The sequence below is a fragment of the Capra hircus genome, unplaced genomic scaffold (genome assembly GCF_001704415.2).
Source record: "Capra hircus breed San Clemente unplaced genomic scaffold, ASM170441v1, whole genome shotgun sequence".
Taxonomy (NCBI): Eukaryota; Metazoa; Chordata; class Mammalia; order Artiodactyla; family Bovidae; genus Capra; species Capra hircus.
Genome location: NW_017190169.1, coordinates 1 through 113,664, shown reverse-complemented (window position 1 = coordinate 113,664; position 113,664 = coordinate 1). Strand labels below are relative to the sequence as shown.

The 113,664-nt window shown below is 57.4% G+C and overlaps 3 protein-coding genes across 3 annotated transcripts; 2 read left to right on the top strand and 1 right to left on the bottom strand.

Annotated features, from left to right (window-relative positions):
- Nucleotides 1-1,077: 1,077 nt before the first annotated feature.
- Nucleotides 1,078-17,784, bottom strand: HAUS7 (HAUS augmin like complex subunit 7). Its single transcript, XM_018045200.1, has 10 exons — nucleotides 17,650-17,784; nucleotides 16,658-16,773; nucleotides 12,610-12,677; nucleotides 10,449-10,510; nucleotides 7,756-7,854; nucleotides 7,341-7,492; nucleotides 7,143-7,237; nucleotides 6,469-6,689; nucleotides 5,392-5,506; nucleotides 1,078-1,291 (listed from the first exon to the last, which is right to left on the bottom strand). Exons 1-10 carry the CDS (start codon nucleotides 17,755-17,757, stop codon nucleotides 1,221-1,223), a joined length of 1,107 nt encoding a protein of 368 aa, XP_017900689.1. The 5' UTR covers nucleotides 17,758-17,784; the 3' UTR covers nucleotides 1,078-1,220.
- A 25,190-nt stretch (nucleotides 17,785-42,974) lies between these two features.
- Nucleotides 42,975-56,882, top strand: BGN (biglycan). Its single transcript, XM_018045199.1, has 8 exons — nucleotides 42,975-43,124; nucleotides 51,566-51,817; nucleotides 52,088-52,200; nucleotides 52,969-53,182; nucleotides 53,685-53,795; nucleotides 54,047-54,140; nucleotides 54,243-54,381; nucleotides 55,774-56,882. The coding sequence occupies exons 2-8, from the start codon at nucleotides 51,577-51,579 to the stop codon at nucleotides 55,969-55,971; spliced, it is 1,110 nt and encodes a 369-aa protein (XP_017900688.1). The 5' UTR covers nucleotides 42,975-43,124; nucleotides 51,566-51,576; the 3' UTR covers nucleotides 55,972-56,882.
- Nucleotides 56,883-61,823: 4,941 nt separating this feature from the next.
- ATP2B3 (ATPase plasma membrane Ca2+ transporting 3) lies at nucleotides 61,824-111,458 on the top strand. The gene is given in 22 exon segments (XM_018045201.1): nucleotides 61,824-62,051; nucleotides 79,967-80,296; nucleotides 83,667-83,864; nucleotides 84,132-84,389; nucleotides 84,593-84,718; nucleotides 84,845-84,970; nucleotides 87,738-87,779; nucleotides 88,870-89,034; nucleotides 89,325-89,539; nucleotides 90,025-90,267; nucleotides 90,592-90,833; nucleotides 93,101-93,335; nucleotides 97,922-98,101; nucleotides 98,217-98,304; nucleotides 98,992-99,098; nucleotides 99,905-100,096; nucleotides 101,440-101,653; nucleotides 102,384-102,595; nucleotides 103,774-103,813; nucleotides 103,816-103,880; nucleotides 105,208-105,393; nucleotides 110,334-111,458. Coding segments are annotated over 21 exon segments (3,525 nt in total). The 5' UTR covers nucleotides 61,824-62,051; nucleotides 79,967-80,088; the 3' UTR covers nucleotides 110,517-111,458.
- The last annotated feature ends 2,206 nt before the right edge of the window (nucleotides 111,459-113,664 follow it).

Sequence of the window (113,664 nt, the reverse complement as noted above, 5' to 3'; positions counted from 1 at the left end):
CGGAGGCGGGCCAGGGAGGAGCAAGGGAGGTGTGGCAGGTGGGAGCAGCCCTCCACCGAGTGCCATGAGAGCCAGAGGCTCCAGGTCCTGCCCGGCCCAAGTGGCTCAGGCCAGGGTGAAGGGCACAGTCAATGTAGGAGGTAAGAGAAAAGGCCCTCCCTGCTCCAGAAGAGCGGGTGGCACCATCCCCAGGACCTCATCCCCGGGCAAGCCGTGCCAGCCTCTGGCAGCGGGTGCTCACAAGTCCGGTCTCCCACTGGGCGAAGGGAGGCAGCCGAGTTGCCAGGGGCAGCCTGCCCACAGCAGGCCCTCCATTCTCCTGGGCTGTAAAGCTGTCAGGAAACCTGGACCACCAGTGCCCAGGGATCTGCCTGTGCTCCCAACTCTGCTGATGGCAGGGGACCAGCTCCCTGGAGCCTCCTGGTCTGGAACAGCCACAGGAGAATCAGGGAAATGAAGGTGCGAGTGAGATTGGCAACCAAATGCTTAGAAGGGGAGGGGGGCCTCCCCCAGTGCGCTTCAGCCTGATGCTGAGCTGAGGGGGCAGGGGACCCCACCGGGTGTGTCTGTCCCTGGGCTTGCAAAGTGGGAGATGGCTATGACACAGCTCAGGCAGATATTGGGTGGCCCTGGAAAGCCCCAACAGCTGCTTCCTGGCCCAACTAGTCAGGCCACCAGCAAGAATTCCCCACGTTGGTTCTGGGTGGCCTGGGGAGGCAGGAGAAGGAAGCACACGCCCCCACCGGCCACACCCCAGATGCAGTGGGTGCCAGCACCCCCAAGGCCAGCCCAGGGTCAGGGGCAAGAAGCAGCGGATCAGGGCCTGGGGGAGGGCCGTGGTCACATTCAGCCAGGAGTGGTGACAAGACACCAAAAGGCTCAACGGGCACTGGAACGTGGGGCAGGCAGGATGGGCAGGGAGGCAGTCAGGCAGAGCCACAGAAGCAAAAAAGCAGGCTGGAGGCAACTTCTTAAAACCTGGGCTTTCTTTTTGCCCCAGCTCACAATGCCCAAACCCGCCCCACCCCACCCTACCTCCACCCCCCACCATCCCCACCTCCACCCCCCACCATCCCCACATTACCCTCCCCTCACAGCCCCCACACCCCCACCCCTCGCCAAAGAGCTGAAGGTGCTGAGCAGCTAGAGGCCGTGTCTACACGGCAAGGGAACTGACTGCTGCTGCCCGGCTCTTCGGGGTGGAGCTCACTGCTCACAGGCTACTGCGGGCCTTTGTGCAGACAGTTGCTGAAGGTCTTATACTGCTGGGTTAGCTCTTCCATTTTGGTTGCTGCCAATGAAAGAGAATGGAAAATAGTAAGGTCAGTCAGTCCAGCTGTCCTTGGGCCCAGGGCACCCCTCGATGGGCTGAGCCAGGAGCCCCCAAGGGGCCAGGGCCTGGTGAGCTCTGATGGAATCCCCTGGGGGCCCCAGGCAGAGTTCCCAGGCTGGGATTCACCAGCTTGACTGGCTCTCTCCACAGAACCCAGGAGTCAGGGAGGTTCATGATTCGAATGCTGTATGGATTTTGATCAGCCCTTCCTTGCTTGTCCGAGTCCATCCTCCAGGAGCTCGCCTCCCCGGCCCGTCCTCTGCCCTCCCATAAGGTTGGCAAGTGGTGTTCGGTTCTGCCCATCCCAAGAGTGCGTGCGAAGCTTGGGCACCACAGGGTGAGCCTTGGGGTGATGGCTGGGTGGCATCTCACAGAGAAGAGACAGGCCTGGCCCCAACGAGCCTTCCCACTCACCATCACCACTCCCTCTGAGGGCGCTCACATTTCTCTTACATATAGATAGGATTCAGGGGTGTCATCTCCCTTTACTAAGTCCTCAGATTCTCCCAATCTCCAGATGCCCCAGTCCTGCTCCTAGGCTCCCCCAGATCTGGGCATATACCTTAGCTCACATGTCGCCCCTCTGTCCCAGGCCCTCAGTGCTACGTGGCCTTCTCTTGACTCAGGGTTAGGCCAAGCTGTGCTGTCTCTGGAAGCCTGGGCCCCCAACACTGCATCCCTGCTACCGTGGATTATGGGAGGCTAGGTCTGGAGTGAGTCCTGGGGCTCCCTCTGGTCTGGACTCAGCCCTCAACTCTGCAACCGCCTCCCTCCTCCTTCCTTCTTTTCTCAGCGTCAGAGATCTCAGCCCATCTCTGCGCTGTTTTTCTTTGCCCTTGTTTATCTCAAGATGTTTTCTACTCAAGATCTGCCTAACTCTCTCCATGGATTGTTTCTGAAGACTTTGACAACCATGCTTAACGCCTAAGAGTGTCTGCTTGCATTTCTCCTTGCTGGTTCTTTCCAGTTTCCTCAGTATGTGTGGACAAGATGCTGAGTATGTTCATTCAAGTTGGCTGGAAAGTTCTCTTCTCTGAATGACCATTGCCTCTGGCGATGGAAAAGGGCTGGAGCAAACACAGACAAAGCAGCAAGTGCAGAAGGAGACAACAGGGCAGGAGAGGCCCACGAGGGCTCTGAAAAGCTGCAAAGGTCCTGGGAATATGGAAGCCCACACGAGTGTCTGGGGCCGTGCGGGTGTCTGGAAGAGACCTGCAAAGTCCCTGAGCCCGTGACTCTACTTGACCTTAAGGCAAGACCAACAGAGGTGCGGAGGAAGGAAACGTCGTCAGCCATCTGGCTGAGTGTGGAGGAAAACCATGAAGTACCCCCAAGTAGCTCATACAACTCCAAATGGGAGAAACGCAAAAGTGACCCCACACCAAGACTATCAAAAGAGCCAAAGGGCAAGACAGATCTGAGAACAGAAGACGGAAGAGACTACGCCAAGGCCTCCATTATATGTCAATGAACATGAGCAATCACAGACCCTCACTTGGGAGGTGCAGGCACCGGGAGAGAATCCTCACCAAGCCAGGCCAGCACTCAGCTGCAGGCAGGGAAGTGGCTGATGGAGTCGCTAGTGTGCAAGGCATGTTCCATCTCTTAGCCTGGTCTGTGGTCACACAACTATCTGCTTTAAAGTCAGTAGCAATGGACTGAAGGGGGCTTGCCACAGCCCAGGGGACAGAGGCAACTTTTCACTTGTCTAACCCTGAGTTAAGACTCCTCCCTAAAGCTGCTTTTTTCTTATAACAAAAGACAACAACAACGAAAAACCTTCTCTGAGTGTATTTTCCATAAGAAGAAGAAACTTACCCAGAAACAAAGTTTAAAATTAAATGCAGACACAATTTTCACCTTACCCAATAGCAGGAAGGTGAGAAGCAGCAAAGGTGGCCCCACAAATGGGAGGAGCTGGCCTCATTGCCACGATGGCAGAACCTCACGTGGAACCTCAACTGTTGAAACGAGTTCACTGTGACCTTTCTTAAAGGTTGACAATCAGAGGGCAATTCCCTGAGTGATACATGCTCACTGCAGAATATGTGAAGGCTGCAGAACAGGATAAAGAAACAGGAAACAAAGTAAACGATCACAACAAACTGTAAAATTCTTCAAGAGACGAGAATACTAGACCACCATACCTGCCTCCTGAGAAATCTGCATGCAGGTCAAGAAGCAACAGTTAGAACCCAACATGGAACAACAGACTGGTTCCAAATAGGGAAAGGAGTACGTCAAGATTGTATATTGTCACCCTGCTTATTTAACTATATATGCAGAGTACATCATGCAAAATGCAGGGCTGGATGAAGCACAAGCTAGAATCAAGATTGCCGGGAGAAATACCAATAACCTCAGATATGCAGATGATACCACCTTTATGGCAGAAAGTGAAGAAGAACTAAAGAGCCTCTTGATGAAAGTAAAAGAGGAGAGTGAAAAAGTTGGCTTAGAGCTCAACATTCAAAAAACTAAGATCATGGCATCTGGTCCCATCACTTCATGGCAAATAGATGGGGAAACAATGGAAACTTGACACAATTTACTTTCTTGACAAGTTTATACTTGGGCTCCAAAATCACTGCAGATGGTGACTGCAGCCATGAAATTAAATATGCTTGCTCCTTGGAAGAAAACCTATGACCAACCTAGACAGCATATTAAAAAGCAGAGACATTACTTTGCCAACAAAGGTCTGTCTAGTCAAAGCTATGGTTTTTCCAGTAGTCACATATGGATGTGAGAGTTGGACTATAGAGAAAGCTGAGCGCCAAAGAATTGATGGTTTTGAACCATGATGTTGAAGAAGACTCTTGAGAGTCCCTTGGACTGCAAGGAGATCCAACCAGTCCATCCTAAAGGAAATACTCATTGGAATGACTGACGCTGAAGCTCCCATACTTTTGCTACCTGGTGCAAAGAGCCAACTCATTAGAAAAGACCCAACTCATTAGAAAAGACCCTGATCCTGGGAAAGATTGAAGGCAGGAGGAGAAGGGGGTTACAGACGATCAGATGCTTGGATGGCATCATCGACTCAATGGATAAGAGTTTGAGCAAGCTCTGGGAGATGGTGAAGACAGAAACCTAGCATGCTGCAGTCCATGGAGTTGACTCAACTTAGCGACTGAATAACAAACCAATCTGAATCCACCTCTGACTCACAGAGAGAAAATCAACATCCATGTGGTAACTCAACTCCCACAATGGATTCCTCTGCACTTTTTCCCTTTAGAGAAGTAAGATCATACTGTATATTTCATTTTCAACCTGCATTTTCCTTTTAATACTATACAGTATGCATTTCCTCATGTCACTGTAACCAAGTTTTGAAACAACAAATACTGTCCCACAATATACATATAACCAGTATGTACCCAAAGCATTATCCAAGAACAAAACCTTGAATTATTCCCATCTGTCAGTATTGTAAATGCTGGAACAGTATAACAATAAATAATCGAAAGTGACCTACAGGCTCAGTAGTAGAAAATGTTGAGCAAATTTTAGCTCTGAAAGGAAGTGTCTGACCATTGGAAATATGACTTTGAGAACCTGGGTCAATGCTTAAAATGAGGTCCAAGGGAAAGAATATAATAGCGTAGCATGATGTGATTAGATTCAACTTATACAAAGAAATAAAAATGATGAGAGCTGTACACCCATGGCTGATTCATGTCAATGTATGGCAAAAACCACTACAATACTGTAAAGTAATTAGCCTCCAATTAAAATAAATTAATTAATTTTTTAAAAATGATGAGAGGAAACAGAACAGAGGGAAACAGACCAAAACATGAACAGACTGCCTCTGGCCACTGCGTTATGCAGTGCTTTCAGTTTCCTTCTGCACAGCTTTAGAGAATCCCCATTTTCTACCATTCATGGTTTTCTTTTCTGTCAAAAGGCATTTTTTAAGGGAAAGAAAACCTTAAGCGTCATAAAAAGAAGAGAAGAGGGATGGACCAGTCCCAAATGCAGGCCGAGGTGCCCTAAGATGGCCCTGACCACCAATTGGGTGGCCACAGACACAGCAAGGGGTGACCACATACCTAGACTCATGACAGAGCTGTTGTTGCCCCAGCATATCTGCTCGTCATGCTGCTGGTTCGCCATCTGCATGGCTTTCACCGAGGTGCTAGTGACTTCCACGGCTGCCTTCAACAGCTTCAACAGAGGAACAGAGGGTGGGGACGTGTAGGCTTGGAATGCCAGCGGTCTGACCCACAGGAGGCGTCTCCTGCTCCCCGCCCTGGTGGACACTGAACACCTGCCTCCAGCTGCAAGGACAGTCACCCACCAGAGCTCCCCAGTGTAACTCCCTTCCTCCTGGCCCTGCAGGGACACCACACTATCTTGGATCCCACCCCACACTGAGGCCACACAAAGCCAGGGTAGAGGTGACAGATGGACAGTGCAAAAGTCAATGTCCCAAAGTCAAAGGGCCTTTCTGATGGGCAAGGACTGTGCCCTAACTCAGCCTGCTATAGAATAGCAAAGAACAAGCTGGTCAGAGGTTCGGAAGTCTGGGAGCTTTCTTGTGAGAACGCCAAGGCCAGCACCATGAGAGCCCTGAGTCGGCAGAGTGTCATGTGTGGCAAGTGTGCACATAATCATAACCAAAGCTAGCAGTCTGGGCTCCGGAGAGCGGAGTCAATGCTGAGGCCATCAGCTCAGCCGTGTGAGGCTGCCTTTTCTTGCCTGTCCGAACTGGGGTCAAGGGCCAAGACGGTCAAGCATCCGTCTGTCTGTCTGGCACCGCTCTGGGCCACGCAAGGAAAAACAAACCGTGAAATGCTTGAGCCTTTTGTGGCAGATAGGCTGAGGCCAACACCGGACAGAAGCTGTAGGCTGGGATGAGAGTCTCCCACGATCAGCTGGGGCCCAGTGCAAACAACACACACACCTCTTCTGTGCCTGCGGTTTGTGGCTTGGTGGGCACCCTCCTGAAGGGCAGGGGGACCCACAGTGGGACATCCCCAGCACCCCTCCTCCCCTCTATAGCCCCAACCTGCCTTTAAGTTTCAGCCTTAAGCCTGGAGCCCGGAGATCAGCCAGTCCCCACCCTCAGGTGCCTCGCTGGGGGTACAGTAGCCCCTGGGAGGGGCCAGGGGAAGGGCGATGCTTACTTGGCTGCACGATGTCAGGGTCTGATACACGGCCTGGACGATGGGGCCGCATGGGTGGAGGTAGGGGCCTGGGCGCTGGCAGTACTCGCCCAGCTCGCCATCATAGACTTGCAGGAAAGCAATGACGAGCTGATGAAAGTCAGAGATGACCAGGCGCAGCTTCTGGTCCAGGGTGCTGGCACGGGCACTGCCCAGAGCGGCTCCTTGCTGTGCAAAGCACTGCAAAGTCAGGGGTGGAGGCTGTCCCGCCTGCCATGGGGCACCAGGCAGGGCCCTAAGCCCCCTTGGAGAAGTGGGGTCTGCTGGCCCACTCCATGCTTCCACAAACCGGGAGATGAATGGAAGACCGGAGGCCTGCAGGGACCTCAACGTCCTCCTGAGGACCTTAGTGGCAATGAGGAAAGGTCCAGGGCTGCAGGGAAGGTAGCAGGAGAAAGCCCAGGAAAAGCCCAGAGTGCCAGGCCTGGCATAGGGCTCCTCCCCAAAGCCAGTCCTTTCCACTCCTGGAAAAGCCTCCCCTCTCCAGCCATCACATTCGAGAAGCTGGGCCGTTTGGCATGTGTGCCACCTCACTCAGGGCTCCTGACACGGTCGTCGGAGAGACAGGGCTGTCTGAGGCTTTGGGACATGGGCGGGGGCCCCATGCAGCACCCCCACAGCCAGCGCCTCACCTCCCACCCGGAGTGCCTGAAGCTTTGAGGCACTCTCCTGCAGCTGCCGGGCCAGTTCTGCCATCTTCTTCTCCTCCGACTTGACCAAGGGGCTGGCCCTGCAGGGAGACAAGGGGTCACTTCTGCCTGGTGCCATCATGGGCATCGGGGCACCTGTGGACCATGCACAGGAGGCTCCGTCCCAGCCAACAGGCAACCTACCCCTGCCTGTCATCGCTCTGCTTGTCAAGAAGGGGCTGCACGTCCACAGGCCATGGTTCACACTTGGGTCTCAGGAGCATCTGCAGGCAAGAGCTGGAGAAGAGCTCCCCCAGCAACCCCTCGGTCTTCTCCCTGGTGTCCTCGAAGCGCTCCTCTGCACTGCAAAGGCAGCCCCAGGGCCACGCTGTCAATGCCAGAGACCAGCCAAGACTAGCTAAGGGGCCAGGAGAAGGCATCTCCTCCAGTCTCTGAGAGCCTGCCCACCTGCAGGGACAGCCCAGGTATCCATCCTCGGTGGGGTGAGCCTGCATTCCCCTGGGATGGAGCATGGGGGGTTCCTCCTGGGAAGATGTGCCCAGGGGGCTTGGAGGAGCAAGGGCGCCTGGCGGCCAATTCGGGCAGGGCCTGTGCCAACCTTTACCTGGGGCAGCTGGAGCCGGCCGACACTCAGGCTGCGGACCACATCCAGCAGCTGGTCCATGAAGTGCAGCTGCTTCTGGGCACAGGCCCGGCCCTGGGCAGGGAAGGGCACATGTACTCACTAGCCCAATGTGCCAGGGGCCCCCTGCTGCCCCAACGGGCCAGCAGCCCCCCAGGCTTCCACGTGGCAGGCTTGTGGACAGGCTCAGGGCCCCTGGCACAACAAGACAGGCGGTGGATGTGGCCACGTCGCATCTGCTAATTTGTGGCCAACGGGGACTCATTCCCCCATAGGTGACAAGCAGCCAAGCCTTACAGCCAGAGTCCCTGAGCAGCAGCTGAGTCAGCCCCCCACCCCAAAAGCAGCTGGGATGCCCGGCCAGGAGCAGTCCAATTTAGAGCTCAACTCCTTCCAAAAAGGGGGAGAGGCCCGAGACCAAGCCCCATGATGCAAATTTAATCTGGGAGAGCCTGTGTGAATACAGGCTGTAAACACAGCCTGCTCCAAGAGCCCTGTGAGCAGCAGCTTTTAGGGTGGGCTGAGAAGGGGAGGGCCGAGGGGGCCCAGGCAGCCCCGGGGAGGCAGCAGACTGGGGGACAGGGTCACAGTCTGCTCTTTTGTTTGCAGCTCAGTTCCTGTCCACAAGCATCATGGTTGCAGATGCCTAGCACTCCCTGCGAGCCTGGCTCCCACCTACGCAGCCACAGGGACAGGGCCGGTGCCTCTGCAAGCTCCTGGCATCTCCACCTCCATGCCCCCCTGGCCTGCCACTGGGGCATCACTACCTCGTGTTGCCTCCTTCTCCCAACCAGCCCCAAACAACACTGAACCAGAATGATACACCCAAAGGGCACCCTGCGAGAAGGAGATGAGGTGTGGGACACTGTCTAGATGGAGGAAAGCCTGGGCAGAAACATGAGACCAAGTGTCACTCAAGATCTCACAAAGCCTTGACCGGTGGCCCAGGCTGCACGCCAGCCCCTCCACAGCAGACGGGCTCCAGGAGCTCCACCAGCCCAGGAAAGGGTAAGCTGCCCCTCACAGCCTATACGCTGAAAGCTACAAAACGTCTCCAAGAGAAACTGAAGAAAACCGAACTACATGGAACAACAGCCCATGTCCAACGATAGAAAGACTTATTAGGGGTGATGGTAATACTCGCCAAAGTGATCTACAGATTCAACACAATCTCCATTAAAAGCTCAGTTTTGCACAAACTGACAAACTGATTCTAAAATTCATATGGAAATCCAAGGTACCCCTCAAAATCAAAACAATCTGAAAAAGAGCAAAGTTGGAGGACTGTCATGTTCACAATTTACTGCAAAGCTATAGTCATCAAGGCTTTCTGGTACTGGCATAAGGACAGGCATACAGATCAGTGGAATAGAATGGAGAATCCAGAAATAAAGCCTCACTTTTACATTCATCGATTTTCAACAAAGATGCCCAAACAGTCCAATGAGGAAAGAATGGTCTTTTCAATAAAGAATGGTATTTTCAATAAGTGGTTGATTAACTGGAAAAACTGGACAGCCACATACAAAAGAAGGAAGCTGGATATACACGTTACACCCATACATAAAACTAACTCAAAATGGGTCAAAGATCTAAATATAAGAGCTAAAAATACAAAACTCTTTCTCAACAAAGCTCAAAACTTTTGAACTCCAAAGGACACATCTAGAAAGTGAAAAGACAATCCACAGAATGGGAGAACATATTTATAAATCAAATATCTGATGTGACTTGTATCCAGAATATATAAAGAATTCTTACATCTCAAAAATAAAAAGACAACCCAATTAAAAAGTGGGCAAAAGAACTGAAATAGAGACATTACTCCAAAGAAGACACACAAATGACTAATAGGCACATGAAAAGATGTTCAACACCATTAGTCATCAGGGAAATGCAAATCAAAACCACAGTGAGCTCTTCACACCCACCAGGATGGCTTGTATCAAAAAGATGAAAAATAACAAGTGTTGGTGATGATGTGAGAAACTGGAACCCTCACACAATGCTGGTGAGAATGTGAAATGGTACAGCCACTTTGGAAAACACTTTGGGGTTCCCTGAAAAGTTTAACATATTCAAAGAATTCTGAAAGTTAGGTAATTCCACTCCTAGCTATTCATATATACTGAAGAGAACTGGAAACATGTCTTCTGTCAAAAATGTATAAGGCACAGTAGGAGCATTGTTATTTTTAAGAGCCAAAACATGGAAATAATTATTTCAAGTATGCTTCTTAAATTTTAAGAGGAGGTGGCAGGGTTTCAGAGTAGGTTTAAGGGTGGCTGCCTTTGTATGGAAAGGCAACACATGGAGGAAAGTACATGGGCTCAGAAGCCAGAATGTTGGGTTCAAGAGGCCAGGCTCTGTTACAGAGTAACCTTGAGAGAGCTGCTTGTCACCTTCCCAGGGAGATGGCATATGACAAGGACCTGCTGTCTGGGAGAGGAAGGGCATGACAGTTACTGGCATGTAAGCCAGAAAGCCTCCTCGACCTCCTCAACCAGCCCCTCACCTTGTCCTAGGAATGGCAGGGGTCCACCCAAAGGAATCCTATGGGTTCCTGCCCCAGGGGCTAAGGATGCTGGCTCCTAGGGAAGGAGCCTTCCCAGAATCACCCCAGCATCATGGAGGGCCCCTGCCCACAGGGACGGGGGGCTCTCTCTTACCTTCAGGAGCTCCTGGTCATCCAGCCCACACAACATCAGTTCATGGCCCAGTTTCACCATCTCTGCTGGAACACAAGGGTCCAGTTACCACAGACAGCCACCCAAAGAGGGGGAGGCCAGGCACCCTAGCCAAGTGCTTCCCTGCTAAAGGAGGTCAACAAGGAGGCAGGTGGCGGACACCCTGGGGTGCCAGCATGGCCTCCTGCTATGTGCCCTACACCTGGTCACTGCCGTTCTCTGGGGGCTAGGTTCCTCACCTACGATGAGAGGTTGCATTCAGTGCTCTTCCATACAGGGAATGATGGCTTCCAGCAGAAGCCCGCCAGCTGCCTGAGGAGCCCACAGAGGCCAGGGCACCTTCCAAAGATGCCGCATACCACCCTTTCAGACACCTCAGCAAGCCACAGCACAAGGAACCATCTCACACTTGTCAGTTTCATACAGACCCTTCACGCCATCAGACCCCTTCCTCTTGCAGGCAACCCTAGCAGGTGGCTACTCTTCCATTTCACAGATTAGGAAACTGAGGCCCTGTGGGGTGTAAGGAATCCTCGGCCATGTCTTCCAGGGAACCCTGGGCATTTTCTGAGGAACCAGCTGGTAGGCTACGACTTGGAGCCACAAAGCCGAGGGCCAGTGCGAGCTCTACATCCCACCCAGCCCTGCAGCCCCTGACCCCAAATCCCTGCAAATGCCTACATCTGAGTCTCATCAAGTCCAGCAAATGGTCCCTTCACTAGAAATCCAGGATCTGGGCAGCATTCTCCTCTTCCAGCATCCCACATCCATCTCAGCACAGCAGGCCAGGGACCCTCCCTGTTAAGCCCACAGTAAGGATTACACGGCCCTTCTTGGAATACAGGCCCACGTCCTTCTGCAGTCCACCAGCCCTGGCCTGGTCTGGCGCTGTCGCCCCTCGGACCTCGCCCCAGCCCTGGCCCTTTGCTCTGCCCTCTACCGCAGCCACCCTGGCCTCCTGGCTGTTCCTACCTCCTGCCTGGGTGCTTGTTCTTCTCTCACCCCAAACACTATTCTTCCTGAGATCTGCCTGCCTCACTTCCTTCCTTCCCATGTGACTCTTGTTATTTAAAAGGGGAGACCTTCCCCAGCCATCTTATGTCAATAGTGCCACCCTTCTCCCAGCCCACCGGAGCACCACCCTGCCTTCACCTATCTTTGTTTATGGTGCTTCTCAGCATTTGATACCCTGAGAAACGTCACCACCTACTGTGCTATCACCTGTCTCCTAGCTAGCAAGTAAGCTCCTCAAGAGCAGTGCTGGGTGCAGAGCGGGTGCTCCTTAAATGTGAACGGGTGACTTCTAATCCCTCTTCCGCGTGTCACAGTTTCTCCCAATTACACTCTTCCTCAAGCACTCACTCAAGCACCTGCTCTGCCACCCAGGCCCCACCCCCACAGGGTGGGCCAGGCTGAGCTGCTCACCCACATGTTACCGAAGAGGAAACTGAGGCTAGGAATGGTAACACCATGGTAGGTACCTGTGCATGCATGTTCAAGGATTCACTTGTGATCCGCGGACCAGGCTGGCCCAGCCTCCATGGGCTCCAAGACACAACCTGTGTCAGCCTCGGGACAGGCCCCAGATAACTAATGTGGCAGGGCCAGCAGGGGCACGGATCAGGAATCTGGGGTCCGGCTCACCCACCCTGGGCCAGGGGTGAGGCAAACACAGACTCACAGAAGGATGGACCTTCAGAAACACTGCTGTGTGGGTGAAGAGCAAGCCAGCGCCTTCAGGACTGCAATTTGCTCCCCTTTCCCTAGTGCTCGTTGCTGGCTTAAGGGCAGTTTCTGCCAAAAATGGATTGAAAAGAAGCAGTTCCGAGATAAGCCCCCATAGAGACCTGCCCAGGAATGCCTCATGTCATAGGCACGCACACACACCCAAGCACAACGCAGCCTGATCACTGGTGGCATCAGCAAGAATGGTTGTCTCTGCCCCTCAGCACCCTAGTGGATGGGCTGGCGGGGTCTCCTTCACAGACACAAGGGAGGGCAGATCCCAGAAGGCTCTGGGGACAACCACTGAAAACACCAGTCCACTGTGCAATCTACCAATCTGCTAAGGAGGCCATGCACCAGGTTAGAATGGCCAGAATCCACCATTCAACACAAAATTCCTGTAACGGAGGAGACCCACCTTGGATCTTCACTTCGGCTGACACCCCCTTCAGCGAGCTGAACCTGTCGAGCCAGGAGGGACAGACCCTGCAAGCAAAGAGCAAAAGGCCTGAGTGGGCTGCAGGAGGCCCTCACACCTCTCCTTACAGATGCTCTCAAAAGGGAATCTTCATATCCAGGTGCTAAATGGCACTGGAAAACTCACCTGAAAATGGATAATCTTATGTGATTTCAACTCCATAAATTATCAGCGAAACACAAAACCAAACTATTTCTGAAAGTTCACCTTGGAAACGTGAATTTGAGTACTGACATTAAAATTTTCACAATAAAAACATGAAAGGACTGCCCAAGAGGAAAGAAAACTGAATTCCTCAGAGCTCTGACACCTTTCCAAGAGGAACCCAGGGGCTGGCTTTGCTTGCAATCTCGGTGCAGGTCTGTTTGGAGAATATGCAAAAAGGACCTCCCTGGTCTGGCATCCTTGCAGGCCGGGCCTGGGCCCCTCTCCTTGCATGTGGCTGACTGCCCTTCTCCACCTGCAGGGCTTTCTTCCCACCCAAGCCAAGCACACCGAGTTGGCTCCAGCTGATCCGGCGAAGCCCACCACTGGCTGACATTTGCCGCCCCAGGGAAGCCGCGGGAAGGCTGGACCCTCCTGCAGCCACGATGGCATTCCTCCATCACTGCAAGTCCTGGACACAGTCCTTCCGCTGGGCTCTCACCTCCCAGACTTTGGGCTCACCAAGGCCAGGAGCCAACTTTCTGCTGGGTACTTCTTGGCCCTAACAAACACAGCAGCCAGCACTGAAGAGGTGGCTGGTAAGCATTACGAATGAATGACCACAGCCTCTTGTCACAGACTAATCCATGAGTAAAGGTCCATGCCTATCTCTTTCAACAGAGGGGCGTTTTCTGTTCTTAAACTAACATAAGTCAACAGGCAATGACGCTACCCAAGGTCACAGCTCTGAGCCATTTGAGGGCTCCTAGCATGGTGGGCTGTGGGATCACAGTCCCAGCCTCCCAGGCGGGGAAACAGCCATTCCACTTGTCCCCTTGGCCTGGTGGAGCCCCAGCCTTGACAATACCACACAGATAACAGGAGAGTGGCCACTGGTAAGCATCTTGCCTTAAGATGGCAAGGTGAAGGGTGGGATAATTTGAGAGAATACCACTGAAACATGTCTATTACTATATGTGAAATAGATCACCAGTCCAAGTTCAATGCATGAGACAGGGCACTCAAAGCTGGTGTACTGCAATGACCCTGAGGAATGGGATGGGGAGGGAGGTGGGAGGAGGGGTTCAGGATGGGGGTTCAGGATGTACACCCGTGGCTGATTCATGTCAATGTATGGCAAAAACCACTTCAACATTGTAAAGCAATTAACCTCCAATTAAAATAAGTAATTTTTAAAAAGAAGATACCAAGCTGATGGGCAGAACTTTCCAGACACAGACCACATGCAATACAACGGCAGGCGTCACAAGTGACACACAGCCCAAGTCTCCCACTGGGTCCTCTCCATGAGGGGGCACAGTCTGAGCATGGCAACCCCAGCCCCAAGGTCCAGGCATGGCGTAGCAGTCAGGCCATGTGAAGGGCGCTCCAGCTGCTGGCCAGGGAGCCGCCTAGTTCTAGCAGGGTCGGGGCCCAGGCCTCACCCTGGGGACCTGCTGACTTTCTCATCATCATGGTGGGAAAGGACGGTGCAGGTGTTCAGTGGAAAAGGCTCACGGTTCTTTCCCTGCGGCCATACCTGTCCCAACTAGGCTGGGGGGGCCCTGGGAGCTAGTGGGGCCACCCTGACACCCCACCCCCCACCACAGGACTGCAGCGAAGAGGGAGCGGGACAACAGCCTCAGCTGTGCCACCTGTCTTAAATTACTCATTAAGGCACCCATTCTTTCTGTCAAAAAGGGCTGGGCCAGAAGAGGGAAGTGCCACCATGTGTAAAGCTGGGAGGCTGGCCCTGGGCCTGGTTGCCAGGCAACATTCCCACTCACAAAGCGCCAGAGAGCAGGGAGCCCTCACTGATCCATTAGGCTGGACCACAGCAAACCACTTCAACACACTCAAGAATAAATTCCCAAAAGCCTAGGTGACCTCACTCGGAAAGGACTTTCATTAACATTGCTTTTCCTGAAGCAGCAGGGAACAGGGCAGAAGCTAACGGTGCTCAAGGCCTCGAAAGCAAATAAAGCTCCTCAGGCACCAAGGAAACCCACAAGAGTTGAACTCAGTGATCCAGGGACCCTGTGGCTCTGCCTTGCCCATGCTGAGGGCCAGCTTGGCATACGAGCCACCAAGACCACCATGCCCAACCCCACCCCCAGTCAATGCTGCATGCAGTTCCCAGGTTCTACCCAGAGGAAGGTGAACAGGTGGACCTAAACGAGGCTGAAATGGTGAAGCCGTGTGCAAACAAGCCAAGACGAAATTGGGAGAAACTGGACTCTGAAATACTCTTTGGCCATCAAGAGGCCTACAGCACTTCTGCCAGCTTGGGATCATAAAAATCAATTGGACATTCTTTGGTTGCTTCTTAAAAGGATTGTTTCTTGTATTTAAAAAAGCACTAAAAGCATCTGAGGGCCTCAGCCAGACTCTCATCCATCACCTCTCTGGCCAGCTGAGGGACCTGGTCCCCATGCAACTTTGGGCTCCCTCCCACAAGAGCCTCTCTAAGGCCTGACTTTGGCCCCCTTCCTGTGTTCAAGATCTCCAAACTAGCCCAGGCCATCCTCAGTTCTATCCCAGGTTCCTGGACCAGGCACTAGTCCTTCCAGGACCAACAGTGCTTGTCACATGAGCCACTGCCATTCCAAGCCAGGCTCCAGTCTTTTACCTGCCTCTAGCCTCTCCCCTCCAAACCCATCTGCCACAGAACTCCCAAGTCACCCTGCCAAAAATGCCAATTTCACATGTCACTCCCCTGGTCCCAGATTCTTTCTGCCATTCAAGCCACTGCTGCCTGGTTCTCTCTCCCACACCTTGACTCCTCACTCCTATGGAAACCAGTGTCCACCATGACCTGTTCCCAGATCAAACGCGACCTCCTCCATGCCAACATTCCAGTACTCAGACAACAGAGGTGTGCCCAACACTGGGACTGGTGCCTGAGCCTTCTGCACCCCCAGTTCCTTTGAGACCCCCATCAGTGTCTGAGGAATGGTACCCCAGGTGAGCATGTGTCTGTGTGCCCGCTTGTCATCTCAGACCCTAGAGCACATCTCAAGTATGTGCAACACCATACTGTGACCTGAGGCTAGTGGCTGGACACATGGTGCAGCTGTGTGTGTGTTTGTGTGTGCCTGGCACCGTGCAAGGGAAGCCAAGTCTGCCGAGGTCCCTGTGTGGCACACATACAGGATCCTATACAGCCTTCAAAGACCTGGCTCACACATCCTGTCTCCTTTTAAAGAAAATCTCCAGGTCCCAGGGCAAAACGTGTCCATCTTTACCCTGGATACTCATAGCCTCTTGAGCACACCCCTGCCAGAGCCCTCAGCCTGTTGGCTTTGTCTTGGCCTGCTGTCCTGTCTGGCTCTCCAGCGTACTGGGAGCTGCTGGTGGAAAGGCACTGGGATTGGTGCCTCAGCCTTCTGCACCCCCAGTTCCTTGTGGACAACCATCAGTGTCTGAGGAATGGTACCATGACCCAAAGGACTGGGAAATGGCGTCTTGGCCCTGGCTTGCCACTCCTCAGTAGTAAGACCCCAGCTGGTTCTTGACTCCACTCTGAACATTAGCTTCTCAGTCTGAAAATGAAAGGTCTGAAGTACATCATTTCCCAGATCCCTGCCAGCTCTGAAAGTAGTAGTTACAGCCAGAAAAATGCTCAGAAGCCAAGCTCAGCTACAGCACGCCTGTGAAGAGACAAGCTGAAGTGCTCTCCAGGGCACTTTCTTCCCAGATCCGAGCACGGCTTCACTTCTTATCTAAGCAGGTGACTGAAGACGGTGGGCACCTTCTCATATAAAGAAGAAACCCCATCTTCCCCTGTGGGTTGAGTGGTCTCTGTGTACTCCAAGAGTGGGGGAGGAAGAAAGCAGGTTGTTACCGTGTGCACATCCACTCCAAGATTTCCAAGCGGTACTTCGAGGGGCTACACAGCAGTTCCTGAATGGTCTTTGGTTCTGTGATATAAAGACCGTCAAGAAAGGGGCAGTTGAGGTCCTAAACAAGGAAAGGGAAAGCCAGGAAATTTTAGAAAGGCAACATCAGGGAAAGGTTGAAACGCAGAGCAGTAATCACGCTCTCAGTGCACCTCCATTCACACACGTTCCCAGCCGCCAAGCAGCCACCAGGCAGGTGACACAGACTCCCGGCCATGGACCACGGGTAGCGGTCTTGATCACGCCCCAGAGTTCAGTCCCCGTCATCTGCAGCTTCAGGTGCCCACCACTTCGCGTCCTTTTCCGAGGCCCCCTCGAGGCAGAAGCGGTAGTTTGACTTGGTAGCAACTAGGGGTTATGGCGAGATTCCGACATCTGCCGTGGAGCAAAGGGAACCAGGAGAGGGCCCATGGGGCCGATCACGGACGCGGGGGAGGCGGCGGACGGTGGGGGAGGGAGCGGGCGAGGGGAGAGGTGTCGCGGAGGGGAAAGGAGAGAGGATGAGGGGAGAGCGGGTCACAGCCCCGGGGCCGCCGCCTGACCTCGCGGGGAGGGTGTCTTCACCACCGCTGTCACCGGCATTTACTTCAGAAAACTCAAAGCCGGAGGCATGCACTCCGCCCATCTGTCTCCCCCAGACCTGCGACCTCCTCCTAGAAGCCAGGTTTTGTAGCCCCATACCCCCACCGCCCGCCCCTGCACTCCTGCCGCACGCCAAGCCTTCAAGCATCCGCAGGACTAAAGTTCAGGCGCCTGAACTCCTAGGCACCGGCCACGGAGACAGCAAAGTGAAAGCCAGGGGCCGCCCAGGGAGCGGAGACGGACGGCCTACGAGCCTCCCCCCGGCAGAGGCGCCACCGACTGCTGCAGCCCCGCCGCCCAGACCCCGCCGCCCAGACCCCGCCGCCCCGGGGCAGCTCCCGGGGCCTCGCAGCACCTTCAGCTTCGCGAAGACCTCTAGGGCCGCCTGGAACGAGCTGTCGTCACTCTCATCCTCGTAGCCGCCGCCGCCAGCGCAGCCACAGCCAAGACCCAACTCGGCCATGTTTCCCGCTCGAGACCGCGCCCTGCCCACGCCCCCGGCTGACTGGCCGGCCCAGCTACCAATCAATCACGAGTCTAATGTCCCTCCCGCCTACCCGCCTGCGCAGTAGCCGGAGCATTGCGCAGAAACGCATCCCGCCCCCCCCTCTCCACCGTGCCTTCCCATTGGGCAGCGTCTGCGCCCAGGAGGCTGACCTCGAGGAAAGTGGGAGGAGCCGGGGCTAGCGCTCGGTCCCAGGCTCTCGCGCTAGGCTCCAGCCAGCCGGCCCGGAGCGGAGGACGCGGCAGGAAGAGCATTCTCCAGGAGAGGGCGCTCCTGCCCTCTTCCCGCGGTTTCTCCGCGGAAAGATGAAGGGGGAACCTGGGTGACGGGACAGAACTGGGACTTCAGCGTCCCCACGTTCCAGCGCGGGTCTCTGTTTCCGTTTGCCCACACTCACAGCTGTAGTTAGAGGTTTTGTGGATTCGAATCTGGTCCAAGCTGTGTGTCTTTGGGCAGGTTACCTAACCTCTTTGTGCTTCCTTGCACGCACCTAATGTGGATACTGAGAGCATTTACCTCATTGGGTTGCTATGAGGGTGGAATGAGGTAATAATTTCAATAAAATACCCAGGGCAATACCTGGCATGTGAAAAGCACTATGTACATGTTTACTATTATTATGCTCCTTTCACCCACCCCTCCTCCAGTCTGTCTTTGACCTTCTGGAAGGTTCTGTGTCTCCTTTGTGCCCAGGCCACTTACAAATGTCTTTGCACCTCTCAGGCCCCTCAAACTCAAGAGTCTGAAATGACATTTGTCAGCCTGTCCTCTGCCACACCTCCAAAACCCCCAGCTCATAGAATGCCCACATCCCAGGGACCTGCTGATCAGATGAGGTACGAAGGAGATGGAGGGTGGCTGATGCTCAGGGAGTGGGAAACCAGCAGCAAGGAGCTGCTGCCAGTCCTCCTTGATTCTCTCCAGAGTCTATCCCTGCTCAGTGCCCCATCCTGCCATCTCCTGGAGGGTGGCATCAGGGGGCAGGGCTAGACTAGGCCAGCAGACCTAGGGACCTGGCAGGAGGCGACTTCAGTCCTCTGAATGATAGGAGAGGGCTCAGCCATGTTCTGGAAGGAAGGGATGGGCAGGAGTCTGGGCTAAAAAAAAGGAACCCCAGCCTGGCCTTGTGGAGCAGGGCCTGATTCTCTAGTGAATGGTTTGGAATTCCAAGCTATTCTGAGAACACAGAGCCTCTACACTTGAGCTGAAGGATGCCCCAGCCTAGGGACCCAGGGACTCAGAGATTTGCAAAAGCACTGTAAGGTCCCTTCCCCCTCCAATGTGGCTGCTGACTTGGGCTCTTCTCACCACTGAAGGCTGTAGGGGGCTTTCGGGTTTTGGGGGGTTTTTTTCAATCTTTTTTCCCCTCTTTTTCTGTTTTTGTTTTTCTTTCTTTTTAAAAAATTTCATTTCCATCACAGCCCCAGCTCAGACATTCAAATTCTTGTGGGTTTTTCTGTGGATCTTTCCTAGGACTAGGGAATTTTGGCGGGAGAAACTATGGCAGTGTGGTGGCCTCCCCACCCTACCCATATCCTCTGCTCCTGAAGATCAGGAAGAAACCAGCCCCTGTGTATTCTGGAAGAAAATTCCCCTTCTCCACCCAGCTCTATGGAGCCAGTAGTCTAAACAGCCCTTTCCCGACTCAGCAGCTCTGTCTATGGCACAGGATAGGACGTGGTGGGATTGTCAGGGCCTTGATGGGAGAAGACCATCTCAAAGGGTCACTCAGGTCCGTCCCCTGCATGGAGAGCCCACTGGCCAGCCCTTAGCTCATAGAAATGGCAGCAGCAGGTCTCAGCTTCCCCTCCCACACCACCCCCAAATCAAGCCTCATCCACTGGAAAGACTGGGGACTGGGGTGGGAACAGAGACTACTGGGCCTCTCTGGGTGGGTTAGAAAGGACTGCAGAGTGGTAGACGCCTCTGGAAATGTGGACTCAAACTCAATACAAGGAAGCACTGCTCTCAGAGGGCACTGTCAAAAACACTAGCTTGGCTGCCTGGGAAAAGGGAGGGAGCTCTCTGTCTTGGGACGTATGCAAGCTCAGGGAGGCAGGGAGGGATGTGGACAACTCTGTTAGGGGGCATGCCTGCCCAGAGCTCCTGGCTTCTGTGCAGGAGGCCTGGGCAGGTCAAGAGCTGAAGGATAATGTCCGCCTGAGAGGGGATGGGACTGGGTGTGGGGGGCATGGATGTCAGCAGAGACTGCAGGGCCCTGCGCAGACCTGAGAACTGAACCAAACTCCTGATCATGGGGGAAACTTGGCCATGTGTCAGTGCTTGGAAAAGAGGCTGGAAAATGAGACCAGCTGACAGGTACTGGCCTCACTGTGTCAGGGATGGGCTGGCAGCAAGCGGTGGTGGCTGAGGCAGCCAGCCACGTGACACACCTTGCCTTGTGCACCGAAATGTATAGTCAACCAGGTGGCTTCGCCCCATGGCCTCCCTGCCCTGGAGCAGTGGGCTGCTAGTAGGAGCTGTACAGGGCATCGGGTGAGAGGAAGGGCCTCAAGGGCATCTCGGCCCCAAAGTTGCAGCTGCCATTAGCAGCAGACCCCAGGGTGCTGGGGGAATCTGAACCAGGTCCCCCCCTCAACAGCCAATCAAAGAAAGTGGAAGTTCAAGGTTTACCTCTCCAGTAAGGAAGAGACGTCCCTGTAGCTCAAATGGTAAAGAATCTGCCTGTGACGGTTCAATCCCTGGGTTGGGAAGTTCCTCTGGAGAGTGAGTGAGTGAAGTCACGCAGTCATCCTCGACTCTTTGTGACCCCATGGACTGTAGCCTACCAGGCTCCTCCGTCCATGGGATTTTCCAGGCAAGAGAACTGGAGTGGGTTGCCATTTCCTTCTCCAGGGGATCTTCCCAACCCAGGGATCGAACCCAGGTCTCCCACATTGTAGACAGACACTTTACCAACTGGGCCACCAGGGAAATCTCCTCTGGAGAAGGTAATGGCAATCCACTCCAGTATCCTTGCCTGGAGAATTCCATGGACTGAGAAGCCTGGCAGGCTACAGTCCATGGGGTCACAAAGAGTTGTTGCAAAGACTTGGACACAGACTAACACACACAGACAAGGAAGAGAAAGCAGATTTGCTTCGGCTGCCTCTGAGACAGACTGAAGGCCTTGTTCCAAGAAAGGGGAGTTTTGGAGGGATGGAGGATCCCTCCAGTGCCCACTCCCCATACCCCTGAGATTCCCCAGTAAGAAAATGAGATCAAAGGACTCCTCACCACATCCTCTGGTGAGCACCAAATGCAGGCTCCTGAGAAAAGGGCACATGTCTGTGTGTGTGTGTGTGAGAGAGAGAGAGAGAGAGAGATTTCAGGGGAATAATTCCATTAGTTATGGGTTGAGGCACTCTGTAGAAGTAAGTGGCTGGGCCTGGCATTGGATCTGGGGGAGAAATGACACGGGGTGATGGGGCCAGGCTGAGGAAGGTCTGAGTTCAAGGTTCTCCAGGGGAGGCAAAGTGAGAGGGCTGTCTCTGCCCTCCGTCCCCTGTCTTCCCTGCCTACCCTCTTCCTGGACCTCTCTCATCTGCTCCAGACTGAGCCAGCAGGCTGGACTGTTGGTCACCCATCCACCCAGGTGCCCAGGGCTTGCAGCCAGCCCTCGCCATCTGTGCCAGCCAGAAGCCCACTCCAAAATAAACCATCTTCACATGGATGGGAGGAGGGGTATAGGACATGAACACAGGGAACCATTACCAATGAGATTGGGAAGAGCCTCAAGGCTGCAGGGACCCTAAACTTTGTCATGTGCAACAGACCAGAAGGATTCTGGGAACAAGAATGACACTAGCTTTCCTTTGGGGGGCTGCCACTCACTCACCCAGAGGCTCTGGCCATGCACTGGGGTGGCGTAAGTCTGGAGGACCCCAGAGGTGTGTCTATGGGCCTGACAGACATGGACCTGCCTGGAGAGGAGGCTTGGGGGAGTCTTAGGGTCTCTGGTCCTAGCCCTGGCTGGCTAAGAATGTCAGCCTAGGAGCTGCCTGATGAAAACCATCAGGAACATTCTCATTCTCAGCCTGTGTCCACATTGAGCATGTCTGCTGGCACAAGAGGATGAAGCAGTTTCCCTGGGACCTTGGCCTCCTCTTTCTGTCCCTTCTGATCCCTACGCTGGGACAGGGACGGGGAGGGGGGGGCAGGCAGCTGGGAGAACCAGCCCTTGAGAGGGGCTTGAGACAGCCCTTGGCTCTCTGCCGCCTGGGACACCCAAGCAAGGCCACATACCTCCTGCTTTAGGGCCCCACCCCCAGGGCCTGCTAGGGCCTGCGGGTCCGCTTGGAGGCCCGCGAGGCTTGTGGGGGTGCGGGAGGAAGCCAGGGTGCATGGGTGGGGCTGTCCCCACAAGTGCGCTCCCAGGCCCTCCTCTGGGGGAGCCTGGGGGAGCCACGTGGGGAGGGGGGCGGGCTCCGAGGTGGTGAGCCGGGCCTCCGCGGGCGTTGGGGGCGCCCTGCGCTCCCGCCTTCTCGCTCGGGGGTGGGGGCGAGTCTCTGGGGGTTCCGCGCACGCGCCTGGCGCCCCCCGAAGGCTGATGGGGCAGGAGCGCGCGCACATGGCTTGGGCGAGGCGGGGACGCGCACTTGCACGTGCACTGGGGCGCCACAGCGCCCCCCAAAACCCCACCCCGGGGCGGCGTCAGAGGAAGTGGCCGGCGGGACGGCCCCCTCCACGGGGGAGACACTTGGGTCTAGACAGCTTGGCAAGGCCGGCGGGGCTGAGTCACATGCGTCTGGAGCTGGAGACGCGGGCGCCAGGACTGGAACGTGAACGTGCCCACTCCGGAGGGCCGGGAAGGTGGGGGCTGGGGGGAGGCTCGACCTCGCGTTCCTGCTCGCTGGCCCCCAGGCGCACACTGGCCTCTGCCCCACGTGTGGGGCCCCTCGATGCCCACCTGGAGGGGCAGGGGCAGCTTCCACGGGGAGTCAAGCAGGGCCCACATTATTGGCAAGAACCATCTGGAATTTCAAAAGGGAAGGAGGCTGGGAGAGTGGCCCCCACCTTCCCCTAACCTTGTTCCCTCGACTCAGCCACATCAGCCACCTGGGACCTTTTTGTTCCCAAGCCACGCTTGCTGCTTTCCACCCTCCTTCAGCCCACCTTCCACTGGCACCTTCCTCAGGGATGCCCACAGTCCAGAGGATGCCACGGTCCTCTCCCCTGACCACCAGTGCTTCTTACTACCCATCAGTGCATCCCCAGCCATCATCTGGATTGTGTTCCCTTTCCCTCTCTTCTGTCTTTCCTTTAGTCTGTCTGTCTATGTGCCTCTCTTCTCTCTCTCTGGCTCTCCCTCCGTGGCTTGCTCGCTCAGGAACACCAGGTCTCAAGGAAGGAAGCACAACACAGGAATCTGGACCACCTGATGTATTTGGATCTCACAAAAGCATCTGCCAAGAAAAGTGTTTAATTGGGACCAGATCCTCTGGGGTTTTCATGGCATTAAAACAAGATGGGTTTTCTCTAGGGAAGAAATGGCTGGCAACAGGAAGAGGGCATGGAAAGTTTGCCTTTTTTCTTCTCAAAATTTGAAAAGGGAAAAGGCCACTGTACCTTTGTTTATATGTGATAGATGCCCACACACACACACACACGGGCACATGCGCAGACAAGCTTTGATGTTACTGGGACACATTGTGGAAGGCACAAGAACAGGCCTGTCTGCTTGCTCTGGGTGTTACCCCAGGAGTCTGTCTTCAGCTGCAGAGCCACTATTCTTCCCTGGGTCCTGGCAGAAGACCTGGTACATAGTAGGGGCTCAATGAACTCATCTAATGACAGGCAGGGGGAGGGCAGGACTGGTAGACCAGACCTTGACCCTGAGCTCCAGATGCATACATAGAACTGCCTTACAGATTTGACCACTTGGCTGTCTGATCACCCACTTTACACTCGACAGGTCAAGAGCTGGCCTCCCAAGTTTCTGCCCCAGGCTCACTCAGCCTTCATTGTTCTGGCTCCGCCGACTTCTCCCACTAGCCCCCTCACACCCTGGGCCAGACTCAAAGACCTCTCCAGAGAAGGGTGCAGCTGCCTCCACACTGGCTCCCTCCTTCTGCCCTTGTGCCCTCAACAAGTCTGTGCTCCACCCTGCAGTCCAAAGGATCCTTTTACAATATAAGTCAGATCACAACCTATGAAATGGGAGAAAATACTTGCAAATGATGTGCCCAAGGGCTTACTTTCCAAAAATGTACAGAAGCTCATATAATTCAATAACAAAAATATAAACAGCACAATCAAAAACTTGGCAGAAGCCTTAAATCGAGAAATCTCCAAAGAAGACATACAGATGGGCAATAGGCACATGGAAAGATGCTCCATTAGACAATTATTAGACAAATGCAAATTCAAACTACAATGAGGTACCAACTCACACCAGTCAGAATGGCCATCATTAAGATGTCTACAAATAATAAATGCTGGAGAGAGTGTGGAGAAAAGGGACCCCCCCCCGACTGTTGGTGGGAAGGTAAATTGGTGCAACCAGTATGGAAAATAGTATGGAAGTTCCTCAAAAAAACTAAAAACAGAGTTGCCATATGACCCAGCAATCCCACTCCTGGGCATATACCCAGATAAAACTCTAATTCAAAAAGATATACATACCCCTATATTCATAGCAGCACTATTCACAATAGCCAAGACATGGAAACAGCCTAAATGTCCATTGACAGATGAATGAATAAAGGAGATGCAGCATATATATATATATATATATATATATGACTCAGCCATTAAAAAGAATGAAATTCTTTGCAGCAACATGGATTTGCAAACATGCATGGCCCTAGAGATTTTCATACTAAGTCAGAAAGAGAAAGACAAATACCATATGATATCACTTATATGCGGAATCTAAAATACGAAACAAATGAACCTATCTCTGAAACATAAACAGACTCACAGACATAGAGAACAGACTTGTGGTTGCCCAAGGAGGAAGAGGGAGGGAGAGGGAAGGATTGGGAGTTTGGGATTAGTAGCTGCAAACTATTATATATAGGATGGATAAACAACAAGATCGTACTGTATAGCTGCTGCTGCTACCAAGTCGCTCAGTCATGTCCAACTCTGTGTGACCCCATAGACGGCAGCCCACCAGGCTCCTCTGTCCCTGGGATTCTCTAGGCAAGAATACTGGAGTGGGTTGCCATTTCCTTCTCTGTACTCTGTAGCACAGGGAACTATATTCGATATCCTGTGATAGACCATAATGGAAAAGAATATGAAAAAGAAAAACTATATGTGTGTGCATGTGTTTATAACTATACATTTTTCTGTACAGCAGACATTAACACAACATTGTAAATCGACTATACTTCAATAAAAATTTTTTTTTTAAGTCAGATCACGTGTAGCTCCTCTGCTTAGAAATCCACAGCAGTTCCCTGCTTCCTTCAAGGTCAAAGGCAAAGTCCACTGGCCACACTTTGATGCACTATCAAGCTAGCCCTGCAACCCTTCCCCAGCCTCACCCCTCACTCAGCCTGCTCCACCACACTGGTCTCCTTGCTGGTTCTCAAAGTGGGCCAAAGCCTTTCCTGCCTCAGGGCCTTCACACTGCTGTCCATCCTCCTCGGGGGGTTCCTTACTGGAGCCCTTTTTGCATGGATATCTCCTTTTTACTCACATCTCAGCCCAAACGTCAGTTTCTCACAGTCCTCATCCTGCCGAAAGTGTTTCTTCCTACCAGTCACCGTGGCCAGCCCCTTTCCTTCTGATGGGGTCCTCATGCACCTCAGTAGACAGCACACTCTGTGAGCACAGGGAAGCTGGCCATGTGGTTCACCACTGTACCGCACACTGTGCCAGGCATGGTGTCTGGCCCACTGCAGGGGCTCAGGAATGTTCTGTGAGCAAAGATCTATTCTCCAATCCTCCCTTGACAGGAGAGGAGCTTTCCGCTGTGCAGTTCTAAGGAGGCTTGAGGGACGAAAGGGCATTGCTTTGTCATCCTCTAGGCTGCCAATTTGAGTGAGTCCTGACTCATGAGGGTATGTGTGTTCTTGGGGGGCAATTGCATGTAGACAGTGGGGCCACATGGAAGGGAAGAACCGGAGGAGAAGAAGCAAGACTCCCTTCCTATCCCTCAGAACCTTGAGATTGTGCAGCCAGAAGCAATTGTGATCATCTCATCCAGTTTCTATACATCCCTTCCAGTTCTCAGATTCTAGAACTTTCTAAAGAGACCATATTCACCACAACGAAATGGGGAGACCAAGGCCCTGAGCAGGGAGGCTTCCTCCTGACATCACATGGCTGAGCTGTCTGGGCAGAGCTGGGAGACCAAAACCCTTCCAACAGCCCTCAGGCTACATCTCTGGTTCCTGGAAAATCCAGACACCAGGCTCAGGGTTAGTGTTGGCCTGGGGCCCTGCCTGTCTCAGCCCAGTCCACGAGCAAGCTCTGTGTGCCGGCTGTGTTCTGTGAGGGTGGCTGCAAGGTCCCCACGATGGCCAGGCCCCTAGATACTGGACAGAGTAGATGGCCAGGTGGCTAATGAGCCCCCAGTGGGAGAAGGGCAGCGAGGACAGGACTCCATGGGACTGGGGGGCTGAGAGTGCTCCAGGCCTCACCCCTTCCTGCCTAGGTGGGTAGGAGCTTAGGCCTCCCTCCTCCAGGCCACTGTGCCAAAGAAACCTGGGAACAGGCTTCCCCCACCTCCAGCCCAGCTAATGGGAACCAGATGGCAGGATGTTTAGTCAGCGCCTGGGGAGCGGCGCGAACAGGGGAAATGGGTTGGGGGCCAGGATTCCAGAATCCATCCCCAGGCAGGGGGAGGGTCAGAGCCGGGGCTCCCACCAGTCCATCCATCTCCAGGGGCCCATCTGGGTCCTACCACGTCCTCAAGCAATGCCCAGATTGGGAGGCAGAAGACTCGGTCTCCGGCATCAGACTTGGGCCAACCCTACCCCCTCTCGGTTCCTTCTCTGTACTGAGCAGGGAGGGATTGGGCTCAGTGGTCCAGGATCCCTGGGCAAACCCTGGTCTCCTGTGCCTACATTCTGACCATCCCCCAGATTCAGCAAAACATTAGCCCAGGATATCCTGTGTCACCTATGAGCACACAAGCAGATGATGGCTTCATCTTTGGCTCCCAGGGCGCTTGATCACAATCCCCAGACTGTCTCTGTCTCATGGTCCCAAATTCAGTTCTTAACCCAGAGCCCCAGATAGGATGGCAGACCCTGTGTGGCTCACGTAGGACTGTTAGGGGGCCCAAGGGCTCTGGGAAGGCAGTGACTGCTGTGTGCTCACCACATCTGGCACTCGGGACTCAGGCTGTTCCCCAGGCACAAAGGAAGACTCACTTGTAGGGGGAAATCTGTGCCCTCTGCCCCATCCTAGGTCTCACACATTCCTCCCTGGCCCCGGACAGATACCCTGAACCCCAGATGGCTACAGGCCACTCCTCCACAAGCCTTCCTGGCCCTGTTCCTCACTCCTCCCCCTCTCCCCTCCACCCAAGCCTTGCCCACAATTAACTCATTTTTTAAGATCGCTTCCAAACATAAGTCAATGCTGGACAGAGCTGTAGGAAAAGCTTCCTCAAGGCTGGCCCCAAAGAGCCATGTGGTGAGACCCAGCCGCTTTGCCAGCCCCCGCCTGCTGCCACAGCTGGGCCTAGAGCTGGGGCCCCCTGAGGGCGGGCCAGGGAGCTGTGGTCAAGACACCCCTTCTTTGCCCCTGCTCTCAAGCCCCATCCTGACCCAGAGGGACCCATCTGCCTGATGTCAGCAGTCCCAGTGGGACCTGGAAACTGTTAGCCAAGAAGTCTGTGAGGACCTGTGAAATGGCCTCACCCAGGCGGCTGCCAGGTTGCCCCAGGCCAAGGGTTACTGAAGAACCCGGCTGCCCTGGTCCACACACACTCCCATGTTGGGGTGAGGGCATGGAGGGGGCCTGCAGGGTATATGTATACCCACCCTCCATTTTACAGAGAAAGAGGTGGAAGCCTGGAGGAAAGGGAACTGCCCAGAGGTGGGGGGCACTGGGGCCCCATCCCAGCTCTGCCCATGGGTTCTGTCTCCCCTGGAATTGGGAGGCCTCAGCATTGGCAACTGCATTAGAGTGGCTGGAGCCACCATGGTTTGGGTGGCCTGAGAATCTGCCCTGGCTCCCAAGGACATTGGAGGCCCTGGGGCGTGTTGTTGGCTCTCAAGGCCCGGACCCTCTCTTTTCCCAGCCACTGAGGTAGGACCTGGAAGCCCGAGGTGGGCAGCCCCGTCTGTGGTGGGCCTCACAGGTCCCCCTGTGTACAGAGACAGAAGCCCTATTCAAGGGGGCCACTGGGTCAGGGCCAGTGGAGAATGAATGCAGGCTTCTCAGAAAAGGAGCGGGAGTGCTCAGGTCCAAGAAAAAAATCAATCTCTCTTTCTCCTCAGATGAGAGCAGTGGATTTTGCGAGAAGTGGGGGGCCAGGCCTGGGGAGGCGTTTATTCGGGGACAGCCTTCCTGGAGGAGGGCTGGGCCAGGTAAGGGAGGCTCGAAGCACTGTAGCTCTGGGAGCCAGACTGTCGCCTACTGCCCCACTGGTGTTCCATCCTTCCCAGCCTTTCATCTCTTTTGCCAGCTCCAGCGACCATGAAGAGGGTGCTACTCCCCGTCCTGGCTCTCTGGGTGGGGTGCTGCCCTGGAGGGGCCTTGGCCAAGCAAGTCCTTGGCCCGAGAGGGCCCGGGGTTCGGCCAACCCCCACAGGGCTGCCCACCCTGCAGCCGCCGCCACCCAGCGCATCTGGGCCCCCAGACGGTGAGTAAGTGGCACTAGCAGGGAAGCTGGCGTGATGGCACTCCCCCCACTACCGGGACCCCCACCTCCAGGGCTGGTGCAGAGGGAGAGCAAGCAGATTCACCCTGAGGCTGCCCACCTCATGACCCCCATGAGTGTTCCATGCAGGGCCACAAGGGACCCATGAGCCTCAGGGAATCCATTCCTGGAGGGCAAGGGGGCATGGTGGACTCTGAGAGGCCCTTGTGCTGATTGCCCATGGTGGGGACAAGGGAGAGAAGACACCCCCTTGCCAAGAGAGGCTGCTGCAGCTGGATCTGGAAGAATGGACCCAGGTTTGCTGGTTGGAGAGTACAGTTGGCTGCCCTAATGCCTACCAAGGGGACCAGGAGAAGCGTGGGAGGCCAGAAGTGGAGGCCCCGCCCAGGCCCAGGGGTGGGATGGGAGGGGCCCGTGAGGGGACCCAGTCCCCTATCCACTGCAGACAGCAGGACTTGCAGGACAGGCCCATGGTCAGTGCTGGTTGAGGAGGGGCTACCATGCCGTGAGGGGCTTCCCCGGGTTGCTCAGCAGTAAAGAATTCACCTGTAATGCAGGAGACCTGGGTTCGATCCCTGGGTGGGGAAGATCCCCTGGAGAAGGGCATGGCAACCAACACCAGTATTCTGGCCTGGAGAATTCTATGGACAGAGGAGCCTGGCGGGCTAGAGTGCATGGGGTCACACAGAGTTGGACACGACTGAGGGACTAAGCATGCACCATGTAGTGGAGGGGAGGCCTGGGTTGGGAGACTATTATCCCTATTATGCAATGGCTGACAGCCCCTCAGAGTGGCCTGTAGGCTCTCCTCACCCTCAACACCTCCTCTCCCAGTAGGCACTGGGGCCTCCACCTCTAGGAGCAAACTGTGCCATGTGGCAGCTACCCTTCATCTTCCCAGACGGGATCCCTACCCTTCCCTGCCCAGGAAGAAGCCACAGGGAACTGGAGACACAGGAGCAGGCCCCACCTCTCTGCATAGGGCAACTGAAGGTCTCCTGGGCCCACAGTCATAAGCCAAGGACCTGCTGGTGCCTTGTCCCTGAAGGATACCTGGGAGTTCTGAGAAGCAGGCAGGGTGACGCAGCCTGCTTATCACATTGAGAACCTCTCTCCTAATCGGAGTCCCCCACTCTGGCACCGTGAAAATGCAGGTTGGAGATCAGGGAATCTCTGACACTTGGTGGCTTTGGGTTGGTGACAGAAGGCCAAGAGCTCCTGAGGAGAGAAAAAAAAGGCAGAAGTGAGGCCTGGGGAAACACAGGAGAGAGACAGGCAGGCCAATGGCTTATCTCCCTCCTCAGGAAGGAGGTGCTGCCTCCCAGGCACACAGGGGTCCCAGCCACCCCACCCCACACTGGCTCCTTCTGCAGGTCAAGTGCAACCCATGCTCATGAACGGGAGCCTGGACAGGCCTGACAACGGGCAGCTGGACAGGCCACCGCTGCGGCCCACCTACAAGGAGAGAGCCCCCAGAGCCTCCACCCAGCCCACAGTCCCTCGCTGGAAGGTCCTCGCCAGACCCAGGCTGACCCAGAGGAGGTCGACACAGCAAGCAACATGGGAACACAAACAGAGCCACAACCATGGGGCCAGCACCATGCAGGTCCACCCCCAGGCCACAGATATAGCCAGGCCTGGGATTGCAAGAACCCCCCAAGCCCAAGAGGGTGCCATGGTTGCCAAGAAGGGCCAGGGTAGGCAGGTCGGAGGCCGGGAAACCAAGAAAAGGGGCCCAAAACCCCAGAGGTCCCCCAAAGGTGAGGACTGGCTTCGGACACATAGCCCAATCACACTGACACCCCCACCAACTGAGACCCCCCCCACCTGCTCTCAGATTGCCCAAGCTGAGTGCCCCCATCGGCAAGGCAGGAGGTTAGCCCTCCCCAGGCAGATCTTCTACCCCAGCCTTAGGGCCCCAATTTGGGCCTTTGCCCTTGGTGCCGAGGGCAGGAGGCCCAATGGCCTGTTTTTCTGGTACAGCTGGCTGAGTCACTAGCAGGTCTGGGGAGCCCCGGGAAAGACCTTGCTCCTCAGCGGGGACTTATTGCCATGTGAGCAGGCTAAGGCCTCGTCTCTTATCCTCCAGGGGCCCCCCAGCAACCCAGGCCAGCAGGCTGGTGTGAGAAGGATCATAGCCGAGGCGAAGGGGGCAGCAACACCTTGGAGACCACAGGTCATGGGTGGAAAAGAGCTGGAAGCAGGCGAGGGCAGAGCCCTGGGCCTATAGGCCCAGGCACTGTGAAGTGGATCATGCCCTCCCTGCCAGCTTCCTGCCTCCTGGCCCAGGCGGCCATCGCTTGCAGCAATGTCAAGATGAAACGTGTCCCTGCCCTGTCCGACCCTGCCCTGACCACGCTTTACTTGGCAGGTGGGTGGGCCCGCTTTCCCACACCTACTCCCATGGCAGGGACAGAAGGACATACACCTAGGTGTCCGCTGCAGTTGGTCTTTGGTCCCCATGGCTGCCGCCCCGCCACGCCTGGGGACGACTCACCACCCCTCTGACCTGAGAGGCTCTGACTGTGTCAATCAGAAGAGCCAGCTCCTTCAAGGAGTCTGTCACTGCGGCCTCTGGCCTGTGTGGAGGAGGTACGGAGTGGCAGAGTGGAGGGGGATGGAGGAGCCGGGAAAATGGCTGCCTTGTGTGTGTGCAGAGAACGAAATTGCCAAGATCCCAGCCCACACGTTCCTGGGACTACCCAACCTGGAGTGGCTCGACTTGAGCAAGAATAAGCTGGATGCCCTTGGCCTGCACCCCCACGCCTTCAAGGTACAGCAGCCCCTCATCTTGGTCTCCTAGGGGGGCCAGTGCCAGGGGCATCAGTGATTTAGGGTGACATGGTCCATAGCCGGGAGCATGGAGGCCAACACAGATCCTGAGGTCCCCCAAGGGACCAGCACTCTTGGGAGAACCTGAGTAGAGTTTTAGAAATCTCCAGACAAGCCTGGTCCAAGAGGGAACCAGGAAGCCATGATGCAACCCAACCAGGGTGTCTGTGGGAAGGACGAGCCCAAGGCCACACCTGGAAGACCCAGCCCCAGCCAGCGGCACCCCAGTCTTTAGCTTGGTCTTCTCCTCTAACCTCCTAGAATCTGACACGGCTGAAGCGGCTGAACTTGGATGGGAACTTGCTGTCCACGGTGCCAGCCTTGCCCACCTCCCTGCAGGAGCTCAAACTCAATGACAACCTTCTTCAGGGCCTGGAGTACAGCAGCTTCCGGGGTGTGAACAGGGCCCAGGGGGCGGGGCCAGGGGGAGGGGCCAAGCAGAGGCTCCACCCAAGGCAGCCTCCCAGGGGACAGACTGGGAGCACCAACCCAGAAAGGTGGCCCTGGCCTCCAGGGCCAGGGGGGTGTCTCTGGAGCTAAGGTGGGCAGCTCCCAGCCAGCCTTCTGAGCTCGGCAGTCAGTTCACCTGCCCCTTCGGCCTGCTGCCACAGGTCTCAGCCAGCTGCTGACACTGGAGGTAGAAGGGAACCGGCTACATGATGGAAACATCTCCCCCCTAGCCTTCCAGCCCCTGTGCAGCCTGCTGTACCTGAGGCTGGACCGGAACCAGCTTCGGACCATCCCGCCTGGCCTGCCAGCCTCCCTGCAGGTAACTACGAGCCCTGAGGCCAAGAGAGGCAAAGGGAAGTGAAATCACTCAGTTGTGTCTGACTCTTTGCAACCCCAGAGACTGTGGCCCACCAGGCTCCTCCATCCATGGAATTTTCTAGGCAAAGAGTACTGGAGTGGGTTGCCATTTCCTTCTCCAGGGAATCTTCCCAACCCAGGGATCGAACCTGGGTCTCCTGCATTACAGGAAGACGCTTTACTGTCTGAGCCACCAGGGAATCCCTGGAAGTGAGAGTCACTCAGTCGTGTCTAAATCTTTGCGACCCCATGGACTATACAGTCCATGGACTTCTCCAGGCCAGAATACTGGACTGAGTAGCCTTTTTCTTCTCCAGGGGATCTTCCCAACCCAGGGATCGAACCCAGGTCTCCCACATTGCAAGTTGATTCTTTACCAACTGAGCCACAAGGGTAAAGCTGTGGCCAAAAGACTGGCGTGTCTGCCCACAACAGCTGAGCCAGCTGCCTGTGGGGGCAATTTTGATGCTAAACCCACAAGGCCTCAGCACCAAAGGGCCTTTCCTCCGCCTGATGAAACCTTCCTGGAGCCCAAAATTGAGCCTTGAGGACCATTGTGGACCTGCCAGGTGTCCCTGAACAAGGCTCATGCCCTCTCTGGGCCTCATGATCCCTGGTGCTTGGAATGCTCTCTGAGTCTGTGTCTTGCGGGACTCTGAAGAGTCATGGTACAGCTTGCAGGTGTCAACTGGGATCTTTTGTACAGCTGGCCACATCCCTGAGAGGGGCAGAGACAGTGGGATCTAATGGAAGGGGGCAAGGAGCTGGGCTAGGCCACCACCGAGTGGTGGGTGGACTGCTTACCCTGAACCCTGGCCCTAGGAGCTGCACTTGGGCACAAATGTCATCGAGGAGGTTAGAGAGGGCACACTGAACCACAGCCACAGCCTCAGCGTGCTGGTTCTCAGCAACAACCGGCTCCAGGAGGACCGACTGGCACCCCGTGCTTGGATCAATCTTCCGTGAGTACTGTGGTAGCCCTGGCACTGGCCAAGTTCTGCCCCCATGAGCACAGAGATAGAGGATGCTCACAAAGGAAGCAGAGAGTTATGAGGGAAGGCAGAGAGACTTCACGGGGCCTGGTGGGTCACCTGGGTCACCTAGGTCCTTGCCCAGGGTTCAGGGTGGCCTGGGCCCTCAGTCAGCACCTGCTCCTCCAAGATTTCCATCTGGCCTTCCCACCCGACAGAACTCCCAAGGCCACAAAATCCCTCCTCTGCCCATGACCAGAGGGAGGGCAGTCTAGGCGCTGCAAGCTGTCCCCATGCTGGGTTTAGCTAGGAAGCAATGAGGGCAGGAAGGGGCATGGAAGAGATGGCAGCCACAGGAAAAAGGCCTGCGGCCTTCCTGGGGCAGCCATAAGTAAGTACCACAAGGAGGGTAGCTTAAAACAACAAAGAGCTCTGTTCTTGTAGTTCTGGAGGTCAGAGATCCAAAATCAAGGTGTGGCAGGGCCGTGTTCCCTCCGGGGTAGGATCTCTCCTGCCTCTTCCAGTTTCAGGGGGCTCCAGGTGCCACTTGGCTTGTGGCCGCATCACTGCAGTCTCTGTATTTTTCACCTGGCTTCCCCTCTGTGTCTGTGTCTCTCCTCTTCTGTCTTATAAGACCACCTCCCATTGTATTTCCTGCCCATCGTAAAGCAGGATGATATCATCCCAAGATCCTTCACTCACTCACATCTACAAAGACCTTTTTGCCAAATCAGGTCACATACATGGGTTCTGGGAAGCCATATCTTTGGGGGACACTAGTCACCCCACTATAGGAAGAAGGGTCCAGGATGAGTCCCTATGATCTCATTTGGATGGCTGAGTCAGGTCACCAGCAGGAGGGGCTGGGGAACAGACAGGGCCTTTACAGGCACTGCCTAAAGAGTCAGGATGTGACCCCAGGACTGGCCAAAGGGCTGGGGAGGGACAATCCTTGGGGTCTGAAGACAACAGAGGCAGGGCAGGGGTGGGGTGAGGAGGGGTTGAGAGTCCGGACCGCCATTTCAGGGACCAGAGCCTCCCGCCCTGCGCCCTCGTGTTCCAGGAAAAAGTTACTAGGATGTTTGGGTTTAATTATTCCTTTTTCCTCTCCCCCTTTTGCCAAGGGGGCAAAGGAAAGCAGACAGCAGCCTAGGGAGGGGCCGCCCAGCCGTGTTCTACTCCTGCCATGGGGCCTGGGCAGGGGGCTGGCGGCCAGTCAAGCCTAGGCCGGCGCTGGCCAGTTTTTCTCCGGCTGGTAGACAGAGAGGGGGCTGCTGGCTCAGCAGGCTTAGGAGGCACCAGAGACCCACCTGCTTTGGACGGAGGATGGCATCCACCCCAAGGCCAAAGAGCTGACCCCACCCACAGCGGCTGGGTGAGGGGGGGATATCAGTGAGAGAAGCCACTTGCCTTGCCCCGATCTGTTCCAGAAGCATCACCACCCTGTGCTCCTGTTTTCCCTCCCCATCAGTCTTCAGCTTGCCTTCAGCCTGGGTAGGGCCAAGAGGTCGAGAAAGTGCAGCGTGGGGACTACCAGGGAGATAGCTCTTGGCCCAGACCACTGGCCCCTCCACTCGGGCTTAGGAGGGAGGGAAAGGAAAGGGAAAGGAAAGGGTCTTCCATCTCCGCCCCAAGGGCCAGCCTCACTAGCTCTGCAGTGAGCAAGGGAGGACCCCGTAGACCTTTTCCCAGCCTCCGTGGACAGAGGGCACACAAGCCAGACAGGGCCTGGCCCTCCCCAGCTGTTGGGAGACTTGGTGGCGGCTGCCATCTTGACGCAAGTCTCCACCCTCCTCTGGGGCGTGGACCAGGGGCCACAGACTATAGCTCCCCTACCGCACCCCAGGAAGCTGGAGGCCCTCGACCTGTCCTACAACCAGCTGGTGCACGTGCCCTCCTTCCTGCCCCGGGGCCTTCGCCACCTGACACTGCACCACAACCGCATTGAGCGCATCCCCGGCTACGTGTTCGCGCACATGAAGCCCGGCCTGGAGACCCTGCACCTGGCCCATAACAGCCTGCGCGAGGACGGCATCCACAGCGTGTCCTTCCTGGGCCTGCAGGCCTCCCTGGCTGAGCTGATCCTAGACCACAACCAGCTGCAGGCCGTCCCAAGAGGTCTCCTGGGCCTCCGGGCGCTGCAGGTGCTGCGTCTGAGCCACAACAAGATCAGGTAGGGCCGCATCCCGCTGTTCCCTCACCCCACCCCGCCCTGGCCTGTCCCCACCTCCAGTCCGGGAGGGAGGCAGCTCCGCTGAGACCCAGAGACCCCGCCTGGCAGGCTGGCCAGATGTTCTGGCCTGTAGACTCATCACCCAGGGGCCCCAGAGGCCGGCGGCAGGATTGTGGGGTTATCCTTCCCTGCTTCCATGGGCCCATCTTGATTGCTGTGATTGGAGCCATGCCCAGAGGCTGGTGGAAGAATCTGGGCCAGGGGAGGGCGGGAGAAGTTCGGAGCCCCGAGTGGCCAGGTGACCCTTCACCCTGGGCCTGGTGTCTGTGCCTTGGTGTCCCCACCATCCACTGTGGGGCCATGCTTTCTTTCCTCTACCTGATGCCTGACTCTCCTTTCTTGGGTCTCGGCTCCTCCTGCAACCCCTCCTCCACAGACACGTGCCCCTGAATTCCATCTGTGACACACGTGTGGCCCAGGACTCCAACCTCATCTCCACGCACCTGGAGAACAATCTTATTGACCGGCGCCGCATCCCACCCACTGCCTTCTCCTGCATCCGGGCCTACCATAGCGTGGTCCTCGAGCCCCAGCAGGGGGAGGGGGAGTCTGCCTAGCCCCACTGCCAGCCTTCCCCGCCCCCTTCTCTTGGGGGACTGGAGGTGGCAGGAGCCTAGGCCCAGCTCTGATGGATTAATGCGCCACTGAAAGAAAGTTCTAGAAGACCCTGCTGCTTCAGATGTGCCCACGTCCCATTGACTGCCGAGGCCCCTTCACTCAGTAGATGGCCCAGCCTGGTATGGTACTGGTTTGGACCTGAACATAATAAATGAATCTCATTCAAGCCCACTAGCCTCCACCGCCCTCCCTCCCTCCCTCTCTCCTGGATCTCAGCTGCCTGTACACGCTGGCACTCCAGGGTGCATGGAGCCCTCAGAGCCCACATCCTGGACATGGCTTCATCAGCAGGAGGTTAAGAGGGCCTGATTCTAGAATCTTCTCCAAGAGCCTCCCACCCCCACCCACCCTGGCCAGGGTCCTGAAGTCCCCTTGCAGCTTGGGCCCAAAGCCATCTAGAGGCCCGGCTCACCTCCACTGTTCAGGGAAGCATCACTACCCTCTTGTCCAGGAAGCGTCTCTGTCCCAGGAGTGGACACACACAAGAGGTGCTGGACTGTCCGCCTGGTAGGGGAGACAGCAGCTAGCTATGAGTGCTCAGCCCCGCCGGGCCCTCCAACTGAGCCCGTTGGAGGTCATTGGAACGGTTCACAGCCCCTGCCCTGGGGCATGGGGAGCTCATGGCAATATGGCAGCCAGAGAGAGAGCATATGACAGGCACTGAGGATGCAGCGCAGCTGCTGGATGTGAAGGAAGAAGTGCCCACTGTCAAGACCTTGCCCTGCCAGCGCCTTGGCCTGGGGTCTGGGCCTGGGAGCTGGAAGTCCTGCATCAGTCCCATTCTGTAGTCAGCCCCCACATGCCTCAGCCCTGAGTTCTGAGCAGAGAAAAGGCCAGACTCTGGCAGGGGGCGGGGAAAGGCCTGGGAAGCTGGCGGAGTGTTTGCTTTGGACTCATCCTTGCATTCCTTTTCCTCTTGGGCCTGGGCCCACAGATATGGCACTTCCTGTTTGGACTGGGTCAGAGGTCAGCAGCCCTTGAGGCACTGGCCCCGTGGGGAGGCCCCCGTTGCTTTCCCAGCTCTCACAACCCCTCCTCCCCAGTCTGGCTGCCTGCCCCCCCAGCCCCTCCAGCTCCAGTTCAGTCAGCCCCTAGTCCCCTCCCCAGACTCAGAGTTCTGGCCCCCCGCAGGCACAGGAAGTTCAGGCTGGGCAACCCCCACCTCCAACTGCTCTTACCTCCCTACTGAGCAGACCCTCTGGGCTAATTCCACTTCACACAGAGAGTGCTTGGCCCTTGGGGCTTCTGTCAGGTGGACTGAACAAAGCAGGGACTGGGCAATCCTTCCATGACCCTCCTCAGCCCCGAGTGGGTATTCACCATTGAGCTCCCCAGAAGCTGACTCAGAGGCTAGGAGAGGTGTGAGGAAGTCTCCTCGGAGGCTCTTGAGGGGAGAGGAGAATAAGAGTAGGCCAGGGAGAAGCTGGTATGTGACCAACAATGCAAGACAAGCCAAGGCCCACAGGTGCCCTGGACCCAAGCTGATCAGGAGCTAGAACAGGGCACAGGACTTTTATACCCCCTGTCATCATTAGGTAGGCCTTCCCAGCAAAGGAGGGGGTGACTGGGGCAAAGACCCTCTGTTCAGCTCAGGCAACTCCCCTAGAGGGCCGGGATGTCAGAGCCTTCAGTCCTATCCAGGTGGTGTCCGTGGCGGCATGACCCCAAGGAGGGTGACAACCCCAGACAGACCCCAAGCCAGGGGAGCAAGCACAGTGCAGCCAAGACCTGGCGGCAGGACCAAGCCCACCCTGTACCCTCTGTTCACTGGTGCCTGCTGGCAGTGGTGCCCAGTGGTGGGCATGGCCCAGTGAGTAACCCAGAAACACTGGGCATCAGAGGGTTCCTCATGGTCATCACGGTGATGGTGGTGATGACAGGGTAGGGGTGACTATATTCAGGTGGTGAAAAGCAAGGCATTCATCAGTCCCTGGACCAAGGCGGCAGAGGTCTTCCGATGGCAGGGGTACGACTGAGGATGAGACCAGTGGGACAGTGGGAACCAGGAACAAAACACAGAGGCTAATGGCTGCTAGGAGCAGAGAAGGGGGACAGGGAACCAGGGGGCACTCCTTCCAGGAACCTCTAGGGCCCCACCCCACGTACAATCCCAGAGTCCTGCCCACTGACGTTCTTCCGGCCACCTCTTCCTCCTCCCCAGGGCTCCAACCCAAGGGCCTGCCGCCCAGTCCTTCAAGGGGCTTCCCCCAGCGGGTTCCAAGCCTTCCTCCTGCCTCATGGTCTTTACGAAAGACAGGCTGAGGAAAGGGCGTTAGAGAGTGAAGAGGATAAAGGATGTGACAGGCATGCTGCCCCCGCCAGGCCTGTGCCTCCCCTGACCCCAACCTGTGAGCAGTGGCACCATGGGGGGCACGCAGGGCCAGTCCAGCAAAGCTGGCTGCCTTGCCCCCGGCCCTGCACCTGCTCTCAGCTACAGCACCTACCAGAGCCTGCTGGCCCCAGGGCAGCAGGCAGATCCAGGGCCCACTCCTGGGGGCTGGCGTCTGCCAAGGGAGGACCCCGCCCTGTTTCATGGCCTTCTGGGGTCTCCCTGGCTTTGCAAGCAGCCACAGATGCAGCCCTGTGGCACAGTCCCCTGTCCAGCTGCCTCCTCTAGCCACACCCAGAGCATGCCTCTCTAAAGATAGCTAGATGTGGGCCAGGCCCCCACGAAGCCCCCTTCGAGCCCTGAAATTACAGCCCTAGCGGCCTGGGACACAGAGCCGCTGTGTGATTATGTCTTCAAGGGAAGGTCAAAAAAAGCTCTGGCATAGAGAGTGCCAACTTTCACCGACTACGCCTCAGCCATCAGCGCTGGGAACCTTCCAGAACGTGGAGGTTCGGCCCACTCTAAAGAGTGGGACTGGCCCCTGGCATCCAGAGGGTCCCCTGGGCACGTTACACCTGCTGGCCTTGGGGGCTCCAGAATGCCAAGGAACCAATGAGGTGGGAGGGACTGCTCCTAGTTACTGTGGGCCTGGCCCCTGCCCTGGCCCTGCCCAGCCCATGAGGGTGCAGAGATTTGGGCAGTGTGGATGAGGGCAGTGGATAAAACCAGCAGGCTGAGAGTGATGGCAGGCAAGGCTGTGAACTTGGGGGTGTCGGCTTGGGTGCAGGGGCTGCAGTGCCTAGGAGCCTCGAGGGCCCTCTCCAAGATCTTGGCTGAGTTCTAGGCAAGGTGGCGTGTTCAAGAATTAACCCTAATGTATGTGTGTGTCAGGTCCCTGCCTGGCAATGGGGCTTCTATGGGTGATGCCCCCTACTGGGCTGGCTGTGCAAGAACCTTTGGGAGCACTTCAAGGAGGGGCTGGAAAGCAACCCTGGGACACCGCTGGGAGCCACCTCCTCCCAGAAGTCCTCCCTGTGCCCCATCCAGTGAGCTCCAGGCTGGTGAGGGGGACCAGTGGAAGTTGAGGCTGACTAACTCAGTGTCCAGGGAAGTGACAGAGATGCAGAAGAGATACCTGAAAAAGGACTGGGAAACCCAGAAAAACAAAGAAGGGGAGTGATTAGCAGTGTCAGAGGGGAGCACCAGCCAGACACAGCAGGGCAGGGAGGCCAGGAAGGCCCTGAAAGGGGGCTAGCTGAGGGCCCCTGAAGGTCAGGGCCAGGCTAATCTCTCCAGACCCTAGAAGCACACAGGATGGGGGCAAGAATCTGGGTGGGCTGGCGCTCGGGCTGGGGCAGGCGCTCTCTGAGCCTCTGGGAGCCTAGCCCACTGGGCCACCTCCCAGGCTACCAGGCTCTGCCCTTTAGGGATGTACAGCAAAGGCAGCTTGAGCGGGCTGTATTCTTGACTCCTGGCACAAGGGCCTTCTAACAAGTGGAGGCTGCTAGGGTATCCTGGCTGAGGGGCAGGGGGCTGCTGTCAGGATCACCCAGTCCTCTTTAGTCCCTTGGGACTAGTGTCCAGATTGGGGCTTTGGGGGCCTGTGCAGTGATGTCCCAGAGGTACAGAGCATGCTGGGAAACACCCTTAGTCACCCCTGGGCTCCTGCTGGCAGAGGCTGGCCTCTGCCTTCTGGCCCACCCGCCCCCACCTCCAGTTCCTCAGCCAGCCCTGTCTGCGCTGGTTCTTGTGGAGCTAAGACAGCTGTGCATCAGCCTCCTCTGAGGGCCCGGGGGCCTCAGGAAATGCCTGCTCTTCCTTCCTGCCTTGACCCCATGCCTGCCCTCCCTGCCTCCTGCTGCCTCCTCCCAGCCCCAGGAGGCCAGAGGCCAGGAGGCTGTGGCTCTGCTGGCCAGCAGAACGTGCTGTGCTCAGCGGCTGCTTCAACTGGGGGTCCCAGTTGTTCCTCGGCTGCAGAGAAGAGAGAGGGGGCGGGGGAGGCCCAGGACTGAGGTGCAGCCTGGCTGGTCTGGGAGTGGCCCCCAAATTAGAGGGCCAGGCCCAGTGACTCAGTGGGCCTTGGGCCGGGTGTGCAGTTATGGCTTATTGCAGACTGCAAACCACAGACAGAAAAGCCTTCCAGGCGCAAGAACCGTATTTACGGACATATTGCCCCAGACGCACCTCCAGCTGTGGGGAAGAGCTCCAAGGTGGCAGGGTGTCGCCTCACTGCTGCCCCAAGTTCCCTCCAGGAGCCTGCCTGGCCCACTACTAAGCTTTCCCACCTAACTGCCTTCCTGCTTCCCTATGGTCTTCCTTCTGCCAACAATGTCCCTCTTCTCTACTTGTCTGCTCTAAATCCTCTCCTCCAGGAAGCCTTCCTGAGTGCCTCTGGCGCTGTGTATGGCCATGGCCTGCCCCAGTCGCCTCCCCGCAGAGCTCAGAGCCCAGCCATAGAGTCCCCAGAGCAATGCAAGGCTCCACAGAGGGTGGCTGGGGGCACCAGGCCAGGTGGGACCTTACTCAGTAAGCAACTTGGCTCCTTGGGCGGTAGGCATGCCTTGTGCCCTTTTTGTTTGCTTGGTTGTTTTTTTTTTTTTTTTTCATTTAAAAAAAGATTTCAATAAGTTTATGGAGCTATATTGCATTGACCAAAAAGCTTGTCCAGAGTTTTCCATAATATGTTTTGGAAAGATTCTATAGCATACAATTAATTCACCTATTTAATGTGTACAATGGTTTTTGTTTGGTATCTTCACAGAGGGTCCAACATCATCATAGTCAATTTTAGAACATTTTCATCAAGTCCTAAAGAAAATTCATACCTTTGGCTGTCCCCACTCTATCCACCATGCCCCCCTAAGAAACCACGAATTTACTTTTTGCCCCTGTCCATGTGCCGATTCTAGACATTTCCTGCAGGCTCACGCAATGTGAGCACAAGGTCTTATATGTGTTTTGGACCCTCTTTCTCCTCCTTCCCAGCTGTGAACGAGAGTTGCTGCTCTGTGGGGTGACCTGGGCTTCATGGTATGAGTCCTTCTACTGCCAGAGATATTTCAATATGTCACCAATAAACAGGAAAAAAAAAAAAAGCACACAAACAAATAAGCGAAATAAACCCCCGTGTCTGGAAGGGCACGTGCTTCCAACCAAGTGTCACTACCTCACCCATGGGAACAAGAGGGAGCCACCACAGCTTTGTCAAGGCTGTGTCCCAGGTCCAACTGGCCATGCCTGAATGGATGCTTCCACACGGAAAAGAGATCTGGGCCCAACCACTGCTCTGGTAGAACTTTCTAGAACCTACCTGCCGGCTAGGTGGGCGGGACCCTGAGACCTCACCCATGTTCTACTTTCATTGGCTCCGCCTCTCCCTGACCTGCCCTCAGCCCCTGCTAGGTTGAGTTTTTTCTTTTTTTTCCTCCTTTGGGCTCAGTGGAGTTCTGTCTGGCCTTCATTTCTTTCCAGATTCTCCTTTGCAGATCTCAGGGGAGCTCCTTGCCTCAGTTTCTCATCCCATCTAAACCCTCACCTCTGTCTCCCCAAAGCTGCTCTTGCAGGAGGCTCCCTGGGCCAAGACTGGGCAAAAAAGGGTGGGGGAGCAGAATTGGGACCCCACGGGACAGGGAGGAGGGGTGGGCTTGTCTCTCAGGAAGTGGCTGAGCTACCAGGGATGGCGTGGGTGTCATGGCTGCTGACAGCCACTTTATGGGACACTTAGTGGGCTGACCCGGTTACTCCAAGAAGTGGCCAGCACCAGCCTCAGCGCTGAGGAAGTGGCCACCCTCACCGCAGTTCCTGCACCCTGGGGGACCTGCTCAGATGGAGCAAGAAGGATGACTGGCCGGGTCTGCCTCTCTGAATCAGCTTCTGTGAGCCTCAGCTCAGGGCAGGCAAGCCGGGGAGGAGGACCCCCCAGAATCTGTGCCGCCCCCTGCCAGTTCCCAGCTGAACCCCATTCTGAGGTCACGGGGACAAAAAGGCTGGAGTGGGCCAGGAAGTGGATCCAGCCCTTCCAGCAATCCACCACGGCTCCCTTCCTGATCCCAGACAACCACCTCCTCCCCAGACTGCAGCTGCCACACGTTCGTTCTGGGAAGGTTCAGGACAGGATACCAGGGGCCCCTAGCTGGACTAGCACTTGGAGGCCACCACCTCCTTGTCCCCCTTCCATTTCTGCCCTCTCACCTTCCTCTTCCAGGCCAAGCGCCGGCCAGCCAGCCGGCTCCCGCCCCCCTGGTTGGGCCTCAGTGTCCCCATCCGGATGGTGGAAAGTTTGAATCTTTGAGGCTGCGTTGTCGTTGGCCTGGAGACGCCAAGGGGCCTTGTCTGAGTGAGAGAGTGTGCCTCCCCGGGGTGGGGGGCAGGGGGTCGTGGCCTTGGAGTGGGAGGGGTCGTCCTTGGGGTGGGGTGCGTAAGGGGGAGGGGCACAGCTAGCCCAGCCGTCTACAAGAAAATTACTCCCTTTGAAGCTGCCAGGGGGGCCGGGAAGCCTGCCCCCTCCTTCCCTTCCTCCCTCCCTCTCTCCCTCCCTCCCCGCCCCCTCCCCGCTGTCCCCTCCCCGTTGGCCTACCCGCCCGCCCAGCCTTTACCCTCCCTCCTGCCGCCTCCCTCTCCCTCTCTCCCCAAACTGCCCAGGAGTGAGCAGCTGCTCTCAGACGACACAACACACAGACGGACGCAGGGACTGGCTGACGCCTCAGGCTGCCCACCAGCCAACGCGTGCCCACCGCTTGCCCTCCTCAGGTAAGCCCCCCACCCCCACAAGCCCCATCCTGTCCCCCACCGTTCCTACAGCTGGCCTGGAACCGCCCTCGCCCTCGCTGTCTCATCGTCCAGATGCCCCGACCCTGCGCCCCCCAAACTCACCCTCCTCGTCCCTACCCCTGCCCCTGCGGGCCCCCTCACCGCCATCTCCCGCCCCCACCCCGCCGCCCCCCAAGGCTGCTTGCAGATTCCCACCCCCCCACCCCCCACCCCCCGCCCCCGCTGCAGGATCCCAGCGTGCCCCTTCATGGCCACCCTGCAGTCCCTCCTTGGTCCCAGTCCCATCTCGGCCTCTTTTCCTCCCTGGGTCCTCCAGGCACCTTCTCCATCCCCTTCCCTCTCCCCTTGCTCAGCCTTGCTTCACACTCCACATCCCCCTGGGCTTCTGCCCCTTGGCAGCCATCCCAGAATATCATCAAGTCCCAGGTGCGCCCTGCACCCCCTCGCTGGCCTGACTCCGGCCCCTGGTTAGGACAGACCTTCGGGCTCCGGCCTGAACTCAGTGCTGGGGAGCGATCCCCAGGGCCTGGGGCTAGACCACGGTGTGGGCTCCGCGACTTCGTTTTCCAGGCACGCCCCAGGCACCCTGCCCAGATATTCCTTGCTTACTTGCAGGCGAGTGTTCTGCGTTCACCTCCACCTGGGTGAGGCGTGGGTCCACAGAGCCGTGATTGGGGATGGGGTGGGGGGTGGGGGATCTGAGTGGGGCTGCCTGAGTGGCTCAGGCCTCTCTGTCCCCAGAACCTCCTTGAATTGAGGCTCCAAAGAGGGGTGCAGAAGGAAACCCAAGCCACTGTGCCGTGTTAGCCAGGCCAGCTTGGCCCGGGGCCCCACAGGGCTCTGTGGGTCAATTTGAGGACATCATCATTCCAGGATGGGCACCTTTAGGGAGGGGTGGAGTTCAAGAGATCCCAGGCTAGGTGCTCTGTTCCCCAAAGGCCGCACCCCGTGGGTACCTGGGGGCACCTCTAGAATGGAGAGAGCATCCCAGATCTGAAACCAAACAGTGCTAACAAGGTTGCCCTCCAGAACTGGTCCCACGGGACCCCCTACTCCACCATTGCAGAGGGGGCAACAGAGGCCCAGAGAGGGGCAGGAAACTGCCAAAAGTGGCCCAGCCAGTCAGGGGCAGAGCTGGGGCCAGGGGTCAGGGCTCCTGACTGACAAACCCAATCTATTGACCCCATAGCATCCAGGGAGCTGTTAGAGGCACTCGAGTGTTGATCATGATAGCTTATGGTCAACTGCAGGGTGTGCAGATTAGTGTGGGAGGCGGCCGGGCCCCAGGCCTCTGTCCTAGCAAGCTCCCAAGATGGCTGGCATGCCAAGGGACCTGCCAAGGAACATAGCAGAGTGCCCTGGAAGACTCAGGGGTGGGAGCCCCACCTCACCACTCTGTGGATGGGTCTGGGGCCTAGGCACGGGTTGGCAAGAGCTTCCTGAGTTGGCTCTGCTCAGTGGAGCAGAAGGCCCAGGGTCCTCTGAGGCAGAGTGCTGGTGTGGGGCACAGAGCAGACCTTGCTCAAGCCTGGGAGATTGCTCTCACAGTTGAAGTCTTCTTAAGGGCCGCTCAGGTCGCCAATGTGGCCAGTCCCGTGCACTGGGGTCTCCTGCTTCTGTGCCCACTCCCCTCCCTGGCCAGCCACCCTGTGGGGACTTGTTGGAATTGAGAGAAGCTGGAGGTGCTCTGGAATGTGCATCCAGTCTCTCGGGTTCACGAGGAGGGATAACACATGGCCGCCCCTGTGTGCGCACAGGTGAGCACCTGTGCCGCCTGCAACCACCTATACAATCCACACCGTGGTGGTTGGGCAGAGGCGCTTTTGTGCAGAATGCCCTATGACCAGCTGCCATAGGCACATCGAAAGGAAGGCACACGGCTGTCTCGCAGCCACAGGGGCCAGGCCGTGGAAAGAGGCTGGCATCAGGGAGGGCTCCCGTCACCATGTAGCCAGCAGCTGAGTGGCCGCCCCACAACCCTGGCTGGCTCACCCACTGGCCCACCTTCAGGTTGCAAAGACCCAGGTCACAGAAGGCATTAACCAGCCTATTGCTTTTAACGTCTTGCCCTGGAGCAAGGGCCTCACTGTGTTGATGAGGAGTCCGAGGCCCAGTCCCTTCAACTACAGGTCTGGAGACAGTTCTTTGCCAGTTGATTTTAGGGGCCCAGAAACGTAGGGTACTAGCCCTCTCACCATTGCACAAGATGACATACAAGCCTTGGCCTGAATTTCTCCCCAGTCCCATCAGTGGCCCTGGCTCATCACAGAAAGGTGAATGGGGAAGGACTGGAGCAGAGGGGGTATTCAAAAGACAGGAAAGCATCTCCTCTCTTTAGCGATATTCTGTAGACACTCAGGACCGCAGAGGGTTCCTTCCAGCATCAGCGTTAAGTCCCAGAGGAGGAATCAGTCATGAGCCTTCTTCCCAGAGCCACCCGCCACCAGCCCTCCCCCACTCCCTGGAGAAGCCCCAAGGAGACAGTCCCGTCCCAGCGGTCACTTGTGCTTGGTCGCCTGGGACATAGCCTGGGACAGTGGCCGGCCCCCAGGGCCACCCAGGAGCACATGAACAGCAGGCACAGCCCAACGCTCAAAGTGCCCATAGGGCCAGGCACTGTCTGGCACATGCCCCCTGCCCTCAGGCAGGACCCCAGCCCCAGCTCCAGGGTCTCCAAAGCTCCACCTGCTAGGCCACTGAGCCGTTGGTCCTTTGGCTGGCATGTCTGGGCATCCCCCTTCCTTGCCCATGTGCCAACATCCTGGATTGTTAGAAAAGGTCTTCCCACACCCACCATGACAGCCTCCCAATCGTCCTCATCAGTTACCCCAGGGTGGGAGATCTCGGTCCCTGCCTTGAGCTGGGCACCCCTCCCTGAGCCTCTCCGCCCTGCTGGTGGGATGGGACACACCAGCCCAAGGGTTTAGCTCTACTCGAGGGGCTGGAGGGTGACAGTGACCTTCCTGGGGCCCCCTGCTATGAGCCGCAGTGGGGGAAAGGGGGATAGGCATGGGCTCCTGAAGGCGGGCACACAGGATCCTGCCAGCTCCACCCTCCTCCTGTTGGCTGGTTCCCGGGCCAAACAGTGCCCTCCCATCCCCTCTGTCCTCTCTGCTCATGTATTGGGCCCACCCACACTTCGATTACACACAAAACCTTTTTGGTGAATCCCATCTTCAAGGAAGCCAGTGGGAGACAGCCTGGGGGGAAATGGGGAAGGGGTCTGCTTAGTCTTGCTCACTGGGGCTGTGGGTCATCTAAAGATGAACCTTCTAGATAAGAGGTCCTGGGGTGAAAGCCCTCCCGCACCTGGAGCCGTCAGCCCCAGGGTCCCCCAGGACTTCCTTCACCCCCTCTGGGACCCTCCCCCAGGCTCTTGGAGCGCCAGCCACGGTTCGGCCCTCTTTGGCTTGTCCCCCACCCTCTCAGCAGCCCAGTTTGTGCTCCTCGGTGGGCTGGGATCTCTGACATCCCAAGCCCACCGAAGGTGCCAGGGACTCTGATGACTCCCCCCGTCTCTCCCTGGGTAACACATCCAGGGTCCTGGGGCTCCACCCAGCCAGCTCACACCCAGCTCTCCCGGTCCATGGTGTAAAGTCCCAAGTCAGCAGAAACTGCAGCACAGGGCAGAGCTGCAGGACACAGGGCAGCGGGCTGGGAGAGGTCCCAGGCTCTACGCAACAGCAAACCTGCCCCCGCATCTCGCCTACCAGCAGCCTCTAGAAGAATCAGATGGCCCAAAAGGGACACAGCAGTCAGAAGCCCGAATGTCCAAGGGATCACGGATTTGGGCAACAAAACTGGGACCTGAAGGAGCCGGACAGAGGGCAGAGGGAGACTGGCTCTGGGAGCCCTGTCTCCAGAGACAAGGGCAGCTGGGGAGCTGGGTGCCACCTCCATCCTCTCACAGTCTCAGTTCCAGCTTGGCCTCGATGGTGGTCCTAGGGATTTACAGGCCACCTCACCGCACAAAGGGGGAGCCCTGGGAGGGGCTGAAGGTCACAGGTCCAGCAAGACCTCCTAGGCTGGCTGCAGAGGGCAAGCTCCACCCCAAGCTGAGCCCCCAGCCCCATGAGGGAGCAAGGCAGCCAAGGGCCTCAGGTTCTGGGAGCCAGGCTGAGAACATCTCCCTGTGGGGTCTGGCGCCTGCTGTGAGCTAAAGGCTTGGGGGACCCTCCAGGCCAGGGTGGCCTGATGGCTTTCCCAAGCCACTTCCCTGTAGCTGCAGGAGGGGCAGGGCCATCTGTCCCCATGGGCCGAGGGGAGCTATTGATGGTGGTGGCCTGAGAGATGCCATGTTTCCAGAAACTGCATGATTCAAGCCTGGGGGCTCCAGACCCACAGGACAGAGCCTTGTTTTCCATCAGCGTCACCTCCAGCCTGAGTTGGGGAGAGGCGATGGGAGAGACAGCACTTCCTGCTAGCCCTGGGGAAGGCTGTTAGGAAATCACTTGGGCCTCCTGTAGCACCCCTGGGAAGCAACAGCACCCTCCCTCTCCCTCGGGCTTTCTTCAGCAAGCAGGAGAAGGAAAGCTCTGGGGCAGAAAGACCAGGTGACCTGGCTCATCTCCTGCCTGATTCCTGGCATGGCGGAAGACCAGCCCTTAGACCTTCCAGCCTTCCAGAGGTTTCCCAGCAGGATGGGGGTGTGATGGGTGTCTTCAAGGCTGTGGGGAGAAAGGTCTGGCCTGGGTAGCACCAGCCACTGGCCTGGGGCCAGCTCCTTGCAGCAGATGGGCTGGCTCCCTGTGGGTCTCTGACGCCCACATCCAGGTCTAGTCTATGCCTGAAGGCTGCAGGGGCACAGGACCCAGCAGGAAGGAGCCGTCCTGGCCAGCCATGCTTGGATGCCTGCTCCCTTCATAGCTGGAAGGCATGCTGAGTCCACGGTGATGGGTTCAGGGGTGGCTAGGGTGTAGACACAAGCAGGGCAGAGCTCACCCTAATCCCCACTGCAGCCACCAGCCCCTCACAGTCATCCTCACATGCCTGCACACACGTCAGCTTCAGGAAGACCCAGGGATGGCACCCGTGCCCTCTCTCTGGGTGCCACCTAAGGGCAGACTAGAGCTGGAGGGTGCAGGGGACGATGGGTTGGAGTCTAAGAGGGAAGCGGGCAGAAAAGTGGGCACCAGCAGGGCTGAGTGGAAGATGGCATGCGTGCCTGAGTTCAGGTCGGGTTGCTTGGTGGGGCCAGACACTGGGCTTAGGAGTCCAGCATCTGTGACTTGGCAGCTGTGGGCCACACATCTGTAAGTGAGTTCCCAGGGCCTGCCAGACCTCAGGGCCCGCTCCTGCCACCCTTGGCCTGGCGTGAATGCCTGGCACGGCCCCTCCGTGTTCTCAGTGGTTGCCAGTGTGTCTTGTTTGGCTGGGCCCTGGAGATATCCCAGTCAGAGGACTGCACAACCTTTCAGAGGGCCAGACAAGGAGAGCCCTATTGGGGGGGGCAGTCCTCACTCCCACCCATGGGCGCCCAGCCTGAGGCCTCACCGCCATCACCACTTCTTTCCATTGCTCTGAGGAGGTGGAGCTCGTTGAGCTCAGAGAACCCCCTGATGGGGCCCGAGGCTGCCTGAAGTCCTCGGGGACATGCCCGGGGAGGCTGATGAAGGGAAACTGAGGCCTGGAGGCCTGGCTAGGCTGGGAGGACCGACTATGGTTCTCACCCTCTGTGTCCATAGTGAAAACCTGGAGGCCTGGCGTCGCCTGAGGTGGGTTCTTTTCTCTAGGTCTCCATTTTCTCTTTCATCAAATGGAACTTTGGTCCTGGGCGCCTCCTCCAGGCCCCTCCCTGGCTCCTTCTGGCCCTAAGGGCTGGGGGTGTCTTTCGCGGTCTCTGGCAGGCTTGGTGTCCAGCCAGCCCCCTCCCCTCTGCACAGTTCTGGCTGTTGAGTCTCTTGCCAATTCTCTGTGGGGAAAGGAGGGCTGTGGCAGAAAGCCCGCCAGCCTGCCCACTGCCTGGGCCCGGCCAGGAGCGGGGGAGAACCAGCCAAACCTTGTCCTCTGCCCTGAGGGCTCTGGGGGCCTTCAAGACCTCAGCCTCCCTCTCCCTCAGAGTGAGTTTCCAAAAGAGCCCACCTTTCCCCACCTCAGCCTCTTTGCGGGGACCCCAGATGCACCTTGGAACCTGGTTCGACTCCTCTGCAGCCTCCTGTCGCCTCCAGGGAGGGTTCCGTGAGCCCACGCAGGGCCTCGGTGGCTAGTCCTGCCAGGGCGCTCCATGTGGAAGGCCCAGACGCAGGCCGAGGCTCCCTGTGGAGGCCCCCAGGCCTTCCCGGTTCCCCAGGCCTGGCCGGACCGCCCCACCCCAGCCATCCAAGTGGACGGTGGATCTCAGAGCCTCCCAAGGCTTCAGCGGGCTGTTCTAGCCCTGACTCATTCCCCCTGTGAGGTAGCGGCTTTGGCAGGGGTGCCAGGCGAGGGGGGAGCAGCCTCCTCTGCCTCCTGCTCTGTCTCGGCCCTTCTGCCTTCACCCTCCCCTTCACTTCCTCGTCTCAGCCCTGGTGTCCAGCCGTGCCTGGGAAGTCTGGGCCCACCCTACCTTGCCTTGTGCTTTGAGAACCTGTGGGAAGGAAAAGGGACTTGTGGTCCAGGTAGGCAAACCCAGGGTCTTCTCCCCACTCTGTGCCGAGACCCTTGGGGCTGGGGGTGGGGTGGGGTGGGGACTCCTCCAGTCCTATGGGACCAGCATAGGGCTGGTGGGACCTTGAATGTGACCATGGGCGCTCAAGGCCCAAAGGAGCCAGGAAGGCCAGGAGCTCCCCAAGCCAGGAGGGACCCTCACTTTGCTGTGTGACCTGAGAGGCAAGGCTGCTTTTCTGAGTCTATCAGTGGGGGCTGCACGCTCAAGAGGATTGCCGGCCTGCTGGGGGCGCTCTGGGGCTGGCCCTGAGGCTGAGGCCGCTGAACCCCCGGCCTGGGCACCCCACCCCCCACCTCCAGCATCTGCCCACGAAGCGCACTGCCCACCCCAGCTGCTGCAAAGGTGGTAGCCAGGACAGGTCACGTGACCAGCTCTGATGGGCGGGAGGGGTACGAGAGAGGGCGGCCACATAGCGATCAATGGGAACCCCAGGGGCAGAGCTGTTGTGCCCACAGGTCTGCAAGTGGCCACAGGCCCTCCCACTGCCCGAGGGTGGCAGGGCTCCAAGGCAGCAGCCCCCCAGGCCACCAGCCCAGCCCCACATCCACTGGGCCTGCCTGGGCCTCTCCTCACTTTGCAGCCAGCCATCAGGCTCAAGGGGCTCACCCAATCCTGCTGAAGCCCCAAAGAGCCCCTCCCCTATCCAAGACGGACCCCAAGTGAGGGCCTCTGTGGGGTAGGGTTGAGGTCCACATGCAGGGCAACCCCAGACACCCTGTGCTTGGGTAATAAGCAAGGCAGGCACGTGTATCCCTGTGTCATACTTGGGAAAATGAGGCTGGGGCTTGCCCAGGAAATCTAGGTGAGGGGGCAGCCTCTTCGTGGACAAGGTTTTCTGCTAGAGGAGCCCATCTGGATGGGAGCAGCCTCTGCTGGAGGAGGAGAAGGCAGGCAGATGTAGGCACCAGGGGCAGCCTCGGACAGAGTGGCTTTCCCCCAACTCCCACCCCTAGCCTGCTTCCCAGCCTGAGGGCCTCCAGAGAAGCCTGACCCTGCCCGCCACCCTGGCAGTAGCCTATTCCCTTCCAGTGGCCTTTCCAGGGGGCTGGGCCATGGACAGAGGTCAGGGGAAGGCTTCGTGGGCCAGAGGAGGAAGCCAAGGCGCCCCGGGAGCAGCAAGGATGGAGGGGGACGCCAGGGTTCTCCCTCCATCTCTGGGATTCCACACATGGGCTAGGAGGATGCCCCCTCCTCTGCTTTGCTCCAGGGCTAGCCCAGCTCTGCCAAGCATGCCCACCCTAGTGCCTTGGCCTCTTGACTTTCTTAGAAAAATGTGGGTGCACTGCAAAGGGGGCTCAGGCAGGAAAGGATTGACCCCAGCCCCGGTGGTTATCTTTCAATCTTGATTCTTCAAGGTCTGTAGGGGCAGAGGGCTGGGTTTCCCTCTCCACCACCTCCACTAGCTTCCCCGATCTCCCCACACACAGGCTGAGGCTGACTCAGTGTCCTGTGCAGGGAGGGGGGTGATGCATGTGTGTGTATGCTCATGCATTGGAGGGGTGCAGACTCACTAACTGGAAAGACACAGCATAGCCCACGGTGGCCAAGTCCTGCCTGAAAACAGAGCAGGGCAGAAGGAAGCCAGCCACGCCCCCTACCCTGCCCAGGACCTTCTACCCACCCACACCTCCCTCCTGGCCACTCCAGCTTAGGGTCTGGCTGCTCTGGGGAGGTGTGACAGACATGAGGCCAGCACACACACAGAACCCCAGCCCCCCGGGTGTAGGCATCGGCTGGCCTCCCCTGATGGCCCCTCCTCACCTTGGCTTTGCAGGCACGCCCACCATGTGGCCCCTGTGGCCTCTTGCAGCCCTGCTGGCCCTGAGCCAGGCCCTGCCCTTTGAGCAAAAAGCCTTCTGGGACTTCACCCTGGACGATGGGCTGCCCATGCTGAACGATGAGGAAGCTTCGGGTGCAGAAACAACCTCGGGCATCCCAGACCTGGACTCCCTCCCACCCACCTACAGCGCCATGTGCCCTTTTGGCTGCCACTGCCATCTGAGGGTCGTTCAGTGCTCCGACCTGGGTCAGTCTGGGGGGGATGGACGTGGAAGGCTGAGGGTGGGCAGGGAGTGACCTGGAGCTGGCTCAGGGATCCTGATTTCACTGTGGGAGGGTGTCCCTGGGTCTGCTTGAAAGCACATGGGGAGGGAGAAGAGTGTCCAGCCCTGGCCTTGGAGCTGCACCCACTTGGAGCCACGGAGTCCCATGTGTGGGTCTGCATGTGCGCCCCTCTGGGGCTGTGGCCGTGGCCATGGCCGTGGCTCACACTGCTGACTGGGGTGCTGGCCCCCAGGTCTGAAGGCTGTGCCCAAGGAGATCTCGCCTGACACCACCCTGCTGGACCTGCAGAATAATGACATCTCTGAGCTCCGAAAAGATGACTTCAAAGGCCTCCAGCACCTCTACGTAAGCCCACCCCTGACTCTTCCAAGGGGCTGGGAAGAGGCAGAAGGCCTGCAGCCCAGCGGGTGTGTGGAGGGGTGGAGTCCCGATGTGGGTGTGGGCATGCACTTGTGCAATGTGAGGGGGGACCGGGGACCCAGGGAGTCCTGAGAGAGGTTAGGAGGCAGCTGTGGCAAGAGCACTCAGGGTCATGGGCACATGTGCAATGTCAAGACAAGATAAAAGGAAAGTGAAGTTGCTATTTCACTTTCCTTTTATCCTGTCCTGACTCTGCGACCCCATGGCCTGTAGCCTACCAGGCTCCTCCATCCATGGGATTTTCCAGGCAAGGGCACTGGAGTGGGTGGCCATTTCCTTCTCCAGCGGATCTTCCACACCCATGGATCAAACCCAGGTCTCCCCATATTGCAAGCAGACGCTTTCCTCTCAGAGCTACCAGGAAAGGACAGGATCACCCAGCCCAATTCTCTCTGTTGACTGCTACCTTTGCATCTTATTGGCTCCTCCCAGCAACACAGTAAGGAAAGGTTGCATCGCAACCAGGGTGCAAGTAGGGTAACCAGGGCATGAGCTGCAGCAGCCTTGCTGGACCTGAGTGCCGGCTCCCACTCTGCACTTTGCCCATGAGCAGAGGCAGATCTCCTGAAGGCTGAGCTGGGGCTCCAGCATCTGTGAAGCCCCGACAACGTGAATCACTAGTTCAGGGGCAGGGGAAGAGGAGAGAGGAGAAGGCAGGCAGGTGGGGAACTGAGGCTTTCTGTGCCACCTCAGGCCTTGGTCCTCGTGAACAACAAGATCTCCAAGATCCACGAGAAGGCCTTCAGCCCCCTGCGGAAGCTGCAGAAGCTCTACATCTCCAAGAACCACCTGGTGGAGATCCCTCCCAACCTGCCCAGCTCCCTGGTGGAGCTCCGCATCCATGACAACCGCATCCGCAAGGTGCCCAAGGGAGTGTTCAGTGGGCTTCGCAACATGAACTGCATTGGTGAGCCAGGCCCACCCTGTGGTGGTCCTCACCCCTCCCCCACGGTGGTGAGGGTGGACAGGGAAGGGGGAGGGTCAAGGAGGAGGGCTCTGCTCGCCAGAGCAGCCGGGTGCCATGGACAAGCCAGCTGGCCTCACAGAACATTCTGGAGGCTTGCCTAGGGTCACACCCCATAGATGCCAAGGCAAGGTGAAGAGAAACCCAGGCCCATAATGAAAGGGCAAGTATAGAGCTGGCACAGCCTGCCAGCCAGGGGCCAGGTGGGAGAAGCTGGGAGGGCTCCCTTGTCCCCAAGGGTCCATGCCAGGCCCAAGGCCCTTGGTAGTTTGTGGTGTTCAACAGCAAGGAGTTTGCAGCTTGTCCAGTAAATTAGTGGCACTGCTTTCAGGGGGAGATGAGGGAGCGGGTGCTTAGTGGGAGCCCCTTAGGAAGCGACAGGCCCTGAGCATGTGGGGACAGATGCTTAGCCTTGGCTTCAGGGCTGAGAGAGCCTCTCTCCTAGAGATGGGTGGGAACCCCCTGGAGAACAGCGGCTTTGAACCGGGAGCGTTTGATGGCCTGAAGCTCAACTACCTTCGCATCTCCGAGGCCAAGCTCACTGGCATCCCCAAAGGTAGGGAGGCATTCTTTCTTTCCCACGTTTTGGGGGCAGCACAGGTAGCGAGCCCAGAGCCATCTGGAGCCACCCAGTGTACTCAGGGAGGGCTTTGGTCGCCCCTCTCCCCACCTGGGGCAGAGCTCGGCTCTCTGCTCCACCAAGAGTGAAATCGTGCAGACACACATACACACACACAGGACCAGGCCTCCCCCACCCCACAGTCTCCCCTCCTGGATTCAGCTCAGAGCATCCTTTTTTCCTGGCAGACCTCCCTGAGACCCTCAATGAACTCCACCTGGACCACAACAAAATCCAGGCAATCGAGCTAGAGGATCTGCTCCGCTACTCCAAGTTGTACAGGTAGGCTGAGGAGGTGGGGTCTCAGGGGGTCCTGAGTCTGCCCAGTGCACTGTGGCCCATGGACCCCATCACATCGTCATTTATTCATCTATCCCTTCCCAGGCTGGGCCTGGGCCACAACCAGATCCGCATGATTGAGAACGGGAGCCTGAGTTTTCTGCCCACGCTGCGGGAGCTGCACTTGGACAACAACAAGCTGTCTAGGGTGCCAGCTGGTCTTCCAGACCTCAAGCTCCTCCAGGTGAGAGCCAGGTTTTTCTAACACGCAGCAAAGGGAGGGGGCAGTCGATGTCCCTGGGGCAGCTGCTGAGACCCTACCTGTCAGTGCTCGGACCCACCACGGAGCAGAATGGGAGTTCGCTGTGCAGCAGGTCAGGTGTGTCCTCTGGCCAGTGACTCCAGCTCCTCATCTGGAAAGACACTGAGAAAGCGAAAGGGGAGAGTAGGGACCCCACTGTGGACAGCGAGGAGGCTGGGTACAGGGGTGGCAAAGTGGCAGGATGCGCCAGAGCCAGCCTGGTAGATATTTGAGCTCAAGGTCTCTCGGGTGGGTTCAGTTCAGTTTGGTTCAGTTCAGTCGCTCAGTAGTGTCTGACTCTTTGTGACCCCATGGTCCACAACACACCAGGCTTCCCTGTCCTTCATCAACTCCCAGAGTTTACTCAAACTCATGTCCATTGAGTGGGTGATGCCATTCAACCGTCTCATCCTCTGTCGTCCCCTTCTCCTCCTGCCTCCAATCTTTTCCAGCATCAGGGTCTTTTTCAAATGAGTCAGCTCTTTGCATCAGGTGGCCAACATATTGGAGTTTCTTAGGTGGGTGGGACCCCCACAAAGGTGCCGCAGGCCCAGGGGCTTGGGAACAATCTGGGCAGGAAATGGCTTGATGAGGGGGTCAAAAAGTCCTCTCAAGGTCTTCTTTGGCCTTGCTCTGGACCTCAGACTCTGCCTACATGCCAGAAGATTGGCCATTCTTGCAAGCTGTCCAGTTGGGATGAATCCATCACCCAGCCCTGCAAGGGGATTGCCAACCTACAGCGGCAGTGCCCTCTAGTGGCCCATATCCTGCCACCTCTAGAAAGCACTGTTGCAGCCCTCCAGGCCTCATCCCTCTGCCCCACCCCATCAGACAGTCCTCACGCTCCCCACACTACAGTCCCATAGAGAGAAGCTTCGAGGAGTTGGGGGGGTGGGAGCAAGTGCTCCTGAGGACTAGGAGGAGGAGGAGACCCTCAGTCCAGGGAACCCAGAGGAAGGGCCAAGGACTGTGTGAACCCAGGGTGGCATCCTTCCCACATCAACAGCACCATTCATACCCACCCCATTAACCCCAATCCCAGCACTCGGTCACACACCAGTGCCTGAAACACTGCTCAAAAAGCAGCCTGACAACCATACGTAAGCCAGTTGTACTCCTCCAGACAATGGAAGAATCACCTCCAGGCCCTCAAAGGGTTGTATGGATGCAGCACATGAACCCCTGAGGCGGCCAGGCAGGACTCGGCTGGCACGGAGGGCACCAGCCTTGGGGTTCTGCCCGCTGCTTGGGCTCCCCATGTGGGGCCGACTCAGGGATGGGGTTGGGGGGGGGCAACGGGGCCTGCTGCCTTGAGCTACCCCTCTCTGTCCCCAGGTGGTCTATCTGCACACCAACAACATCACCAAAGTGGGCGTCAACGACTTCTGCCCAGTGGGCTTCGGGGTCAAGCGGGCCTACTACAACGGCATCAGCCTCTTCAACAACCCGTTTCCCTACTGGGAGGTGCAGCCGGCCACCTTTCGCTGCGTCACTGACCGCCTGGCCATCCAGTTTGGCAACTATAAAAAGTAGAGGCTGTGGCAGCTGCTGCAGTGGCGGCCTGGGAAGGGTCTCTTGGGGTGCACGGTGCGTGTCCTGAAGGGGTGGCAAAGCAAGGGAGCCAAGCCCTGCCTTCGACCCCCACCCTCCACTCACGGCCCCTTGACACCCCCACCCTGGCTCCCAAGTGTGCAGGTGGGGTGTGATGCCTGGCCCCCATCACATGCCCCTTGACTTCAGAGCTGCCCCTGCCCACCTGCATCATACCCATTCAGAGGCACCCCCCCACTCAACCAAGCTTTCTTCCCATTCACCCAAAAGGAAATTTAATCTGAGGCTCCAGTCCAAGGCAAATGGTCCCTGGGGGGCTCAAGGATGGAGACCCCACTAAGCCCACCCCACCTGCCAGACACACATCCCTCCTCAGCCTTTTTTCCTTCTCAGCCCCCCACCATCCTTCTGCTAGTTCATGGCCCCCAGGACAGCCTCCTGGGTCTCCTGGCCCCTGGACCGGTCTTGTTCAGCTCTCTCTGTCTGTCCCTCCCTCTCGTTTCTGACATCCTTGGGCTAAGTCTGCTTTCTGTTTCTCTGCCCAGCCATTACCCAGGCAGGTGGAAGTGGGGGACAGCTGCCCTCCTTCTCTGCCAGGCTCACCCAAAGCCTGGGTGATCCTTCCGGAGGCCAGCAGATAGGGAGGTGCTGCACCCCCTCCTCCACAGCCAAGAGAGGAGCCCTGGGCTCAGCCAGACCCTGAAGGTCTGTCCCACTGGAGTTCCCATCACGCTTCTCACTGTCCCCTTTCCCCCCATGATGGCTCAGTCTCTCCTCCCCTTGCCTTCCGGCCTCTGGTCTGGTGGAGGTTTCAAACCATCACACCCAGCTTGAGGAGGGGGCTGCTTCTGAGGTTGGTTGTTGTCTTTCAATTAAAGAAACACTGTGCAATACGGCTGTGTGTGTGCCACCTCTCAGGGCATCTGGGGACCCAGCAGAAGGGGGAGCCACAATGGGCTACCGCAGCTGGCTTCCACGTTCTGCCTCTCTGTGCCCATGCCCAGCCTTGGGTTGCCTACTCACTGCTTTCCCTGCCTTCGAGGAAGGGTCCTGAGCACCCTCAGGTTGGAGGCTAGACCTAGAGGACCTGAGAAACCAGGCAGAAGGCCCCAGGCTGCCCCCTTTCCCTCGCTTCTAGTCCCTCTGTTGCCCAGTCTATCCCTGAAGCAGAGCTGGCTACAGACCACCAGAGGGAGCTGGTCTTGGAGTCTGGGGGCTCAGAACGGTATGGGATGTCAGCTGTGGGCAGAGCCGTGTGCCACACCCATGTGAGCACCAGGGTGCGCACTCCTAGGAGGTTCAGGCCTCACATGGACAGGATCCAGTGCCATGTACACCCACCTGTTCTGACTTGGCCTAGGCTCCCAGCGGCATGTCCACTCAGTAGGTCTCCCTATATGCCAGCAGAGCCATGCCCAGGTCGTAGCACGCAGGCTCAGGCTCACTAGGAAGGACCGGGGACACAGCCGGTGAAGCCGGGGGACATAGATCTGCCCTAGAGAGGATGAAGGGAGAACAGTCCTCAGAGAAATGCCCCTTGGGTGGCAAGCCCATCGGGCTAAGCAGGAGATAGGCTACCTCCAGCCTGATGTCTCTGTCCTCGTCCTGCACCAGGGTCCTGGGCACTGGGCGATGGGAGCCAGGGCTTCCCTGAGCAGCCATGGGCCACTGATGGAACACTAGAGCCTGGATCTGTTTGAAGCCCCTGTGTGGTCTTTTGTCCTGCTGGTGGCCCCGGGCAGCTCGTACCAGCCCTGACCTGGCAGTCCGCACTGGGTCCCTTCAGTGCTGGAGCTGCCCGGGCCCTCTGGGGTGGCAGGGGCCCTGTGTCACCCCTGGCAACAACGCTCTGCCCCAGGGGTCTGGCGTGGAACTGCCTTTGCCTCTTCCTGAAAGCCCTGCCCTCCTGAGACTGGAGCCCACGGAGGTGGGGGCCAGCAATGGATGAACACCACCCTTCCCAGGTTCTCAGTGTAGGGCCCTTCCACCCCTTGGGCCCTTCAGGAAGCAGGTTTTTCCTTTGGGGGATGGGAGGTGCTGTTCAGTGTGGTTGGCCCCACGATAGAATGCCACTCGTCGGCATCATAGCACTATTCTGGGCCATGTGTCCCATGGCCCCCGCAATCTCTGCTGAGCTGGGCAGGCTTGGGGCAAGGGCACTGGTGTTGGGGCCAGGAGTCAGGGCCTCAATCAGTCCCCTCACTGGCGGAAGCTCGGGGCACCAGATCCTGGGGCACAGCTTCAACTCAGCACCGCCCCCCCCCCGCCCCCACTGGGAATCATGGATGCCTGTCTTCTCTCCCGGCGGCCTTGCCCTTCCTTCCCTCCCACCTCTGTCTCTCTCGGGACATGGGTGCCTTGACAAGCCAGTGGGACCTGTGTCATAATGCTGGGAGACACAGAGCCGACCCCTGGGGTAGGGCCCCTGGGAATGTGGCCCGTGGACCTAGTGGGTCACCCTGCATGAGAGGTGCCAACACCCCACAAGCATGACCAGAGTGTGGCTCTCAGGGACCCAAGGGACCACCCAAGCCACCCCACTATCCCACCTTCCCACTGCAGGCTCGGAGACCGGTTGGAAGGGAGGTCTCCATAGCCAGAGCCCCAGGTCCAAGACCAACAGTCCTCTTAGCGTCAGTCGGCTACGGGGTGAATGGCAAGGTCTGAGATGACAGCAAGAAGAATGTGAAAGTGGAGAGTGACCGGCCTTTGAAAAAAGCCTAAGGCCACATCTCTGGCAGCCCACAGCCTGCCGAGTACAGAGAGCTGTGATACTGAGCTGTGAGCTGGGGTGGGGAGCGATGGATGGGTGGAGGGGAGTCCAGTTCCAAAGCCACAGTAACCCCCAGGGAAAGAGAGGGGAGGGACTGGCTCCAGCCGACCTTGAATTGGACTGGGTCCAGCCTGTCCTTGGGTACAGTCTGGACATGGGGGAAGAGCTGGAGAGGGGGCAGGGGGTGGCGTGGGGCCCCCTGGGGAGCTCTGGGCACGCAGGTGTGACTTGCAGGAGGGGTCTAACCCTGAGAGTGAGCTGGGGCCGGCACACACACACACACACACACACACACACACACACACACACACATGCACACACACAGGGCAATGAAAGTCATGGCAGCAGCTCGCTGGGGGCCAGCAGTCCCGTGAACAGAGAGGCCACCAAGGGGCTGCCTGAGTGACCCAGGGCTGGGGCGGGGGACATTTCCCAGTCCTCCTGGCAGGTCAGGTGCCTTCTGGATGTGGCCGGGCCCAGCTGGAGCCTAAGCTCAATCCACCGCTGGGGTTTAGACAAGTTGGGGCTTGTCCGAGGGGCAGTCAGCCAGGTGTCTGAGGGCAGGGGCCGGGGCACTGAAAGTGACAGCCCCTCCTGAAGGGCCCAAGGGCTGGAGGGGCCCCAATCTGAGAACCTGGGGGGAGAGTTCATCCATTGCTGGCCCCACCTCCGTGGGCTCCTGTCTCAGGAGGGCAGGGTTTTCAGGAAGAGGCGAAGGCAGTTCCACGCCAGATTCCTGGGCAGAGCATTGTTGCTAGGGGTGACACAGGACCCCTGCCACCCCAGAGGGCCCGGGAAGCTCCAGCACTGAAGGGACCCAGTGCGGACTGCCAGGTCAGGGCTGGTATGAGCTGCCCAGGGCCACCACTTTGACAAAAGACCACACAGGAGCTTCAAACACAGATCAAGTCTCTCGTGTTCCTGAACGCAGGAGTCCAAAATCAGGGTATCAGGAGGGCTGCAAAAACTCACTCCTGCCTCCCTCTTAAAAGGACACGTATCACAATAGGTAGGGCCCACAGCTTGAGATGGTATGGCCCTGCAGCCTGGGGTCCTCTCTGCCTGGTTGTCCTGGCCATCCTTGCATCTGGGCCCTGGGGGGCACCCGCTCATATCTGGAGCTGGTGGTCAAGCTGGATTTTCATTGAGATGGGTGATGGGATGCAAGCCTGACCCAGGCATCCACACCAGGGAAGAAGAGCCCGAGTGCTCTGAGTGTGTGTGTGTGTGTGTGTGTGTGTATGAATAACTGAGTGCATACAATTGTGCACGAGTATGTGACTATGCATGAATCATTGGAGATGAGAGGGTAAAGGTGTGAGAATAACAGCATATGTGTGTGTGGGTTGAGTGAGTATGAGTGAGCCCTGTGAGGTAGTGAGTGTGGCTATGAGGAATTGTGGCTGAGGCAATTGTAAGTGTGCACATGTGAGGCTGATGACCATGGGTGAGCTTTGTTTGTGAATGTGCATGGCATAAGTGTGCATGTGTTCTGAGTGAGCAAGTAGGAACGTCAGCATGCGGGAGCAATGTGTGTCACCCGTGTGTGTGTCAGCGTATGTGAGTGGCAGGGTGTGTGAGCGTGTGTGGTGTCACCATGTGTGTGTCAGTGTGTGTGACAATGTCATCATGTAAGAGTGTGTCCACATTCAGGAGGATGTATGTCAGCATGTGTCAGAGTGGGGGGGGTGTGTGTGTGTGTGCGCATGCACCCACGTGGAACGTCTGAAATGTACCAGATCTCAAGAGCTGTCCGGAACAGTTACTTCTTGCAGGAGGGACAGACTGTGACAAGGTGGGACTGTCCCCTGACCTGGGGAAGACCTCCTGCAGTGCTTTTGTGGCCTTTAGGTCCTGCCATCCTGGCACCCTCCTCCCCAAGCTCCCAGCACCATCTTATGTCTCCTGCGGCCTTTACCCCAAATGCCATGTCTTGAGTTCAAGCTCTGCCCACCAGCTCCCTGTGTCAGGGTCCCAGCCACACCCCCAGCGCCCAGCCTGGGCCTGGCACTCAGGATACCCTGGGGCCCTGTTTGTCCGAGGCAAGAAAGAATTAGTGGCTGTGTCTGGGCCTTGTGTCCCTGCCTGCTCGGGGGTGGTGATGCTCCCTGGGGCCTGGCACTTGTCTTCCGTACACTCAGCCCCCGTCCTGTGCCACCCCACCCTGTGGCACTCTGCCCACTGCTCCCAGTCGGGGTGTAGAGGCACTGACTGCCCCTGGGGTTGGGCAGCTTGGGGCTTTAAGGACCGGGGGCAGGGCTGGCCAGCTCCTACCTGGCCACTGGGTGGCCATGGGCACACACTTGAGTCTGTCTGTGAATGTCACTATGTGCATTTGGCCACACGGTGGTGATGGGGGGGGGTCTTCTCCTCACTAGAGTTTGGTCTCTGAGTCTGTTTCCATGTGTCCGTGAAGGTGTGCTCTTGTGTGTCTGCCTCTGGGTGTTCACCTGTGTGCAGGATCGCCCTGGGTCATGTATGATGGTGTTTGTGTGATAACCTTTGGGGTCATCGACTTTGAGACCCTGTCCCAAGCTCTGGCCACTCTCCCGGAATACTGTTTAGATGTCTTAACTTCCAACCATTAGCAGGTAGTTTCCTGAGAATAACTAACACCTCTGAAGCTGCGGGTGGGGGTCAGGGGCCAGAGAAGAGCAAAGACCCCCACATTACAAGTCAGCAACGCAGCTTCACGCCCCATTTGACTGTCAAGGAGACAGAATCCGGGCGGTGCCCTGGAGAGGGAGAGGCAGCCCGCCGCTCTCTGCGCCCTTTCTGTGAGCTCCCGGGTGCCAGGGTCCCCCAGTACACAGCCTGCGCCCACTCCCATCCTTGGCAGCCGCCCTCCGGGGGTCACTGCCAAACCAAGAAGGGCAGGCACCCCCGCGCGTCCTGGGCGCACACTGGGCACGGAGCTCCGGGAGTCCCGTGGCTTGCGCCCCGCGGCCCCCGAGCCGCGCGCCGCCCCCCGCGCCGGCTCCCTCCTCCCTCCGTTCTCCTCCCCCCTCCGCTCCCTCCCTCCTCCCTCCCTCCGGGCTCAGAGCTGCGGCTGGAGCCAAGCGCGCCGCGTCGGCCTGCCGCTGCCGCTGCCGGTGCAGAGCGTGGGGAGCACTCAGCGCAGCCTTCGGCCGCCGCGGAGGGTCGTGCCCGCGCCCCCGGCCAGGCCGCCCCGTGCCCGGGCCTTGCGGTCCCCGGAGCCGATCGTGGCCCGCCGGGCCGCCCGCCCGCAGAGACCAGAGACAGCGCCCGCCTGAACCGAGGCCGCGGGAGCGGCCGTGCCCATGACCGGGTAAGTGGTGCCCTAGACACGCGGCCGCCGCCGGGGTGGGCTTGGGCGCGGGCGGAGCGGGCGGCCCGGCAGGTGGCCCGACCCGCAGGTGGGGGGACCCAGATCCCCGCTCGGAGCCACCTGCGCCCCGCGTCTGGCCTGCGTGTCCTTGTGGCACCGCTGCCGCGCGTCACTCTCGGGGGCCCTGGGTGGCCGGGGCCGGCAGCGCCCCGCAACCTGCGCCCGGCGCCCCGCATCCTGCGCGCACGCGCATCTGCGTCTGGGGAGAAAGACCGCCGGGGGCTGCGGGCGGGTCCAGGAAAAGGAGGGGAGGGTCGCACAGCCCAAGGGTGGGTGCCGGGCCTGGGCTGGAGCCGGCGGCATGCACACGCACCTTCTCGGAGCCTCTAGGCACCCCCTCCCCCACACCCCCGCACCCCACGCCCTCACACTGTATCATCCTTCCCAGACCCACAGTCTGAGAAACCCTCACACGCTCCCACACTGTCCCCCCTCCCCCACACACCCACACAGCTGCTGGGCCGACCCCGCCACCGGCCCGGGCAATGCGACGGGCAAGCAGCCCCGGCCACACTTGGCTAACTCCTCCATCACTCCGTGCGCCACCGTCCTCCCCCTCCTCACCTGGGTGACCTTGGCCGGATGGCTTCTCCCCACCGGTCCTGCCGCGTTCTCTGAGGTTTCGGATTCTGGCATTTGGAGCACTGGTGTGGCCCGTCCCCCCCGCCCCTTCCCGAGGCTGGGAGCCCTGGGTCTCCTCTTTGCTCTCTGGCAGACTTGGTCTCCTTCCTGCCCCTGGCCCCTTTAGGGCTTAGCGGCCTGATCAGCTGCGGATGGGTGGGGGCCCGGCATGGGGCTGGGAGGACCAGAGTCAGCCTTGGGGAGCCCAGGGCGGGGGTCTGGTGAGGGGCTGGGAGAGGTAGTGGCGATGCTCGGTGAAAGTACAGGGCAGGCCTGGGGCCCTGGAACCCGGCACTTGACACTCCTCGGGTCTGGGGCGAGGGAGTGGGGCCACTTGGTGGATCAAAGCTGAGCCTATTGGGCCCCCAACCTCAGGTGCATCTCTGCCAGCCACGGGGTCAGGTCTAGCCTGACCCCAACCATTCCAATTTCCCTTGGCTGCCCCAAGAAATTGAGTGCCAGCCTGGGAGGCAGCCCCCTCCTTTGCCCCCCAGCTCTGTCCCTTCCCAACCCACTGGCGTCACCCCTCACCTATCGGTGAGCATCTTCAGGCAGGGACTGGGTAGTCATCTACACGGGGTGCTCAGGTGCCCAGCAGAGGAGGCCTGACTCAGAGTGGGCATGGGTTTCTGCATGGCATGTTTGCGACCTTGACCTCACGGAATCTGCAGAATCACCCAGGGAGGGAGGCCAGGCCCGCATTCTTGTCCCCATTTTCCCAAGGGGATAATCGAGGCCCAAGAGGGGAAGGAACTTAGGCTTGCATTTGCCTGAATGGGCAGGTGGCTGCTGGGGGAGCAGCTCCAGAGGCCCTGGCATGGTTCTCATAGGGCATCTACTCTCCGGCTGAGTCTCAACAAGCATCACCACTGTTGCCATCACCCCTTTTCCCAGACGAGGAGGCCAAGGCCACGTGGCTCCTAAGAGGGGAACTGGGGTGCAGACCTGAGTGATGGGAACACCCGGCCTTCTCTGGCCCACGGAGAGAAGGGTTGGGGGTTACTGCCCAGGCCTCTGAGGGTCTCAGTTGAGGCTCAGCAGAGGGTCTGAGGGTGGAGCCAGTCCCTGGAGAGCAAGTCGTTAGGAGGGGGCTGGGCAGCTGTGATCTGAGGGCATGGATTGTCCCCGCTGCTAGCCTCAAGGAGGAGGGCCAAGGACACAGGCAGTCTGGATCAGACCAACCTGGTCCATGCCTAGCGCCACCAGGTGGTCTGAGCGAAGGGGCAGGCGTCTCTGGCACAGAAGTTGGGGGCTGGGGGAGTAACGCAGGCAGATGGAACTGGGGTGGCGTGGGAGGGGGCTTTGTGCAGAGCCAGAAGGGAAACCAGTCCTCCGGGGAAGGAAGCCCCAGAGGTTAAGAGCGCTGGCGGCTGGCAGGCAGGGACTTTGCAGCAGGCCCCAAGGGGACAAAGAAGGTGGTCAGAAGTGCCCCATTTTGGTGCCAGCTCTGGGCCTGCTGGTCTTTGTGACCTTGGCTAAGTCTCTTCCCGCTGCAGGCCCAGGGAGCCCAGGGGTGGGCCTTGGTGAACTCCGCTGACATTTGAGGCTTCAGAGCTGGAGCTTCAGAGGCTGAATCATTTGGGAGCGCAGGGAGGCCAGCCGTGACTCAGTGTGGACTCTCCGTCCGGTCCAGAGCAGCCTCTCCCAGCGCGCAAAGAGGCAGTGAAGGGTGCTGGGGTCAGCAACAGCCTCTCTGCCCCTCCTCCAGCCTGGCTTTTAGAGAGAGACCCTCGTCTCCTTGGTGGGCAAGATCAGAGGATCCTGGGTCCCTGGGGACTCTGAGAGCTCAGTTCCAGCTGGGACTCTCCCAGCTGGGCAAAGCCAGGCCCGGCTTCCTCCTACCACCTTACAGAGTTGTCAGCATACATGTGGACTTTGCATGCTGCACTCCCTTCGGTTTGTAAACTGAGGCTGTGTGTATTTAACTGATGGCTGCTGTCTCTGTCAGAGGTCACCAACACGTCAACTACTGTCAGCCCTGATAGTGATAACTTGTGCCAGACATGGTGGTCAGGGCTTCCCAGACATTCTCTCACTTCAGTGAAACAACCGAATGAAGCAGCAACTGTTGCTGTCCCCGTTTTGCAGATGAGGCCACTGAGGCCCAGGGTGGTTAAGCAAGTTGCCCAAGGTCACACAGCCAGGAGAAGGTGCTCAAAGCCAAATTGGAAGGCAGGCCAGTTAGACTCCCGAGTCTGGTTTGTGAGTGTCGCCACTGGTTCCGTCGCCTCTGGGAGTCTGGGTGGAACTCAGCAGAATGAAGTGTTGGATGCATGAGCCTATTCGGGTCAAGGGCGCTTCCAGTCCTGGAAAGACCTACACCTCACACCTCACTGAGTCTTCAGAATGACCCAGTAGCTGGGCCCCCAGATACCCCCTGAGGGAAACGGATCAACTGTGGGGTTTTACGAGTCCAGAACAAGTTGGGGGCACTGTCTGCCCTTCAGTATTCTTCCCTGGGACCCCTCTAGGGCACCTCTACAAAAGTGGGTAGGTGTCTGCTGATACATGGAGACCTGGGCTGTAGCAGTGAAGGCAGACGGTTCGGTCTGACCTAGGGCGTGCTGCCTGTGAGATGGGCTCAGGGGGCCGGGCTCAGAGATGACTTTACTGGGAACAGCAGGCAGACCCTTGCACTGCACAGATGCTGCCACACCCCCTATGCTTCCCCAGAAGGCCAGTTCTTTAGCTGGTACCCCAACTGCTGGCTGTTTCTCCCTGCTCTGCCCTGGTTAAGCTGGCAGAAGACAGGCCAAGCAGTGCCTGGTTGCAAAGCCCTGCCTGTGCACCTTCTGTTGGGTGGGAGGTGCTGGAAGTGGGCCTGGGAGCGCTGCTTGGAGAGCAGGATCTGAGCCCAAACATCCCCAGGACAGAGGAAAGAGGCTCCCTGCCAGAGGAGTCGGGGATGGATGTCATCAGACTGCCCAAGCTTGGGAAGGGGATGAGGCCAAGGTCACGTGGCTAAGAGGTGGCAGAACTAACTCCCAGAACCACAGGGCAAGGAGGACCGGTGCGGCTGTGGGAGCAGAGTGGGAGGTTTCTACTGAGTCCCAAGTCCAAGGCAACTCGGGTCCACATCAGAGTCTTGTGAAGTGGGTGCTGTGGTCAGTGTCCTTGGGGATCGCCTTACATAATGCTGTCCTGAGCCTGACTCAGTGTTCTGTAGGTGGCTCCTCAGTAAAGGGGAACCATTGTCTTCAGATGAGAAATGCACTTCCTATAGCGGCCAAGGTTCAGTGTGGTAGCCACCGGCCACAAGTGTGAGTGGATGAAAATTGCAGTTGAAAATTCCAGGCTTTGGCCACACACCATGTTTCAAGTGCTCAGAAGTCACACACAGAGAACATTTCCATCAGTCCAGGACGTTGTGTCGCCCCATGCCACTTTAAAGCCAATGCAGACCGATCCTCATGGGGACCCTGAGTCTACTCCCACACTTACCAAGGGCCAGCCCAGATGTGCCCACAGAACTGGGCAAACTGAATCTGTCTCCTGCCTTGGGCTTGGGATCTCTCACTGGGCATGCTGAAGGCACCTGGGCAGCTCTGCAGATGGGGGAAGCTCTTGGGTGGGTTTTTCTTTTAATAATGCTTATGTCTTTCATTTTAAAATAATGCTCTTAACATGCATGCTTTTAACAGAAAATTCATGCAATGCTGAGAAGTAGAAGATGTAGAAACAGCCCTCCCCATCCTATCACCAAAATGCCAGCCAGTGTTTCCCATTTCATTGGACACATTTCTGCTCCGTTTTCTTTGCATGGGCTATTTAATTTCACATTATTGTAATTATACCGTGGGCACCATTGTGGAATGTATTTTTTTTACTTCACACGAGCATTTTCTTTATTGTAATTCCTTTCTAAATGATTTTTTTTTCAAAATGGATATGGTTTAATTTTTTTAAGATTATGAAAGCAGTCAGTACTTATCGCACAAATAAAGTACTTGAACAAGGCAAAGAAGGAGCGACACATGATGGTTCGCTCAGTCGACAGCAATTTCTCAAGCACCCAGGATGTATCGGGGCGCTCCTCAGGGCTGTAATTACAATTTTTAATGGTTGAATAATATTCTCTCAGGAGATTGTAATTCGCTTAATTATTTGGCTATTTGTGGAGATTCAGGCAGTCGGATTCATTTCACTCTCCTCCGTGAGGCTCTGTTGAGCATCTCGGCGGGTGACTCCCTCTGTCCCAAGGACAGAGTGCCCAGACGGAAGTTCGTTCTGCCAAATTCTGCTCCAAAGGGCTTTTCTGGGTGTCTGAAGGGCTGGCTCACTGCAGCCTTGCCAGCGTTAAGCTTTATAATCAAACAACCTGGCATAAATATCTAGGTCCAAAATAGCTACTTCAGTTTCTATGTCTTGAATTATTCCCGAGGATGAGCATTTTTCCATGTTTATTGATTGTCTCTCTTCTTGTTGAGTGATTTGTTTCTTCCTCACCTTTATTTATGAAGGGCCAAGTGTTTCCTCTTGCTGTTCTGGGTAAACTTGATCTGTGAAAGATACTGACAGTTTAGCATTCTGGTTGCAAATAGTTTTAAATCCCCTTTGTTCTTTGCCTTTTCATGTTTTCATGCAAAAGGTTAACGATTTCTGTCTCACAATTTTGTGTGTGTGATTCCTTCTATTGCTTCTAGGCTTACAGAATCCCTTACAGAAAACTGAGAACTGTCCAGAGCTATCTGGGTTGGCCCTATGTCTGTGTGTGTGTGTGGAAGAGGAAATGTCAAACCACTCCAGTATCCTTGCCTGGAGAATTCCATGGACAGAGGAGCCTGTTGGGCTATAGTCCATGGGGTCGCAAAGAGTTGGACACGACTGAGTGACTAACACACACACACACATTGCATGTGTGTGAGTGAGCATATGTGTAGCTGCATTTTTAAGATGTCTAACTCTTTCATCCAGGGGTGGGCAAACTTTTTCTTTGAAGAGTCAGAGAGTAAATATTTTCCACCTGGCAAGTCACAATGTCTTTGTCCTGACTGTGGCTGTGTACCAATAAAACTTTATTCACAAAACCACTTCACAGCCAGATTTGGCTTTGAGGCCAGAATTTGCCAAATCCAGTTTAATCAAAAAAAAAAAAAAAGCATGTTGGGAAATAATACAAGGTGAGGCTCCCGAGTGGTGAGCCATCATCTCCATTTCTTTTATTAAACCATTGTTCCCTGGCTAATGTGTGATCTTGATGTCTGGTCGGGCCTGTGCCTGGGTCATCTGCCCACACCCTGTGTCCTTTGATGCCTCACCTGCAGGTCCCACATGAATTATCTGAAAGCAAAACTCCTTTGCTCTTCTTGCTTGCCTCTTCGTCCCTTGGCCTTTAGAGCTGCTTATCCAGTCCCTCGAATCAAGCTCTTGTTGTCTGGGTCTCTTCAGCCTCTGGAGCAAGGATGCTTCCCTGCAGACTTGGCTGGAATCTGGCTCTCCGCAGACACTGGGTTTTCCTCACAGAGGGACACAGGGGAAGCAGGGGTGGGTGGGAGAGCATGATCAGAAGCAAAGGCCTACAGTAAGGATGGCCAGACGGCCCAGGGTCACCAGACCCTGCTGATTAAGAAGTAGGAAGACAAAGCCGGCCACCAAGCAAGGGGCCGGGAAACACAGGCATCACTGCCAGCCACCTCTATCCTGGCCACAGGGGACCTCAAAGCATGGGGCTCTGGTCCTCCTGGAGCCCTTTGGCGTCACAGGTCTGAATCCAGGCTGGACCTGAACACAGGTGGATGCCACCCAGCCACGGTGGACCCTTCTTCCCAATGGGCCTGGGCACGTCCTCCGGCCCCGGACCATGGTGTGCTGGGCATCTTGGCACAGCCGCATGCTGACACCCACCCTGGACCCCCCGGGGGTGAGGACGGTGGCAGTGGGCTCGGGGCCAAGCCTCTGTGAGACAACCGCTGGGCAGCTCGTGGTGGTGGGACCAGCCTGACCGTGAACACTCGGTGCCCTCAGTCGGGGCACCTGCTTCCCTGCCTCGTCCAGGTGTCCAGCTGCCAGGCGGGCCCAGAGGGACCTTCCCTGATGCCCGCTCCCCAGCCCTGGGCCTCAGCTTCGTTCCTGCTGGAATAGTCTGGGCAAAGTGTCCTGTGTTAGTTTGGAGCCAGGGGCCTGGAAGGGAGGCTCGTGAGCCAGGGCCGGGGGTCCAGGCTCCTTGGTGCTGGGGTTCTGGCTGTCCTGGGGGCCCCCACCCTACCTGATTGCTCCCTCCTGGGCCGCTGACCATGCCCTTCCTCCCAGGGCCCAGTGGGAGGTGCCTGGGTGTGCTCCCCTCCTCTGTCCTGGGGAGCACAGCAGAGCGAAGGTGCCCCCAGCACCCCCATCCACCCACAGGACCCCAGCCCTGGCAGCCTCCGGAGAGGCCCACGTGGCTGCAGCTCTGGGTAGGAAGGGAGCATTTGGTCAGGGTCCCTGGCCTCCCTCTTCTGAGGAGGAGGCAGCACTGTCATCTGATTGAAGGGGTTGTCAGACCTGTCCCCCCAATTCATACCCCACCATCCACCAGCCCCTTCCTGGTTCTCGGCCTTAGTGGGCCATGATCAGCCCAGTGGGGGGCACTCGGACCCTGTATTGTTGTGATGGGGGCCCTTCTGGCTCTGCAAGACCCCCTACTCCCTCCCGGGCACCCCCCTGGGGCTGCAGGGCTTTGCTGGAGAGGCTTCTGCATTTGTGTGTGGGGTCCTCCATCAGAGATAGCTTTCAGGACCCAGGAGTGCACAGGGTCCATGATTCAGATGGCAGCCAGGCCCCTGTTGTCTAGTGCCCTGGTGACCTTCACATTCTGCCATGGCTGCCAGCTGGGGTTGGTAAGGATGCTGGAGCAGAGCCTGGGAGTCATGCAGATGCCCCTCCCTGGGCCACAGCTTCTGAGCTGTTCTCCGGGGTGGCACTACTGGCCACTCTCTCCTCCTCTGTCCATGCTCTTGGCAGCAGGTCAGCCTGGAAACGTGGCCCGAACACTCCGGTGTGCTAGCCTTTCATGTGTGGGTCACAGAAGGTCAGCTGGACTGGACTCCCACATTCAGTCTGAGAGCATCTCCTCTGCTCCACCCAGCATCCTTGCCATTCATTCGTCCCAGTGGGGTGCCCACGACCAAAGTCTTTGCTACATACTTGGTGTGGCCCACGCCCAGGGTCCCTGTATGGTAATGATCCTCATCACTTCTTTCTCCTGGCCATTAAACCTACCTCCAACCTCCGGGCAAGCTGGGTCCTATGAGGGACCCAAAGAGACCTGCTTTGCCATCACTCAGAGACCCTCTAGGTGGGGCCCAAGTTAGCCCACACATCTCTGGTCCCCTATCTGCAGCCCGGCCTTCTGGACTCTTCTGTTGGCCGAGGGGAAGTGGGGGTTCTTCCCTGACGGTCCTCCAGCCCCTGACCTTGACTTGAACAGTCCTTCCAATCTGCCTTCCCAAGGGGAGACAGAAAGCAGACCCTTCCCTACAAGGACCCATAATGGGGCCCCCTCCGTCCCTAGGAGGAAGTGTGTGTCCTGACAGTCTCCTTATCTAGTCCCCCTGGGCCTGCAGTGTCCCATGGCCTCCAGCTGTCTGTAATTTCCTTAATTACCTGCTTAGGACTTGGCTGCTTCCGGTGGCTTGGAGCTGGCTCCAGGGAGTGGAAGCTGGCAGGGTGGGCACTGTGGTACCATGGACAGAGCCAGGGAGGATTTTTGTGTGTGTGTGTGTGGCGGGGAGATCAGGATTGAGGGCCCCTCATTCTATCTACATGTTCTTGGTGATGAAAGCCTGGAGGTCAGGGCTCCGCAAGCCCCATGTGTGTGTTCTCTGCTCCTTAGGGGACCAGAGGCATGCTCCAGGGGCCAGGCCCAAGTGCTTCTGGGTCTCCCCCACAAGCCCACCATTCCTGAGCCCACCAGCCAGGCCCCGCTCTGCGGAACAGGCCCAGGACCTAAGCAGCTACCACCTGCTTTCAGGGTAAAGCAGGAGGGCAGAGTGTGGCAGCCTGGCATGCGGGGGCGGGGCAGCTGGCCCGGGCTCCCTGCTGCAATGCAGCGCTCTCCTGGCACGGCGGCCGTAATTGGATAATTAGTGTCACTATGCTTCCTGCCCGTGGGCTTCTCTGCTCCTGCTCGCTCACACTGTCGCCTTCCCTGGCAGGAAACAAATGATTGCTACCCCCCCCACCTCCAGGGTAGAGTCATGACCCCCATAACGCTGCAAAGCCCCAGTAAGTAAAAGGGATTCCCACTTCCCTCAAGGATGGAGAGGTACCTGGGAATGTGAGGCCACCCATGTAGGAGTGTGGACTTCCCCCCAGAAGCATCCTAGGGACTCAGTTCCTCTCCAGGCCCCCCACCCGGGCCTCGTGGTCCTGAGGAGGGATTTGGGGCTGGGTCAGCTTGAGGATGGCCCCAGAAATGGGGGAGCATGTGAAAGGCACCCCCATGGGTCAGCTCCTGGCCAAGCAGAATGGTCTGGCCTCCCTGGTGGAGCCTGGTCCCTACCCGTGAATTCTGGTCCACAGGTGTGGCTGCTGGGCTTGAGAAAACCCTCCAGGGAAACGGGCCCTTGGGGCCCTTCCTAGGGGGGCAGTGTGTGGTGGTGGCAAGTTCACAGCAATGCCACCAGGAGGAACAAGGGCACCTTTCCCTGATTCCGAAGTGGAGACCAAGAGAGGTTGAGAGATTTGTGCCGGGCCTCACTCTAACCCCAGCACCCCCAATCTCTGAGGTATATGGAAACAGATTTCCTGTCTGGTCACTTTGGTGAGCTCTTTGAATTGGTTTGAACCACGTGTTCGTCACTTTTCTGGGCCATCACTTGGCAGATGAGCAATGTAGAGTTCTCTGGAATCAGAGTACTTGAGTCCACGTTGGCCTCTGCTCATTGCTGGCTGTGTGATCCTTTTCTGTTTTAAGAATGATTTATTGACTATAGAAGACTTTTGTTGCAGCCTGCAGGGTCCTTGATCCTCGCCGAGACATGTAGGAGCTGCAGTTTCGGCATGTGACCTCCCAGTTCCCCAACAAGGGACCGAACCAGGGCCCCCTGCCTTGAGAGTCCAGAGTCCCAGTCACTGGAGCATCAGGGGAAATCCCTGGCTGTGTGATCTTGAGTGAGTTCTTTAACCTCTCTGTGCCTCAGCAGCTTAGTCCTAATGTGGGGATAATGACTCCTCCCGCCTTCGAGGCTTGGGGCACAGAGGGAATGTGGAATTACACCATGATACAGAAAGGTGCTCAGTATTGCCTGTGACCTGATGGCTTGTCTGTGTCTCTCTCTCCTAGGACAATATCAAATGACACAGATGAGAGGGAGCCCAGTTCGGAACCACCCCATGTTCCAGGGAATCCATGGAAATGTCACTGGTTAGCAGGTCATGGAAACTTCAGGGAGGCCTCCTGGCTCTCCGAGAACCAGGGCTGACTTTGGTCAGGGAGGGAAGGCAGGCATCTTACCTGCTGGCTGAGTTCCTCCCTATATACCTGAATTACCCAGGAGAGAGGCTTAAGCTCTGTAACAGAGACCTAGCTTAATGGACATAAAAGTGAATGGGAGAGAGGATTTCTTCTGTGCGTAAAAGTCTAGGGAGGCAACCTTGGGCTACTTGGCCATCAGGGATCTGGCTTCCTTGCGTGGCATTGCCATCTGTGACATATGGATTCCACATGCCAGATGGAGCAAGATAACTGCCTCTGCTCCAGTCTTCACATCAGCATTCCAGTCGGCAGGAAGGAGAGGGGCAGGGGAGAACACATCCTTCTCTTTAAGGACACAACCCTGGAGTTGGCTCTGTCCCCAACTTCTGCTGAGAACCCTTAGTGCTGCCTGAGAGTAATGCAGTTCCATGTCCCTTTTGCTCGCATTGGCCAGGATCTAGTCACATGGTCCTCCGTAGCCACACTGGAGTTGGGGGAGGATAGTCGTTAGCTGGATGACTAGACTAGCTAAAGATTAAAATACGACGTGGGAAGACGGGAATAGAAATCAGGAAAAGTCTAGCAAGTCTCTGCCATGAGCTCCTGGGGATTGGTGAGCAGCTCCTAAGGCTGGATTGTCTGCTCTGGCCACACCACCTTCTGGTTCCTTCAGAGGACAGGATGGGGTCAGCACCTCTGAGGAAGTGCACATGCACAGCAAGGAGAGAGGGGGCACCCACGGAGGCCCTGGGGGCCACACGGCTTTCAAGAAGGGGACAAAAGTGGTGGCAGAGGCTGCCAGCAAGTCTGGCCTCTCAGCTCATCTGTTTCTCTGCCATGTATTGAGGCAGCCACCCAGCTGAGGCAGGCTGTGGGTGGTGCTGAAAGCCCTTGAGGCTGCAGAGTTGGGGTGCGGGAAGGTCTGCTTAGGTTTCTATGCAGGCAGGTGCTGCTCCAGGAAGTTAACATTTACATGGGCCAAATGGTCAGCTGATCTGCCGGTCAAGGCAGTGGAAATTCTGTGATGACTGTATGACCTGGGGCACCACAGGAAGCTAATCTGGATACAGAGCAAAGGGGCCACGTGGCCTCTTAGGTTTCTTAACTGTGGGAAAGCACACAGAACTTCCAATTTAGCATCTTGACCATTTTTAAGTGTCCAGGTTGGTGGCATTAAATACATTCACGTGGGTGTGCAGCCATCCCCAAAACGGTCCATATTCCCCAGTGGAAACTCTGCCCCATTAGACTCTAACTCCCCCTCCCCCAGCCCACGCCCCCTCCACATCTTCCTCTCAGTTTAGGGTCTGACGACTCTAGGCATCTCATACCAGCAGAGTGATATGAGGTCTGTCCTCGTGTCTGGCTTCTCTCACTGACCATCACGCCTTGTCGGTCCAGCAGTGTTGTAGCGGGTGTCTTTTGAAGGCTGAATCACACTCCATTGTGGGGCTGGACCACATTCTCTACATCCAGGCATGCATTGATGGAGTCTTGGGTGGTTTTAAATGTTTTAGTTGTTGCGAATAAGGCTGCTGTGAACACGGGCAACGAGTATCACTTCAAGGCCTTGCTTTCCCTTCTGTTGGGAAGATTGCCTTCAAGTAGGATTGCTGGATCCTATGGTAATTGTACATCTACATTTTTGAGATCCACCCGAAGGCAAGAGCTGAATCAGGGAGACCCCAGTCCCTGCCACCTCTAGGAATCCAGACTTGTGTTTCTCCAGGTTCTAGAATCCTTCTGGAGTGGACTGTGCTCAGTGGGGAACTCCAGTGTCCGGAGTCCGTGCATCTGTGGTTCGGTTGACCTCACATGGTCCTTTGAGTCTGTCCCTGGGGCAGCTTGGGTGTCCTGGTCACAGCACGAAAGGGACAGCCCCACATGGGCGGAGACGGGAGTGGGTGCTGCACACGAGTATTGGCCCTTTTCTGCTGTTATTGTTTTTGCCCAAAGCTGTTCCCTGGGAGAGCCACTTGGTGGGTGCACAAATTGTACCAGGAACAAGGGGGAGGGAAGGCATGGAGGTGGGGGAGGGGAGCTGGGCTGTCCCTTTAAATCTGTTTTCTCTGTTTTAGTTCCTTCTTTTATCCCATCCTCCTCCCTCCACTAGCACAAGTGTCGGTGCTGTGAGGGCCCAGGAGCTGCAGTGATGGCGCCTCTGAAATATTAATGAGGCTGTTCTCTGCCTCAGCGCCTTCCCCCCCAGCCTCCCTCCCTCCCTCCCTGGCTGAAAGCAGGCCTGGTCCTTGGATCCCTCCTTTCCCTTGCCCCTGTGGTTGTGGTCACCAAGGTGCGTTGGGCAGAAGGGAGGGGGTGGGGCCAGCAGAGGGCGAGGTCCTGGCAGGGAAGGGGTGGCATGGGTGAAGTCAAGGGGGAGGGGGTGCTGGGATCCCCGGCCCACCTGCCTGGGATCACGGGGATCTCCTGGGCAGAACGAGGGTAGGACGCCCACTCCCTTAGTCTCCAAGGGCTCCTGGCTCCAAGCTCATCTGCAGGTTCCAGGTGCCTAGACGTAGCGAGAGGAGGGGACTGTTATTTCAAGAAATCCCCACAGCGAGTCTGAATGCTCAGCCCCCTGGTCCCCATGCAGCTGGGTCAGCCAGAAGGGCACGCACGGGGCGGGTGTCAGGTGGCATCTGGTGCCCTGGGACTCTGCCTCGGATGGGACTCAGATGGGACTGGGGACTCTACCATGGGGGTTCTGCTCCCTGGCAGGGGTGTTCTCGGCCCCAGCTTACTGCCAGGAGGGCCCAGGGACTTCTGGCTGATACCACCAGCCACAATCCGTCCACCCCAGGGAGGTGGCAGTGCCAGTCACAGATGCCCGGTCAGCCCTGTGGGTACAGATGTTCTCCGCTCCTCGTCTCCTCGGAAGGGCTATCTCTCCTGGCAGCCCGGGGTGGTCTGACCCTCCCTTTGGGGACATGGAAGGCAAGGCCTGAAGGTCTGAGCCTCAGTTTTGCCTTCTCTGAAATGGAGTGAAGGTGTCTCTTTGCCCTCATGGGGCATCTGTGAGGAGGCAGTGAGGGAAGCCTCTGGAGCTGGGGCTTGGGAACGGAAGTGCCCCATCTCATTCAGAAAGCTCTTAGCTGCCCAGGGCCCCAGGGGGAGGGGGTTCACAGGAGGTGAAGTTGGGGACCCAGGCAGATTAAGTCAGAAGTACTGGGCCAACTCCCAAAGCCGGTCAGCGGTGGCCAGGGAGGGCCAGCGCAAGGCAGAGAAGACTCCTGGGTTTCTGGTTGAGTGGACATGAGTCACAGGGCCCAGGGGCAAGAGACATCGGAAAATCCAAGTGCGAACTTGAGCAGTCTCCAGCTGTGCCCCACGCGACCCCACCCCCACCCCCCCAGGTAGCAGCCTGTTGAAAGTCACACAACCGGGGGAGGTAGGTCAGGACGCCCCCAGCAGGTCGGCTCCTGCCACCCCACCAGTGCCAGCCAGTTTGGGCCAGGATGGAGCAAAAGCCAGAAGGTCCGAGTCCCCTCTCCATGGAAGTTTACAATTCAGTTAAGCCAATTAAGGTTTGAGAGATGGAAGTGTACAGAAATGGTATGTTCCCTGCCCTTTCAGTGCCTACAAACCGTTCTAGGCAGCCAGCCCAGGCCAGGAAGTCTCTGTCAGGCCTGCAGCCCTGATAGGCCTGATCACTTCTGCTCTTGGCCATTTCGGGATGACTGCTGTCCTTTTTTTCAGGCGGAGGGAGGCCATCCCCCAGGCTTACAGGGAAACCAAAGGATATGCTGTTTGGTCTTGATCTTACTGATGACTCCTATACCCGGTAGCCTGTGGAGTTGATGAAGAAGAACGTTCTTAAGAGCACACTCTCCAACTTGGGGGGTCAACTTATCATCCCTGCATCCCACCTCCCAAGGACCCTGGCTTCTCTCAGACCACCAAGGCCTCCACTCACTCACTCATCTAGCTCCCTGTCCCCAGCCACAGCCCACCACGAAGTGGGCTCCCCAGCCACTCAATAACCACGTGTCTCAAAGAGATGATGACCCAAGCACAGGACAGACCCACTCTCGGGTCGGCGCCCTGGCAAACAGAGTGAAATAAGGATTTGGCCATGGGATTCTAGACTCAGCGGCAGTTGGTTTGGGCGGGACTGTGTGGAGAACCATCCATGTGAATTGCCGCTCAGGTTCATCAGAGGCTGTCGGGGGAGAAGGGGACAGGACCATGTGCTGACCGGGCTATGGGATGGAGCTGACCAACCAGCACAGGACAGGAGCTGAGGGGGCCTTTAAAGAAATGTGCAAAAGGGAAGGCTAGGAGGACTGATGCTGGGGCATGCTTTCTGGGCAGTGCAGCTTGGAGGCACAGACTGACAACTCCTGAACCAGGCCACATAGTGACCAGTCACCCAGCTGGAGGGAGACCTGTCGGGTGGTAGACGGGGAGATCCCTGGAGCCTGCCTGGCAGGCGCTGAGGGCCAAGGAGTGGGCCACAGCTGCAGGCAGGAGGCCAGGCTGCAAGGTGGAGCAATGGCAAATCCAGCCAAGGGACCGCAACGAGAGGCTAGGAGAGCTCTGTGCCCTCGAAGAAGGCCAGGCCTCAACTCTCTGCCTGGTCCCCTTACCAGGAGTCACTCTGGAGCCAGTAAGGCCACAGCAATGACAGTAGGGAGCCCTGGTGTGGCTGGGTCTGGGCAACCGCTGGAGGAGGATGAAGGCACCCTTGGGTGAGCCCTGGTTGTCAGGGCCAGGAGGGAGGGTGCTGTGCCCTAGAAGGGTGCAACCTTCACCTGGATGAGCCCACCTGACTCATGTGGGCGGGACTGAGTGCCTTCCAACCGAGTCTTGTCTGAGTGAGTGTAGAGGCCAAAAGGATAAAAGGAACAGATTGTTCAGCTGGCTTCCCTTTTAGAGCAAAGCATTGGGGAGGTGGCTCAGTGGGGGGCCACGAAGGCACCCAGCTTGTCCTTGGGACCCCGGGGTCGAACCCACAAGATCTTGGAATGCAGGCCAGTGGCCTGCCTGCCAAGGGCATCACAGCCCGGGGTGAGTGCCGGCCAGAGCTAGGGACTCTGCTCAGGGACAAGTGACTCACATATTTGCCAGATGCCCCCCAGCCTCCCGAATTCATAGTACCCCCAGGTTGATCAAGCTGCCTATCTGAGCCCAGGATCGGACTCCTGAGGCCGTCGGTGCCCTGTCCATGGGCCCAGGGCTGATCAAAGCCAAAGCCAGGGCCTCCACCGACGGACAAGACCCCCCTCTCCCCTCCAGCAACCAACAGGCAAAGGGGCTGGGGCGACTGAGCCCAACATGGCCAGTTTCATCCAAGGTGCTCCCTACTGGGAGTGTCGAGGCAGAGGCACAGAGCTCAAGGCAGAGAAAGCAGGGCAGACAGGCATCCCAGCACAGGCAGCACCTAAGCAAAGGTGGAGAAGGAAGCTGTGGGGGCGGGGGTGGGGGTGACAGTTCGGGGCATCTGCAGAGGACTCAGGAGTGTGACTGACAGTCAGAAGCTGCCATTTCGGCCTCCAGCGCTTCCAGAAAGAGCCTGAAGTCAGAAGCAGGAGACCCGGATGTCCCTGTGTCTCTGCCCCTTCACCTGGCCAAGTGACAAATGGGAGGGGGATTCCTGCCGTGCCTGCCTAGGTGTGTGACGCCTTCACAGAGCATCCCAGAAGGAGCCCACCCGGCCTCAGACTAATGCCTGGAATCCTCACTTCCTTCAAGTCCCCTGAGCTCCAGGCACACCCTGGGGTCCCCACTCCCCCTTCTCCTGCAGTCCCAGCCCTCATCTCCTGCCTCCCTCCCCTATCGTGCATCATCAGCCAGCAGCCCTCTGCTTGGTGGTGGCCTCTGCCACTCTCGGTGGCATGGGATTGGCAGCCCAGTTTCCTGTCTGGGACCCTGTCCCGTTACCTGCCTCCTTCCTGGTCTCAGAACACTCTTCCAACCAGAAAGAATGGCTCACTCCTCCATCCCGGCCCCCAGCTGAAACTGTGCCCCCCTCCAACACTCCGAAGCTGTTATGGCCATGTGTCTCAGCAGCAGGACCTGCTAGGTACCCACCTCCTGGCCAGAGAGTGCAAGGACCTGTTCAGTCCTGCCCACCCCTCCGTAGCCAGCAGGGATGGCCAGCACGGACACAGAGTAGGTGCTCAGGAAAGATTGGTCAGATGGCGAACAGGAGGGACAGGCGGTGGGGAGATGCGTGGGAGCCGGAGAGGACCGTGCATTCGCGAGTCTGCCATCTTGTTCCCACGTCTTCCGGCAGGGAAGGCTGCTTCGTGCAGAAACTGTCTAGAGTGTTAACACTTAAGTGCCCAAACTTTGACAACCTGGCTCACTTTAGATGGCCATTGGCTGAGATGCCTTTCAGGCTACACCTCTGTGGCAGGAACCGCCTCAGTGTCCAGAGGAACTGAGAGCCCCTCTGTGTTCCGAGCCCCCTTGGGCTGGTGGGCAATGAAAGAAATGAACCTTGTTTCCCAGAGACCTTGGTCTCAGCCCCTGAGGACTGGGGCACGTCCCTGCTCCTGGCATTGGCCAGCCTCTGAGAGTAGCCACAGCTCTCCTGAGATCAGAGGCCACACGCCTCTGGGCCGTTGTGTTTCCATGGGCAGTTCTAGATCAGAAACCTGGGTGGGTAGCCAAGAGCTGCTTCCAAGAGGATCCTTGTGAGCCGGGAGCTTCCCCAAACGTGAGGGATCCAGCCCAACTGAGCCACGTTGCCAGGAGCCGTCTGCGCCGGTGTGAAGGCCAAGGCCACATGTGCTGAGACTCGTTCAGTCCCGGGAGCTTAGTGCGTGGCCTTGGCGATGCCGCCACTCCGCACAGGCCACAAGCTGGGATGAGAGGAGGGGAGAGACTAGCTAGAGAAGCTCGGGACCCGGGACAAGGCAGCCCAGCAGCCCCTGTGGCCCACACCAGCAGACCCAGTGAGGGCTCCGGACGGGGCAGCCAGGGGTACCAGAGTTTCTCGGGCAAGTTTCAGGATGCTCCGTGGAGGAGGAAGGTGGGGTGGCCTGGGACTTAGCCAGCTGTTGTTAATTTCGGGGAGACCCCAGCTCCTCACTTTGCCATCTGGAGGGCCGGAGGGTGAGGGGGACTGGGTGGCACTGTGTTGTGGGGCAGGGTGACAGAGAAGTCACCCGTGACCTGTGGCTGTTTTCTGCTTTCTCCTCCGCCCTCCCCTTCCACTCCCTCCCTCCCTGCCTCTTTCCCCTTCCCTCTGGCCCTCTCCCCTCCTTTTCCCCTGCCCACCCCACCCTCTCCCTTCCTAGCCCTGGACCCCAGGTGCCCCCAGGGTAGCAGAAACACCCTGTGCACTAAGCCCTGACCTAGCGCCCAGCTGCCTCTGTCCATGGCTTGCCCTGTTCCCTGGACCCCCACGGGCCTGAAACCTTGAGCCGCAGGGGCCCCGCCCGAAGACCACTGCCTCCAGGGACGAGTCTTAAATCAGGCAAGCGAGGGAGTGTGATGGAGCGTCTATACCGGGGCAGGACCACCCACCGTTCGTTCCATCCCAACATGTCACGCCTGCTCCAGTGTGGGGGCCCAGGTGAACTTGGGGGGCAGCAAGAGCCCCCATGTCCCAGGTTGCCTAGTGCTAGCAGTTGTAGGTCCCCACTGGGAGGCTCTCATTCTGCCTCCTGCCCCCAGTGGCAAGCCCTGCCAGCTTGTGTTCTTGTGGTGGGCAGGACTGAGGGGTAACCTGGCAGGCAGGCCTGGTACGCATGAGGGCCTGGCCCAGCCTGGGGGTGGGGGGGGAATTTTGCACCCAGTGAGTCGTGGCTCAACCTGAGTGCACATTTGCAGAGAACATTCCAGAGAGGGGACCTTGGTTTCATCTCAACTGCGCTTCTCACCTCCTCCCCAGGTGTCTGCACTTGACCCCCCCGCTGGCTACACCTCACCCCAGTGCTGGGACCTCGGGGGGCCGCCTGCCCCCGGCGGAGGCTGCACCTGCGAGAACACCCCCGCCCCCGTGCCACAGGCAGGATGGGCGACGTGGCCAACAGTTCCATCGAGTTCCACCCCAAACCCCAGCAGCAGCGGGAGGCCCCACATGCAGGCGGCTTCGGGTGCACGCTGGCCGAGCTGCGCTCCCTCATGGAGCTCCGGGGGGCCGAGGCACTGCAGAAAGTCCAGGAGGCCTACGGGGACGTGGGCGGGCTTTGCAGGAGGCTGAAGACCTCACCCACCGAGGGTAAGTCTGCCAGCAGGGCGGGTATGCCAGCGGTGCAGAGCCATTACCTCCCCACACTCCTCCCTGAAGAGGCTCTGTAGCCCCAGGGCAGACAGGGCTTGCAGCCGCTTCCCAGAGGCACTCTTCACTAAACCATGACCACGATTGTGCCCTTATGCCCTCCCTGGGCATCCATTTTCCCCTAGAGTGGGAGATGCTCTGCATGGGGCAACCTGCCCCCCTGCTCCCTGCCTCCATCACCAGTGGTTCCCACTTGCATCTCTTCTCTGGATGAAATAGCACTGAAGTACCCAAGCCAAGTAAGGGAGGAAGCTGGCACCGAATGGCACATGCTGGTGGTATGGGCCCTAAACTGAAACCTCAGCAAGAGATGAGCAGGGCGGCCCTTGACCAAGTGTTCCCCACATGCTGTCCCCCTTCTGTGTCCTCCAGAAGGTTCTGGGCGTGGAGGCCTTATGGGTCTGTTGGGAGGCCAGGACCCCCTGGGGGGGACCCAGGCTTGGCCCCGGTTTCACCAACTGGAGCATTTCTGGCCTAGCTGCCACCTCCCTGGCAGGGCTACTGGGGCTACCCCAGGCCGGTGCCAGGATGGTCCCTGACCAGCACAGATGGATCCTATCGGCCCTGTCTCAGCTGGCACACCTTTGTCCACCAGTGCCCTGGCTTCCACCCTTGTCTCCTGCTCCCTGGCTCCATCTGTGTGCAGGTGACACCAGGGCTGCAACAGGGGGTAGAAATGCGCCCCTGCTCCCCGCAGAGGAGGTGGACCTGAGGCTGGGTGAGAGCATACCCACCTGGCCAGATCAGGAGCACTGAGGGCCCGCCTGGGTCCTCCTGCTTTGTGCTCTCAAGGGCCCCAGCCTGGTGCAGGTGTATGATCGATCAGGGGCAGATGGCTTGGCTCGGGGCCAGAGGATCTCTATTCTCCCCTCCTCCTGGCCCATCCCCCCACCCCCAACTTGGGGCTGGGTGGAGGGAGGCCCGAGGTAGAGGGCCATTTAGCCACCAGGGCTCTGGCCTCTCCCAGATAAAAGGAAGCAGATGGGCTTCAGCTGGCAGCTCCTTCCTCTGCCTGTCAGGCCTTGTTAAATATTTAAAATGTCAAGGCCCCTGGGAACATGCCCGATTCTGCCACAGTGGCTCTGGCACTCACCCGGTGGAGGGGCAGGCCTAGAGAAGAGCAGGTGCCCAGGTGGGTGGCCCGGCCATGGCAGAGGGAGCCAGCCGGCCCGCTCTGCATCCAGAATAAGGCTCTGGTCCTGGCCCACCTAGATGCTCCCACTGCCATTCAGACACAGTGACCTGAGCTCCAGGATGGACGGGGAGGTGGGGTGCAGCATAGCTGAGCCTCAGGGCCCCTGCACACCCCTGGCAAGGTGGGGGGAAGGCAGCAGGCCAAGCAGGTGCATGCTATATTGGAGGAGGGGACTTTGGGTTTCCTCTCGGCAGTAAGTGCATCCAAGAAAATTCCAGAAGCTGGGAGCCTAGGCCAGGCTAGGGTGAGCGGCCCTTCCCCTTCCTGGCCTCCACTGACACTCATGGAAAGGAGGGGCAGATGAGTGGAGAGCCGCACGATGTGGTCCTAATCCAATTCTGATGGCATCTGGCCTCTGGTCCGGGCAGGGTGCCATCTGTGTCCATGCAACCGCCAGCCGCTGCCCCTGCAGCCTAGACCGGGGCTGGACCAGTGTGTGCTCAGAACCAGAGGGGCTGCTGCTGGCTGTCTTGGCTTGCCCTCGCGAGCACTTCTCCAGACCCTGGTGCCAACAGGAAGGCCAAGGCCTTGGGCTGCTCTAGGGCAAGGGAGAGAGAGGCATTGCGGCAGCATCAAGGGCAAACCAAGGCCAATGGACAGGCCAAGGGAGGGAGAGAGGAAACTCCTGGGAAAGGGGCCCTGAGGGCTTGGCTGGGCAAATGGGGTTGGGCAGGCAGCATGCAGATTCTTGAGGCGTGACAGGGGCCCAGGGGCTCTCTAGACAGTGGGTTGGGCCTCTGTGGTTCTTGGTGGCTCCAAGTCAGCACCCTTTCCCAGAGTGGGGGTAGTGGAGACCCTGGGTGTCTGGGAGATTCAGAGTTCAAGAACCTTCTGAGTAGTAAGCCCCTTTTCATATCTTCTGTAGGTCAGGGGAGTGGGACACAAGCCCTCAGCTGGGTCGCCGGGCCCTTCGGAGCTGAGGTTCTCAGTTTCTCCCAGTGGGAGACCACAGCCTCCAAAACCTTGACCCGTGGCCAGGCCCAGCACAGTGAGGCCAGCAGAGAGGGACAGAGATAGCTGTGGCTGCTGCTGGTGAGGGAGACAGTGTGTGGCCGCAGCCTAGCTCGGAGGGCTCATTCTTGTTGGTCCTTCCACCCCGAGGTGCCTTCGTCCCCTCCCCAGAAACAAACTTTGCCTACCCAGCACATGCCCACCCTCCTTCTTTCGGATCCTCTATACCACCCTCAGCACGTTCATCTTCTCAAGTCATCTGGGACCATGTCTTGCGTGGGTTTCCAAGCCAACAAGGAGCACCCCACGGGCTGGGACCCAGCCCTTCCGGTTGCTCCACCCCGACCACCGCCCGTCCGCACTGGAGGCCTTGGGAATTATAGCTCCTCAGGGCTGGCAACTGCAAGCCACAGAGTCCATGAGGTGTCAGTGTGGGGTCAGGCAATTGGGGGCACCAAAAAGCCAGAAAGCTTTGGGGTGGAGGGGTCCTGTGGAAGGGCCTAGAAGGAAGCCAGAGCCCAAGGGCCGAGGTGGGACCAGGGCACTGTGTCTGCCCCTGGGGAAGATGGCCAAGCGGATGTCTGGCCTTGGGAGGCAGTGGCCTGAATGCCAGTCCCATGTGGAAGCTTTCGCTGCCTTCAGGAATGAGCCTGAGGAGACTCACCCTGTGAAAGCAGAGACCCAGAGGCCTTGGTGCTGACCTGGGTAGGAAGTGGGTTGTCCCAAGAATGAGAAGTCAGGCCACAGATTCTGAAATGAGTGCCTGGGGCCAGCCCTTTTGTGGGTGTGGATTTTGCACCCTGCATTCCCTCCCTGCCACCCCACACACAGCAGCTTGCGAGGATGCAGAGGAGGTTGTTAGCTCCTGGCCCCACCCAGGCGTATGGGAGGGTGGTCCAGCCTTCCTCATGCTGGGATCTCTGCACTATCACGTGCTCGCACACCTGTGCCATCCAGGCAGCTGGAGACGCTGCCTGCCCCCCCTATGTGCCCCCAGGCTTTGCAGAAGGGCTCCAGGCGCTGGGCCAGCGCGGTTCCGCTTCCTGGGAGCTTTCAGTCTAGAGGGGGAGACGGGCGGATGTGGAAAAGGGAGCGGGAGGTGCGGGGCTGGCCTTTGCCATCATCTCCTTCTGTGCCTCTGCTCTGCATCCCTGCACTGCGCAGGCCTGGCTGACAACGCCAACGACCTGGAGAAGCGCAGGCAGATCTACGGGCAGAACTTCATCCCCCCCAAGCAGCCCAAGACCTTCCTACAGCTGGTGTGGGAGGCCCTGCAGGATGTGACCCTCATCATCCTGGAGGTGGCCGCCATCGTGTCCCTGGGCCTTTCATTCTATGCACCGCCCGGGGAGGAGAGCGAAGGTGAGGGGCGGGGCGTGGAGGGGAGGGGCGCCGGGGGCGGGTTGTTGAGGGGGCGGAGCATTTCATTCTGTGCACCGCCCGGGAGGAGAGCGAAGGTGAGGGGCGGACTCGGAGGAGCGGGGCGTGGAGGCGCACTGCGGGCCGAGGGCTGCACCACCGAGGGGCCGGAGGAGGGGAGGGTCCTAGGAGGTACCGGCAGCAGGAAGGAGCCAGTGAAGGAATTCATCTGCCGCCTCCATCCTTCCCTTCTGTCCTCGGCGGGCGCAGCCTGTGGGAACGTGTCGGCTGGGGCCGAAGACGAAGGGGAAGCCGAGGCGGGCTGGATCGAGGGGGCCGCCATCCTGCTGTCTGTCATCTGCGTGGTCCTGGTCACGGCCTTCAACGACTGGAGCAAAGAGAAGCAGTTCCGAGGCCTGCAGAGTCGCATTGAGCAGGAGCAGAAGTTCACCGTCATCCGGAATGGGCAGCTCCTCCAGGTGCCCGTGGCCACGCTCGTGGTAGGGGACATCGCCCAGGTCAAGTATGGTGAGTGCGCCCAGGGCAGCACCTCCAGTACACCCAGCTGGGTGCTTCTGTGGGCCCGGTTCCCTAGCAGCTGGATGACCGGACTGGGGATGAGTGGCTACCCAGGCCCAAGGGACATCCTCTGGAGTGGTGGGAGGCAGTGGGGAGGAAGGCTGCTCAGACGCTCGGACGGTCTGTGGTTCTGTCTGCCTGGCCGGCCTTAGGAGACCTGCTGCCTGCTGATGGCGTGCTCATCCAGGGCAACGACCTCAAGATCGATGAGAGCTCCCTGACAGGCGAGTCGGACCATGTGCGCAAGTCGACAGACAAGGACCCCATGCTGCTGTCAGGTGAGCCCCGGGGGAAGCAGGGCTCCTGGTCCTGGGAGGCCTAGGGGGACAAGACCTGGAGGTGCTGAGCGTGCCTCCCAGCCCGCGGTACAGATGTCTGTCTCAGCCTTTGTGTTGCTGTGCCAGGCACTCATGTCATGGAAGGTTCTGGAAGAATGGTGGTGACGGCCGTGGGTGTGAACTCCCAGACGGGCATCATCTTTACCTTGCTTGGAGCTGGTGGAGAGGAGGAAGAGAAGAAGGATAAGAAAGGTAAGGCAGCACTAACCATTGTATGAAGCCTGCTTTCTCTTCTGAGCCTGCCTTCTGGTGGTCCCTCGCTCAACCCGTCCCTGCTCTGGCACTGATGAGAACCAGCCCTCGGCGGGTGGGAGCCCATACCCTCTCTCCTGGAATTCCTTTTGGAGGCCCCTCTTCTGAGGTCTTTGCCCCAGAGCCAGCAGGTTGGGACCCCTAGTCTTGTGCGAGATAATTTCCTTTGGATGGCTGTGCCCTGAAGGCTTTGGGGCATATGCTCCCAGGCACAGGTGTGCCAAGGTGTGGGGAGGGCCCTGCTTGAGTAGGAAGGGAGTTGGAGGCAGAGACCAGCCACCCTGGCTTGGGAGAGCACTTCGGGGCCATCCTTGGGGGAGGTGTTCAGCCCGCAGGGGGAGGTGTTCAGCCCGCATGGTGAAGTGCTGAGGGCCCCAGGCCACCATGACAGCTAGGTGTCATAGCCAAGGTGGAGGGCTCCCAAGTAGGAGGGCCTGGGCACCCTAAAGGCCATCATGGCAGAGGAAGCTGAGAGGGGCCTGGGGCCCTCACCCCAAGGGAAAGCACTGTCAAGGGACAGATGTCTTCAGAGATCTCAACTCTGTATCCAAACTGGCACATGGCTACCCAGCTGCTTCCCCTGAGCCCCAGACATGGCAGGTGCCCCCTGCAGTCCTCACAACATCTGCTCACAATTCACCTTGCACTGACCTGGATCTCCCCTTAGGCCACTCCTGTGACAAAGCAGGTGAGGAATGGCGTTTGCTCCATGTGCACCCCACCTCTGAGTGAAGCCCCCTGCATCCACTAGAAGTACAAAGACACACACTGGTACGAGGGGACCATGTGCCAGATGCCTGCAGCCAGGGTCCTGTGGACATAGGCAGCGAGTCACCAGTCACCAGCTCCACCCAGTCAATCAAGGCCACTGGGCCTTGAGCGCAGGTGGGATCAGTCTGCCAGCCCAGGAACATGGGGATGGGTCAACATAAGGAAAGACTTCCTCATGTCCCCCTTCCTGGGCCACTGTGTTCCTTGGAGGAGATGGGTGAGCTGCTGTTGCCTAGAGGCTTCCCAGGGCCCCAGGTCCTGGCACCCTGGGCCTGGGTTCCCTTCGTGGACTCCCCTCCCTGCAGAGCTCAGCCCAGTGTCTCTGCACAGTCAGTACCCTGGTGCCCCCTGGACGGCCAGTGGGTGGGTAGGCAGGCCCCAGACCTCCCCTAGGCTGGACTGGAGTCCCCAGTGACCTCCAGTGACATCCTGATGGCTGCTTGGCAGGTCGCCCCCTCCATGTTCCTTCCCGGGCTCCTCCCCTCCCGCTAGGTCCCTTCAATGTCAGAGGCCTGAAGGCCTCGGTCCTAGGCCCCTTATCTTTGACCTCCAGCCCCCTGGGTCCCGCAGCCCCGGGTCCTGTCCCCCACTTGCTATGTCAGGTAGGAGGTATCTCTAGCACCTGGCTTCCTAGAGGAAGGGAGCCCCGAGGGGAAGCTGACCTGGCCAGGCTCTGGGAGGGGCATTGCACCCACTACTGCACACTGGAGACTGGAGGGTGGGGTCTCACTCTCTCCCCACCTCCGCTGCGATCCATCCTGCCTGCAGGCTGAGCGCTCCCTGACCACCAAAGGCTGTTTCTTGCCTTCTGGCCTGACTTCTCGTGGTCCTCTTTGGGCTGACTTGTCTTTCCTCTTCCTCACCTACCTTGGCTCCTGCCCCCTCTGCAGGCCAGGTCCAGCCATCATCTTCTGGCTGTGCTCATCTCAAACCTCCCTCCCCCCTCGAAAAGGCTCCCCCAATCACAGGGCAATACCCTTTCCTCGTGCCGGATTGTCACCCACCCCTTTGCCTCTGAATGCGCCCATAGGGCCCAACCAACCCCCCATGAGGGTCGGGAAGGAGCCTCTCCTGATTGCCTGGAACCCCCCAGACCACACCCCACCACCTGGGAGCTACGTTTCCTCCAGTCTGCATCCCAGGATCTCCAGTGACCATGAGCTATTCTGTGGGGGCTGATGAGCCAGCCCACGCGAGCCCTTCCTGCCTGGGATCAGTGGTCTTTGGACGTAGGGCTGTCCATGTGTGGTTTCTGGAGAGCTCTCTTGGGTGTAGGTGAAGCAAGAGAAGCTGGGGTTCAGAACCCGAACCCCCAAGCCTGAAGCCCCTCACCTGCTGGCTCTCCTGAGCCCTCCCAGTGGGACAGTCCTTGCCAACCTTGCAAACCAGAGGCATGGCTGGCACCATTTACGTTGACACAGGGAAGCCAGTCACTGCCACCATTCCTAGCAGCCAGCTTCAGGCTTTATGGTGGCAAAGCACATCAGCAAAGGATCCCCGCACAGATCCACCTGGGGTCCAGCCCTGATGCTCCCTCCAGTGCTGTGGGTGTCCTGACCCTGGCCAACTCTTCTCCCTCCATGGCCATGCTGTGTAGAAAGCTGATCTCTAGGCCACCAGGCTTAGGAAACATCTAGGCCAGGGAACTGCAATCCTCCGAGCCCTGGATAGATACCGCTCCATGTAGGACCTGGGCTGCACAGCAGGACATGAGCCATTGTCTTCCATGAAAGCAGTCTCTGGGGCTAGGAAGGTGGGGGACCGCCGATCTAGGCAAGCCCCTTGCGCTGGTTCTGGCCCGCGGGTTCACTGCCCGCCCCTCCTCCCACACACACTGGCTGCAGTGTCCTGTGCCCCGCTGTCCCATGTGCGTGTGTGTTACCAGGGCCACGTGGTGTTCTCAAGTCTCCGTGTCTGTCGTTCCTCTCCGTTGTAGGCAAGCAGCAGGATGGGGCGATGGAGAGTAGCCAGACCAAAGGTAATGGGCGCTCTGCACTCAGGATGGGTGGCAGAGGGTGCCAAGTGGGGTGGGGGGGCTGCCTGCCTCTGCTGCAGGGGAAGGACCTGGAGGCCAGGTGAGTGGGGCGGGCAGCCAGTCAGCAGACCCCGCCAGGAGTGCACAAAGATGGCCCATGAGCCCACATCCTGGTGAGGGATCTGATGCTCTGGAAGGGGGACTCACCCAAGACCTTGTGGGGCCAATGGGCTCCCGGCTCAGTGGCCTTTCTGCTGAGGCTTTGAGGCCTGCTGCCCTCTTGGATGAGGCAGACAAAGAGTTCAGAGGCTGCTGGTGGTTGGGCAGGCACTTGGGACTGGAGGTTAGTCTGATGGCCAGGGCCCAGGCTGGGACAGGGAGTGGCAGACTGCATTGGGGGCAGAGACTAGAGTCGTCCAGCTAGGTGGGATGTTGAGTGTCACTGAGGCTGCAGCTAAAGGGCTAGGAGATGGGGCCACAGGGATTGGCTGATGTGCAGAGTCACTGAGAGCTCGTTCAGTGGAGATGAGGATGAGTGGTAGCAGTGGGTACACCCTCCGGGTAGTGGAGGGACCATAAAGGGTGGTGAGGAACACAGCACCACTAAGTTAGGGCAGCAGGGGTGCTGTGACGGGACTGCTAGTTCCAGAGAGGAGGTAGACAGACAGCTAGTAGAGAGGAGCAAAGAAAGGCCTGAGCCAAGAGCAGGGGAGGACAGCGCGGGGATTCTTGGGCCTCCCTGAGGGCAGTGGGGACATGGCTTAGACGCCAGTGTGCCAGAGTCAACTCTGGGTTCTGGAACGTTCTATGGACCCCAGGTCTCCACTCTCAGGTATTGAGGTTTGGAGTGTCACAGGACTGACCACACTGTGTGCATTCCCCAGTTAGCAGTGCTTCTGTCTGTCTTCTCTTCCCCTGCAAGGCCCCGAGAGGAGCATCTCGGTCCTGCCCTGGACAGCGCCCACTTCAGGAGGGCCTGGGCTGAGGAGAGAGGAGGGCTGGTGTGCCATTGCTTGCCCTGTGAAAGCCCCCCTGTAGCCATCACTCCAGCAGGCAGGTCCTAACCTTGGCTTCGGGCTTCTCCTTTGTACAGCCAAGAAGCAGGATGGGGCTGTTGCCATGGAAATGCAGCCCCTGAAGAGCGCAGAGGGCGGGGAGATGGAGGAGCGGGAGAAGAAGAAAGCCAACGTGCCCAAGAAGGAGAAGTCAGTCCTTCAGGGAAAGCTCACCAAACTGGCCGTGCAGATTGGGAAAGCAGGTGGGGACCGTCGACAGGGTAGCCCAGGGGGCCACCTGGTGGGCAGGGAGGGCGCTGGGCTCCTGGGCTTGAGGTTGGGCCAAGGAGAACAAGTGAGCAAAGGAAAAGTGATGGGGACCATGGGCCAATCAGCCAGGGGACCGGCCAGGGACACATGACGGCCTTCAGGGCCCGCTTCTGCCTCTTCTGGTGAGGATGGACTGTGACCCTCCAAGAGTCCAGGGACAGGCTGCAGCATCCCTTATCTCTTCTGTCTTGCTCTCCCTTCCTGCCTCTACTGCCTGTGGCAGGGCTGGTGATGTCCGCCATCACTGTTATCATCCTGGTCCTCTACTTTGTGATCGAGACCTTCGTCATAGACGGCCGGGTGTGGCTGGCAGAGTGCACGCCTGTCTACGTGCAGTACTTCGTCAAGTTCTTCATCATTGGTGTCACCGTGCTGGTTGTAGCTGTCCCAGAGGGCCTGCCTCTCGCTGTCACCATCTCCTTAGCTTACTCCGTCAAGGTAATAAAATCAACATACCATGGATTCGAATCCTGTGGTACCAGGATACAGAACCAGGACTCGAGGCACAAAGCCCTTAAGCAGCTTGAACAAGCGAGGACCAGATAAAGTTTGGGATCGCTCAGGGGCAGAATGGGGGGGGGGGGTTGGCGAGCAGGGATGCAGAGCTGGGTTTGGACATCCTTCTCCAACCTGGCCTCCTGGACATGGGGGCATGACGAGCCAGCATCTGCCAGATGAGGGCAAGGTCCCGGGGCAGCAGGGAGTTGAGATGGGGGAGAAGATGAAGGACGACCCCTAGGACACAGTGGGGGAAGGCAAAGATCGTGGTGGGTGGGGAACCCAAAGGGCCTGCCTGAGAGGGGCACCGGGCAGGGGCATCATCCTGGCCCATCTGAGCTGTGTTTCTTACTCCCTCACCCCCTGGGCCAATCCCCTCCCCCAGGACAGCTGGCTACCCAAGCCTCCATCTGTGCCCTTTACAGAAAATGATGAGGGACAACAACCTGGTCCGCCACCTGGATGCCTGTGAGACCATGGGCAATGCTACGGCCATCTGCTCTGACAAGACGGGCACACTCACCACCAACCGCATGACCGTGGTGCAGTCCTACCTTGGGGACACCCACTACAAAGAGGTTCCGGCCCCCAGTGCCCTGACCCCCAAGATCCTCGACCTCCTGGTCCATGCCATCTCCATCAACAGTGCCTACACCACCAAAATACTAGTGAGCTGGGAGCCAGTGGTGGGCGGGCCCAGGCAGGGGCGGCAAGGTGTGGCTGCAGGGTGGGCTGTCACCAGGGGCTGGCTAGGCTCCCTTAAGGACTTTTTTGAGCAGGGCCACAATCATTTCTGGGGTGCTGGGCTCCCTCCTCATCTGTGGACCCTGGGCAGGGCCTGCAGGTTCTGGAAGCCCTTCACAGCCCAGTGAATGGTGGGAAAGCTGCCCATCTAGTCCATGCTGGAGGCCAAGGCTGGCCTGGGGTCCAAGGACAGTAAGGTGGGTGGACTTGGGGCCCCCAGGGCCATGTTGGTTCTCCTCACCTCACAGCCTCCAGAGAAGGAAGGCGCCCTCCCACGCCAAGTGGGCAACAAGACAGAGTGCGCTCTGCTTGGCTTCGTCCTGGACCTCAAGCAGGACTTCCAGCCGGTGCGGGAGCAGATTCCCGAAGATAAGCTTTATAAAGTGTACACCTTCAACTCGGTCCGCAAGTCCATGAGCACGGTCATCCGCACACCTGACGGCGGCTTCCGCCTCTTCAGCAAGGGCGCCTCAGAGATCCTGCTGAAAAAGTGAGTGAATGGAACTGGGGCTAGCCAAAGGCTATGGCGTTTCTGGAAACTGGCCCTTTTAATCACTTTAAAGTGCATTCAGTCCCAGACAAGTTGATAACCCCAAAGGAAACCCCATGCCTATCCCCATCCCCCCAGTTCTTGCAGGAGACTCAGGTTTAATTCCTGGGTCAGGAAGATCCCCTGGAGAAGGAAATGGCAATCTACTCCAGTATTCTTGCCTGGAAAATCCCATGGACAGAGGAGCCTGGTGAGCTACAGTCCATGGGGTCACAAGAGTCGGACACGACTTGGTGACTAAACAACGAAACAAATAACCAACAACAGCTGTTTTTCTGTTTGTGAATTTACCTATTATGGACATTTCATATGAAGGGATCATACAGGATGTGTCATTTTGTATCTGGCTTCTTTCACGGAGCGTGGTTTGCAAGGTTCATCTGAATTGCAGCCCTTATCAGTGCTTCATCCCTTTCTGCAACAGAATAACATTCCATTGCATGGACAGACCACCTTCTACTTATCCAGTTGTCCCATTGGCAGACCGTTGAGTTGTTTCCACCTTTTCGCTACTGTGAGTCGTGCCACTTTGAAGGCTTGCGTAGAGTTTCTGCTTGAACACATATTTTCAGCTCTCTTGGGTATATTCCTGGGAGCAAAACTGGTAACTCTGTGTTTCATCTTTTGATGAATGCCAAACGGTTTTCCTCAGCAGCTGTCCCACTTTAGCTTCCCATTAGCAGTGCCTAAGGGTTCTAGCTTCTCATCCTCACCGAGTTATTACCTGATTATCGTTGCTGCTGTTGCTACAGCCATTGGGATCACACAGCGGTTTTGACCTGCGTTTTGCTGATGACTAGGGATATTTGGTGCCTTTTCATGCCCTTGTTGGTCATTTGTTTAGCTCCTTTGGAGGAATGTCTACTCTAGCCCTTACCCATCTTGGATCTGAATTCTTTGTCATTTTATTGTTGAGCGGTGAGAGTTCTCTGTATGTTCTGAATATTAGATTCTTAACATATATCTGATTTCAAAGCATTTCCTCCCATTCTGTGGGCTGCTGTCTTTTCACTCCCTTGATAGATTTCTTGTTCCTTATCTTGATTTGTCCTTGGATGCACAAATGTCTTTCAATTGGGAAGTCCAATCTATCTCTCCTTTTTTGTTGCTTCTGCCGGGTTCCTTTCAGAGGTTAGTGATGTTCTCAAGGTGATAGTGGTAATAGCAGCACAGCTATGAATATACTAGGACCCATTGCACGGGTGAATCATGTGCTGTGTGAATTAGATCTCAACAGAGCTGTTAGGAAGACTGAGGTGGTGCCATGCCCAGTGCCCTGCCCCCCCCCCCACCCCTCAGCATTCACACCTTCCCTTGGCCTTGACCTCTGCAGCCCTCAAGCGCCCTCCCCCGCCCACCTGGCTCCTCGGCTGCCTTCTCCAGAGGAGCCGCCTTCTAAGACTTGACCTAATTGTACCTCAGTGCTCACCCCTCCCCCCGCCCCGCCTCCTTCCGGAGCCTTCAGGACAGGCAAAAGGCCTGAACAGAACCTCCACAATCAACATTTTTTCCTTCCTCACCAGTCTTCTCAGGGCCTCCACTTGTCCAACGGCCATGCCGGCCCCGGGGCTCAAGTTTCCTTTGCTCCTTCCTTTTCTGTGCCCAAATCCCATCAGCCCTCCCCATCCTAGCCCTTCTGGGGCCTTGGGTTTTTGCTAACATCCCCCCTCTTGCCCCAAAGCTCAACAGGGCAAACGCAACACATACACACAGACACCAGGTCCCATCGAGTGTGCAAAGATGTGCTGCACAAGTGTCTGAGCTCCTGGCTCCCGGGAAAACAGAGTACCATCAACCTGGTGCCAGAACCGGAAGTCCTCAGTCAAGGTGTGGGTGGGGTCACCCTCCCCGGAAGACCTCCAGGATGGGATGCTCCCTGGCGTGTCTCCTTGGTCTTCCTTGGCTTGTAGCTGCATCTCTCCGGTCTCTGCCTCCGTCATCACACAGCCTTGTCCCTGTGTCTGTGTCTCTATGTGTTTGCTCCTCTTTATAAGGACAGCAGGCATTGGACTGAAGGCCCACACTCATCCAGGATGACCTCATCTTAACTTGGCAACAAGCCTCTTTCCAAATAAGGTCACATTCTGAGGTTCTGGTGAGAACAAGGTGGGGGTTCTTCTAAGCCCCAGCAGCAGCGGAGCACCACCTCCCTCAGAGAAACCCTCTACCCTGCCTTACACCAGCTCCTCCTGCTCCATCCGCCCCAGGTGCACCAACATCTTGAACAGCAATGGGGAACTCCGCAGCTTTCGCCCTCGGGACCGGGACGACATGGTGAAGAAGATCATTGAGCCGATGGCCTGCGATGGGCTCCGCACCATTTGCATCGCCTACCGGGACTTCACCGCCCCCCAGGAGCCCGACTGGGACAATGAGAACGAGGTGGTGGGCGACCTCACCTGCATAGCCGTCGTGGGCATCGAGGACCCTGTGCGGCCCGAGGTAGCTTGTCAGGATGGCTGAGGCAACCGTTCTTGTCTGCACGGGGCCTCGGCCTTGGGACACAAATGCAAGGAGGGAACTGCCCCTTCCTCCTGCCCTCCTGGCCATCACGACCTCCCTGCCAGGCTTTCTAGATAGAACACACGGCAGCCGGCCAGAGTTGGACCAGGTGAGAAGGGTGGACGATGGCAGAGCATCGGGGGCGTGGCTGCCATGGCCCAGGTCAGACCTCCCAGGCACAGTGGAGCCCTCTTGTTCTCCGGCCCTGGTGCCCTTCGGGAGGCTCTGTGCTCCCCTCTGGAAGGTCCCCTCTGGCTTGGCATCCACGCCTGGCTCAGGTTCTGCCTCTGCCACGGAAGAGAGGGCAGCAGGTAGAACCCTGATGGCTGCCAAGGCTAGCAGAAGTGACGGACCAGAAAGGATGATGAGGAGGGGAGGGATGAGCCAGGGACAGCTGACTGGGCTCTGGTTCAGAGAACTGGGTATATGGTACTTGAGGAGTGCTGGTAGATAGGAGGACAGTTCTCAGCTGAGGCTTTGATTGGGGCTGAGTGGGGTTCCGGACATCCCTATGGAAAGCTCAGAGCAAAGGTCCTGGCCAGAGGGACATTGTCCGGAAATGACTTTACATGACTTAGGGTCATGAGGGTAGCCAAGCAGACAGTGGGAGGAGCCTGCAAAGGAAAGGGCCAGGCAGGGAGGTGAAACAATGGGAAACGTGTTGGCTGGAGCGAGAGGGCAGGTGGCCCGCCCCACCCTGAGCTAAGCAGGTCCCGTGGGACGGCACAGGGAGCCAGTGCTTGGAGATTACTTCACTCAGAGCTTTCTTGAAACACACCAACAGGGCAGAAGCTAATCAGGGCCTAGAGAGGAAGAGCAATGGGGAGAGGTGTGTGTCCTTCAAGATGGAAAACCCCATCTTGGAGGAAGAGAGCCTACTAGGCTGGCCTTGGAGTGGGCCCAGAGAAGGTGGGCAGTGGGAGGAGCTGCCCAGGAGAGCAGGATGAGAGGGTGCAAGCCTTGGGGGACCCAGGGAGCAAGCCTTTCCCCTCACCAGACCAAGGAGAAACTTTGAGGCAAAGAGGAGGGCTGTGTCCACACGGCGAGCCAAGTCCTAAGGCCATGTGGCCCTTGCCTAGACTGACGGCCTCCCCCTCTGAACAGAACCATTCGCCACTGCTGTCCCCAGTGTTGACGGCAACAGCTCTACACTTTTCCACCCAGCTATCACAGACAGAGGAAGATGAGGTTCCCAGATTCCCAGGGCCATGACAAGGCCATGTCCACAGCATCATAACCAGGCCGTCTGGCCCTTCCACCTCAGCCCCCTGGGCCAAGGAGCCCTTCCAGTTTCCCCTCATTTCCCCCATAAATATTCATTGCAAACTGAAGCTCTGGTCATCGATACAAGGTTGGAGGCCTGAGATGTATGCATACATCCTAAGACAGAACTGCAGAGGCAGGTCCACGGTGGCTTGAGACTGGGGACCAGGGTGGGGGCTAGATGGAACAGTCCAGAAGGCAAGCATGTGGGTGGGGCAAGGCCTAGACCTTTCCCTGTTGGTGCTCTTCTCAGAGATACATTAAAAAAAAAAAGTCTTCATCTTAGAAAAAACCTGGATAAAATTTCCAAAAAGGTCACCACGAAGGCTCAGCCTCAGTGGCTGCCCCAGTGGGCTGAATCAGAGAGGGAGAGCACCCTCAAAGCAAAGTAATGGGGTGCTTGTTTTAGAACCAGAAATCGCCTTGGTAAAGGGGCTCTGGGGGCAAGATGTCTTGCCTCTGGCTGGAGAATGGCTGCATGAGAGACTGGGCAGCAGGTGGCACCAATACAGCCAGGACAGGGAAGCCAGGCAGGACGCGCCCCCTACCATGGGGACCAGCCAGCAGACAGTGGCCAAGGAGGACATCCTGGGTCCCAATGGCAGGCAGGAAGACTGATGGCACTGTTAGACTTGCCAGGATGTCTGTGGGCCTGGGACGGCTGCAACCCAAAGATGGCCTGTCAGTGGCATGTCTCTGCCCCTGGGGGATCACTTGGCCCCTGTAGGCATGCTGTATTTATGCCAGAGGGGTGCAGGGGCTCATGCAGACATTGAGCCGCCAGGCATCAGTGGACCAGGGCTGTGTCCATTGGGACAGCAGGGATGCAGGTGAGAAAGGACAGTCACCCGATGAGGGAGAGGGCATGTACAGATGGAGGGGAGCTTCCTGCTACCTGCCTGGGAGGCCAAGGGCCTTTCAGACCAGAGAGGGAGCCAGCGGGGTCGCAGCCACTCGGAGACAAGCAGAGGCTAGATCAAAGCTCAACGTGCTCAGGCGTGTCATGACCACTGGGTGACAGCAGAGAGCCAGCTACCAGACGCTTCAGAGCCAGGAGGGAACTTGCTGGAAGGGAGGTGTCTCCGGGCAACTCCCAAGGATCCCCCAAAAGCAGAAAGGGTCCTCGATTGAGGCTAAGTGAGGAGACACACACATTACGGAAGGGGCGGGATGCAATGCCCCTTCCTGGGGCTGGGGCTTCTAGGTAACTTGGCAGGATGTGTAAGGTCACTCTGTCCCAGCCCTGGGTACCCATCCTCTCCCTACTTTCTCCACGGCAGAAATCACAGCCACTATCCCCTGGCTTTGGGGGCCCCCAGTGGGCCCCAACGTTCCAGGCCAGGGCTCCCCCACAGCCCGCCTGGCCCAGCCTACCGGCCACCTGCCCTGGGGTCTCATGGATGCCCTGCCCCCCACCCTTGGCCCATGCTCCCCTGGCCACCACACATGTGTGTCCCCATCACCCCTCTGTCCCTGGTGCCCAGGCCTGGTTGCCAGGCCACACCCAGGACACGGCGGGCTCTCTAACTCTCTGTCCCCAGGCTCACATCGTCCTCAGGTTCACGTTGTCCCCCGGGCTTCCAGTGGTGCCCACTAGGAGCTCACAGAGGGTTGCGCTGGGGCCAGCAGACAACAGCAGGCAGCTGGGTCTCCTCAGGCTGCACCCCGCACCAGGGCCCCATCTGGGCATGTCACAGGCCTAGGTCTCACCTCCTAATCCAGTTCCCTGAGCTCTGAGCCTCCTGTCCCCTCCCAGCCCTCAGGCACTGTCGCCCTGGCTCCTCTCCACACTGCCATCTCAGGGCTCACCAGCCCATCCTCATCGAAAAAACAGGAATGTCTCCACTCTCTGGGACAAGAGCACCACCTCTCAGTTAGTCTCCACTCCCTACAGCCCATTTCCCCCTCAGCACCAGAGGGATCTCTTGTTCTGTCTTTTCTGGAATCTACTCTTACGTTAAGAAAATAGAGATGTGAGGAACCACAGCGATGGCCCATTTCCCCCTGAGAACACCTAATCATGTCAACCCTATGGCTCTAAAAGTCTTGAAAGTGAAAGTGTTCATTACTCAGCTGTCTGACTCTTTGAGACCCTCTAGACTAACCCGCCAGGGTCCTCTGTTGATGGGATTCTCCAGGCAAGCATACTGGAGTGGGTGACCATTTCCTTCTCCAGGGGATCTCCCCCACCCAGGGATCAAAGCCGCATCTCCTGCCTTGCAGAAAGATTCTTTACCAAAGTTAGTCTTGTGTTAGTCACTCAGGAGTGACTGACTCTGTGACCCCCATGAACTGTAGCCCCCCAGGCTCCTCTGCCCATAGGATTCTCCAGGCAAGAATACTGGAGTGGGTTGCCATTTCCTCCTCCAGGGGATCTTCCTGACTCAGGGATCAAACCTGTGTCTCTTACATCTCCTGCATTGGCAGGCAGATTCTTTACCACTGAGCCACCTGTAAGCCCATCTGTGTATGTATGTGTGTGTATGTTTGTGTGTGAATATATATGTGTGAAAGTGACAGTCACTCAGTCATGTCCAACTCTTTGCGACCCCCTGGACTATACAGTCCATGGAATTCTCCAGGCCAGAATACTGGAGTGGGTAGCCTTTCCCTTCTCCAGGGGACCTTCCCAACCCAGGGATCAAACCCAGGTCTCCTACATTGCAGGCAGATTCTTTACCATCTGAGCCACCAGGGAAGCTGTTAAAGTCTTAGGTTTTATATTATTTTTAAAATAAAATAAGAGATGCAGAGACAAGTGAATCAAGGCCTGGGAGGGGAGGCCCATGATGGCTCCTGCCATCTGACCGATGGGCAACTGGGACCAGAAGTTCTTTTCTCATCCTTCCAGACCTCACAGACATGGTACCCCACCAGCTAGCCTGCTAATGGGGCTGGACCTAGCTCAGCTACTGTGGGTCTCCATTTCCCTGGTGGAAACTGGGTGATTTCTACAGTCACCTTGCTGGACACGGCCCAGTAGTGCCGCTCAACAGCGTTCCCGTGGCTTCTCTCGGCCTTGCTCCTGGGGACAGGGCCTAGGTCTGAGTTGTTGCTGCTCCTTGGGACTGGCACAGGGAAGGAGGCACCTGGTAGGGGATGGGGGGGACACTGCTCCCTGTGGGTCAGGCCACTTCCCCCACCACCTCCAGGCCCCATGGTGAGACAAGGGGCACCTCAGATCTGGATGGAGGAAAGGGTAGAGCTCAGACACTGGTGCGTCTGGCCTGGACAGCTGCACCCACCCATCTTATCCCTTGCAGGTCCCTGAAGCTATCCGCAAATGTCAGCGGGCCGGCATCACGGTCCGCATGGTAACGGGGGACAACATCAACACAGCCCGCGCCATTGCGGCCAAGTGCGGCATCATCCAGCCCGGGGAGGACTTCCTGTGCCTGGAGGGGAAAGAGTTCAACCGGCGGATCCGAAACGAGAAAGGCGAGGTAGTTCTCTGCCCATCAGTGGCCCGGCGGGTCCAGGGTTCTGGCACTTCCTTCACCCTGCCCCTTGGTTCAGCCCCTCAAGACTCTGCAGCATCTGTGTGCTTTCCCCTCCCAGATAGAGCAGGAGCGTCTGGACAAGGTGTGGCCTAAGCTGAGGGTCCTGGCGCGATCATCTCCCACCGACAAACATACTCTGGTTAAAGGTAATGGAGTGGGCTCGCTCATCGCCCCACCTTCCCCCTGGCCCAGGTGGCATGACGCAAGGGGGAGGGGGGCGGTGTGGCTGTCACCTCAACTGTGGGTCATCTGCTCCCAGATGCCCAATGCTGAGCTTCCAATTTGGTGTCTGGCCCTGCCTAAGAAGCAGGCTACTCAGCTCTGGATACATGGCTCCTGGAGATTTTGTCTCAGAGGAAGTCACTTGTCCTTCCCAAACCTGTTTCTTCATTGGGAAAATGGGGATAATAATGGAGACTCCCTCCAAGGGCTGAGTGGCCAGAGCTTGCCCTTCCACTCCCCTGCACTCACAGTATCAATGGAAGATGCCAGCAGGGGCCAGCCTCTCATCAGAGCAGATGGGCAAACTGGGGCCTGGGAGAAGGAGCCATTTTTCCAAGTCACCCAGTGCCAGGCCCCTGCCTTGTACCAAAACCCACCACCCTGTATTGTCTCACTGGGTGAGGACCAGGGTGGGAGAAGCAGGATGCGGCTGCCAATCAAGACGCAAGACTTGGTCCCAAAGGTGATGTAGTGTATGGAGAGTTGGAGGCAGTAGGCTTGGTGGCAATCTCAAAGACTTTCCAGAGCCAACTGGCCTCCCACAGCCCCTGGGCTGGTCACCTGGGGCCGCAGATGGCAGGAGCCGTACCCTGCACTGATCTATGTTCCAGGGATCATCGACAGCCACACGGGTGAGCAACGGCAGGTGGTGGCTGTGACAGGAGATGGAACCAATGATGGGCCAGCCCTCAAGAAGGCAGATGTGGGCTTCGCCATGGTAAGCTGCCTGCTGTGCTAGTCTGGGTCACCATGGCAGATGGGGCCCTGTGACAGAGGATGCGTAAGCTTTGGGCAAGAATGTGGGAGCTAGCATTGAGGCAAGTTTACAAGTGCCAGACATTTCTTTCTCTCACGTCCTGACCACCTCTGCCAGTGATTTGTGCCAAGGTATTTGGTGTGATGGTACCCAAGGTGATGAGGGACTGGCTGCATTGCTAGGGAGTCGTGGGGACTTGTCTGCTGAAAACTTGCCTCACCATCTCCAGGTCCAGTCTGAGTGAACCTCAGCCCCACGTGTGATGAGCCTAGTCCCCACATGAGTCTTCTCCTCTGTGCATCTCTCTCGTGGCTGAAATAAAGCTGGTTCTTTCTGTAAAAACAGCTGAGCAGGGTGGCCTTGGCACAAAACAGGCTGTGCTCGGCTGCCAAAGGCAGAAAGCAAGCGAGGCCTCTCCCAGCCCACCTCAAAGGAGGGGCACGGCCCTCAGAGTGCAGGCACCGGGGGCACAGAGCAGTCCTTCCCAGGGCCATATCCAGAGGGGGCCCAGCCCCAGCTCTGGGCACTGAAGGAACCCAGCTGGGCAGCACCATGGTGACCTGTGTGGGCTGGGAAGCCGTGTTCTCTCTCTGGGATTCCCAGGGGCCCCTTACGCAGGGACCCGACAGAAGACCAGGGGGAGGCCACTGCAGGCATGGTGTCTTCTTCATTTGTGAGCAAAACTTCTGTAGTACAAGGATACGTTTGGAGTGAGCAAGGAGGGCTGGGGAAGGGGCCTGTGGACATGGAATGTGTGTGCCCTCCAGGGCATTGCAGGGACAGATGTGGCCAAGGAGGCCTCAGACATCATCCTGACGGATGACAACTTCACCAGCATCGTCAAGGCTGTCATGTGGGGCCGCAACGTCTACGACAGCATCTCCAAGTTCCTGCAGTTCCAGCTGACGGTCAACGTGGTGGCTGTGATTGTGGCCTTCACGGGCGCCTGCATCACTCAGGTGGGTGCTGGGGCTCTCCCTTCCATGACCACAGCTCTCCCACCTGGTGTGCCTGGGCCTCAGGGCCCAGTGGCAGAAGCCAGGTTTTTCTTTGCTGCTGACTTTTTTTCCGTTTAGATAGAATTCACCTAACAAAAAATTCACCATTCAATGACTTTTAAGTACATTCACAGCACTGTGCTGTCATCACCTCTGTCTAGTTCCATCGTGTTTTCATCACCCCAAAGGAAGTGCCATCCTCATCAGCAGTCACTCCCCACTCGCCTTCCACCACTTCTGGACATTTCAACTCCATGGAAACAAATCATAGGTGGTCATTTGTGTCTGGCTCCTTCACTTAGCACAATGTTCTTAAGGTACATTCATGTTGTAGCAGGTACTTTATTCCTATGGATGGAGGACTGATGTTCCATTGTATGGATGGAGCACCTAGCTTTTCTGCATCCTTTCATCAGTGGGCATTTGGGTTGTTTCCACGTGTGGCCACTGTGGACTTGTGTGTGCAAGTCCTGTCCTGGGTCTGCTGGAAACTCTGGTTAACCTCTGCAGGAGCCTCTTTCCCTTTTTCTGTCATCCGATTCTCCCCATTAGTGAGTATTCAGAATTTGTCTCTCTTTCAAAGGTATTTTTAAATTGAGATAAAATCCTCATAACATCCTCTGTACCATAATAGCCATTTGAACCAAAGTGTACAACTCAGTGGTTTTTGATGCTGTCTCCATCTTGCGCAACTGTTACCTATACTTGTACCCACTAAGCAGCCACACTCCACTCTCCTCTCCCTCCACCCCTGGCACCCACCCATTTGCTTTCTGTTTCCATGGATCTGTCAGTTCTGGAAGTTTCATAGGAATGGACTCCTACAGGATGTCCTTGGTGTCTATCTTCTGTGAGGCTCATTTTTAACCAACAAGTCAGAAGTGATGAGGAGGAAGGCCCAGGTCAGTTTCTACCTCTTCCTGGCCCGTGGGCATGGGAGCACAGGAGATCACCCATTCATCATGCTCTTTTATGGTCTGGGGCAACTGACAAGGGGGTGGCAACCTCCTGCTAACAATTGGGACCACATCTTCTACATCAATGCCAGCAGGTCAGAGAAGAAGGGAGACTAACAACATTTTAAGAGCAGCAATCTGAGAGCCAGTGAAAACTCTCTGCTCACCTTAAGGCAACATAGGGATAGAAATGTCAGAAATGTTACGGGAAGGCTGGATTTGTTGCAATTTCACTTGAATTAAATTCCAGTGACATTGACCCCTAGTTGAGTTTCTTCCCAGGGGGTGGGGGTGGGGGGTCAGTGAGGGTTCCAGGCCCATGTTGGGGTGACTGGCTGCTCTCCACAGGACTCTCCTCTCAAAGCCGTGCAGATGTTGTGGGTGAACTTGATCATGGACACATTCGCCTCTCTGGCTCTGGCAACAGAGCCACCCACTGAGTCACTGCTGCTGCGTAAGCCATACGGCCGGGACAAGCCCCTGATCTCGCGGACCATGATGAAGAACATCCTGGGCCATGCTGTCTACCAGCTCACCATCATCTTCACCCTGCTCTTCGCCGGTAGGTTGATCCAGAGCCACATAGCCTCTGGCCCTGTGTAGCAGTGGAAGGGACAGGTACTTGGGAATCTGATTTCCAGTGAGGACCCCTCAGCCCTCACTTCACTGCTATCCTGGGAGTTTTCTTCTGTGTCTGGCATCAGCAACTTTTATGTGATTATTTTATTTACACCGAGTGGGATTGTCACTTCTGTTTGTGGCCTCTCTGCCTGACATCAGGGGGCTCTCCATGGGTCAGGTGACCCTTGGTGGCTTGGCTTTCAGCACACATTCCTGGGAGCAGACTGGAAGCTCAGTGCAGGGATGGTGCTGGCCAAGGGTAATACTCACGCAAAACGTCTTTTGGGGGCACCAAAAGATAGCCTCTGGGGATACTCTCATGGGACCTTTCTGTGCAATCTTGGGAGCAGAAGCTGTTCATGGCTAAGCCAAGGTTGGTCCTTGTAACAGGACAGGCAGGGCAGAGGAGGGTCAGGCCTGCCCTGAGACTTCAGTTCCCATTCCTTCCCTAGCTCAAGCCAATGCGCAAATGGGTTTCAATGTCTTCACTCATGTCCTGGGGACACTCCTATCCTGGGTGACAGCTCCCATGGTCAGGATCCAGCCTTTGCTGTGACCTAATGTGGGTTAGCCCGGGGGTGCTGGGAGACTCATGACTTCCCCCTGTATCACCCAGTGGGAGGTATCACCCACCTGGGTCCAGCTCTCCTCATGTGGCCCTGGGCTTGCAGGGGAGCTCTTCTTTGACATTGACAGTGGACGGAACGCTCCCCTGCACTCGCCACCCTCCGAGCACTACACTATCATCTTCAATACCTTCGTCATGATGCAGCTCTTCAACGAGATCAATGCCCGCAAGATCCATGGCGAGCGCAATGTGTTCCATGGCATCTTCAGCAACCCCATCTTCTGCACCATTGTGCTAGGCACCTTTGCCATCCAGGTAGGATGGGCGGCTCCACTGTTGGAAAAGGTGGGGGAGAGGGGACCATCACCCCACTCTCCACACCAGCCTTGGCTTCTGTTCCCCTCCTGCCCACATTCCCCGATGCCCAGCCCTCTGAGCATCTTCGTCTTCAAAAGCCCTGGCCTGGTCCCAGGCTCACCTGTTCAGTTCCAGAGGGTTTCAGTGGATCTTCCCCAGAGCTGACCTTCTCCCAGGTTTTCTCACAGGTTTGCTATCCCCATGTCTAGCACTCGATTCCTTGGCAAGAGACCACTCTAGCTCCAGAAGTTTCCTGTGACAATTCTCCCTGTGCCAGGCTGGTCACTCAGCTCTCCACGAGGTGCTGAGCATTCAAAACCAGGGCATACTGATAGAAAATGTGAGCCAGAGTGAGGCCAATAGGCTAGGACAATAGGCCAGTTTTTTTTCTTGCAGTTTTCAGAGGAAGGCCTGCCACACCATGGGAACACCTGGGGAAGCACCCAGGCTTCTCGGGAGGCAGAGGGAGAGTGGGGAACGAAGGCAGGACCTGTGAGATTGAGGGAGCAGGCTGAGGGTCTGATGGTATGAATAATCTCTTGGCTCTGGGGTGTATGGCTGTCTACCTCATGGTCTAAGACCTGGCCCTGGGTGGTTAAGGCAGGAGGACACTGGCATGGAGGGTGAGAGTCCAGAAACAGAGGGAGTTGGAGTGCAAGCTCAGGACCAATTGGTCTGGAGTTAGAAAGCTCGCCCTTGGGGAAGAGGCCACCTCCCGTGGAGCAGTGATGGGGCTGCAGGAGGCCCATTGGAGTGTCCAGCACCTAGCACATTCAAAACACCATGTCCATAGAAGCTGGGGACTTGGCTAGCACTGCCAAGCCACACCTGCATGCTGGAAAGAGGATGGTCTGGGGCACCAGGGTCAGTGGGCTCCTGGCAACAAGCAAGGCCCTGAGCCCATCTGGCATGACACCCACAGCCTATGGTCAGCCGGTCTGGGAAGCTTTCTTCAGCACTGGCTGAGGGGGAGATGAAGGGAAGGAGCCTGGAGAAAGGAATTCTCCCATGAATGGCCTGTCTATCTGGGTGAATCAAGAGGCCCTCTGACTCCCTGAGCTGGGCCCACAGGCAGGGGTGCCCCGAGGGCTAGAGGTGCTGGCTGGACCCACCTCCTGCCCACCCCTCTCCCACAGATTGTCATCGTCCAGTTCGGTGGAAAGCCCTTCAGCTGTTCCCTCTGTCCACGGAGCAGTGGCTCTGGTGCCTGTTTGTCGGTGTTGGGGAACTAGTCTGGGGACAGGTAAGCATCTGCCTCGGCCACTTTTCCAGCCCTGTGCTCCCTTCCCAATTGTCTGAGTAAGTGAAGACAACCCAGGGGCTCCTGTCTTGCCTCTGGGACAGGCCATGCACCTAGGTGGCAAGCTACAGTGCAGCATAGTGGAGCAGATGAAACGACCATGGCCAGGATGTGACACGGGCCTGGTAAAACCGCCTGCCACTTCCCTTTTCCACACATAGGGATGTTGAAAATCGTGCTTTAGAATTGGGTAACTTGGAAGATGTTAACACATTTGAAGCTACACAACACATCTCTGAACCTTCAAGAGGACAAGAGAACGTCTCCAAGGGAAATGAGGAAATCCTCTGAGCTGACAGAGGGCAAGTCTCACACTTCTGACTCCGTGGCTGCCGCTAAAGCTAGTTCCTAGTGCCAAAAGGTTACATTAGGAAGAAAGGGCTTGGGTACTGGGGCTGGGCAAGAGGCCAGGAGGGGCCAGATCAGGCCCTGGGAACACAAGAGGCCCCTAAGGATATTTCTCTAGAGTTCTAGAACATTGGTGTAGGAGGCTGAGTCCAGTATGTACTTTACCCTGTGTCTCAGGCCACCTCAGGCTACCACAAAGTATCATAGACCAAGCAGCTTCAACGTCAGATGTTACTGTCTGGAGGTTGGACATCCAAGATCAAGCTTACATAGGGCAAATCCAGGAGGGAACGGGAATAGGCTTCCAGGTCCCCACCACAGGAGCCACCAGCAGCACAATTTCTCCCAAGAGCCACATGTGACAACATGCACGGGGTACCATCACCAGGAAAGTTCCCCTGAGCAGTGCTTGAGGGGGAGTCACTCCTGGAGCCTGGAGCACCCATGTGGCTCACCTCATTTTCTTGATCTCTGGGCCCCGGAGGTCAAGGCTGGTATGAGGTCCAAGGCCCTGCCGGAAATCACGCTGCCATGATTTCCAGCATTTCCGTTGATTTCCCAGTGGCATAGACTACCGGCCCTCAGCCCCTGACAAAACCAAGATCCACTCATCAGGCAGGGCCCTAAAGGTCTCCTCCCAGGAGCCAGGCCAGAGCCAGACCTTGGTCTGGTAAGGCGAGTCCCTTATGTCACATACTGTGTGGAAAGGTGACATGCATTGCTCCTCTGGGCACACACACTGCCCCCTCACTGGGAGGAAAGCCTTGAGAAAGTAGCCAAGCATGGTGCAGGGCAGGCGGAGGGAGCAGCCTTGGCCTGGGTCTGAGGGAGGTGGGCAGTGTGGGTCCCTTCCTGGACCCAGCAGCTCTCCCACTTCTGACAGTCACTTCTGCCTGCTGTCCCCTCACCTCCGGCAATCCAGGTCATCGCCACCATCCCCACCAGCCAGCTCAAGTGCCTGAAGGAAGCAGGACATGGGCCCGGGAAGGATGAGATGACTGACGAGGAGCTGGCTGAAGGAGAAGAAGAGATTGACCAATGCCGAGCGGGAGCTCCGCAGAGGCCCAGATCCTCTGGTTCCGGGGGCCTCAACCGGATCCAGACACAGTGAAGCCACTGGGAGCTTGGCCACTCCAGCTTCTCCCACCTCAAGACAGGGGCCAGCAAGCCAGAGGTAGAGGAATGGGTGAGGTGGAGCCTGAGACCAATAGGGCGGCCTGGGTCTGGTTGCATGAGCGCAAGGGGCAGTTTCTTTGGAGTGCCCAGGGACAGAATGTCCTGAGAAGCCTCTCCCTGACACCCCCTCAAGCCCAGGTGGCCCTCCCCAGAGTGGGTGCAGGTGGCGCAGCTAAGAGTGTTTGCTGTGACCAAGAGCTGTGTTTTGGAGAGGTGAGGGCACAGGCCACCTGCAATTCGAATAGCTACTGGACTTGTTTTATTTCCTTGGGGTGGTCCCAGGTCACGGGAAAGGGACCTTCTCAGGCTGAGGCAGACGCCCACTTCAAATAGCCTTGATGAACTCACCATTTATTGGGTTTATATTGGAGAATTCTAGGGGAAAGACTTCGTTGGGAGCACACTCTGGCCACCAAGGTGGTCCATTCTGTTCATCCCAATCTCCAAATGTCAGTGCTGGTCAAGGTCTAGGCCATCAGCAGCTGTCCTCTAGAAAGTCAGACAGTCGTGATGGGCACCCCACTGGGGGGCTTTGCAAAGGCTTCATGAGAGCCTGCCTGACAGAGCCACCCTCACTTCCTGCCCCCACCTCTTCCCGGGCCAGCCTTCTTGCCAGAATGTTCCATACTTGCTGTTTCTCCGGGTCCTTCCCTGGCACTCCCTGGTGATTTCATCATGGCCTGACATCAGTCCTCACCAAAGTCTGCGAGACGTCCTCCTGGCTCCCGAGCTGGGCCATCCCTCCATTCCTCCTGCTGCCTCCCAGCTCCTTTCCGGAAGTGCAGTCCACCCTGCTTTCCTGGCAACTTCCTGTCCCTCTCCCTCTTCCTTGCCTGTCACTCCCACCCCCTGTTGAGATCTTGGTCTGCCCCCGCCTCTTGGCTGTGACTCCAGCTTCTGGAAATCCCACAGGCCCCGGGCAGGGTGGAGGGGGAAGGCGCCCATTCCCCGTAGCCTGGCCCTCCTTGCATAACCTCCAGATGGCGACCACCTCCTCCTCTTTCTGGCCAGATAACCAGCAGCCCTGGGCTGGGGGCTCTGCTCAGCCCAGACCACAGGCCCCACCACCCCGAGCCCACCTCCTCCCCAGCCCCCTAGCCGCTGATGAATGGCTCCATCACTTCTGCACAAGCCAAGAACCTGGAGCTGCCCCCAGCCCTCTTCCTGTGTCCCTGAACACTTGGGTGCATGCCCATTGCATCTGTAATCCAGCCACCGCCAGCCTCCTCTGGGCCTAATCACCTGTGTCTCTGCCTGGTTTGTTTCCTGTGTCCACCCTGGACCCCTGCAGCTCTTTGTCAACCTAGCCAGTCTGTGACACTTACCACTCCCTGCTTCTCCCATGCGTTTCTGCACACTCTGTACTGGACCCCCAGCCCCACTGCCTGAGCCAGCTCCAACTGCTTCTTCCCCTGGAGACCCATGGGAGGGACGAACACTGCCCAGCCCCTGTTTAGGCAACTTCCCACCATGGGCCCCTTGGCCTGGGCGGGGACCTCAGCCCATGGCTCTCACCGGCATCTGCCTGCAGCATCTCACCCATCACCATGGGTTCATCCCAAAGTGCCCTCCTGGTGTCCCTGGCTCACCAGCTGCTCCCGCACAGACCTTGGGGTCCTAGCCTCCAGGCACCACTCTCTCCTCCCCGAGCCCTGGCCAGAAGCTCTCAGGCTCTCTCCTGACCCATGCACCCTGCACCCCGAGAACCCCTGCTGCCTTTCCAGACTTCCCTCTGCTCCCCCACGCTGCTGTGCCTCCATGCTGGCTGCTGTCTGGCCCCAGGCCTCCTTAGCTCCTCATCCCGTGAAGCCTTCTCAGAGTCCACTCCCTGCTGCCACCAGGGCACACACACTCAGCTGAGCCTCCACTTGGCATCAGAGGCGGGCAGGATGCCCCGGGGACTTTCCAAAACTGCAGCGTCCTGGGTCACCAGAGCCTGGGATCCTATAGGGCTGGGTGAGGGGGCACCAAAGAGCACCATGTGAAAGAGCTCCCTGGGGTCCCAAGGGGCTTCTCCCAGCCTCTGGCTCATGCCTCCTGGCATCCCAAGCACCAGCATGGCCAGAGAAGGATGTCTTCAGCCCAGCCAGAACAGCGAGTGCCCACTAGAATGGGAGGAGCCTCTGATGCCAGCTGTCTAGCTCTCCCCTGTGGCCTCCTGCTGCTCATCTATGAGCCTCTACCCACCCTGTCCCGGCCTCGATCGGCTCTGGGGTGTCATGCCAGGCAGGTTGTGTGGCAGAGCCTATTCAATCCCATCAATGAGCTGAAGACAGCAGCCCTGCCCCCATCCGAGGTGTCTGGGTGGAGGTCCTTGGTGCCCCAGCTAGCTGTGTCCCTCAGAGTCTGACACTTCTGACCCCTGCTTTCCACACAGGGAAATGGGGCCCAGAGAGAAGGGACCTACCTAAGGTCACTCAAGTCTCCCTCCCCTTGACTTGGTCACATCGAATCTGCCATGCTTCTCAAGAATGATGAACCAACGTTACTGTAGCTCACTTTTTAAAGTTCTTTTTTATTCAAAATACCTACTTGAACCGAGAAAATAAAGCCCAGGAAAATTAAAGTCCCTCAGGTTGTATATACCCCAAGCGAAGAGAACCATTGTCTAGACAGCCAGCCTTAGATTTCTGACTTTTGCAAAATACAGAATTGCTCCCAAGATTTCAGAGGCCACCACAACTTTTTATGTTGCTAAATGGAGGCCTTTCCTAACCTGCCGCCCACCCATCATGGCAGTGCACCAGCCAGGCAGGACATCATTTGAGAATGTGCAGTGCTGTGCTTAGTCACTCAGTTGTGTCTGACTCTTTGTGACCCTATGGACTGTAGCCGCCAGGCTCCTCTGACCATGGAATCCTCTAGGCAAGAATACTGGAGTGGGTAGCCATTCCCTTCTCCAGGGGATCTTCCTGATCCAGGGATCAAACCCAGGTCTCCCATATCGCAGGCGGATTCTTTACTGTCTGAGCCACCAGGGAAGCCCAAGAATACTGGAGTGGGTAGCCTACCCCTTCTCCAGGGCATCTTCCTGACCCAGGAATTGAACTGGGGTCTCCTACATTGCTGGTGGATTCTTTACCAGCTGAGCTACCAGAGAAGCCCTCATTCCAGAATGAGTCCTCAAATCTAAGGACTTAGAGTTTTTCAAAGCACTCATGACATGGTCTATTTTGCATTCCATTATAAAGCAAAGAGAAGCTTCAGCAGTGACTGTGCCTTGTTCCTGGCCCAGTGTGGGGGCTTCTGGGATGGGGTGGGGGCGAGGGGAAAATGATGTGGTATTTTGACTGATACCATCATCCCATCAGGACACCACCTGGAGAGGCCCAATCAGAGACAGGAAAGGCATTTTTTCCTTCCTTTGTTGCCTTTTCCACAGTAAGAGTCCCCTCTTGAGACAGACTTATCTTTGTAGCCTTAGAAACATCTCAACCTAGGGAAGAAATAGAAAGAGACAGCAACATCATAGCATGGGTCATCTTTCTTCAGTGTGTTGGGGCACTCAGCACTGTGCCAGCCCCATGGGCACTCAGCAGTGGGCACACAACAATAAGTCTGTCTCACAGTGCATCCAAGGGTTGAAATGATGGACGTCTTCATTGTGGTTGGGATGGAGGGAATCCAACCACTCAAGTTGCTTTCTTCCTAGAGGCTGGCCCTATGTCAGACACACCACGGACCCTGGTGGCTACCACGTAGCCACCTGGGGGCTTGGGAGCAGGGGCCATGGCCTTGGGCCCAGAGCAGGCAGCCAGTGTGCTCTGGGCTCCAAAAATGCATACTGCTCACATCATCCAGTGATAGTTCCATCCAGAAGTAGTTCTAGACAGGCCACTTTCTAGAAATTGGATCCACCTTCTAACTCCAAAAAATTCCATAAACACACACACACATAGCCTGCCCAAGAGGTCATCCCCTAAGAAGCACCCCAAGTGCGTCACAGCAGGCTGCTGTCCCAGAACCTAGACACACAGATTTCTGATGGCAGGACATTCATAGTGCCCACCTACCCACAATCACCTGGAAACCCATGCCTAGCTTTGCTCCACCCCCAGCCCCCCCTCCACCAGCCAAAGCAGGGTCGGGAAATCCGAAGACACTGTCTCTGGCAAGTTCACCCCCATGGCATTTCTTTCCCAAAGGCTCCCTGGAAGCTTAAAGGGTGAGGGCCAAAGCCAAAGCCATCTTTGCTCCCCAGACCTATCTCTCCATTTTCCTCCCGTCCTGCCTGTGGCTCTGTGGGTAGGCATTCTGATAAGACAAAGTGGGGGCTTTGAGAAAACCCCTCCCCCTCTTGTAAAATCCATTCTTCCATTGAGATTTCCCTCTGAGCACCCCTCAGTCACTTGGATGAGCCACAGAAGCAGAGTGATGCCAGGTTAGAGCCATGTAAGCAAGGACGGGCGGGAAAGGGCAGCTGTCCCCACCATCCACGACCTTGTTCCTAATGGGAGCATGTCACATCCCTCAGGTGTGTTGGGGCAGCAAAAAAGTTGAGCACTACTGACCTAGGATAACAAAGTATTGCCAGACACAGGTATTTATTGACAAGTGGCTTGCAATGAGCATATCGTGAATGCAAATGGCTCTCCCTAAAATCGTTTGTGGTGCACCTGATCCATCACTAATCCCCGAGCGGCCCAAGTCTTCTGAGCCCGAATCATTCGCTCAGCAAACCGTCTCTTGATGGATGACGCAGAGGCCGAGGGCCTTGGCCACGGTCCCACCGGAAGCACCGCAGCGACCCCTATGAGGCTTTGCTGTCACGATATGCGCCAAGCATGGTCCCTGTCCCCACCTAGCCCCACCCCCATGCAGTCCCCAGGACCACAGTGCAAGCCAACCTTTATCTCATTTTCTCTCCCACAGATGGAGGTAGTGAGTACCTTCAAGAGAAGCGGTTCATTTCAGGGTGCTGTGCGCCGGCGGTCCTCGGTCCTCAGCCAGCTCCATGACGTAACCAATCTTTCTACCCCTACTCACGTAACTCTCTCTGCTGCCAATCCCACCAGTGCCGCTGGAGTGAGTCTTGAGTCCCCTTTTCTCTCGTAAATGGCATCTCTGGGGAGGAAAAAGCCTCCAACTCTTCCTTCTCTTTTTTTTCCAGTCTTGCATCCTCCGCGCACCGTGGCTTTTCCGTTCTTTCTTTATTGCCCTGTTCAGTCCTTCCCACCAGATGGTGTGTCACTCCAAAGCCATAGCCTCTTATGAAATGTATTGAATCCATGGCACTGCTGGACCTTCGTTCTTTTCTCTGTTTGGTTTATTGTAGTTTATTTTATTTTCGTTTAGTACTCCTTCTGTCATTGGTTTTCTTTTCTTGAACTGGTCTGCCTTTGCTGATGGTTCTTCACGAACTTGGGCCGTATTCTAGTGGCGTTGGGGACTTGGTGGGCACTTGGTCAGTGTTCTGCGGGGCAGCATGAGATTGGCGTGCGGGCTCAGGGCCGTCTCCGGGACTTGAAGGAGAAGCCTTTGCAGCATCTTTCGCAGTGGAAGAACCCAGCCCACCAACTGGGGACTAAAGAAACAGCTTCCAGAACTCTCCTTGAGGTGGTTTCCAAAGGTAGTAAGACCTGAACCACCAGGCATTAGAGGTGTCCCCAGGAGCCCTCCTCATGCCCCAAATCCACCCTCGGCCACATTGCCATTTGTCCCCAATGCATCTTTGCTCTTTCCAAGCAGGCTTGAGGATTGGAAGGTCTTAACCTGATCTGGTCCATACTCTCTATCCTCCTTCCTTCGAGAAGTTGGGAGATATTGATTCCTTGCTATACATTCCACTGAAAACTTCCAGCCATGTCATCACATTTAGAAAGGAACCCAGGGGGCAGTCCTGAAGACGTAGAAACTTCCACATTTGCTCACATTTCTTTACAAAGACAAAAGGAAAGCCATCAGACCATTGAATCCACTACCCCATGGTCCCCCGAATGACAATGCAAGGAACCATGTGTGCCCCACCCACCCAGGGTCACCTACTTCTCGTAACAAACTTGACATTTTCAAAAAACAAAGCAGTGAACCTTCAGATATGAGCCTCTTTCCTTTCCTTCCAGTGGGACCTGGCAGCTCTCACTCCGAGAACACACCACTCCCCACAGACAGGAGTCGTTAACCATGCTTTTCCCACCAGACTCTGGGATTTTCTTTTACCTTGATTTCTTCTCTTTTCATTTTTTCTTTTGTCTTGTTTCTTTACGGTTTTTGGTTTGTTTGTTTGTTTTTCTTCTTCTTCTTTTTTTAGGAACTGGTGAGAGGTCCCCAGTGGAGGGTGTCCCTCCTCTTGCATAAGCCATTGTTTCAGGCCACTCTGCCCTTTACAGAAGGGATGTGGGCTGCACTGGTCCCCACTGGGGTCACCTTGTCCCCTTTGGAAATGTCACGCATGTGAACGCACACACACACAAATGCATTCTCCATCCCACAGGCCACACATACGTCCGGCTACCTTGAATGCTCACTGAGACACCCACCTGAGCCACAAATACTGGCTGATGGCCCTCATGGGTGAGCTGGAAAGCTCCAGCCTCATCACACAGGGGAGTTGCCACCACTCCACCCAGAGAGACTTACAGGAGGCTTGGCCAGGGCCCACTGGGCAGCTGCTGCCCTCCCCCTGCTCCACTTCCTCCACGTGTTCCTTTGCCATCTCTCTCTGTGCTTTCTGTCTGTCTGTCTGTCCATCTGCCTGTCTGTCTGGGTGCCTCCAGCTTCCTCCCTTGGGCAGTGTCTCTCCTGTATCTTCCTTGGTCCTAGTGCCTTCCTTCTTTCTGTGGCCATGTGCCGCACCCCGCTTCCCACTGCCGGGAGCCCAGCAGTGCAGAGTAGGAGCCACTCTACAGGACCCAAGTAGCTCCTGGCCAGAAGAAGGTTGGCTGTCCCTTCCACACCTTGTGCCACTGGGAGATGAGTGCCTTCAACCTGTGGAGGGTTCTGATGTTCTGATTCACAAGGGGCGGCCTCAAAGGCACAGCACCTCGGAAAGGACCCCTCTGCAGAGGAAGATGCTGGATGGAGGACCAGGTGACACCAGGGGACATTCCAGATTCCAGATACTGCCCACCAAAACTGCTTCCTCCCACCATCACCGCGTGGCAGGTTGGCTTGGAACTCTAAACTGGTTCCCAGTCTGAGCCTCAAAGACCCTGAGAAATCACCAAGCCTGGCACCCGCATCATGCAAATCAGGGGAAGGCCTGGTGGAGCAGAGGACAGCCCCAGGCCTTAACTCTCTCCCTCAGAACTTACCAGTGGTCACGGGCACAAGGTTTCCTCGGGAAAACCTGGCTCTTTCAAGAAGGCTCCTGTCCTCCTTGCCCACCACTTGGCCAGGCCACGCCTCGTCCTGAGCACCACAGCCAGTCTCAGCCCAGTGTCACTTCTACGGAGAACCTCGGGCTCTCTAGGTGGAAGGCCCCGGTTCAGGGTATGGACGAGGAGTCTGAAGGCCAGAATGAAACATGACACAGATCACCCAATGCAGGTCCCAGCATGTAACATCAGTGGAAGAAGTGGCCAGAGAATGTCCTCAGAATCTGAAGGGGAGGAGAATCCTTCCAAAGGATGTTTGCAGGGAGGCTAGAGATGCAGTGATCCTTGGGGCCCAACGTGCCCACATTCACAGCCACCCACACTTCCTAGTCAACCTCTGACATCCCCCCAAGCTTGGATTCCCATGTCTATATGTGCTTGAGGGTCTTTGCTGCTCCTGGATTCAGGAGTCCTACTCGGTCCCCACACCCCTAGTCAACAGGCAATGACCTCCCAGCTCCACAGTGGCCTTAGCTGCCTCCTCCTTGCTCACTCAGCCATTTCTCCCACCTGGCTCAGTGGCTGCCCCACCACAGCCATTTCATTCTTGGCCTGCCACCTCATTTCACAGGACCTCAGCCATGCTTGGCCTTGAGGCCACCCATATGAGTGGCTTAGGGAAATTCATCCTTTACTAACCACCTTCAGTCTTTTGGAAATGAAAGGGGTGTGAAATCCTATCCTCTGTTAGTGTGTCAGTCACCCCCATTCCTGCCCTGATTACACTCTCACACAATAATGCTGGCTGTCAGGATGCCAAAGGTAGAGCCAGACAGGGAATGTCTAGTCACTCAGGTTTACTTATAAGCAGCAAGCCCAGGGTGCCAGGTGGTTGCCCCCAGGTGTGAGGGGGGACACACAGACACACCCCAGGCATTCTCTCTTTT

Bases quoted from the DNA above. Each gene is read 5' to 3' on its own strand.
- HAUS7 (XM_018045200.1), bottom strand. From the start codon at position 17,757: ATGGCCGAGTTGGGTCTTGGCTGTGGCTGCGCTGGCGGCGGCGGCTAC. The intron at 7,493-7,755 runs GTTGGCACAGGC...TGCAGTGCAGAG, and splicing joins TCCAGCTGCCCCAGGTAAAG to GAGCGCTTCGAGGACACCAG. The intron at 1,292-5,391 runs GTATGTGGTCAC...TTTCATTGGCAG, and splicing joins CAGCTCTGTCATGAGTCTAG to CAACCAAAATGGAAGAGCTA.
- BGN (XM_018045199.1), top strand. From the start codon at position 51,577: ATGTGGCCCCTGTGGCCTCTTGCAGCCCTGCTGGCCCTGAGCCAGGCC. The intron at 52,201-52,968 runs GTAAGCCCACCC...GTGCCACCTCAG, and splicing joins AAGGCCTCCAGCACCTCTAC to GCCTTGGTCCTCGTGAACAA. The intron at 54,141-54,242 runs GTAGGCTGAGGA...ATCCCTTCCCAG, and splicing joins CGCTACTCCAAGTTGTACAG to GCTGGGCCTGGGCCACAACC.